This window comes from Mytilus edulis, chromosome 3, assembly GCF_963676685.1.
Source record: "Mytilus edulis chromosome 3, xbMytEdul2.2, whole genome shotgun sequence".
NCBI classification, from domain to species: domain Eukaryota; kingdom Metazoa; phylum Mollusca; class Bivalvia; order Mytilida; family Mytilidae; genus Mytilus; species Mytilus edulis.
Window position 1 is genome coordinate 70652449 of NC_092346.1, and position 144179 is coordinate 70796627.

The 144179-nt window shown below is 32.3% G+C and overlaps 3 protein-coding genes across 8 annotated transcripts; 1 reads left to right on the forward strand and 2 right to left on the reverse strand.

Annotated features, from left to right (window-relative positions):
* Positions 1-2054: 2054 nt before the first annotated feature.
* On the reverse strand, positions 2055-7762 carry LOC139517285 (uncharacterized). 3 transcript variants are annotated; one of them, XM_071308190.1, is made up of 3 exons: positions 7613-7762; positions 2975-4336; positions 2055-2170 (listed from the first exon to the last, which is right to left on the reverse strand). In XM_071308190.1, the coding sequence occupies exons 2-3, from the start codon at positions 4319-4321 to the stop codon at positions 2168-2170; spliced, it is 1350 nt and encodes a 449-aa protein (XP_071164291.1). In that variant the 5' UTR covers positions 4322-4336; positions 7613-7762; the 3' UTR covers positions 2055-2167. The 3 variants fall into 3 exon arrangements, with proteins under 3 accessions (XP_071164291.1, XP_071164290.1, XP_071164289.1); XM_071308189.1 differs by lacking the exon at positions 7613-7762 and having other exon boundaries at positions 2975-5326; XM_071308188.1 differs by lacking the exon at positions 2055-2170 and having other exon boundaries at positions 2195-4336; positions 7613-7756.
* Positions 7763-11617: 3855 nt separating this feature from the next.
* Positions 11618-79254, reverse strand: LOC139517286 (dual E2 ubiquitin-conjugating enzyme/E3 ubiquitin-protein ligase BIRC6-like). 4 transcript variants are annotated; one of them, XM_071308193.1, is made up of 59 exons: positions 78866-79254; positions 74224-74405; positions 73266-73400; positions 72320-72570; positions 71925-72053; positions 71342-71415; positions 70884-70933; positions 70276-70371; positions 69484-69596; positions 68598-68698; positions 66730-67965; positions 65716-65913; positions 64995-65214; positions 64056-64533; positions 61866-62089; positions 60690-60857; positions 60213-60338; positions 58072-58326; positions 56932-57601; positions 55978-56104; positions 55417-55631; positions 54020-54819; positions 52219-52358; positions 51464-51571; positions 48313-48572; positions 47857-48051; positions 46893-47076; positions 46432-46593; positions 45805-46051; positions 45288-45489; positions 44779-44922; positions 43288-43707; positions 40997-41124; positions 39101-40053; positions 38518-38682; positions 37824-38024; positions 37167-37443; positions 36554-36810; positions 35790-35895; positions 35075-35299; positions 33636-34207; positions 32750-32946; positions 30757-30904; positions 30151-30387; positions 29504-29620; positions 28874-29035; positions 26964-27092; positions 25785-26068; positions 25332-25536; positions 24785-24999; positions 24045-24245; positions 23065-23423; positions 22294-22472; positions 20110-20217; positions 19546-19760; positions 18633-18794; positions 16162-16239; positions 15283-15606; positions 11618-13980 (listed from the first exon to the last, which is right to left on the reverse strand). In XM_071308193.1, exons 1-59 carry the CDS (start codon positions 79044-79046, stop codon positions 13762-13764), a joined length of 14514 nt encoding a protein of 4837 aa, XP_071164294.1. In that variant the 5' UTR covers positions 79047-79254; the 3' UTR covers positions 11618-13761. The 4 variants fall into 4 exon arrangements, with proteins under 4 accessions (XP_071164294.1, XP_071164292.1, XP_071164295.1 ...); XM_071308191.1 differs by having other exon boundaries at positions 47857-48072; XM_071308194.1 differs by having other exon boundaries at positions 66730-67962; positions 78866-79239.
* LOC139517288 (tubulin-folding cofactor B-like) lies at positions 79231-101399 on the forward strand. Its single transcript, XM_071308195.1, has 7 exons — positions 79231-79439; positions 86124-86267; positions 88179-88272; positions 94499-94643; positions 95473-95528; positions 95880-95952; positions 99437-101399. Exons 1-7 carry the CDS (start codon positions 79323-79325, stop codon positions 99558-99560), a joined length of 753 nt encoding a protein of 250 aa, XP_071164296.1. The 5' UTR covers positions 79231-79322; the 3' UTR covers positions 99561-101399.
* The last annotated feature ends 42780 nt before the right edge of the window (positions 101400-144179 follow it).

Sequence of the window (144179 nt, forward strand, 5' to 3'; positions counted from 1 at the left end):
GCTTGGATATTGATTTCGTATTATATTTCAACATTTCCGCCACACAGATGTGATTTGTTTTATTGTTGTAATATGTATACGTCAGAAGTGTACATTTTTTACGGAAGAAGCATAATTCTTGTCACGATCTATATAAAGCTGTAACACTTGGAACCGATTTTGCGTCTGTAATATAATAATGATGGACAGTCTTTTAATTTAAAGACGTATAACAGTCCAAAATGTGTCTATGTTCTCCAAAGTAACTAGCCATCCCAAAAATGGTATTAATTGCAGATAATTGGCGTCAATTTCGTGTTATGCCCAAACATGTGAAATTTTCTTTGTGGAATTGTTGATAATAAAAAAAAACGTGCATTTATGTTAAAGAGGGCAATACAGTATGGAGAGTAATGTAAATAGTACATCACTGTGCGGATAAATTATAAAAGACTACAGTACGGAAATCGTGTATTCCAAACAGCTAGATTAGAAGAATTGTTATCTTCTTGTCAGGAGTTCTTGACTGAATAATTTGTATTTCTAAAATGACTCTTGAAACTGTTTGATACTATTTAAAAGTAAAATCACAAAAATACTGAACTTTGAGGAAAACTCAAAACGGAAAGACCCTAATCAAACAACTGTCATATTCCTGACTTGGTATATGCATTTTCTTATGTAGAAAATGGTGGATTGAAATGGTTTTATAGCTAGGTAAACTTCTCGCTTGGATGACAGTCGTATAAAATTCCATTATATTGACAACGATGAGCGAACAAAACAAACAAACATAATACACTGTAGTTAAAAATGTCAAAAAGGGCAGTCAACGTTGTATTATTATCGTAATCACAATAAAACAAACAGATATATAAACAAACATTTACCATGACACAATAACACAATGATGGGTAAAAAAAAAACCAGTACAGAACCACGTCACATACAAGAAAGACACACAAAAAGGAACACAGACTTATAACACAATGACGGGATGTCGCACCGACAAATGGATACCGCCTAAAGAACAAACTAAACAGTAAAAATAATATGTGTTCCCTTACAAAGTTGTCAATAACGTTCTGAATAAGTGAAAAAACGATTTCTCAATTAGAGAGAGGGCATATACCTATTCAAAATTCATATGGAATATAAAAACAGACAACATCAATAAAAAAGCAACGAAAAGACAATTAAAAAACCATAACAGAACATAAAATAGAAACTTTCTACACAAACCGCAATATAAATTAAGGTGAACTCAGGTGCTCCGGAAGTGTAGATATTTGCAGCTCCAGATGTGACACCCCTCGTGCTGCTCGTACATGTACAAATCTGCTGATCGATAATGTCACAATCGAGAAAAAGAAGACATCTGAACATTTGAGTTCTATAAATACAATTTCTTTCTTTAAGAGCCTTGGTTGATTTTAGTTGCAACTATTCCCTGTTTAGTAAATGGAAGGCCTCATAAGTCATATGTGTTTTTCAAAACCATATTTGCATTATTCTCCCTCCAGCTACAAGAAAAAGGTCGCAAAGCTAGATAGAAATTTCTGGAGTTTCATTTGTAAATTATTTGATTTGTAGAACAAAATCTCCTTATATTCAGTTACTATTTTTCCAAAAGTTATAAAGCAAAATATATTTGACAATATTCTGAAATGAAATTTTGTATATATGAGAACTCGTTGAGCTGCGTCTGAATTTCTAAAAAAGATATATGTAGCAATTCCAGAGATACAGTCAATTAACAATTTATGAAAAAGGCGTATTATGTATAGAATAGCTGTCAAATTCGTGCTAAAAATATTTCTGTTTTAAAGATATGAAATATATAAAAAGTTATTCGTTTTGCTGTCAAAATCATTTAGGTATGAGTGAAATGTGAAAAAAACACGAAAAAAAACATTGCGATTATTTTCCACTTGTATTCTCTTTCACATTATATTTTGAGACTAATTGATATCTACTCAAAAACGAACCAAAATGTTTACAGCAATTGTAGAGATAAAGCCGAGAGCATTTTAGTGGTAATGCCTTTTTCACAAAACAATTAAAGTACTATAACATTTGGTTTCAATATAATTTTTATTCTCAATGTGTGAATGTCACTTCAGTCAAACATTCTGTTCTTGAATTTCAAAGACAGCATTCCAATGTAATGTTGTTTGTATGCAGTTGGTCACTGAAATAAATAAAAAAACAAAACATATTTTAGTCTTTTATTACGAAATGGTAAAATTAAAAACAAAACATAACATAATGCCACAAATATGCTCCAGAAGCTATAACAATAACTGTTCTTTATAAAAGTTGGGTGAATATGAATAGAAACAGATGTTATCGTCAATTGACAACAGCCCCTTAAACACAATAAAACGGAGAAAAGAAACGCAAAGGACAACATACGGTTCTAAACAATAGAAAACTGTTTAAACTAGATGTCGAAATTTAAATGTTTACATCAGTGATACTGAAACTAATAATTCTCTAGCTTATCAAAGAAACCAAGCATATGATTTGGTACATCAGATATATACTTAACGATTTTCTTAACCTGTTCTTTTTCATCAGCACAAAATAATTTAAAAAGTAGGTGGAAGCCCTTGAATTTATTTGATTTGGTGCCTGGTGCCTGGTGCCTATGTAAACGATGTTCTTAATTTCATTATTAGTGACTTCCAGTGATGTTTTAATGCTTTATAGAAACTGTTAAAAATGTTTACTAGTATACCTCCAATAAGACGTTGTTTTAAAGCTGTGGACAAACATTACTAACGTAATATAAAACTTAATTGACCAATAGAGCAAGTTTCAAAATAATATCATTTGACGTTTTCATATATATCTGAATATAAAGTATATGTGTGTACGTATTAGTTACCGTAAAGCAAATGCAATATTTTAACACCTTCACCTTTCAATAACGAAAAAGCTGCATGTGTATATGAAATCAAGCAGTGTTTGAAGTAATCTGAAACAGTTTTACCTGCAACTGGCGATGTTTGTCCTGACTACTAGTACTATATAGGTGCTGCTTGGGTAATTGGTTATTTGTCGTTCCATTGTTGGTAGCATAGGGCTTTTCATTCAACTTTGAAGGATATTGAACATAATTCGTTTGGTTTTGTGTAAGACGTTTTCCATCGCTAAAACCAGGTACATGTTGTCTGTCCTTCAAGTTTATGAACGTAGAATTTGGCGTAGAATGTTGCGGAAAAGAAGAAAAGTTCCTTTGAGTGTTTGGAGAAGACGAGTTTAATAAACTTGGCGTAGACAGGATCCCTGGGTTATGCATTGAATATTGCTGTCCTAAATTGTGAGAGCTCGTGATTACAGAATTCACAGATAAATTGCTAGATGACGTTGGTCCGCTGTATTGAAATGAAGGGTTGGAACCCCATGTTTGATTACCATTGTAACCAGGACTGGTAGTTCTTAAAAAGTTGCCAGGATTAGGAAGTTTTGTAGCCAAAGTGTTGATTTGATTGGCATTATTTCCCTGTACATAAGATGGATTTGGTAATACTTGTAACATATTTTGCATCTTAATTGGGTCATTTAAAAGCAGTATCTCCCGGAATAGCAAAGAATACATTTGTGGTAATGCTTCTTTTATTACAGACTCTTTTATTTGGGCTATCATGCTCTCATCTACTGTCAATCTTTTATTACTGTATTCAGACCTTCCACTTGTATTTCTGTCTGTAGATCTTTTTCTCCTTGGTGATAGATCGGGCGATCGATTACGCTGTCGTGATGAGTGTCTATCATGTGACCTACTGCGTCTTCGGGGTGAATCGCGATGACGGTTTCGAGATGAAACCGTGTCTCTGCCATAAAATCGTTCACTTGGATGTCGACTGCTACGTAAACTTTCCCCAGACTGTTCATATCTACTTGAAACCCTGTCATTTGATCGACTGCTTGATCTATCACGTGATTTTCTTTTATTATTTAAAGTGCTTGCAGATTCAAATTCGTACTCGTATTTAACGTCTGAATATTTAGTTTGACTACTTGGTGGGTGCCATTTTTTATTGTCCTGTTTTGACAATTGAACGAGAATTTTTCCGCCGAAAATGTCTTTACCGTTCATCTCTTTAATTGCCTGTTCAGCATCATTTGGATCTGCATAGTCAACAAAAGCATATCCCCTAGAGAAGGGACTTCTGGCTATCCAAACCTTTACAATTTGGCCAAATTTTTCAAACTCTCGCTGTAATTTGTCGTTCCCTATATTGTCAATAAGATTTCCGATGTAGACTTTAGTTGATTTATCGTCGTCGACATTACAGCCATGCTGTCTTGTACCTGTATCGTCGTTGAAATTCATACTTTAAAGCAGCAACTGAAAGTTAGATATGAAATAAAGGAGATGTAGGCTACACGTCAATGAGACAGCAACCCAATGACAAAATAACCATATTAAATCTACTACTTGATTCTCCACGAAAGCCTTGTGTGGATAGATATGTTTGAAATAATGTTTCAAATTACAACAAGTTTGAAACATTTAATTTCAATTCACATTATATGTCATAAAAATGTAGCCAAATAGAGGTCGTTAAAGCATTGCTTTAAAATAACACTTTTTTTCTGATAATTTTCTAACTACTTAGAAATAGTTGTTAAAATAGGCTTTCAAAAACGTATTATATCCATTGGATTTAAAGGATGCTCCTGCAATTGGAAATGAAGGGTACATTTTTCGCACCTTTTATATATTCGTTAAAACAACACTCTACTTAAAATTATAGTCCCATAACAAACAACTAGTATGCTAAAAATCGTCTACATTTACTCTACTCTACCTTATATTTCTAATACAATCCAACACCCATAAAGTAAAACAATACTATTTAGTAAAGTAATATTTCATATTCGTGCTTCGAATATCAATCAATATTAGGGGAACTAGTGTGGTTTTTGTTCTTTGAAATAAAGGATGACCACACATTTAAGTAAAGCCTTATCCATTTATAATATGGCATCGATTTTCAATGGTCAGCGGAGGCAGTATGACGAAAACATGTTTACGAGGATATTAATGTGCATTCTCTTACAAATTCATTTTTTGATTGATTTGTTAATTTGATATATGTTTTTGTCATTGTCCCGTTCTTTTTCCTGTGAAATTTACATTTTCCTGATGCATGCCACCATCTAGATGGGAAACTAATGACAATCATTTCTCATAGCGACTATACAGAAATCCAATTATGCTATGAATTTATTTCATTTGATTAAATAATGTTAGTGGAAAAAAATCAGAAAAGAAATACTGCCTTTATACAGATATTGTATCTAAAGGGTCTATTTAACATGTTTGTTCACACGTTATGTTATAGTTATTGACCAAGCAAGTCGGTATATGTTATTTAATCTGCACAGCACGAGATGACCCAATAACCCGAACGACGTAGGAGTTCGGGTTATTGGGTCATCTCGTGCTGTGCAGATTAAATATCATATACCGATTTGATTGGCCAATAACTGTTTTAACACATGACGCAATCAATTTACGTGAACGTTTTAGAAATGTGGACGTTATTCCGCAATCCACGGATCATAGGAAAGTTTCTTGTAGGGTAAAGAAAGGGGGAAATACGACTTTGGTAAGTTTTAAATTAATGTTTTTTTTATATTTAGACTCATTCTAAATTGCGATTTAATGGTATACTTATTTTTATCGTTTCCGTTAAATTTATTCCCAATTTTATTTAATTGGTGACGATTAAGACTTGACAAATTGTGTACTTTCAAATCGGTGTATGAAAAAAATAAATAACTGCAAGCTTTATTTTAGGGTTATTGAGTATAAATTAGATTAATTGCTTTTGAATTTCTTTCCCTCAATGATATGCTTAGAGAAAAAAAGAACCGAGGAAGATGTTATATTACCTAAATTTAAAATGTTAAATAAACAAAAATACGCTTCTCTTTCAAAACCTTTTACGTCCCGCACTCCCCCCCTTCCTATTTTCTTTTTATCTACTGTATTACTTTTTAAGACACGTCCATCTAAATGAAGTCTGATTGATCTCCAGCTAATCCCCGTTTTGAAACTAACTTAAACATGATCCTCATTAAATTCGATCCAAAATAGTCCCTTTATAGGAATCGATATCCAAAAAGTCGTTAGAAATTCCATTGAGTCTGAAACTAATCCAAATCAGATTTCTTTTATTCGGATATTCTTAGATTTCCTTTTTTTTTTTTGGCAGAAATTACTAAAATTGTTTTAACTATCTTTCTAACTTTAAACACTGATTTAGATTTACGTTTTACACAAAATATAATAAAAAAAAGTTTATGTCCCAGCTTAGATAAAAGAAATATAAAGGAATGAGAAACCTTTCTTTTTCTTATTTTGAAACTACGATGTTTGTACGAAGTTCAATGTAATTTGAAGGCAGATGGCGGATTTGGGGGTGGGGCGAACAGGTACCTTGGATTGGACAAAGTATCGTGTTTTAGCTTAAAATCGTCAATATTGTCTTTAGTCTCGCTACACTCGGTGATATTTATTTTAGTTTGATAGAATAACGCCCCTTTCAAAATCCAGAAACCGCCCCTTAAGGTAAAAATAGATTTGAACTGTGCAGTGTATCTGAGGTAGTTAATGCACACCTTTGCTGTGCATTATCCAGATTATAACACAGTAAGAACAAAGAGATTTTACTCTTGCCATGTGTTAAAATATATCATAATACAAAATCGATCATAATTAATGAGACATATGGGGAAATCTGAATAATTCTGCATGGTCTGCATTTATTTATTAAACATGATCGACGTTTACCATTATCGTTTACGAGTAAAATATTGAAATGACGGTTAAGATACATAGTGCCGAGCGGGTAAGATATAAGCCTTAGCGTATTTGACCTTTTGTAAAAGAGTTACTGCCAGTATCATGAGTATAGTGTTTTTATTTTCTGCAATGTTACTTTGAAGACATTTAAATTCTTACTGTTTAAACTTTTTATCACGTTTATATTTGAATATTTTTGAATTCTAAACCGAAAATTGCTTGATTTGTTGATTAATATGTAACGTCCAGTAGCAAGTATTTCATATACATATTCAGGACGGAAAGAAATTAATGTTTGATTGATATACCCTGCTTTGTACTAGACTAGCACAATGAGTCGATTTAATAATGTGCTAGCGGGACAACATTTCCTTGCAACAGCAGCTTGTTGGTTTTTTGTTTTGTATTTTAACCGATACCTAGCGTTTATCGGTCGTGTTATTTACTAACTACTCAGAGAACTCAAGGGCACAATGTGGATGGACATCAACGTTCCAGTTTCCGTAGGTTTGGACTTGTAAAAAACAGATACACATTAAGGTATAACAATTTTTTTTCTCTCCCCTATACGGAATAAATATCATAAAGATTTTGTGCAAAACCACATTATTATTATCATTTAAAATGTAATATATGATTAAATTGATGTTGATGTCATGAAATCGAATATATTTATATAACAACAATTACAAGTGATAAATCGCTGATTTCACCTATTAGCGTAATGAACAAATATCGAGAACTTTAAAGGAGTTAAAACTTTGAAAGCTTGAAGTAAAAATGCAAGAAATCTTATTTAATTTTACTTACAATGAGTCAGTCTTTTCGTTGTATCATGGTCCAAATGTTGTGAGAATAACGATTCTTCTTAGTTTTATCCGTTGAACACATAATTATAATCTTTGTTCATATAAGAAGAGAAAGTATTTGGGATTAAGAAGGTTTAACTTTACAACAGATGGTTGTAAGTCAAACTTCGTAGCTTAGAAAAATCATTAAATCAACAATTGTTGAATATTTTGACGTATAGAAAAAAACCAAGGCTGAATGAAAATACTATTTAAACAATTTATACAGTAAAATATAGGGCATGTTTGCAATTTTGTTGTAATGTAATTTTTAAGGTACGGAAATTGTTGAAAATGTACATGAAAAACTGTTCATATACTTAACTGATGGCAAATTATAATTATAGACGCAACTAATATTGTCTCAATTTGTATATCATATGTCTCATTGTTATGAGTGACATCTATACAAAGCTTAAGGTTATCCTTTTCTTTCTTTAGTTGTTGGGTTACTTTAGCAATGACCAAAAGCTACCATGATTTTTCTGTTTTTGGAGACAAATTTATATACGAGTCCAAGAAATTTTTTGAAAATTACATATTATCAGAGACATAGTACTATAATACAATTATATGTCTCTGAATATATTCAGTTAGGGGAAAGAAAAAAAAGCAACATCTTTTATATCAGAGCAGGTAGCTCTAATAAGTTTATTTTGCTAGTGAAAGAAAAATAAATCGACTGTTACATATCACCATCGCACTTTAAATTTTGTTGATACCACTACACAAAGACATGTAATTGCTTAATAAACTAAATATACAAATGCATATGAAAAACATCTGACACCTAGAAATTAGTCCTAATTACCAAATATTTCTCCTTATAAGAACCATGGATCCTTCTTCTAAGTCAATATAAACAAGTGGAGGTTAAAACATTTAATTTCGCGGGTTCAACAAATTAAAACAATCTCAGAGAAACTATGATGGAAGAGTTCCAGGGTCTTTTAAATAATAGAATGAACATTTGAGGAATATTTGATTTTTTGGCTGATTCTTTGACTTTGGTTTTTGGATTGATTAAGTTCTGTGACAAATATTATATGCATATTAATGAAGAGAACAAGTTAAAAATTCCATTAGCCATGGTCCACCAGGTGAAAGAAGGGAAATTTGAACTGCCACTGGAAACTTTCATGCTTATAATATATTGTCACCTACAAAACAATGACGTCCTCATTCAAATTGAACATATGTGTTATACAAACAGACATTTAACATAAGCAAGGTTTCAACTGCCCAATGGGAGAAATCCAGCAAGAACCATATTTTATTGCCCAAGTTAACCTGGCCTTGAGCCGGTCTGAAGTCGGACCAAGACAACTTTGAACACTCTTGAAGACAACTCAGACCAGTTCTGATCAGACAAAAATAACATTTTAAGCAGTAGCATTTCGTTTTTACAAAGGACAAAACTTATAGTGTCTACTTCATAGACTTTAAGATTTAATGTCTACTTAGCAATGATTTGATTTATTGGTTGTTTGATTGTCATCATCGATTGCTGTTTGCTCAACGTCCATTGCCAAACTTAGCAACGAAAGATTGAAACTTCTCAAGCTGTAATTTCTTAGAGTAACAATTAAAAAAAATAAGTGTTGGAAACCTTTAATTATCAACTAACAATTCATCTTCATCGACATGTAGAGTGGTTAGTCCATATTCTCCGCTGACACATTTCGCTGTTGAGCGATTTTCACGGGATCATGCATGTTGAAATGGCAGTTGTGTTCTGTTTGTTTTCTTGAACATCAGTCAGATGGCTTAACTGGTCTTTTTTCTGATTCATAGAAGTCTAATCATCTATTTTGTATGTGTTAACAATTTTGGACTTTTTAAGTCACTTTATGCTTCATATTACATGATTAAAACACATTTGTTTACTCAGTGGTCAAGGTATATTACATATGACAAAACAATCTTTTATGAGAATTTACAAAGACCTAAGCTACCAACAAGTAATAATCTGATCACACAGTTTTTCTTTACCTCTTGTCTTTTGTCAAGTTTTAGTGTTTATAAATGGTTGCAGCAAAAAGTGAATGAACATTGTCTCCCTTTTATAGAATCAAATTCATATTTTTCTTCAGAAGATAAGCATTGACTAACAATGTTTTCTCAGTTTCATGTAGATGCTTGATCTTTTTATATTTCTACATAGATCTTGAAGCTAACTAATTTTGGCAACTCTTAGGACTTGATGAAGTCATCAATCGCAACATATTGATACAGGTCAAATATATTTTGCTTAAAGTCGAGGAACTGTACATTAAATTGGCCATGTCACAGATTTTGGTAAAATCTTACATAAATCTTTGGCTTAACACAAGTTTAACACAATATAATTATTCAAGCTTGATACTGTCTGAATTTTGATTGTGATCAAATTTTTGACATAATATAGGTTTCTGACACAAAACAAAAGTCAAAGTCTTACAAATCTATAGGGCAATACTGTGCAATTAAAGATTTCTTCTTTTTATAAATTTAAAATTTGAAAAATTTTGAAGAAAAAAAATTAAACCCCCTTAAAAAATTGGACCCTTCTCTGGAGCAAATACCCCAACACCTGATCTTTCCTTTGTAGTATAGAACCTTGTAGTACAGTTTCAGAGAGATCCATACACTAAAACACAAGTTATTGCCTGGAAACTAGAAAAATGCTTGCTTTGGCCCTTTTATGGTCCCCAATTCCTGCATGAATGGGGCAATAACCACCAAACTCAATCCCAGCCTTCCTTTCGTGATATGGAACTTTGTGGTACAATGTTTTTGGCCTCTTAATTCCTAAACTGTTGATACCATAGGCCCCAAAATGAATCCAAACCTTTGACTTGTGGTATTAAAAATTGTGGTACGATTTCAGAGCAATTGAAATACTTATACACAAGTTATTATCCTGAAAGTAGAAAACAGCTTGTTTTAGGGCCCTTTTGGGCCAATTATTCCTAAACCAGTGGTACCATCATCCCCAAAATCAATCCCAACCTTCCTTTTGTGGTATTGAACCTTCTTATTAAATTCCAAAGGAATCCATTCACGTAAACTAAAGCTATTGTCCGGACACCAAATGTGTCTCCGGACAACATCATACCATTATTTGATTTCAATTTTTTGTGCGGCCTTATAAAAAGTAAAAGGTACTCAACATTCCTGAGAAAATAAATACTTGCAAATTTTAATAAACCAACTGAACAAACCTACAAGCAAAAAATGTAAATCAAATGCAGGGTGCAGCTTGATATAACTGCAGACGTTCACAACTATGAACAGTTTAGGCAGGTTTGGAAACAACATTCAAAGACTTTGTATTGTGATTAAATATATGTGTCTGTCCAAATTGAAGAAGCTAATCAATAATTTTACCCTTTAATATATCCATGTTATTGTCATTGGGAGAATCAATTTTGATGTAAGATAAAATTAATGGAAATGGGGAATGTGTCAAAGAGACAACAACCCGACAAAAGAGAGATCTTTGATAGTCTGTTTAAATTGACAAATTTTAAAAACTGTGGACAATTAGAAGTTTGCAAAATGTAAAGACACCTGCCTATTATTGAAAACAGTATGCTAACCTCTTGTGGTTTTTTTACACACCCACAACTAAAAGTTGGGGGCATATTGTTTTACTCTTGTCCAACTGTCCATATGTAATTAGTTATTCTGCACAACTCCTAATGTTTGAACCCAGACACAATAATATCTCAAAGAAAGTCCTACACTGACTTTGTTATATTGCAGCTTCTTCAGAGAGGAGTGTAGGGGCATCACTTTGTATAGTTTTCTGTGTCTTGGGTTTCCGTTTCGTTATTGTGTACCCCCTCATGTACTTTTATCTTGTTAGGTTACTGTCTAGTATAGCCACATTTATTATGCATTCCACACTTCAAATTGAGAAAGTCAAATACTCTCATTTCTGATGCACTTAATCATATGTTATATATAAGGAATAAAGACACAATGATAATTTCATATTTTAATAGAGATGTTCTCATCTTTGACATACAAGCCTGATAAAGGACAAAAAATAAATCAAAGGAAATGTTCACACAACAAGGTTCCAGTCTAAAACACTGGTTGATTATATACATCCTTTATAATTCCTTACAATAAATCAGAAGGAATCAACTGGTCTTCTCAATATAAACATTTTATCCATACAGCAACAGCAAAATAAAACAAGGGGGATGTATAAGATAAATATACAAGTACTGTACAATAAGAAATTCTGTGATATATTTCATGCACTAATTTAATCATAGTACAACATGGAAATTGTGGAACACAATGTAAAAATTCTGAATATGAACTTTGTTTATTGTATTCTTCAGTGTGAAACAAATCCTAGTTTAAGACTGAAATGTTGAAATATATGTTGTTAAAAATAGTATTGAACAATTTAATTCTCTTTCCATGCACATTCTGATACACATATTACAATTTTGTACACAATTTTAACATTTATGAATTGTAAAAATGCATATATTTACAAATAACAATTCAACAAACCAAATGATATCAACATGTGAACATCTTCTAACATCACAAAACAATAAAGAATGTGCATAAATATAAAATCACAAAAAAATGTACCATGAAACATTTTATAGAACTAGTTTTAACATGAAAAAAAGCTGAACTATATTTCAAATCACAAAACTATAAATCATCAACAAATAAGAGTTCACCAACAAATTACCAATAACACACATACTCAAGAATACACAAAAATATCTAAGATAAATGATAAGGTTAATTCAATGTCTGACCAACTATACATACATAAAACAATTAATTTATCTATCACATAGAACATATGGACATTAATTTTAAGGATTGCATTTCACAAATTATGTGTATGTAATTTAAACTATGTAAATTTATATTTTTAATCAATTTTCAATTAATAATTCAATGTGTTGCTATGTTGTGATTTATCAATTATTTATAGAACATCTGTTTCACAACTAAAACTTTTAGTATGAATTTGAAAGACTGCTCCAATAAATATTTGGTATAAGTTTTGTTGGCAGAATATACTTAATTCAAATTTTCTAAGGTTAACTTTGAATGAAAACAATAATTAAATATCCAATTATATACAATTATAACAAAACTCTCTTTTAGCACTTTAAAAAGTTCTAAAGCACTTAACTAATTGAAAAAATACCCAAAAGAATATACTAAGTAACTATTAAGTTGTTTAACTGATTGCACGCTCAATATACGGATGTGTAATTAACTCATAAGCAGCTATAAAGAAAGTGAACACTTAAATTTAATTATTTTATTATTTTCTACTTTGTGGATTGTATTTCTACATCAGCACTCACACTTTTAAAATTCTCCCTTGCCAATATGATGTTATAATTATTATTAATTATAAATTTTTACTTTATTTAAAAGCTGTACATATTTGATTTTCTCATGTATGTTTTATATCAGCACAATCAAAACTACTTTACAGTAAATGGTAGAAGATTTTAATGACGAATAATAAATTTACAAGTTTATATATGATACTTTGAACTCGCTAAAAGCAAACTATTATGAAATCTTGGGTTTCAAAAATGTATTATGAAGATCATGGAAGATTTAAAAAGTACAAAAAATATATAATTTTTTTGCCAAAACAAATATGGAACACTATCAACAATATTCATAATGATCAAAATATTACAATCTGCAAATAATCTTTCGCAATGTAAAAATAATGAAAAAGTAATCTTGAAAAGCAGTAACAATCAATAAAATCCAGCTTTTTTTTTCAATAAATAGTTCAACCATTTGTAATGCACGGTTTGTTTCTGTTATTGAGACTACAAATGTTAAAAACATATGAAAATTTTCTACCTGAAAAACAATGTTTTGAAAAGCCCTTATGTTTGGTGTCAGATGGCAACATATTATCTAACATGTATAAATAATGATAATGACACACTCATATTGTCTATATTATTTAAATAATGACATTGATACACTCGTATTGTTTAACCCATAGAAGTATAAAATATGAACAACAATTTACTATATACCGTACCAATGAATCACAGAAAATAAATTTGGCATCAATATTAGGTTAAATTGACTACTGTTCAGTAATTATCATAAAATTTCCACAACATCTTCAACAATAGTATTAGAGTTAGAATCCATTATGCTGCCATCATTGGGTATAGAAGATCCTGGCATATCACATAAAGACGTACTCATAGAAGACTCCGTCGAATAGATTCTCTCCTGGAAGTCAATTTCTGATTCTTCCTCTAAATCTTCTGGAGGTTTCATTTTTGCTAATTCTTCTCTTAATTGATTATAATGTCTCTGAAATTCACAAATACAAAAAGATAGATATTAAATTATAGAAAAAAAAATTATTATCTGAATGAATGCTGAATAAAGAGCTATGTTTGGCACATGATATGACAGTCGCCTATACACAAGAATACTGTTTATAGACACATGTAGAAAAGTTTATTTCCAAGAATGAATAGTCAAAGTTTAAGTTTTGAAGAACTAACAACACAGTGTAGTATTTCTATTTGTATCCATCTGATGAGTTAAGCCTTTATCAACTGATTTTTATCGTTCGTTCTTTATACTGTTACACCACTGTCCTAGGTTAGGGGAGGGTTGGGATCCCGCTAACTTGTTTAACCCCACTGCATTATGTATGTATGTGCCTGTCCAAAGTCAGGATCCTGTAATTCAGTGGATGTTGTTTGTTGATGTGTTTTTGGTTCATTTTTTGTACATAAATTAGGCTGTTTCTGTTTGAATTGTTTTACATTTGTCATTTCAGGACCTTTTAAAGCTGACTTTGCGTTATGGGCTTTTCTCATTGTTGAAGGCCGTACAGTGACCTATACTTGTTAATTTCTTTGACATTTGTTCTCTTGTGGAGAGCTGTTTCATTGGCAATCATACTACATCTTGTTTTTATAAGTCAAAATACTTGTTACTAAATCCGTTTTATCTCTTATTTGTGTGTATAATTTTTCCTGGTTTGAGCAATCTAATTTAAAAAGAACATACAAAAAAACCTAGGAAAAACCAGATGTCCTTTTTCTTTCTTTTAAGCTACAGATGCATCAGGTGGGAAAAAAAGAAGAATCTGTATGCCCCTGTAGCACATATACAACGTTGGATTTTTTTAGTAGACCAATACAGAAAGAAGTAGCATTTGCTTATGTGAATCTAATTTAAACCCCAAATAGCAGGACATTAAATTATATGCAACTTCACACTGCATGCATGAGAGAACTTGCAAGACATTTATTAACATTCTAATTTCAAGCGATGTTGACTACAATCAACATTTTTTTTTATCTGTTTTAAGCATTTATTTTCACACTCATGTAGGTATTGATAATAAAACCATTCATATATATTTCATTAAAATCTATCAAGACTTGTAAGGGTGATGACATTTAACATTTCAATTTAGCCTAGAGTTCTATGGGGAATAACTCCCATTTTTTTCTACTATTGGCATCGATTTTTGATTTTCTAAACAGCCTGTATTAATCACCTGCTTTTTCAACAAAGAAATACTATAATGGGCTGTAACCTATTTCAAAGACAACAGGACTATCTGGTATAGTTTTTAATGAGCTGTTATCCTACCTTCAGAGCCATTGTACTATGAGCTATAGTTCTACCCGTCCTTTTATCAGTACTGTATCCTTCCATTTCTGTTATCCAGTCCTCACATTGTTTTAATATTTCTTTCCTTTTGATCCAAAAATGTCTCTGTATAATATCCTTTAAACTTGGACATGGGTTTTTGAGTTGCTCTAACATAGCCCATTTGACTGTTGCCTGCCTTATGTTGGCATCATATTCTCTGGAGTTAGCAGTCCCTGATGGTGTTCCACGGGACCTTTCATATCCAGGTTCATTAAAATAAGGTTCAGAAACAAGAATTAAAGACTGTATTGATACAAGCACCTGAAAGATAAATAAAAAGAATTAAACTTCATTTGTTTGAAGCAGCAATTTTTCCAAATATATTGTCTTCTCTATAATTATGCTCATTGATTAAACATAAGAATTATAAAGTGATTTGAAGTTGCAATATATATTCCATTCTTTTTCAGATAAAAAGAAAAATAAGGAGATATTGTAGGAAAGCCAATGAGACGACTATCTTTAATTAACTCTACATAGAAATTAAATGAAATGGATCACTTGAAACAATTCAACAAAGTCAAGGAATTGTATAGGTAAACAATTTCTTTCTCAGTAAATGAGATAACAGACTGAGTTTTTCTTTTTTAACCATAAATTTAAAATAATAAAAGATACATCATTTTTCAATAAGCCTGATAGTATAAAGAACAGGATTGTTCATATTTTGTAGTTGTGTGATGTTTGACAGCAATGCTGACACCAACTAATTTTATTCGTTTGGGGTCAACAGCAATGAGATACTAAAGTAAACATACTACCAGAAAGACTGCGACATAATTTACCAACTCATATGTAAACAGAATTCTGAATTACCTGTAGAAAACTAGATGTTTGAGAATTCCATTTTTCCTCTGGTCTGCCATGCCATGTATTTAACACACTTAAGCATACCTAGAAATATAAAATATGGACGATTCAGATATATCAGAAACTATTCTATATAGTCTCACAAAGCACAACTTCAAGCTTTTTCACTGTTTTGTTTTACACATATATAGTCCCATAACTACAGAAGTCAAACTACATACTATAAATAAAAATTACAAAAAATCAAATCGTCTTTATGTGTATCTACCCTCACATATCTTTATAAATTGAACCAGATGCTCCGCAGGGCACAGCTTTATACGACCGCAGAGGTCGAACCTTGAACAGTTGGGGCAAGTATGGACACAACATTTAAGCTTGATACAGCTCTGAATTTGGATTGTGATTAAATAGTTGACACAACAAAGGTTTCTGACACAGAATGAATGTGGTCTAAGAACTTAAACTTAAAAACGTAAACATTTTAAAATCTAAATACATGGTTAGATTCAGCATATCATAGAACCCCAAGAATTCAATTTTTTATGAAATCAAATAATGTTCAATTTTAAACCCTTTAGACCTCAATGTGGACTAATTTGATAACCGGGCCCAAATATTAAAAATCTAAATACATGGTTAGATTCAGCATATTAAAGAACCCCATATATTCAATTTTTGTTGAAATCAAACAAAGTTTAATTTTGAACCCCGATTTGGACCAACTTGAGAACTGGGCCCATAATCAAAACTCTAAGTACATGTTTAGATTCAGCATATCAAAGAACCACAAGAATTCAATTTTTGTTAAAATCAAACTATGTTTAATTTTGGACCCTTTGGACATTAATGTTGACCAATTTGAAAACAGGACCAACAAGTGAAACTGCGAGCTACTGCTCACTGATGATACCCCTGCCGCAAGTGGATAATTTTAATAGTGTAAAAATATGCAAGTGTTCGGTAAACAGGAAGTTGTTGAGTGATGAATTTGAAAATGCATTACACGGTATAGCTGACTTGTATAAATCCTGAAACCAAATTTCAGAAATCCTTGTATAGTAATTCCTGAGAAAAATGTGACGAAAATTTTCAACTTGGCTATCATATGTAAAATTATACAAGTGTTCAGTTAACAGGAAGTTGTCGAGTGATGAATCTGAAAACGCATCACACAGTATTGCAGACTTATATAAACCCTGAAACCAAATTTCAGAAATCCTTGTATTGTAGTTCCTGAGAAAAATGTGACAAAAATTTTCAACTTGGTTATCATGTGTAAAATAATACAAGTGTTCGGTAAACAGGAAGTTGTCGAGTGATGAATCTGAAAATGCATCACACAGTATAGCTTACTTATATCAAGTCTGAAACCAAATATCAGAAATCCTGGTAGTGCAGTTCCTGAGAAAAATGTGACGAAAAATTTTCAACTTGGCTATCAGGTGTAAAAATGATACAAGTGTTCGGTAAACAGGAAGTTGTCGAGTGATGAATCTGAAAACGCATCACACAGTATAGCTGACTTATATCAAGCCTGAAACCAAATTTCAGAAATCCTAGTAGTGTAGTTCCTGAGAAAAATGTGACGAAAAATATTCATGGGACCGACGGACGGACTGACTGACAGACTGACGGATTGATGGACTGACGGAAGGACAGACAGAGGTAAAACAGTATACCCCCCTTTTTTTCAAAGCAGGGGTATAAAAATTAAGAATCTAAATACACGGTTAGATTTGGCATATCAAAGAACCCGAATAATTCATTTTTTGATGAAATCAAACAAAGTTTAATTTTGGACCCTTTTGGCCCCTAATTCCTAAACTTTTGGGACCAAAACTGCCAAAATCAATCCCAACCTTCCTTTTGTGGTCATAAACCTTGTGTTAAAATTTCATAGATTTCTATTTACTTATACTAAAGTTATTGTGCAAAAATCAAGAAAAATGCTTATTTGGGACCTATTTTTGGCCCCTAATTCCTAAATTGTTGGGACCAAAACTCCCAAAATCAATCCCAATCTTCCTTCTGTGGTCATAAACCTTATGTTAAAATTTCATAGATTTCTATTTACTTATACTAAAGTTATTATGCGAAAACCAAGAAAAATGCTTATTTGGGCCCTTTTTGGCCCCTAATTCCTAAACTGTTGGGACCAAAACTCCCAAAATCAATCCCAACCTTCCTTTTATGGTCATAAACCTTGTGTTTAAATTTCATAGATTTCTATTTACTTATACTAAAGTTATAGTGCGAAAAACCAAATGTCTTCGGACGACGACGACACCAACTTCATACCAATATACGACCAAAATTTTTTCAATTTTTGCAGTTGTATAAAAACAAATGGGGAAGTTAGGTAAAGTTCCTGGCCAATGTTATATAGAAATTGTAAATCAAGTGCATCAACTTACTTTTCAATTGTTTTGAATGAAACTTTAAATCATATTTAGATACCTGTGAAGGATACTAACCTTTCCATCATTATATAAATTAGGATTAAATCTAACGGTATGATTTCCTGTTGTTGCCAGGTTTATAAATGGTGGTGAATTAGGATAATCCTGAGGGAAATAGACATCAAATTCAAAACAACCATTAGCATAGGGTGTTTCTGATGGTCCTGTTATTAAAACCTGTAATATAAAACATACATGTCAATGTTACCATTGGATTCAAAACAACCATCTATTTCAGATAATAACACCTGATTTACTATTGTTTTTAAGTTGGTATAATATTGTTTAAAAATCTTGAGCTTTTACTGTTCTGCATGCTTGAACACAAACTTTTAATTCTTCACTATTCTTTTTACCAAATATCAAAAATATACTCATGACATGAATAAGTTTTGCATTTGTAATTTAAGAAAGTTACAACTGAAAAGAGCATGAAAGCAACTGAATGACTCAGAAAATCAACATGTTGACATTTATACAAGACAAACTAGGTCATGTTTTTCTCTGACTGTTTATAACGTCTTTACACTAAATCCATTGTATGTTGGATGTGTACTGATTGATAATTTAGTCTTAGATGCATGATTTTTTTATTAGTTGTTAGTGGCTTTGAACTAGCTGTCAGTAACTATGAGTACTCTCAGATCTGTACTTCATGTCTTTTTGTTTTTGGGATGTACAAGTACCCGTCCACGTCCACTTGTATTTGCAGTATTTGTATTTTTATCCATCTGATGAGTTAATCCTTTTTCAACTGATTTTTATAGTTCGTTCTTATGTTGTACTGTTACATCACTGTCCCAGGTTAAGGGAGGGTTGGGATATCATACCACATCTTCTTTTTTGTATTATATTGCAGTTTCTGGATATTTAGTGAAATTTGTTGAAATAAAAGTATCCATTGTATGAATCCAGATATAGCCCTTACCTTCATTATATCCAGTCGTTCTTCATCACATCGTACAAATACACTACTGCCTGCTGACAGAGGTAATGAGGTAGATAGAGTAACTGCCTCCTGAGCAAGTCGTCGAGTACGTGCAGGATTACTGTTGTCTCCTGCAGTCCTAACATTGTTCTCATAATGATGTCGACAGTTAAACTTGATACCATTACCTTCATCTTCTACGATTTGGAACACATCTACAAATATATTCAAAGACAAAATAAACTATGTGTTTCACTAGACTTTATACATGAACTAGATAGACAATTCAGTGAAAGCAGAGAGCAACAAAGTGTGGGACTCTTATAAAGTCCAGGATTTTCAAATTTTTTATTTCTAAGTAATTTGAGAAAGTTAACACAAAGTGAAGATTAAGAACCATCTTCTAACCATACTCTTCTTTGTGTGAAGATTATAATTCAATATAAACATACTTAGCAATGAGATGAACCATGTTTTCTTTGTTACAATAGTTAGTAACATAATTTGACCTGTAGCTCATCATCTAAATATATTACTCCCTAAAAGTAATGTAAACTATCTTACCGAACTGTAATGGTTTCATGACTGCCATATATTTCTCATCTGTATTATGTTTTAGTGCAAGTGAATTATTACCAGCTTCCATATGTTCACTCTTACTATGGTCTGCACCTACAAAACAACAAAATATTTAAATGTTTTTAGTATAACTAGATATCATTGAGATGGGAGCCATCTCTGTGGGCCCCGCTGTGAATAATGTGCATTAAAAAATTGTATCTTTACCATAGGACATGGGTTTGTCAACTGAAATCAAAGTTTTTGACCTTGACCTTTGACCTAGGAAGTTGTAAATAAATTATGACACACCCTTTGGTGTTGGTTTATAAACATGTCAAGTATAAACTTTGAAATGATAACGGTTCTCAAGATATAGAGCGGACACGATCTTTACCATAGGACACGGGGTTGTCAACCGAAACCAAAGTTTTTACCTTGACCTTTGACCTAGGAAGTTGCACATAAATTATGACACACCCTTTGGTGTTGGTTTATATACATGTCAAGTATAAACTTTGAAATGATAATGGTTCTCAAGATGTAGAGCGGACACGATCTTTACCATAGGACATGGGGTTGTCAACTGAAACCAAAGTTTTTGACCTTGACCTTTGACCTAGGAAGTTGTACATAAATTATGACATACCCTCTGATATTGGTTTATATACATTTCAGGTATAAACTTTAAAATGATAACGGTTCTCAAGATATAGAGCGAACAAAATCTTTACCATAGGACATGGGGTTGTCAACTGAAACCAAAGTTTTTGACCTTGAACTTTGCCCTAGGCAGTCGTTCATAAATTATGACACATCCTCTGGTGTTGGTTCATATACATGTCAAGTATAAACTTTGAAATCATAATGGTTCTCAAGATATAGAGCGGACACGATCTTCACCACAGGACACAGGGTTGTCAACTGAAACCAAAGTTTTTTTACCTTGACCTTTGACCTAGGAAGTTGCACATACATCATGACACGCCCTCTGGTGATGGTTAATAAACATGTAAAGTATAAAGTATGAAATCATAATGGTTCTCTAGATATGGAGCGGACACAAAGTTATTACAAAGTGTTACGGAGGGACGGACGGACAGACTGATCACTATAGAATTCATAATACTTAGAGTTATACACTATGAATAACAATTACAATCGCCAACAGTATTTATCTGATACAGGATTTAAATGAAAAACAGATGCAGCCCTAAGCTTGATAATTAATTGTAGTTTTCAGTAAAGATCACTTTTAGAATTTACCTTCAAATTTAGTATTCAGTCATCTTAATGACAAAAAGAAAAGACAGACATTGTAGGAAAGAGACAAACTCTGCAGTTTTGGCCTTATAATTTCATCAAAAATAAGTTTTTACTGTTCTACTATTTTACAAACGCAAGTTATGATTCTGAAGCAAAAGACAAATGCATGGTTTGTCCAAAATAACATAACAATCATAAATGCTGAAAAAAACTTTTTTTTGTCCACCATTACTAATTTTTTGTGTCTATACCATGAAGTTTATAAAACAAAGGAGTAGGTCCGGTAAGGACCGATTTTGGCCTCAAATTTCAGGTTCATCTGACGAAAGATTTTGACCACTTTTTAAACACTTAAGTGTCTATTTTATTTGAATTAATTAGTTTATGTGAAAGATTTTAACAGATTTAGTCATTAAAAACGATCCGATTCAAGCTCAAATATGAAAAATCTACCTAATATGCCGAAAAATATCACTTTTCAGATGGTTTTTGGTAAAAATGAAAGTGGCCGTATCCGTGTTCATCCTCAACCTTTATATATGTTGTGTATTATCATACAATACAACTTAAATTTCAATATTAAGGATGAACATGAATGCGGCCACTTTTGTTTTACACGAAAACCGTCTAAAAATTAACTAAAATGCTAGAATTATGAGGATTTCAGTAATTTAGCATGACTTAATGGTGCTCGTACCGGATATATGTGCATTGTATTGTCAAAAACAGCCCATATTTCTGTAGCAGAAGCATTCTACTGTCCAATAAATAACTAAAGGTTTACATTTTAACAATTTTGTAAAACTGCTATATTTTGGGGCCAAAAAGGGGTCTTACTGAACCTACTCCTTTAACTCAAAATACATGCATTCCATTTTTATTTTAGTTTTAAAGCAAATAGTTTCATATTAGAAGAGAACCTACCTGATTCTTGTTGTAATCTATCAGTAGCTATTTTAACAATCCTGGCTGTTTCTTGTATATTAGGTATCAGTAATGCCAGACCCTCGTTCTCTTCCTCCTCCTCTGTAGATATCACATTATGGACCACACTACTCGTCATTGTCTCGTGACCATTAGATCCATTTTTACCTTTGTTTGATCTATCACAAAAAGAAAAGAGTTTTAAAATTTATATAAAAATGTTTCGAATCAGTCCTGTTTTGTATGTTTATACATAACAAGTTTAGTTAGTCAAACAGCAACTCCAAATAATAACAATAAGATTGAAAAAAATGGCCGACTGACAATAATACACATAGATATTAGAACATGATGTATGAGTGCCAATGAGACAACTCTCCATCCAAGTCACAATTTATGAAAGTAACCATTATAGATAAAAGTACAGTCTTTAACACAGAGCCTTGGCTCACACCGAACAGCAAGCTATAGAGGGCCCCAAAAATGACTTCAAATAAAACCATTCAAACATGAAAACCAACAGTCTAATCTATGTAAAAAACAAGAAACAAGAATCACTTATGAACCACATCAACAAACGACAACTTCTGAACATCAGATTCATGTATCATATCATATCATGGTTATGTATATTCAATCTTAAAGGACAAATTTTAAATATGTTTAAACTCATTAAATAAACAGCTGAAACATCTAAAACATAGTGTTTACTTCTGTTTATTACATTAAAGTAATAATTTGCAATAAACAAGAAAGTTGCTATCAACTTACTTTAATCTACTAGCATATGTATCAACACATTTTCTCATTTTCTCCAGTAACAATCCTATGGATGCCGCTGTATCCTGGTTATTGTCTTTATCTAAAGGTAGCAACAGGGGTACCAGGGCAGGACATACTGCTATTCCTCTCAATAATTCTAACAACGATCTGTACATAGGGATGTGTCTTGCCATATCTAATACAGAATCATTCCGTAAGTATGATGAAATAGCTGGGATCAGACAGGACTGACTGAGCAATTCAGGTATCATGTCGGGAAGCAACATTTTCTCCGACGGACAAGAGTAGCTAGTACTATCAAATTCTGTTGGAACCTCTCCACCTGGGTTCACATAGCTAGCTAACACCTAAAATGAAAAAGATACATAATTCTCAATATTGTGCATTTGTGCAAGATATATGTATTGAAGCACTAAAAAGTTTTTTTTTCAATTTAAAAAATTTACTTCTGTTAAAACTGGAAAACTAATTTTATCATTTTAATGTATAATTTTTATTCTTATTTTATTTAAAATATTATTGTTAGATCTAAATACATTATTAATGCTTTACCTGATATGTTTATTTTTCACATAAAGTATAATTTCAGAGGTTATGACATCTTTTAAAATAATTTAAGTTGTCAAACCATATTGACCGTCATATCTAACAAACCTTCCCAAATTGACATTACCTAAATTCATCTGCTTCTATCCCACAATTGTTTATATGGTTGTATTCATTGCTGATTTAGAATTCACATACTTATATATTGTTTGTAAAAGGTTCAATTCTAAATCTGGTGTAGCAGTAACAAATTATGATATAAAGGGATAACAGAGACATCTGAAACCTACAAGTAAAATATTCATTTGGCTCATAATTGTAGACTGTACATTATCTTTCAGAGCAAGAATCAACAACAAATTTAATTAAAATCCCCTTGTTTCCCAGCAACTTATTTATTTATGACCTTTAAAATTAATTACCTGTAACAAACAAGCTACATGTTCTTCTTCTTGTTTCTGTCTAAGTAAAGCCTGTTCAGCATCCCAGCTAGATGTTGTTGATCCTGTACCAAACCCTGTCCCCTTGGCCCAGTATTGCTGAGATTTCTCCTCTGTCTGGGCAGGGGCTGTGGTAGTAGTGGTTGTTGTAGCTGTCTGCATAGCTGTCAATATCATCTGAGCCTAAAAGTATTATCATCATTACATATAACATTTCAAACTTATGGATTGTACTTTTTAAGAAGTTTCTAGAGAAAGTATTAAACAACAAAATTGGGGGCTGATATTTTTACAGCTAAAAGTGTTAACAAATGAGCATTTCTGTTTTTCATTTCGTAGTTACTAATGTTAGTGGACTGTCAATCAAAAACATTGATCAGCAAAATCTTAAATCAGCAAGTAATATTTTGACACAGATTTGCTTAGGGTAGTATGCTAAAATCAAAATCCCTTCAGATGAACTACTTTGACCACTTGGCAGCCAATGCCTCTCAATACAGAAAACCAGGTGAAAAATGACAGGATTATAATCACAATAATTTAAACTCCCATTTTTAAAGTTTTTATATGAATTAAACAGGATTTTTTGGTAAATATTGATTATAAATAAAATTATAATCACATTTTAATAGAAAGTGACAAAATAGCAATAATAAATGCATGCAATAATTTCTGAATTTACAGTAGTAGAAATAATGAATATGATAAAATTCTAAAATTACCTCTTGCTGGAAGCCTGGCATTGATACTCTGGGTAAATGGTGACTCAGTACTGATAGACAGGCTAATATTAGATGTAATGCCCAGATCTCTAGTGACATCCTCCTCAATAATACACCATCATCAGTTGTCAGTGGCATACTATCATACAGAGATTTCAACACCAAGAAAGGCAGAGTTGGTAGTGAACTGGCTATCGAGGATGTCAATATATGTCCTGTATAAATAAAACACATTCTCCTCTATACAAGATATATATATATCGGACTTAGACTGCTCTTGAACTGAATTTTAATGTGCGTATTGTTATGCGTTTATTAACATATATATTTGCTTTACCAAAAACATATTATACGTCCATGGAATTCAGTTACTATCAATCACCTACTCAAAATTGTATACATTTAAGGTGATGTGGTATGATTGCAATGAGACAACTATCCACAAGAGTTTAAATGATGTGGAAGTAAGCAATTATCATGTCAACATAAGTTTTTATGTAACATAAACATTTTGATTATATACAACATAAACTAAGATTGTACAAACCTCCATCTCCATCATCAGTGACACCTAAGACAAGACGTAACAGACACTGAGCTTTCTTCCTCTCTTTAAGTAGTACTTCAGCATACCCTGGTAGGCGTAAGAACAAACCAAATGCTATCAATGAATGTGGTGGAATTGTTGGGAACGCTAAAGAGGAGTTAGCTGCCCTTGGTACTGTTGGAGCAGGTGAAATTGGCTCATATAACTGTAAAAAAGAAAGGATTGAATTAACTGGTATGAAATACAAACAATATGCCAACACAGATATGTAAAGAACTATATTTGTTATATGCAAATAAAAAGAATCACATTAAATACTTCAGCAAATATTTATACAAAGATGGTTCAACCCATCTCATAGAATTTCTGAGGTTACCTTCCATTGTAATCTAACCATACGCAAGTCCCTAAATTCCTTAAAGGATAGTCCCATTGTCACCTATCTATATCTACCTCATAGAATTCCTCTGGGAATGGTTCCACTGTTACCCAATCATCCACACCCATGGTATTAGATACAGATTTACTGGACTGTGTACTACCCTCCTGGGAGGTTGGCTGTCTAGTTAACTCAGGGTCATACAACAAGGGCAGGTGTTCTGCCAGCAGAGCTAGACCACCTACACTAGCAAAGATCTGCAGTGCTGATGGAAAACTAGGTGTTGTCAATAACAGGGTATGTGACATTTCATGTTCCTCCTCATCTGTTTCTGTCCAATCATCTGGCTGGTTGCAGGCTGAATTTAAAAGAATTGAAATGTTCATCAAATAATGTCTTAAAGGGGCACTAGCTGTCAAATACGTGGTCACCGATTTGACTCAAATTCTCATTTTTGATTTATAATAGTGTAAAACATCTATCCAAACTACCAAAAGTCTAAAATAAACAGTTTACAGAGCATGGGGTAGATAATATGTAGGTTCGTTTCGTGTGTATTTTAGTCCAGACGCCATCTAATTAACTATCGATTTGACCTCAGATGACCATATAAGCGATGTAAACAAGTATTATTTCACTATTTCACTTTCATTATTGATTGAACAAAAAAAAAATCGTACTTTAGGGTTTTTTTTATATATCTCATAGCTAGTGCCCCTTTAATGAATTCTGTTCCACAAAAGTTTTTTTTTTTTATATATATTTAAGAGGGTGTTCATGGAAAAACCAGGCAGTGGATGGCACATGACATATTTTGTTTTCAATTTCATATCACAAATGCACTGAAAATTCATTGAAAAGGGGAGATAACTCTTCATTTTGTACACATTTTTGTTGCATTGTTAGTGAACTTTAAAATCATTTTCTGAGCCATCCACTGTTGATTTAAAAATATCATTGACATATATCTCCTTTGTATGATATAAACATTGCATTGTAACCAAAAATTAAGTGGGAAAAAAATTATGTTGTGCCACCCATATCATAGGATTTGCCTGATATTTACTTGGACAGCCTCTTAATACATACTCTTAAACATCTAAGATGAAATACAAGTGAGAGCATTTTAAATACATGTTAACCTCTGACTTGAGGGGATATCTCTATTCAGATTTACAACTGTGACATGCTATATTTAACTTTCTATGTTTAACATACTTTATATTTTTGTTTGTGGCAGATACTTTACTTACTTTGCTCAGTAGGTTTTTTACTTTCTAACTTGACAGTAAACTCCAGTAAACTACTGCCATGCTGTAATCCTCTTAGATGTAAAACCTGTAGTAACTGGGACAAGGTTAAATCTCCTGGTAGTGGTTTATCTATAACAAATAGTTTAATTATTATAAATATGTCTATTCTATATAACCTAATCACCAACTTGAACAATGTTGATACCTTCAACGATTAACACAGCATGCTCATCACTGATACTATAATGCCTTGTCGCAATAAAAAAGTCCCAGACAAAATGCAACGAAAAGTACATACTGGTTTATTATGTGTAAGAATATATAAGTATTTGGTTTACAGGAGGTTGGTAAACTCATTAAAGATACTAAGTTTATAATTTGGCTAACAAGATGTGTATTTCATTAACACAAGTCTTTTCAGCTGGGCTCTTTTCAGAACAGTTATGGTGACTTGAATAACACCTGTATCACTCAGATTACAATTCTACCTTGACAGGTAAGTTTGTATTTAGCCTATAAAATACTTATTTAGCCTTGAGAATTGAAAGGTCAGTTTATCCCATTCATACAATAGAAGTTTACCTTTAAGGGTCAGAATGGGGTTTACAGAATAGAGAATAAATGTAATAGCAACAAAAAATAGAGAATAGAGAAAATGAACATCAAAATAAAGAATAGAGAATAATTTACTGCAGTGCAAAAGTATAAAGAATAAATGTGCAAAATAAAAAGGAAACTTAGGTAACTGTAATGCAATACCGATAATATAATGATCAATGTGCATAATTGATAAATAATCTTGTAACAGAAAGACTATATAGTAAAATCATTTTCATGAGAATTTGCTTTACAGAATGAGAGTTATTTTTAAGGCTATTAAAAGAAAAATGCCCTAAAAATTTAAAGAATACAGATATTAAAAAACCCATGCAGGTCCTCGTGTCATTTACATTGTCAAAATATAGGACACATCTAGTCAAACTGGTTTTAAACTAGACATCTAGTCAAACTGGTTTGGTATAACTGACTGTTTCTTGCCCTAGATGTCTATTTCACAGTGACCTTATGTGTTTGTGCTAAGAGAACATTGTACTGTCAAATTCATTGATTTTCTGTTGGGACATGACCTACATTGTAAACATGCAAAATAGTGGCTTGAGATTTCAACTGATATTAGTATAATAAATTAAAATTTGGAATATTATATCCTGGTTGATGATGTTTTTTTTTTTGGGACCAAGATGTTTTCTTCATTCTTGTTCACATTATGATTATTTTAACCTTCAACATTGTTCAATGCACATTTAAAGATAGAAAAAATTTCAGCTCTCATTTAAAATATTTTGCAACTTAACAATAATCTGTCAGATTTGGTGTAAACAAAAAACAAGACCCTGCAAGCATAGTCTATTTCTATAACAGTCAAGCAGATAGTTCTTTTATATCTGAAAAAAAAAAACTACCATGTAAAGAAATATGCAATTATAAGGCCTAAAATAACCCCTAAAATTCAACACTAACAAATTTTTAACAATTAAATCAAGATGCACAAAGTTTTAAGTATTGGTCAGAATATAGGGTTCTTTTGTACTTTAACAATATCACAATAACAATAAAGTGACCTTAATTTTGGACAAGGTAAATGGCATGAAGCCAAATTTATCAACCTCTATTGTATGAATGGGAAACTGACCTTTCAATTCTCAAGGCTAAATAAGTATTTTATAGGCTAAATACAAACTTACCTGTCAAGGTAGAATTGTAATCTGAGTGATACCGGTGTTATTCAAGTCACCATAATAGCCAAAACAAATAAAAAATAGAAGAGCACTGAAAAACAAATATTCACAAAAGTTGTGGTTTTTTTTAACAAATGTAACAATCTTACATATGACATATGTTCTACTTACTTGGTAATAATGGATGATACAGTGTAAAGTTTGGAGGCTGTAGTTGTGAACTAACAGTATCAGCAGTATATCTTCTTCTCCGTGTTGGAGGGCGAGGAGGAAGACCTTTATTGCATAATTTATCATCTTTCTCACGCTTTTCTTTAGCAATCAGACCTGAAACTAGAGATAAAAGACAGAGTTACATTACATAGAGTGTACTGATACTGAAAAACACCAAATTGATGCTCATGTTGCTCCAAGGATATATATTATTATATGTTTTACTGTTAATCAAAGTATTTATAAAGCATCATTTTTGATTTAGTTGAAAAAGCAGTCTTTAAATCTTAAAAACAAATGATATGAGCATCTCTTAAATGTGAATAAACTGAAGGTTCTCATAAATAAGTTATTGACACAGGGATATGTCTTGCCTGTATGTAATTTTGAAAATATAATGCAAATAATGATATTAAAATGGCAAAACTTTAACATGTAAATTCTGTAATATACGTCAACAAGACACACACAGACTAACTATGGTAGGTGAAATATGAAACAGGCAGATAGGTCCAGGAATGAACTAAATGTTTGGATGACAAAGGGGGATACATCAGAATTAAAGGAAAGGTGTGCAATATTAATTACCAACAGTGCTGGAGATATCTGTAAATTCAGAAGTTATGTTACCAAAATCTTTCTTAGCATCATCTGATGGTTTCTCTGAGGGTTTTTCTATAAAATGTCCTGGCAAAGAATATGATTCTAAAAATATCAAAATTACAGATTTTAAGAAAATTATTGTATTTAATCACATACATGTATATCAACAATCTTAATTATGCATCATGCAAGGACTTTGACTTTTGTTTTTACTACTGTTTTTTCAAAGTTTGTACATGTTGCCTACTTTTAAATAAACAGTATAATAAAAAAAAAATCACCTACCAACAACCTTGGTGTATAGGAAGTGAACACAGATATGATTGTTGTATGTGAGATTTTGAAAAATGGCTGGATACTTGTATAAATCTGTTCAGTTTTGTTGAGAAGTACTATAATTGATGAGAGGACAATTGTCATAAAATTGAAGTTAGAACTTTCGCTTTTTTACCTTTAACAAAATGTTTATGAAGGCAAGGGCAAGTCTTATCATAACATTATCGTTGAATATTCAGTAATTCAGCTAGTTCCCAAATCAGCCAGTATTTGGACATAAGTTTGACTTCATACACCTATAAAGGGTTATTACATTCATTATTCTTATTCAATGGATAGCAAGTACTTAAACCAACCTGATAATTTCTGTAACAGTTCTGAACATGTTGTATGTAGACTAACCATCATACATTGACAACTCCTACCACCACACAGCTTAGGATGTTCCATAGGCATAGCATTCTTACAAGTCTGGATTTTCTGTTGTTGATTCTCTAATTTCAATGACACTAGAATCTTTTCATCCTCTAGTAGAACTTGTAGAAATAAACACCTAGCAAACCCTGACAGAGGAAAGTTATTACTTGTTGGACCTGAAAATTAATTATTCTTTTAATTTCACAATGAAAAAGACCATTTGTTTTCTTATACTGTAGTTTTAATTGCGGGGTACCAATTTTGTTGATTTTGTGGATTAAGGTGAATCATGAATTTAAATGCCCAACAAAGTCACATAATCTTTAGCCTAGTATGTAGATTTTTGCAAAACCATGAAATCAGATATCCACAAAAATTGGCACCATTGAAAATAAATGAATCCAAAGTTATTTTAGAGTAAAGATTAATATTTACTGACAATGGAACAACACCAAGGTTTATAACATTCCACAATGTTTAAAATATTTGAAGAGTATTTTTTTCAATAAAGCTTACAAATCCTGACAATAGTTATTGCCACTCACCATTTTTAGGACCTATAGATTGTTCTTTGATGACTTCACACATGACTTTAGCAAACAACAACTGATTGACTAGATGACAAGAGATCACATGATTAAAGAACTGAACAGCAGATGTTTCTATTGACGTCCTATCTTCTACTGACATTGGCTGAAATAGAGATCACATGATAAAAGAACTGAACAGCAGATGTTTCTATTGACGTCCTATCTTGTACTGTCATTGGCTGAAAAAACAACTAAAGTGATCATATAATTAAAGAACTGAACAGCAGATGTTTCTATTGACGTCCTATCTTGTACTGACATTGGCTGAAAAAACAATTAAAGTGATCATATACTTAAAGAACTGAACAGCAGATGTTTCTATTGACGTCCTATCTTGTACTGTCATTGGCTGAAATAGAGATCACATGATTAAAGAACTGAACAGCAGATGTTTATATTGACTTCCTATCTTCTACTGACATTAGCTGAAATAGAGATCACATGATAAAGGAACTGAACAGCAGATGTTTCTATTGACGTCCTATCTTCTACTGTCATTGGCTGAAATAGAGATCACATGATAAAAGAACTGAACAGCAGATGTTTCTATTGACGTCCTATCTTGTACTGACATTGGCTGAAAAAACAATTAAAGTGATCATATAATTAAAGAACTGAACAGCAGATGTTTCTATTGACTTCCTATCTTCTACTGACATTGGCTGAAATAGAGATCACATGATTAAAGAACTGAACAGCAGATGTTTCTATTGACGTCCTATCTTGTACTGTCATTGGCTGAAATAGAGATCACATGATTAAAGAACTGAACAGCAGATGTTTCTATTGACGTCCTATCTTGTACTGTCATTGGCTGAAATAGAGATCACATGATTAAAGAACTGAACAGCAGATGTTTCTATTGACGTCCTATCTTGTACTGTCATTGGCTGAAATAGAGATCACATGATTAAAGAACTGAACAGCAGATGTTTCTATTGACATCCCATCTTGTACTGTCATTGGCTGAAATAGAGATCACATGATTAAAGAACTGAACAGCAGATGTTTCTATTGACGTCCTATCTTGTACTGTCATTGGCTGAAATAGAGATCACATGATTAAAGAACTGAACAGCAGATGTTTCTATTGACGTCCTATCTTGTACTGTCATTGGCTGAAATAGAGATCACATGATTAAAGAACTGAACAGCAGATGTTTCTATTGACGTCCTATCTTGTACTGTCATTGGCTGAAAAAACAATTAAAGAGATCATATGATTAAAGAACTGAACAGCAGATGTTTCTATTGACGTCCTATCTTCTACTGACATTAGCTAAAATACAATTAAAGAGATCATATGATTAAAGAACTGAACAGCAGATGTTTCTATTGACGTCCTATCTTCTACTGACATTGGCTAAAATAAAATTAAAGAGATCATATGATTAAAGAACTGAACAGCAGATGTTTCTATTGACGTTTTATCTTCTACTGACATTGGCTGATATACAATTGAAAATTAATATATCTTTTTTTTAAACTTTAAATAACATTACTGCTTATATACTACCGGTATATCAAAATGATCATCTAACAAACACATTTAATTCATCAATGATTGATTGATTGATTGATTGTTGTTTGCTTTACGCTGCATTAGCATAAAAAGGCTATATCAGGGCGAGAGCTAATTCAAATATTTTTTACAATTTAAAGCATATTTTTAAAATCACACAAAATGTCCTTCAAAAAACTAAAATTCTAGACTAAAGCAAATTGATTATCTAAAAATATAATTCATCAATGAAACATGACTATCAAAACTTTAAAATAGTTCTAATGTAGTTAGAAGTATAAAGAGTATAAAATTCCCAAGTTTTGACTAGAAACATTGCATGCCATTTCAAATGCTGTCTCTGATTTGTGTCCTCTTCTGTGAAACTGTCATGGTCAGTAAAGATTACATGGTAAAACTAGAGTTTCGTGTCAAAACAACTCTTACCTCGGACTTATTTCCTGCTTGTTGAGCCACAGTGGCAGTTTGTACAGGAGCATTACATAATAATGTCAGTAATGACGGCCAAAAGATGTTGCCTTCAGCCTCCCCTAACCAATCTTTCATCAAAGGCTCAGTGGACAGTTCAGCAAAGAAGTGTAGAACAGCACCAACTAAATCTGCAGTTATCCACAATGATTTGTCTGAAAAGGGGATTTGTAATGGTAATATTAATCATATTGCTGTTTTTTTTAATGTTAATAAGTATTTAACAAATATTATATGCAGTCAAAATCATGTAGTTTTACTTTACAGCAAATTACCTTGAGTTTGAAGGTACAGGTTATAAGTTAAGTTAGCTTGCTTGCAAGTTGAACTGTGAAGTCATTATTGAGTTAGGTATACTACCCTCCTTTCGGAGTAGTCTAGTCCTACTACAAACATATCTGTTATCTGTCGAACTGGTTATATGTAGGACTAGTTATATGTTGGACTAGTCCACTCTTGAAGAAGGGTAGTTACCTAACTTAATAACGACTTAACAGTTCAGCTAACAAGCAAGCTAACCAAGCATATTACCTTAACCTATATACACTCGATGCATTTAACTGAAAATGACAAAATAACATCTTTTTATGTTTGTTTCAAGTTATGAAGAAAAGAAATTCTCTGTGGAATACCAATGATTGGTCTATCTTCTAAACCAGAAGAGCTTACAAATTCATACTCTTACTGTATGTACAGATATGTAAAAGTCTATGATGTGCTATAGGCAATTCACAAAAACTACATTAGGTACACATAGCCATTCGGTATAAAATATCCCTATATTAAACCAATTTGACTAATTAAGGAGTTGCAGGTGTAAAATGAACAAACATAATGTACTTACCTTGACTTGTACCAGATGAACTACGACTTGTAGAGGCATTAGCAGATGAAGACTCGTCACTCATTGTTTTACTGGTGTCAGTCAGACCTTCCATACTAACACAGTTATCTGAAAATCTGGATATCATCTTATTACAGAATTCAAATAAACCTTGTGCCAACACGGCTGGGAATCCAGAGTCTAATAACTGTCTTATAGCTACAGGTGATTTACAAGTATTAGCTAATGTAGTTAAATGTGTCTCTTCTAAACTTATATGTCTAAATTCCTTTAGATATATTGATGGGAGGTCCATATAATGATTTTCATGTATAACTGTTTGTATGTTATGACTATTGGCTTCTTTACTATCGTCTGTCATGGATTCTCTATGAAGGTGGGAACTATCCTTAATATCATCAGATACAGATTCTGAAAAGCCATTCCTTTCTACAGTAAAACTGATCCCAACCCATGTTAGTATCTGGGTAAAGAATTCTGGACTAATATGACAACTAGAACATAAAACATCGTCCACTGCCTTCTTCAATGTAGATTCTGCTGTTAATGTTATGGACCATTCATACAAAGAACTGAAAGTATCAAAATATGTTTGTAAAAAAAATCATAATTAACGATATCTTTTAATTCAGGTTAAATAATTTTTCTTGACAGAATACAACTTGAATAATAAAGCAATTGCATGGTTGGATATTTCATTTTCACCCCTTTACAACACCTTCGAATTTTCACACAAAAAATGAAAAATCACACTGACAGATATTTTAGTCTAAGATCCATGATTTTTTTATTAATTTATATTGGCTTGGACTATCTGTTAGTTACTGCGAGTACTCTCAGATCTGTACTTAGTGCTTTTTTGTTATGGGAAAGTAGTCTACCATGTTTAATCTGTGTTTTTGTTAGATGTATTTCTGCTTTGCATGGATCTGATGAGCTAAGTCCTTTTTAAACTGATTTTTTTTATAGTTTGCTCTTTTGTTGTATTGTTACACCACAGTCCCATGTTAAGAGAGAATTGGTGCCTTCAAACTTGTTTAACCCTGCAACATTCTGTATGTGCCTGTTCCAAGTCGGAAGCCTGTAATTCAGTGGTTGTTGTTTGTTGCTGTATATCATATTTGGTTTTCTGTTTATTATTTTGAACATAAATCAGGCCGTTAGTTTTCTTTGTATTGTTTAACATTTGTCATTTCTCTGCCTTAAATAGCTGACTTTGCATTATGGGTTGTGTTCATTATTTTTTTTTCACTTTTGTTTTGACCATTTTCATCTATGAGGGAGGGCAGGACCTTTTTCGTGACCTCAGAATTTTATGTTTTTAAGCCCACAATTTCGGGATCAGGACCCTTCCGACCCCCCTCATCTATATCTCAAAGTTTCTATAGATCTGAATGAACATACTTGTAATTACCTAACTTTCTCTATATAACACCTACCTGATTAAATCTTTAGTAATGAGAGCATTGAGATTATATTCTACTGGTAGCTGATGACTCTGCCACAGTATAACAGCTACACAATGTATGTGTGTGGGTGCTGGACTAGGTAGAGACATGAATGTTGTATGATGAGGAATTCTACTGTAACCATCACTAGAGAAAGCTGTTTTCTGTAAAGCCACTCTTGCACTGTCTCCTAACCAATTCAATAATGCCTGAACTCTGTAAATGAAGAAAAAATGTATGACAAACAAGAATGTGTCCCCAGTACACGGATGCCCCACTCACACTATCATTTTCTATGTTCAGTGGACCGTGAAATTGGGGTCAAAACTCTTATTTGGCATTAAAATTAGAAAGATCATATCATAAGGAACATGTGTACTAGGTTTCAAGTTGATTGGACTTCAACTTCATCAAAAACTACCTTGACCAAAAACTTTAACCTGAAGAGGGACGAACGGACGGACGTACGGACAGACAGACAAACGGACGTACAGACCAGAAAACATAATGCCCCTCTAATATCATAGGTGGGGCAAAAAAATAAATCTTTTTAATATTTAATTATAAACCATATTGATATACCATATTCATTCTTTGTAGCATTGTCGTGTATTTTTAATATTTGTTATATGGTTAACAGATGTGTCTATACAGGTCATGAAAGATATGAAATAATGAAAATCTAAATTATATGTGTGAGACTTACCTCTTACTAGTGCCCGGATCCTGAGTAATGCCGAGCTGATATAGTAATTCTACTGTAGAATCATTAGCTAAACCACTCACTTTACCCATAAATGGAGTCCTCAAATCTACAAAGCAAATATGCATTTTCACAGATTGTTATTAAAAACTTCAGAATAAAAAAAATTCCAAGAATTTTCCCAATAGTAAAAAAAAATAAAAAATAAAATTCAACCCAACAAAAAGAAAATTGTGAACAATTAGACAGGTTCCTTTTCTTTTAACTCTAATTATTACTTGGTAAATAGACCAGACAAAATTTGTCAGCACATACATAATGACTGGAACTATTTATACAGCACTCTCTAGTGAGATTACAGCTGATTCAATTGAGTGTGTAGGCAAAGGTAATATCTTTGGTTAGCTTGCTTGTTAGCTGAACCGTGTAGTCATTATAAGGTAAGGTATAATACCCTCCTTTTGAAGAAGCCTTGTCCTACAGACAGATGGTTATCTGTAGGACTAGTCTACTTTAAAAGGAGGGTAGTTTACCTAACCTAATAGTGACTTTATGGTTCAGCTAGCAAGCAAGCTAACCAAAGATATAACATTTGCCTACACACTCAATGGAATTGGCTATAACATTAATATAAATTTTTCTATACTGTTATTTAATTAGTGATGAACTAAAAGTCAAAAGAGTATTTTTTTAAATTCTTTTATCATGTAGGAAAAATTGATCTTGTTTACATTTTTATTGATCTTTATATGAATTAGACAGTTTACCTCTCTGTTGTTGAACACTTGGACTCCTAAGTATATTATCAATCAAAACTAGTCCCATCTGTAATGAATGTAGACCTAACTTGAGTAATACAGCCTCTATGTTATAGTAGTAAACTGATGAAGCTGACACAGGAGATACCAGGAGGGCAGAACAAGTGGTCAGTAGACTGGACGTTGTTGCTGCTGCTGCTGCCACTAATTCTTCTACTTCTTTGTGGGCTGTCAAACAATGGTGCAGAAGTCTGATCCATCGTACACTGTAGGTAAAACAAGATTTGTGAATTCTGAATAATGAAAATATAAAATTCAGTAAAAACATTCAAAGTGCAATTAGTTCTCTTTTAAGTGAACTGGTAATTAACCTATTTGAAGAAAGAACTTTGCTATATATGCTATGAATACCTCGTAAAAAAAATGCAGTAGAACTAATCACTAGTGGTTCATAGGGGTAAAGAACAAGGTACTCCCTTCAATGTAAGGCCTGCATTCTAGATTCCACACATTGTTATATAATGTTCCGTAGAAAAATGCAATTGGTAAAATGAAATACAGAAATTCAATAACATTTTTTTTCTGGTAACATGAGATAATGTTTTGGAGGCAATATACCTACCTTGATTGAGAAATGAAGTCCACCGTTGGTAACAATATGTTCTGTGTAGAACTACCCGTATAACCAAATGCACTGTAACCCATCAACATAAGCTGTGATAGACCAATAGTCATGGAGTCTCTAGCCTTATGTAGTCTGATCGTTAGTGTTGTAGCTATCTGTGGTCTCTGGAGTTGTAACTTGATGAAAGCCAGACTACTCGTCATCAATGGCTGACACTGTGGTGTGTTGGTGACTCCATCATGGCTGATCTCAAGAGAAACATAGGCTGGGCATGCTGTAAATACAATTAGAATTGTAATGTAATAAATTATCCTACATATTGCTGACATAAAGAGCCAGCAAGGATTACTTGATAGATGGGTTTTTTGTGGATTGAGGAAAACTTTTTGTGGGTATTTGAATTTGTGGTTTTTCCAATTTCTGTGTACAAAGCCTTTAGAAAAATGTTCATTAGTTGAACATATGAACTCGTGGTTTACTGGTACCCATGAAACCAACAAAAAAATGGTATCCAGGGAATAATTAATAACAAGAATGATACAGTATGTGAAAATAAAAAAAATATTTTTAGTCGCTGATGAGACAAATTATTTACAATGATTACTTGCAGGTGACTAAAATCTACATCCGAGAGCTTTTGTACAGCTATCTTACTTGTAAGAGAAGCACTATGAGGCTGGATTTGTACTTCACTCAGTAAAATAGCAAATGGTAACTGTACTGTTAAGTCAACCCATGCTTCATCTGGATAGAAATGGTAAGACCATGCTGCAGAACGAGCTCTCCTGTGTGGAGGTGCTGCCTGGATCAATACCTCAGCTGGACTAGCAGTGGGACTACTTGAACTTACTGATCCTAAAATATTAAAAAGAATGATACATTAGAATCTGACAATACCATGAGACATTTTTTACACTCATTTTTCATAAAATAATGCTAAATAATAAATACAATAGTATCCAAAATCATCCCTTACAGTATAAAGTACAGAAACAAGTCTTTGACATATAATCATTATTTGAATACTATACTACCAAGAGTAACCAAGTCAAATAGTAAGATATTTTAAAGTAACTTGCTTGAACACTTGACTTAATAAGTTATAATTAACTTCCATCATATTGTTTCTAAAAGTATCTGTCCAAAACAGGCACTATCTGATCAGTTGAAAAAATGAATTATGTATAAAAGGATAGAGATATTTTGAAACATGTGCTTTAATGGATTGAATGTGTGTTATTTCTTATTAATTTACACAATTCCATCATCATTGTCCTCATTCAAAGATAAAAAAAACAGTGATATGACATCTATTTTTAAACAAAACAAGATATAACATATAATTTACCAAATGGTGCAAAGTTTTGAAGTCCATCTGCGGAATCTGAATCTGAACGTTTGTCTCTTGTTTTACCATTCAGATTCTGCATTATAGTTGAGATCAAGCTGGGAGAGGTATTGATGATACGACTGTTTGTATTGACTAGATTCTGACAAATCACTTCTATACCATCTGAAAAATATATTATGTACCTTGTAAATATTTTTGCATGTGAAAGCTTATCAGCCATATTTCTCTTTTACTTGTAACATTTCAAGATTTTTTGTGTCTCAGCTTTATTGGACTATACAATGACTGTCATGCAAGCAAAAACACAAGACAATGACAAAGCCATTACTGAAGAGACATTGATTGTCAAAATGTGCATCTGGTGCAAAAAAAAATGGTACTGTTTATTTTAAGACACTATAAGACCTACTTTATTTGAGATAATCTGTACAATAGGTTAAAATAAAGGTATTTATTATAAAAAGTCTTTATTTGTTAGTGAAAGTCTCCTCAATATTGAAGAAATTATGAAATTTTCACATTTCTTTGGATTTTAAAAGTGTAAATGTTATTTCTTACTCTTCTTTACACCTATACTTACTCATATCAAGAAACAAACGAACAGCTTTTGTTGAATCTAACACTTTTAGTGCAAACCATAACAATGGTTCTGAAAGTCTACATAGTGAGCCTGCAGCAAGACCTAAGTAGCTACCAGACATGTATTGTAGTAACGATTCCAACACTGACTTCTGGTCAGAACAATGTCTTGATAACGTCACTAGTATCTGATAAATTCCATCTCCTACAGATATAGGATCACCACCTGTAAACGTCTCTTGCATATGACTAGAAATTTCCCTACTACCTAAAATGGCTGCCATTGTATTACTGTTACAATAGCTGAGAGCTTGAATCAGATTGTTCATAATATGTCTATGCCCTAGAATTATATCAGTCAGATAAGTAAACATAGGTTCTACTGGTGCATTGTTCCGTGTTTCTGTTTTCTGTTCATCTGTTTGTTGACTTTTGTCATCATCACACATAGTAAGCATAGGTGTTGAAGTTGTTATAGAAACAACTGGAGTAGAAGTGGCTAGAGCCTGAGATAATTTAGTAGAATCTGTCACCGGTTCCGATAGACTAATGTTCGTTGGAGTATGTGGGTCTGATACAGCATCATGAGTCAATGTTGTCACTTGATTATTTCTTGACCCTAATTTGATTTGAATCAAACTATTAACAAGTTTCAGCAAACTGCACATGAGCAAATCCCGACTAGAATCTCCCATTGCTGTTTTAGAGTCACCTCCCCTTAGCAGACTTGCAAACAATCCACCAAAGCATGATCTAGCATTGATACTGTTCTCAGAAGAACTCCTACAAGTCACACGCTCCTGAGACATTAAATGTTGATCTACTAAAGTACTTATAGACTCTATCACACTTATTGCATTACTAATATCAACTTGTTCGAAGGAAATCTCTAGAATCACATCCATGAATTTACACTGTGCATCTAAAGGTCCTAATCCACAATGAATTGCTCCTCTGGAATAATAAGTTCAATTTATGATAGCATTTATCAGCAGAAAAAACAACAGTACATAATGAAACATATTAGATAATTGCGGACGGTAAGTTAGATACGATATAAACCAATTTTTTTTGGTCTTATTCATATGCCTAGTAAAGAATGCCACACAGATAATACATTTGTGATATCATTTGATATAATATGTTGTCAGAATTGTTTCTTTTAACTATAAAATAACCTTGCAGTTTTATATATATCAGTTATTATTTTTCTATTTCATTGACGAAAGTGTACATTTCTGACCATCAAGAAATTTGACGAAAACCTATATTGGTTAATGTGGTAGTAGAGCATTTGAGAGTCACAACAGATAAATACATGTGGAAAATTAGAAATGTCTAACTTGTATATTAAAACAGGACTCAGTAATATATTGGGCGACATATAGGTCAATGAGACTACAAAATGGCAACACAATATTTCTACCACAGAATGCAATGAATGGAAAGAGATATGATTTATTAATTCATGACGTAAAAAATACCACTCAAACAAATAAATACCAAAATGTAGTTTGTTATATATCAAGTAGAGTTTAGAAATGCAAGTCGGTTTTTTTTGCAAACCAAGATTAATTGATTGGTGGATGAGTATTAATGTCTAGAGGCAAATATTTCATTGGTATTCAGGAAAATAACATTTTTCAAAATGAATATACCTTGCTTTTTTTTTAACGTTTTTATGATGCAGATCCAGCTAATTTTAATCTTGCCACATTCATGGTGGATAAGTAGCAAATTTGAAATTTTTTATAGTCTTTGTTTTAACCTGGCTTAGGACTGAATCTGTGTCCTCTTTTTCTATTCTAGTTACATGAAATTTTCATACTCCAAAATGGCAAGACCAATTTCTAGTGAATCACTGTTGCATGAAAATAGGCATCTCTTATACAATTACCTCTCAGCTGTCAAGGTATAGACAAGCTTCAGCATTAATTCATGAAGATGTCCCAGACTGTCAGGAGAACATCGGATTAATAACCTCATTAAAAACTCATAGAAAAATTTGGTAGCAGATGGTCCAACCTGAAATAATATTCCAAAATCAACAAAATGACGATTTGAATGAAATGTATTATAAACATAAGCATTTTACTTTTATGTTAAACACAGTGATTTTGCAAGGGCTTGTCACTTTCGTAATTTTGCGAAACGGTTTTCGCATTGACGAAAGTATTGCAAACCAATTTCGTCACTTAATTTTTTTTAAATTTACCTGTCTTTATGTTTTTGACAAGTTTATGACCCCCAAGTAATTAACATTTGCAACAGGTATTACAAGTTGTGATTACAACTAGTCCGCTTATCGCCATCCAATGGGTCACTAATCTGTTAATCATTAATAAACCTCATAATTGACCATCATAAATATTTTCCCCAGGAAAATCAGTCAGTCTGCATTTCAACATCCAGGAGCATAGTTTCATCATTTGATCAAAATTGTTCTCCCCCCGGATGGTTTGTATTTGAATTTCAATATTTCTCAAACGATCACAAATTGAAGTTTGAAATGTCGTAGATTCGCCATTCGAATGCATTTTCGTCATATTTGATATAAACATGATAAATTTTCAATAAATTTTTTTCAATAATTTCCTTTCATAATATAGAACTTTATTCACAACATTCAATGTTTTCAGGAGTCAAACAGGTGCTTCCTGTACTATAAGCTACGCATACGCATAAGTATTCCTATGACTATTTATAGACACCAAAAACATAAAATACGAAATTATTTAGTATCAATCAGACGAGTCAGACAAATATATATCTCTTACTACAGGAATTTAATCGAAAAATTATTATTTCTTCATGAATCCGGAGTCGCTTTGAATATTGAGTCACTGATAAGGTCTTTGCATCGGAACTAAACACATTTATTCTAAAAACAGTTGTTGGCATGACACGGGTTATGTTCTTCTCATATATGTTATGATGGTATGATACTAAACCCCTAACGGGAAGGATTGTGCCTGATGTTCATATGATGAAATCATAATCTTTCAGTCAGTTTAATTGAAGTCTGGAGCTGGCATGTCAGTTAACTGCTAGTAGTCTGTTGTTATTTATGTATTATTGTCATTTTGTTTATTTTCTTTGGTTACATCTTCTGACATCAGACTCGGACTTCTCTTGAACTGAATTTTAATGTGCATATTGTTTTGCGTTTACTTTTCTACATTGGTTAGAGGTATAGGGGGAGGGTTGAGATCTCACAAACATGTTTAACCCCGGCGCATTTTTGCGCCTGTCCCAAGTCAGGAGCCTCTGGCCTTTGTTAGTCTTGTATTATTTCAATTTTAGTTTCTTGTGTACAATTTGGAAATAAGTATGGCGTTCATTATCACTGGACTAGTATATATTTGTTCAGGGGCCAGCTGAAGGACGCCTCCGGGTGCGGGAATTTCTCGCTACATTGAAGACCTGTTGGTGACCCTCTGCTGTTGTTCTTTATTTGGTCGGGTTGTTGTCTCTTTGACACATTCCCCATTTCCATTCTCAATTTTATTATCCACTTGTCACTTCCCGTTTTCATTTCATTTTAAAACTAAAAGTACAGTCGTTAAAATCGTTTCAAAAAGGATTTAATACAGTTCCAACTTCATAGAAATGTTATCCAAATATCGACTTAGACATTTTATAAGGATTAGGTTATGCAGTGAGATAATCATTGCAAGTTTTCAAATTTCTGCTGTGATTCCTTCAATCCTTGTTTAAATGGAATCCAACTTTTGTTGATCAGGAATATCCCCTGGAGTAAACTGAAGAGAAATTGTGAACTCAATATCCGGATCCCATGTCAGAATCTTTCATAATAAGGGCCCATACAGTCAAATCATACAATAACTGTCAATCATGCCTAAATCCTTTAAAATCTGACAAAGTCAATGAAGCTAATTATATACATCCTTGGTCCCTTGCTGTTACACAAAAATAGGTTGAATTTAATAGCACGCAAAAGTGACTTAAGCCCCAAAATCCTAGATTAAACCCTGTAAACATGTAGGAAGAGAAATTCCTAAATTGTAGCAGCAACTATTTAAAAAAAAAAAGATCATAAACAAAAATATGCGTTAATATATAGAGTTTAAACATCTTTTTTTTTACTTTACAAAAAGTGACAATGTTTTTATTTCTAGAAGAGGATTTTGTGAAGTTTATTATTTACCTTAACTGTATACAACTAACCTGAGTATATTGCACAGCTGAAGCTAAAGGACCATGTTCTGATGTACCAGATAAAAACTTCTTTATAGCCGATATCAAATTACTGTCAGCTATCATAGAAACTACCATTGACTTGTCACCTGATGGTGTAGACACCTTCTGATTGGCTAATAAAGACAATGTTTGGAATACCAGCACCCATGTTGACAGCTGGATACTTGGTGTTAATGCCACAACATTTAATAAGTTTGCTACTGCAGTCTCACTAAGAGGAATCAGAGGAGTTCTTGTGGGATCAAAGGTTATTTGACCACCATCATGACCACTGTCACAATTTAATGTCACCCATAATTGTAACAAGGCATCCAGATTTATTCTGTTTGGTACAAGTTGTCTAAATAAATGTTCATAACACTGGCTCAGCATTTCAGGGGAAGTAACCTGCAAAGAGAAACAAGGTTATGTAGGTTTTTAACCCATCATAAACTCAAGATTGATATTATTCATATCAAGGTTGTCAATTGCAGACTGGATTGTTGCTTTTTTCGTGATATTTTCTAAACCCAAAGAACTAATTCAATGAAGAAAGTGCTAACTCTTAACAATGTATCACTCAATTCTTGTCCTGATTTATTAAAATATCATCCTCATTTTGGTTTAAATTCTTTACCAATTCATTTCAGTTTTGTTGTCAAACAGAGCAATTCAATTTCAGAACACAATTTCTTTGTTTGTAACGGACAATTTTAAGTTTTAAAATATAGATGATTTATTTAGTATTATAATATGGCTACTCAAATGTATAACTATTCAAACATTACACGAAGGAATGAATAACAACAACAACAACAACAATACTTTATTTTAAGAGGGTTACACAGTTAGCTATATAACTAATCTTCCCTGAGGCCCTCGTAATGAAAAATCAAACAAAACACAAACATATACTAGTACATTGCATACATACATTAGCATAAAAAGTCAAGTGTGATAATAATGTTCAATACAACTTGATAAAATGTGATGAAAAAATAAACATGATGACATGATCAGTTTTTTATATTATTTATACAGTTAGGTTGATTTCAATAAATGATCTGCTATTTTGTATTTGAAAGAATTAATATTTGTAATATTTCTTAACGGTATTGGCAAATTATTCCACAAGTATGGTCCAGAATACATAAAAGATTTTTTGAATAATTCTGTTTTTGGTTTAGGGAGTATGAGGTTTCCTTGACAGTACATAATGTTAAAATAATACCAAACATTACATAAAGGAATGAATCAATCCTGACAGTACCTAATGTTAAAATAATACCAAACATTACATAAAGGAATGAATCCATCCTGACAGTACCTAATGTTAAAATAATATCAATCCATCCTGACAGTACCTAATGTTAGAATTGAGTTGATTATTGAAAATTTAACTCAATTAGAGTAAAATGTCTGCTTTATAGTTGTTCACTGTAGAGTAATTTCTAGGTGATTTTGTTGCAATATAATTACCTGTTGTGTAATAAAGTTGTTAGTTTCAGTCAATTCATCATCTGTGGCAGAGTATAGATCAAAATGTTGATTGGTAGGAACATTTGAAGGCAGGGCAAAGGAGAAAGACTGCTGTACATTCTCTGTATGTAAAGATACCATCACCTAAACAAGATAATTTTATGTTAATATTTATCTTATAAATCATTTCATAGTTATAGTTACACACTAAGAACATAACTCTTCAGATTTCAGAAAATGAAAAAGTTAAATGCATTTTCTGAAAGCATTGTGACTTGGTTGTCATAGTAATAAATAGGAAGCTTTCTTTTCTTTAATTCAGTAATGTTTTGGTTTTTTTTCTCCAAAATAAGCTTGGATGATTGCTTAGACCACTATATCTTTACTTCCTTTGACAACATAATACTGATGAATATACACACACATAGTACATGTAATAGATGTCATACTAATAAAAACCCAAGTTTTTCTTTCATCAAAGATCATAAGTCTTTGTTAGAGCTTCTCACCTTCAACTTGAGTTCAGCTTGTGTTTCTAAACCTAATTCTAATCTTGCATCAACAGCTGTGGACATTCCTTGTGAGGCTGTTGTTTGTTTATAAGGAGGACCAATTCCAGATCCCATCTCCATAGATATTATGTGGTCAACACTCTCCTTTTCAGCATAGATTTTTTTCAAATAGTTTTTCTTCTTTTCTGCTTCAGCAGGTCTACAAATTTAATAATATTGTTCTGAGTATGGCAAATTAGAAAAAAGAAAAACAAAGGATATAGGATATCAATCCATTGCACAAAATCAGTACATGCACAGCAAAACACACACTAAAAGCAAAGGAACAGCGCTCTTATTGCTTTTCTAATCTTAAAATATTAATTTAAGACAAAGTGTATTATTTGTGTAGTCTACAGTTCATTTTAAACAAATGAGATATGTATTCTTGAAGCTTGAAGTTAAAAAAATTAACAGAGTCAAATTTTCCCCCTACAAATCATTATATATTATTCATGAATTAAAATAGACTTACATGCTAATAACAGGAGAAACTTCTATGGTTCCATTTAATGATGTAGTTGGAATACTTGTTTCATAAATCTCATGTGGTCCCGGGACATGAGAAGGTTTGAGTGTCTCTCCTGTAACATACTCATGTAGTTTGGCTGATGTGTCCTCATCATATTCACCACTCTCATCTAACAGTAAATCCACCATGAGCGATGATTCCTTGTCAAAGTTCATCTTTGTTGATTCAGTTTTATAATCAGATTCATTATCTAAAATTTTCGTTTGAGATGATTACATGTTTATAAATGTAAATCACTTTTCCAGACTCACAAGCTTTTATATATGAGCAATTAAAATTAATTCAAATCAAATTCAGCATTATCATACAGCTAAACTGATATCTTAAAGGAAAGTACAGTATTTTTCTTTTCATCAGAAAGGAATGATATTTATTAATGCACACCAATTTTTCTTAAAACTTTTATATTAATTTGCATATTTAAGACCCCTGGTTCCCATTGGTTCCAGTAGTGTTTTCTGTAGTAGGTAATCCCTGACTGCTTTGGAAACCAGATAAAAAACAGGTCTTGAATTGTAATAGTTAGTAACAAAAGTTTCGAGTTTTAAAATACAGGGTAGCAAAACTGACCATTATTTTCTCCACTGGATTGATCCTGATCCTGTTCAGTGTCATCTAAATTAGACATGGTAGGTAGACTGACACTGTGGGGCAAACTTTCATCTGCCACAGAATTGACTAAATCCTCCGGTAAATCTGGCCTGCTTGTAGGTGCCGGATAATATCTCTCTCCTGGAATACAAATATTTGGCTATATTTTGCAATTAAAGATGGTTAATTTAACACAATTTGTGTTTTATCATTCAAAATGATTTAAATATACTTTTGTAATAATTTAAAAGGCCAAATTTATACCAAATAAGTTTTTATAATGAAAAGAAAAAGACAGCTCTAAGATTGTCTATTTAATCTAAAGTTTCATAAGTAATCTTGAATTATCCCAAGTATATGTTTGAATAGATAATCCTTCCCATAGTAAACACACTACTCTATATTCTAAGAGGAACATTTGTCAAGAAACAGTCAATTACCATCCAGTATATCTTGCAACAGACAGGTTATAGCATGACCAGCCCATGGTCCTCCCCAACTGACATTGCCATAATTCAGGTCCAAGTTAGAGGCCAGTAGTATCAGTTTTCCTAGCTGGTCTTGTGTCATAGCTTCTGATAGGGTAACAGCTGGTCTGGTCATCACACACACAGTGGCCAATACCTACAATCATAAACATAACATAATTTAGTAGACTTTGAAGAAACATTTTTTTTAAATCAATATATTCATTTCTTTAAGTACAGAGGATTTTGTCCATCTGATTGGAAACAAAACTACACAGTATGTTTCTGGATGAACAAAGGACAATTTTTAAGAAATAATTAACTCCTTCTATTAGTTAAGACAGTTCTCACCATCAAAGAACTTTCTAGAAAAGGTCTTAATTGGAAAGATAATTTTTGTAGCTTAAATATTGAACATGATGTGCATTTGATGGTGGATAGTAACGTTGCTATGCTATTAATTGAACTTGCTATCATTCAGATATTGTTTACTGTTTTAGATAGTTCAAGGGTCATCTCTGTAGAAAAGTATTTGCTTCAACGGTGAGTTTGTATTGCATTTTTTTGTACAATACAACTAATATGGCTTTTGTTTTTTCCCAGTCCACAGTTGAACTTGAAACATTATGGGCAAAAAATTCTAGCATGTTTACATGCCTAACACAGGTAACCTGCCAAACTTGTACAAGTGGAATAAGCAATATCAACACCAGCTGTAGTGTAGGTACTAATGTAACAAAGTTGAAAGGTCATAGAAATTGTTTGGTTTAGATAAAGAAATAGATAGACACACAAAGAACCAACAGACAGCTTCACAATGTGCAGAGCAAGCAGTATGTATCACAAAATTTACTGGAACACAATAAAGGGAATACTCTTCAAACATGGAGAACTTCCTTTAAAAGCAAGCACAAATATATATTTAATTAACACTTACTTTACAAGTGACTAAGAAAAGATCCACATTACAGGTGAAGTCCATGCTAAGTAATAGTGCCATCAGACCTCGGACCACTTTCAGTGTCTTCTCTTTAGATAGAACTAAGATTCCTCCATTATCATCATCATCTCCTCCCTTACCATCACCTGATTTCGTCAGCTTCCTCAACACTTCAGCATCATTTCTTCTCATCTGAATTACATCCTTAAGATGCTATACAAAAACAGTAATAACTTCATACTAAATATTAACAGTTATTTAATTTCTCAAAAAGAAAATGCTAGATTTATCATTCAGTTTTCATTCTGTATTGTCAATATCAAAAGATCAAACAATCATATATTCTGGATAAAAAATACCAAAGTAACATGTTTCAATATCAATATTAAGATACATGATAGTATCAATAGACATTTGTATTATTTTGTTTGGGAAATACTTAGTTACTCCTACCTTGGTAGCATACTGTGACAATTCTTTCCTAAACTGTTTTTCTTGTTGTTTAAGTAGAGTATTCGAACTGCTTGGAGAATCAAACTGTGAGGTGAAGAAAGTTTTCTGTGCCTGCTCTAGATCCATTAACTTTTTCTTGTGATGTTGTAAACGTTTCTGCATGGACCATCTGTATGCCTTAGCTGATTTAGATTTTGATTTACTGCCAGTGTTAGCATGGTCACCTTGGATAAAATTCCATCTGTTTGGTAGGTTAGCCCCTTTAAAATACAATCAAGCATGATATAAAATTTAGTCGGTTTGTCAGGTTAGACCTTCAAAATAAAATCAAGCATGATATAAAATAATGTTAGGCCTAAAAAAAAAAGATATGTGTTTCCGGTAACATCATTTTGAAAAATAGGGTCGGTAGGTCGGAATTCTTTTTTTTTTTTTGACATCGTAAATGAAATCCTGAAAATTATCATGGTTTTTCCAATTCCGGATCCGTAATTAGTTTCAACCAGGTGCTCCGCAGGGCGCAGCTTTATACGACCGCAGAGGTCGAACCCTGAACAGTTGGGGCAAGTATGGACAAAACATTCAAGCATGATACAGCTCTGAATTTGGATTGTGATCAAGTTTTTGACATTACATGGTTTTTTTTTACACAAAACAAATGCCAAGATTTTACAAATCAATTAAAGATTTCTTCTTCAAACTTTTTAAATCTAAAATTAAATAGTTGACACAGCATAGGTTTCTGACACAGAATGAATGTGGTCTAATGAACTTAAAAGGTTTTTTTTGCCTTTGAGCAAATCACTATGCTGTTGAATATTAATCCTCTCAAAAAAATGTTTGAAGAAATTTTCTTTTTATTTATGAAATCTGAAATGAGAAAAATTTAACCCCCCCCCCCCTTTTTTTCACATCCCCGTTTCCCTTTTTCAAAACTGATATCAATTCAAATTTCTAATGGAGTTTGCAACAATAACTACTCATTTAAATACATCATAAAATATTAAGATGTAAAAAAACTGCTTGTTATCACTGAATGGTAAAGATTATTTAAATTTATCAGTTGGTAGTAAAAAGTGTATATACATTGTATATTGTATATAACAAAGATTTAAGTTGATTCTGGACAAAGAAAGATAACTCCAATTAAAAAAAATTCTTGCTATTGCACAAATAGGATATTTCTTGCTTACTATTCTGGACAAAGAAAGATAACTCTAATTAAAAAAAAATTTGCTATTTCACAATATTGTGCAATTAGATATTTCTTGCCATTGCACAATACTGTGCAATTGAAAAGACTTGCTATTGCACAATACTTAATATAATAATTTTAGATCCTGATTTGGACCAACTTGAAAACTGGGCCCATAATCAAAAATCTAAGTACATGTTTAGATTCAGCATATCAAAGAGGCCCAAGAATTCAATTTTTGTTAAAATCAAACTTAGTTTAATTTTGGACCCTTTGGACTTTAATGTAGAATTTGAAATTTGAAAACAGGACCAAAAATGAAGAATCTACATACACAGTTAGATTTGGCATATCAAAGAACCCCAAGGATTCAATTTTTGATGAAATCAAACAAAGTTTAATTTTGGACCCTTTGGACCTTAATGTAGACCAATTTGAAAACTGGACCAAAAAAACTTCAATAATCAAGAATCTAAGTACATTTTTAGATTCAACATATCAAAGAACCCAACCGATTCATTTTTTGTCAAAATCAAACTAAGTTTAATTTTGGACCCTTTGGACCTTAATGTAGACCAATTTGAAAACGGGACCAAAAGTTGAGAATCTACATATACAGTTAGATTCGGCATATCAAAGAACCCCAATTATTCAATTTTGATGAAATCAAACAAAGTTTAATTTTGGACCCTTTGGGCCCCTTTTTCCTAAACTGTTGGGACCAAAACTCCCAAAATCAATACCAACCTTCCTTTTAATGGTCATAAGCCTTGTGTTTAAATTTCATAGATTTGTATTTACTTATACTAACATTATAGTGCGAAAACCAAGAAAAATGCTTATTTGGGTCCCTTTTTGGCCCCTAATTCCTAATCTGTTGGGTCCTAAACTCCCAAAATAAATACCAACCTTCCTTTTGTGGTCATAAACATTGTGTTTAAATTTCATAGATTTCCATTTACTTAACCTAAGGTTATTGTGCAAAAACCAAGAAAAATGCTTATTTGGGCCCTTTATTGGCCCCTTATTCCTAAACTATTGAAACCAAAACTCCCAAAATCAATCCCAATCTTTCTTTTGTGGTCATAAACCTTGTGTCAAAATTTCATAGATTTCTATTAACTTAAACTAAAGTTATGGTGCGAAAACCAAGAAAATGCTTATTTGGGCCCTTTTTGGCCCCTTATTCCTAAAATGTTGGGACCAAAACTCCCAAAATCAATACCAACCTTCCTTTTATGGTCATAAACCTTGTGTTAAAATTTCATAGATTTCTATTCACTTTTACTAAAGTTAGAGTGCGAAAACTAAAAGTATTCGGACGCCGGACGACGACGACGACGACGCAGACGCCAACGTGATAGCAATATACGACGAAAATTTTTTCAAAATTTGCGGTCGTATAAAAACCGGAAGTGTGCCATTTGCAATGTTTTTGAAGCACCTGCTGTGCAAATTTCTTGGATTTTAACCTATTTGGAATACCTTTTGACATTAATAAAATGTTTTACTGGCTTTCTATGCAAGTAGAAGCAAGAGAGAAAAAATATTATGTCATCTATCAGAAGCCTGTGTCAAAAACAGGGTCGGTTGATACAATTTTTTTTTTTTTTTTGAAGATCCAATAAAAAAGTTAGGGTCGGGCTAAAAAAACAGGGTCGGTCGGGTTACCGGAAACATCGATCTTTTTTTTCTCGGCCTTAAGGTATTCATACTTATCATTTTTCCATATTAAAACAATTCTATTGACACTCTAATTGCAATTGTAATTCTAGGAAGTTTGTTAAAGACTGTATGTTGGCCTCTAAATGTCTGTTTTTTAATTTGTTGGGTTGATTTATTATTGATGTACACAAACAATCTTTTCATTCATATAAATTCTATACCTTCCCACTACAAATTTCTATAGTAATCTATCTCTAGAAAACTACAATGTCAGAAGCTGTTAGTAAATACCTGTTGTTTTTGCACAAGCTCCTTTGTCATCATTGTTCAGTGATGTGTGTTCAAGGTTACGACACAGAAACAACAAAATCCAACTCACTAAGGTTAAATCTATCAATCCTACAACAAAACATTTGAAATACAGCATACAATTAGGGTTTTAATTATGTATTAACTAAATATTATTAGAATATTTATTTTTGCAACCAATCTGTCTTACAGCATGAACTAAACATTATGATTTTCATTTTATTTGAGGTCTAATAAAACTGATTTACAACTAGTGTCCTCTGCATTGATAAAAAAAAATATGATCACTTCAGGTTTCAAGGAAACTGCATCTTACAGTAAAACAAGAATGTGTCCCCAGGACACAGATGTCCCATCCCCACTATCATTTTCTATGTTCAGTGGACCGCGAAAATGGGATAAAACCTCTACTTTGGTATTAAAATTAGAAAGATCATATCATAGGGCACATGTGTACTAAGTTTCAAGTTGATTGGACTTCAACTTTATCAAAAACTACCTCGACCAAAAACTTTGACCTGAAGCGGGACAGACAGACGAACGGACGAATATATGGTTGAACAAACAGACAGACGCACAGACCAGAAAACATAATGCCCATAAATGGGGCATAAAAAATGTCTGACTGGAATTCAGAATATAAAAGGCTATTGATCTAAAATAGTATTTGTCGATTTCTTTTTTTCTACGACGCTACAGGGGACCCTTAAATACTATGTAAATCACATCTAATGTACCTGTCTGACTTGAAGAAGGTTGCCCAGTCAATATAGGGGATAATACTTTAGCTAGCATATCTAGTAAACTTTCTAGAATAGTTACAGCACATGGCCCTGACAATGACTTCTGTCCCATGGCAACCAGTAAGACAAATACCCTGAAATACATAAGTATAATTGTACAATTAAAATCATTACCGCAAAAAAAACAGTGATTATTTAAAGTTCTGACACAAATAGTGCATGTACATGTATATGGCTTGTTTGTTGTTCTCATAAGATAACCTTTCACTAGCAGATTTCAAACATCCCATATCTTTTGATCTTGTCTTCTTTTTGCATTATTGAAGAAAAGTTTATCTTAAGTACAAATTCTTTATTCCACTGATTCTACTAAACTGTACTTTTTTTTTAATCTTCAATACTGTTGAAAACTTTCAAGAGGAAGAAAATAAGACAAAGTGCACTTTTTTTTTGTCCCAACATATGTTTCCCCAAGATGGTCTTTTAATTATCTACATAGTTAATCATTCCCTGAAAAAGAACTTGTTTTTGTTTGTTTTTGCATTAAGCATGGGGAGGTAACGTAGTCACGATTTGCTAAAATCTGGTAATTTGGTTTAATGGCATCCCATCAAGTTTGATCTGATGGTTACAATTTGTTTAAGGCCTGCTTTCAGGAATATAAAATGTGATAAATGATGGAGTTTTTTTTATCATTTTATATGATGTCATAAGGTCAATGGTGCAAATGTAAATTTTCCTTACAGCTTTTACATTAATGCTAGCAAGACAAATCTTTGTTTGGCTTGCTTGCTTTGTTTGTATCAATGTTTGCTCAAGCATGGTAATTAAGATAGGTGGGGCTTCAGCTATTGTATACATCATACTTAAATTTAATTGGACGTTAAGGACACTAAATTTTAAAACATCACATGACACATATTCTCACAAGTTTCCTTACCTGTAAATATACAATACAGACAGGATTCTACTTCGTAGAAATTATCTGTTCATTTTCACAATGATCGTAGAAACGGAAGACAATTTTTTTTCAGAGATCCAACTTAAAGACTGTCGTCAAGCACTTTTAGTAAAATAGCTATTCGAACACACCTACTCTGATTTTGTGATCCATTGGATAGGTATTTCACTTGACCCCTATATTTCATCTTTTAGTACTGTGATTTTTTTTATGTTATAAAGTCAACCTGTAGCTTTGCTATATAAAATGATAGAGTCTGAAGCGAGATGATGTATCAAATACTCTTGTTTTGTACATTTTCAAGACAAAATATTCATCTCAAACACACCCTAACATAAAAAAAAGGTGCACTCGATTTTCTCTTTTCAATACAATTGTTTCCCATTTTTTAAGAATATTTTCTGGAGTTGCATAATCGAAGGACAGACATGGAAATAACTGACTGAACTAATAGATTGATATGTTATAAAAACAATATTAAGTCAATTAATGTTGAAGGCCAGTTTCTCAGCCTCATACAAGAAAAAAGTGTATTTGTCATGTGATGTATTAAAATTAAGTGTCCTTAACCTCAGACATAACGTCCAATAAAATCTAAGTATGATGTATACAAGCTGAAGCCCCGCCTATACTAATTACCATGCTTGAGCAATCACTGATACAAACAAAGCAAGCAAGCCAAATAAAGATTTGTCTTGCTAGCATTAATGTAAAAGCTGTAAAAATTCTCCAAAATGTACAGATATAAAAAAAATACGGATTTTTACTGGAAAATATAAGTGAGAAATATAAAAACAAAACAAAAAATATAAAGAAGCTATAATGGCCACTTACCTGTCTTGTGGAAATATCTGAAGGTTTTCAGAATGAAAGAACTCCTGCAAGACGTTTCCAAAGAAGTTTCCCCACCATGGTTGTGTACCACAAACTCTCATTAACAGAACACCAGCGCTAATCTGGGTCTTCTTTTTACCATGAACACATAAATGTTTAAACAATGTCTGAGCAGTCTGCGGACACAGAATATTATACAAAGATTGGGGAGGTAACGGAATGCTAGGAGTACATGTTGTCATACTCAATAAAGTGTCCAATAATCTTTCTTGTAAAAATCGTAACTTGTCAGTACATGCATGCCTCAATCTTAATGAAAGGCTAGCTTTACAGTCTAATTTCGGTAGTTTCACACCTAAAGCTGCTTGCAGTCTATCAATTACCCGTTGAGCTAAGTTCTGCTGCAACTGAAGCTGTAGACAATCATTATATGCCTGAAGGATTTTATTATCTTCGTCATTGTTTTTACGACTTTTCTTCAGGAAGTATTGTATATGAGAACTAGCATAATGCTGACCGTCTACAGAGAGTAATAAGTTTTCCAGTCTTGTTCTGGCCAAGCTATATCTACACTGTATGTCCTCTAACAAGGACACATACACATCTAACTGTGCCAGTAACTGACTCTGGGTTGTCAGTTCCACTTGATTACTGGTACTGCTGGATGACAAGCTAGCAGACGATCTTTGCTCTAGATAACTATTCCATTCCCATGGCAATATGTAACCATGCCCATAAAATGAACCAATGGGAATCTTTGATCTGGCTGATCCACTTCCATACCTTCCAATGGTTGTAATCTGTAACAAACAAGGTAAAATCTTTCTTCAAGCTTAAAACATAAAGTTATTTAATTAAGGCATATATTGATGCTCTAAAGAAATCTTTGTAATTAGGCCAAAAAAATACACAGTTGTATTGCTGACATGGTCTTTATTACAGGTTTTATATAAGTAAGCAAATCAAAATTCCAGTTTATATTTCTCCCAAACTGATTTTAGGAAAATATCAACATAAACTTATTGTCAAGTAGATTTTGCTTTATACATATGTAAAATTTGTACAACTGACATCCTTCATTTTTAAACATAAACACAAGCATTGTTTAAATCTCATAATCTATTTTTATTCAGTATATTTATAGATAGTCCTTGTTGAAATTACCAATGCTAATCTGTTTATTGCTATTTTACCTATGACGTCGTTCTTTTTCATTGACAACGGCATGTGCACCCTAGTTTTTATGAGATAATTTTTCATATCACTCTGCTGTGTTGAAAAAGGAAATTATCAGCAGTAAGATCAAAGGAAAATTTTGTAAAATAGCAATAAACATGAATTTGTGTTTTTTTCTGGTTTTGATTACGTTTATATTTAAACAAATGAGTTATAAATACCTTCAAATATCTACAGACAAGAGTTGGTATGATATCATTCATTATCAATGACTTAACACCAATATCTGTGGCCACAACAAATCTTTGTCCATCAACCTCCTCTCCCTGTACCCATACATCTATAGACAAGGAGGCTAGATCTGTACAAGCTGGGATCACTACATCTGTCAACACTATAGGTTTACCAAAGTCTAATATCACAAATCTTCTGGCACCTGTAAAATAAATGGGGATTTTTATCATTATTTAACATGCTTTTATTTAACAACTCAGGATATTTGTAAAATTTTATTTCATATCAATATGTATAATACAAGTCCTTTATTAAATTGATTAAAAACCTTTTTTCCCACAGACAAAACTCACAACAAATATTCATGTTATCTTAAAATGATCTTCCAAAATGAAATGAAAGGAAATGAAACGATGAAAAGTGTTATTTATGCTATCCTATTTAATATCTGTCATTTTTGTCACACATTCTGGCTTACTTTTAGTTTTAGTTTACTTTATAATATAAACATCACAGACTTTCTAACTTACATACTGTAGAAGACTAACCTGAATGCATTCTTTCAATGACCAAAGCTTGTAATGGTGGTTGTTGTAACAAAGTTTGTGCATTTTGCATACCAACATTTGACTTTGAAGGAAACAATTTATCTGCTTTGTTCAGAGCTGCTTGGTTCTAAAATAATAATTCAATTATTTAAAAGTCAGTTGATAAATTTTCTCCACATTCATCATCAATACATATATTATATAAATAAATATAGATTTAAATGAATTAAAACTGAAATCTTAAGACCATATAAGTGCAAGTGCATTGAAGGCAGTACTGTGACTCATAGTTCATAATTTTGGTGCTAGTTGGTCTATTGTGGAGAGTTGTCTCATTAGCAATCATACCACACCTTCTTTTATACGAAGATGAAAAACTAATATATCTGGATTTGAAAATAAATAACTGATTTATCTAAGATAGTTTACAGACTTTAACTATCAATGACAAATCTTTTGAAAAGTTTTACATAAGTAACATAATTAGCTACTGAAACTTGTTTGATATCTGTTTCAAATCTTAATAAAATAATAATTTTGAAATAGATGTTTTTTTTCACTTGTCCTAAATTATGCAGTCAATAATAGTAAATCTCAAAACAGATACAATTTGTGAAAATAACCTTATCTGAATTATTTATTTGGAGGTGTAAGCGATAGCTAAATAACTTCAGGAGTAGATTGAGGAGTAGGAGATCAGAATAACATAACATTACACAAATGATTTAAAATTACAGAATGTGACATTCATTGAAATTTTCTTTAAGTTTTACTCAATTAACAAGCAACTCAAACTTGTTTCATCTCCATTCATAGTCTTCATAAAAGAATTATATCAAGAAGGAGATTTTTTTTCAATTGTCTTCATTTCTTTCTTTATGCAATTCATCAATTTTATGTAAAATTCTTTAAAGCCATAGAAAAATACTAATCTCCTTAAAAATTATAGCTTACTTGGAAATATTCATTTGGAGGTGTAAGCGGTGGTGTAATAACTTGAGGTGTAGATTTAGGAGTAGGAGGCAGAAGTTGATCAGAATTATATTTCTCAGCAGTTGGCAAACTTTTCCCTACTTCTGACAATATCTGTTTAATATGCATTATCTTATGTTTAAACATCGGATAAGTCTTGTTGCTTAGTTCTTGTAAATGTTGTTTTGTGACAGCCATCTTGGATGATAAGGATGAAAGGTTTGCTGCTGTTGCTGCTGCAGCTGAAGATGGTGGGTTCCATTCCCCAAAATTAATGGTCCCTCCAAGACTTGAAGTGTTGTTAGCTATTGAACTGATTCCTTGTTGGTCCATCTTTTCCATCTTAGTCCCATCACTAGTAGCATGGCAAGTGAAATGTAATGGTTCCACTTCTAACATACCAAACACATTATTTTTAGCATATTCCAGTTGTACTTTAGAGGATTTATCTGATGGAGGGTAAAATAGATCATAGAAATCAATCTCTTCAATGTTAGAACCTCCAGAGTTAGTGTTACTGTTATTAACAACTCCTGTCATGGTACTGCTCACAGCTGAAGCATAGGATGACGACGGTGCCGTCTGCTTCAATGAAATAGGAAGTTCTGAGTCAAATAAATCACTGTCAAATGGCTGTCCATATAGACCATACCTGCAAGTAAAAAGGTAAAAAGTTCATACATTTCATACCAGTATCAATTTTCAAATCTATTCTTATGTGTACTGAGAATAAATCAAAACAGTTAACAGAGTAAGTATCATGATTTTAATGTGATCAACAAAGAAATTGCATCAAAGGTCAATGAAGGTAAAGGGTTGAATGTCAATAACTTTCTTAATGACCTCTTGTTTTCAATGAAAACTAAATTAAATACTGTAAATTCAGAAATTATTGCATCATATATTATTGCGATTTCGTCCTTTTAGACCTAAATGCGATTAAAATTTTTACAATTTAATAAAAATTTGTTTAATTCATATAAAATATTACAGAACGCGAGTTTAAATTATTACGTTAACAACTCTATCACATTTTTCGCAATAATAATTTCTCAAATTACAGTATATATCTTCAGTCCTTAGGTAAACACTGTTTTGCTTTCCTACAGAACATTAACCTACCTAGACTTGAGTAGAGAATGTAAAGATGAAGTCCTCTCAAAGCTGTGTTTAGATATTTGCATCAACAAATCTGTACAGCTCTCAGCCACAGACACCACGTCCATACATTTAACTCTGTTTAACAATGTAAAGAACCATCTGATGGCTCCTGATGACTGTGCACTAGGAATCATCTGCAAGTTCTCCATCAGAGCTTGTAACAAACTGAAACTGAAGGCTGGAGCAAGGTCCTGGTCTGGTGACAATTTACAATGTCTACAATAAATATAAAACTAAATGAAATGGCTGAAGTGAACAAATACCTGCATTCTACAGAAATATAATGTATCCAAACAACAAAAATGTTTCTTTTAGAAAAAACAGCCATCACTCTCACTAAAACAAGAATGTGTCCAAAGTACACGGATGCCCCACTAGCACTATCATTTTCCATGTTCCATGGACTTTGAAATTGGGTAAATATCTAATTTGGCATTAAAATTAGAAAGATTATACTATAGGGAACATGTGTACTAAGTTTCAAGTTGATTGGACTTCAGCTTCATCAAAAACTACCTTGACCAAAAGCTTTAACCTGAAGCAGGACGAACGAACAAACGGACGAACGAACGAACTGAGCCACAGACCAGAAAACATAATGCCCCTCTACTCTCGTAGGTTTGGGCATAAAAAAATAGTTTGCAATATCTGTAAAGTATTTCACATGTAATAAAATATAGTATTATAATGCTGTCTGTTAGTGTGTTCCTATTTTTATATAAATGAACTGTTGACACAGACTAATGTCTTAACTGTGTAAATGAACCATGATTGATAGAGGTAGAGCCATATACTGTGGATTCATTTTTATTCATGGTATACCAATTTTTCGTGGGTTTCGTGGGTCACAGCGAACCACGAATTTAAGAATTCAACGAAGAATAATCCTGAGAAATGTGAATAGAGCCGGATGTTAATTTCCGGTTATGTTATGCAGTTCTATTATAGTGTTGACTAGCGATAAACATTGAAACATAACACATGCTTTTTATTGAAAGAAGATACAAGTATTTTTATTAAATCTATAATAAAGATATCGAATATCAGTGATAATTTACTTTTTAAAATTGATTAAAACTGTTCATGGAAAATAACTGCAAGTTGTTAATTACCGCGTCATAGTTTGGTTTTCCAGTGATTAAAAATCAATAGGATTAAGTATGGGGATATTGCCCGTAGGTAATATTGTTTATGACAGGATCATTTACTTTCACACCTTATACTTATATCACTGTTTATTATATCGTGATTAGGGAATTTCAATCATAAAGTTTTGAATGCCTTATAGAATTCTAATTTATAAATTGTAAAACAAACAAATAATTAGTTGTCTCTGTCTATTATTGTAATCCAAGTTATCAATGAACACTAACCTAGAATGACCAGGCGAGGATTTTGACGTTTCAAAACTCTTTCAATGAATTCCTTCTTTTTTGTTTTGTTTTATTATTGATAAAACCAAGGAGGTTATATGATCTCCTAAATCAAAAAGAAATCCACAAATTACGTATCTAATTTTTTGTTGTTGTAATCAGTGATCCACGAATTTATGTATACCACGAAACGTCTTTTTTTCTCTATCCATGAAAATTGATACCCACGAAAATAAATGAATCCACAGTAATCACCTTGGAATATCAAATACTATTTATAAGTGGTTCAACTTACAGTGACCTAATTCACAAAATGTACCAAATAAACTAAGCAAAATACTCTGTGTTATTTGGTTTCTTATGGAGAGTTGTCTCATTGGCAATCATACCACATATTTTTTATAAGGAAAACTTTCAGTCAATATAGGCAGATATGAGATTTGCTGATGGTGATACAACTGCAGAGTATGCAGTGCATACCAAACATCATTGACTATTAAAGGTAACCCTTAAAATAAAATTACAAATTTTAAAGGCCACCTCCACAGGATACATTAAGCGTAAGTCTCACCACCACTTCTTCCTTGAGGTAAGACAAAATTTAAAATGATTTTGAAGTTTTCAATCAATATGTTCCAAATCAAAAAATTAGATACACGTATACTTATTTTGTTTATCATTTTGCGTAAAATCTGTTGAGACTTTTAAAATTTGTCAATAAGAACTTACTCCATACAAAGTGCTGCCAATTTAGAACATTTATGAGCTGTTGTTCTGGAACCCTGTATAAAACATGACTTCACTAGTTCTGTTAATCTTTTTTGTATTGTCAATGACAATGACTTGTTTATATTGCTGAAAAATTAAATATATGATTGTTAAAGACAATTAAATTCTTATAGACATTTCCAAAACACTTTATTAAATAACTGATGAATGTGTATATGACTACTGTTTTAAATACTGTACACCTAAAATTCACAAACATTAACAATTCCTTTAAAAATATGGTGCTGACTATGGAAACAGCATGAGTACTTTTTCTTGCCTTCAAACAATATCAAACATATCTTTGATGGTAAAGCAGAAAATTCACCTGCTACTATATTTTCAAAATGCTTTCAAAATCTTTTAGCAGAACATAATATATGATACTTGTTGGAATCTACATTTTATATATGTGGCTAAAGATATGACTGATCTTACCTCTTTTCTGGATCATTCAGTTGTACAGCAATAATCCATAGTAATATATCCAGTATCATATTCTGCCAGTGGTCCGAACTGACTCCATTGAACTTCTCCATCACACTCATACCGTCTAATAATTTGTCATGGAATTTACAATTTTCTAACATAGAAATCCTCTGTATTCTTTAAATAAACAAACATGCAACAAAATTAACCATAGCATAAATATGTGTAGTGTGTAGTATTTAACAATGTTAAATTTTCTAAAAAAAAAAAATCAAGCTCCATTTTGTATAAAAAGTCCTTTATACAATGATATTATTGAAAAATTTCAGCTTTCTTACATTTCTTTTCTGTTGTTGTCTCTTCCTTTAAGGTATACAACTCACTTCTACTAACCATATTCTAAACTGAATAGTAATTTATTCATAATTGTTATGGTACCTGGTCCATAATCAAAACCAGTTTAACCTTTGTGGGTTTTTTAAAAATCAATCCAACCATAATTTATCAATCTTATTTTGGCTAAATATAAAGAGCCGTGGTGTAGAGGTTAGTGCATAGGACTACTAACACAAAGGTTCCTGGTTTGATTCCCGTTCCAGGATGAAAATTTCAGGGACTGAATTTTCGGCTCTCCCTTGACACCATTTGCGAGTATGGTCTTGGGGAAACGATGATAATCCGTTGGAAGGGGACAATAATTGGCTTACCAATGTGAAGAGAAAAATGAAACATGAAAACTTAATTAAACGCCTATTTCTACATATATACAATATGTATTCAATGGCGTTTTACATAAATGACAAAGAGAGATCCATATCTTTTGCACGTTAAAGACACCCTTGTAGATATAGAAAAAAAGCAGGCTAATGCCGCTACAAGGCAGCACTCGCACCCGCAAAGTGGAAAGGGATTAATATAAGTTGCAAAACTTGTTTCCCAATCCACTATAAATAAATATGTTTAAAACTAAATATATGCTCAGATTAGGGAATTACTAAGGATAAACGAGCCTAAATCTCTCAAGGCTTTTACCAGATAAACAGCATTTCGAAAGTTTACCAATGTCTGGCAAAACCATTTGGTTTACTAGGCATAAGTTGATCACTTTTTTTTAAATAAATAATCACGATACATATTGACAGGATAATAATATACACAATGCAGACAAAATAAAATTTGACAAACCTTTCTTTAGATAATTGTGTTTTCTTGGTTTTCCTGATGGTTACAGATAACTCTGATAACCAGTCACAGCCCTTTAGGTTCTCAGGATACTTTGGTCTAGGTAATGAAGAGCTCTGCTGATCTTTGACAGAGGATGGGGGCACAAACAAGTCATTGTCAAATGCCTTCTTCATTATCTTCAGTTTATGTGCTGATAGCTGAGAACCAGATTTCTTTTTAGCTTCCTGCAATGTTAATTATTACAGAATGGTTAGCAGAACTAACTTAAAACAATGATTTAATAGAATAATATTTGCTCTAGATTTTACCTTAGGTGTATTACAGATGGGTATTAAGGGATATTGTGAACAAAGCAATGTTTCGTGACTCTTGTGATTATAAATGGTCAAGAATATGTTTAACATTGATTTTTCCTTGAATAAATAAATAAATAAAGGGCTGCGCTTTAGCGCATGATACGCCCGTTGCTCTTTTAACTTGTCTTTTATGCTTTAAATGAATTTATATGATCAACTAGAAATATATATACAAATCAAAAGGATGTTACATTAATATATTCACCAAAGTTTCATAAAATCCCCCTTTTTTAAGTATAACAAGAATGTGTCCACAGTACACGGATGCCCCACTCACACTATCATTTTCTATGTTTAAAGGACTGTGAAATTGGAATAAATTCTCTAATTTGGCATTAAAATTAGAATGATCTTATCAAAGGGAACATGTATACTAAGTTTCAAGTTGATTGGACTTCAACTTCATCAAAAACTACCTTGACCAAAAACTTTAACCTGAAATTTGCACTATCATTTTCTATGTTCAGTGAACCGTAAAATTGGGGTCAAAACTCTAATTTGGCATTTAAATTAGAAAGATCATATCATAGGGCACATGTATACTAAGTTTCAAGTTGATTGGACTTCCACTTCATCAAAAACTACCTTGACCAAAAACTTTAACCTGAAGCCAAAAACTTTAACCTGAAATTTGCACTATCATTTTCTATCAGTGAACCGTAAAATTGGGGTCAAAACTCTAATTTGGCATTTAAATTAGAAAGATCATATCATAAGGAACATGTGTACTAAGTTTCAAGTTGATTGGACTCCAACTTCATCAAAAACTACCTCGACCAAAAACTTTAACCTGAAGCGGGACAGACGGTCGAACGGACGAACGAACGGACGAACGAACAGACGGACGAACGGACGCACAGACCAGAAAACATAATGCCCATAAATGGGGCATAAAAATTCATTACTTAAGAAAACGTAAAATCTAAAATTTATAAAAATGGAAAGGGAGCTTATGACAATAGATATAAACAATTTATCAAAGTTGCATAAAATTTTGTGAAAGTGTTAGTTATTGTCCCAAAATTGGAAAATCCCCCCTTTTTTAAGCATAAAAATTCATAACACGGAAATGTAAAATCTGAAATTTATAAAAATTGAAAGGGAGCTTACATCAATAGATATAAACAATTCACCAAAGTTTCATGGACATTGGTGAAAGCCTTTTTGAGTTATTGTCCGAAGTGTTGAAAATCCCCCTTTTTTTTATGAATAAAGCCCCATAAATCCAAAACTTAAAATCTGAAATTTATAAAAATTGAAAGGGAGCTTACATCAATAGATATAAACAATTCACCAAAGTTTCATGGACATTGGTGAAAGCCTTTTTGAGTTATTGTCCGAAGTGTTGAAAATCCCCCCTTTTTTATGATTAAAGCCCCATAAATCCAAAACTTAAAATCTGAAATTAAAAAAAAAACGAAAGGGAGCTTACGTCAATGGATACAAACAATTCACTTAAGTTTCATGGAAATTGGTGAAAGTGTTTTTGAGTTATTGTCCGAAGTGTGGACGACGGACGGACAGACGGATGGATGGACAGACGGATGGATGGACAGACGGACGGACGGACAACGGTATACCATAATACGTCCCGTCTAAAAGACGACGGGCGTATAAAAAGATAAGATAATCATGAAAAGAATTTACTGCCGCAAAATCAGTTAGAAACGTCTAAACAAGTAATTAAGTATCTGTGATAAGAAGTTGTTTATAGTAAGAATCTTTTTTTAAATAGTTTCCATGACATCACAATTATTTGGATTACTGTGTTTCCTGCTTTAATACCTCAGGAAAAAGATTTTTCATACTACATTTTTCCAATTACTTTGCCTACCTTTGGTTGATCACTACATTCATCAGCTTTGGATGGAAACCCCTTCATATGTATGAGGAATGCCTTTGGTTTGCTGTTAAGTAACTGTGGACTAGTTAGAGTTATCAAGCCACTGTTCCCAGATAAATCTAAACAATTACTGATATTAACTGGACCACAAAGCACCTCTGCATTGTGGCTCTCAAGAAAACTGGGATCTAGAACATGATTTTCACTACTTTCTCCTTTCACCGGCATAGTCAAACTGGTTGTACTACTGTTAGCACTTCCAGGAGACAGATTAAAGTCCACAACTCTATCCACATCATTAGAGCCAGTCTGACGCTGACCTATGCTGGTGATATTTTGTTTCAGTAGTGTAATTTGTATGTCTGGACATGTCGTACACATGGGATGAAGGGAAAATTTAACGTCCACATGTCCTACACAACAGGGCCTTGTCAAAACCACTTCAAACATATGTTCTTCCCAGGTACTACTGAAAATGAAAAGTACATCAAAAACATATATAACATATAGCTAAAAGGCAGAACCTAGTCTTTTTGTTACAAATTTTTACAAAAATAATAAACTTGTATTTTATTTGTCATTTTCAAGGTTATGTTCAGTTTAAATGTTTTAGTAAGATAAGAAATAAATCATTTTTGTCCAAAGATCTTCAATATTTTCTTCTTGTAAATGATATGGTATTCTTATTCCCAACTAAATCTATTCTATGGTGTTTGACACCTCATACAACAATTTATCATTAACATTACTAATAACTAGTATTTTGATATGATCTTCTTTAAGAATGTAAAGATGATATGAGTAAACAAATATTAAATAAATTTGTGCTATCTCTTTTTATACATATATATTTTCAAGGATGAAGCCATAAATTACTACGGAGTTTGAAAGATATGCCTAAATCAATGGTCTTCACACTTAATAAAGTACCTGTCTGGTTGTAATTTCCATGTTCTGGTATGCTGAGTTGCCTCTCCTTGTTGTTGTAAATGTTGTGGGTGTCTTCTCTGTTGTTGTTCTTGTTGTATTTCTGACCAACAAGGTGGAACTGTAGCAGTAAAACGTGGCATCAAGTTTTCAAACTGTATCAAATTGTGCAGTATCATTAAATTTTCTACACTCAGTGGCTGTCTTGCTAATATGTCTGACACTAAAACAAAGAGATATCATAAATATTTGAACATAACAAAATTATGTTTTAATCAATCTTACTCTATTTCATACAGAATCTGAAAGTAAACAAAATAAGAGTTAAGTCAGGTCAACCAACACCAAACAAGAGGTTACTACAAACTATTATTCTAACTACAAAACTCAAATTTGGCTCAATATCTGGAAGCATAGCAAAAATATTAAAGAAGAAAGTGACAAGACATTGTTGATGCATTGATATATAATTGCAGATCAAAGTTTGAGATAATTGAGACAATCAAAATCCCTTTTTTATTCCTTCAAGCAGAAGCTGCATAAATAAATTTCTTATCAGAATAAACATGTGTTTGTCATCTTTACACTAGGAAACATAGTTTTTGTTAGTCAACAAGAAGTCAAGATCTCTTGTTAGTTACAAATCAACATTATCAGCTCGATCTCACTCCAGGCTAAGTGATGAGTACAAAGATTTGGCCTAACAAATTCTAATTTCAATTACCAGAAGTTTTCTTGTCTACTTTGTCTGTGACATCAGTATCTGATTTGATGTGGTTGACCTCAGATTCATGGAAGATGTCCCCATTACAAACACCATCTGGGGAGTCTGCTGTCAGTTCTATCTGTACAGGACTCTGTTCACATAACTGGTAGAAATGTAATTTACCATTCTCTGAACTTAAACATAATCTCTCTATACCTTTAAAAAAAAAGATTTACAAATTCAATAATTCAGTTTCTAATATTTAAACAATAAAGGCAAAATTAAATACAATGACAGAATGTAATTTTTTTTTAAATGAATTTGTGAAAACCATGCATATCACAATCAACTTTACAGTATGATTTTCAGATGGTTTTTGCAACAAAGTTTTCTTCTGATGGTTGTTGTTATTCTTGTATAGTTTCATTGTATGTATTTGAAAAGAAGATCTTTAAAAGCTAAATGCAAATACGCATATTTGAAAAAAACCAACAATTGATTTCTTTTGATGACCAACTGACATTCCCTTGTGAGAAAACTCAAAACCTCAATACTTATAAACACAATGAATGTTTGAAATACTAATGACAGATAATTCAAATCTTACCATTGGTACAATTGTGTATGAATTCTGTTGTTCTATCTTTGTTTTTGTTAAAAAATAATTTAGACTTTGCAAGCCTCAGTTAAAATATAAGATCATGTGTGGTATTAAAAATATTGTGCGAGTGTAGTAAAATGTGATAAGAATTATTTCATTATCTGTAGTGACATACATAATTTATAAAGATACTGATGGAATTTTGTTCAGTTAAATTTCTTATTGTTATTATTTTTAAAACTTCCTTTGATCTTTCTTTGTGATAATTGTTCATAAGCTATTTGACAGCAATGGTTTTTTTAAGTTGAGAAAGTTGAGAAGTTATGACGACTTTTACTTAGGAATGCAATTAATCATATATCTTCGTATTGCTGTGTTTTCATGATAGTTTTGTTCTTATAAGATTATCAAAATAAGACATTGCGACTTACCTGAGCAGTATGTTGATGAGATAAATTTATCATTTTCAGGTGGTAAAACTTCTGCAAGCACAACAAAATCACAGACATTCATTAACCAAAACTTTCCACTGGCTAGAGTTACCACAATAAGTCCTTGAACATCACATGACTTAGAATAAAGTTGAGAATTTGGCACATGTATACCTCCCTCATCTTCCTCTTCTGAAGATTCACAAACATCTGACGGTAAAACTAATACATTTGTTACAGCATTGTCTAAACTGTCTATAGATTTAACAAATACTGGGCTTTCCTCCAGCACAGCATACTCATCACCAAACTTATATCTATACAATAACATGCAACCCCCCGCAGAGAAAAGGTCCAATGTAGATTCAGTTCTACCATTACAAGAAACACAGTCTGATATCACAGATTTGGATTTTGGAATGACCATGACTATGACATGTTGTCTATCAAGAGTTGGGACTATAGATCCCACTTCTAGATCACTTCTCTGATACTCTTTTGGTAGTTCTATGTACTGCAGTATAGTTCCTGCCTTCACTTTACTAGAAACCTTACCAGATGAACTGTTACCAATTGCACTTTCACTATGACTTCGGGTGATTTTCACATCATTCCTTGAAGTTTCAAAACTAGATCCTATAATTTGATCTTCATTTGGAGAGCTGATAGAGGGACCAGGAGTGACCCCAACAATCTGAACGTCAGGATCAGTTTCAAACATTGGCTCTAATAATGAGAAGTCCTGGCTCATGGTTAGAGAACCTAAACTAGGCACATTATTGTTTGTCATACTACTGACACGGTGTATAATTCTCTTATCTTTAGACTTGATTGACTTCCTTTTCGTTTCCTTCACGGCTAGCATAAGTAAGTGTGGTATGAAAGACGCTGTATTGACCAATTCATCCTCACAACTACTGTTCTCATCTTCTTCAATAATTCTTGAACTAGAATTACAACTCACAACTTCATTCACTTGGTTCATAATCTGAACTTCTTCTGTTTTGGAGTCTAATGACTCATTAATACCTTCATTGTTAGATAAAGGAGTTAATTTCTGACACCGCAGGGAGGCTCCACAGAGTAATGTTGGTTGTGGACTCCTCCATTTTTTGTTTGATTTTGATGCATTGCTCTTTTCAATCAATGCTTTTTCATCAAATGGTTTTCTTAACACACATACTGACTTAACCCTTATGTCCTCACATGGTCTTGACTGTGTCTTGGTTGGTTCTACTAAAATTAAAATAAAATGATCAACATACTTGACAGTTGGTCATAAAAGTATATTTGTTAAATTATATGATTTTACACACGCAACCAAGATAATCAGTTGGCAGCCAGTACTTTTTTCATTTATACATCTCAACTGTTTTTTTTATCAATCTTCAAAAGCATTGTTTTTTATGAACAATTTTATTAGTGTAACATTCAAAATAAACAATGTCAAATTTTATCTGTGTTTTGTTGTAATAAGCATTGTGTTTAAGTTATAAAACAACTGACTGAGTCAAACTGAAGTTAAACGGAAATGAAATGTTGAGCAATTTTTATATTTATAAAGGGGCATAACTTGAATGGTAAAAGTGATTTCAACCAATTTCAAGACAGACAGACAGACAGACAAGGGTAACATTTAGTACTGCTGCTGCTACGGCGGGGCCATCTTAGTATTATTAATATCGCAAAATGCTATCACCTTAGTCCTATTGAATAGCGTGATGCTACTGCTACGACCGGGCATCTTAGTATTATTAATATCACAAAATTCTCTCACCGTAGTCCTGTCAAATGGCTTCCCAAAATATTTCAAACTTATAACTTATAAATACTATTGAAGAACTACTTCCTATTTTCATTTAACAAACCTGGTTTTTCCCCATTATGTATTGGTATTTCATACATTTCTGTTGTTTCTCCATTACCATTGTATTCACCTAACATAGCATCTGTTTCATCTTCATGTACACTAAAATATATATATCCATTTTGTTACATCTTGTGATCAATTTTATTTGGCAATCGCCAATGGCAGTCAGCAGGGTTAAAGAACATCAGTTGTTCGACCTGTTAGCTATATATATAGTCAAATGCGTTTTGTTTAAAAATACTTTTTCACTTTTTTGGTCTTTTAGAAAATGTTCTTTGTGCTGTTTTTAGACCCTTCTACAACGAAAATTTGTTTTACATACACACGTATAAAAATTGCGGTTTTTATCCAACGCAATCATAGGTTTGAACGTAGTTTTCAATTAGACTTGTTTACATTAACATCAATATATACATTGTTTTTCAATTTAGACCTGTATTATATATTTGTCTACATAGATTCTTCCTAACAGAACTAAAATGTTGGTGGTGATTCCTTTTGTCTGTTGTTTTGTCAATTCGCCTTTTCAGAATCTAAAGGACTATGGGTAATCTCATTGTTCGTACACCAAATTGGCTCAATTTCCATTGATTAGAACGTTTTCAACCAATCACAACATTTTGGTGTATGCTTTTGAAAATATTACCCAGAATGCATTTGATTCTAAAACGGCAAATTGTTTATAATTCAGCTATTATTTTTTTTATGATTAATAAATTCAGCTATTTATAATAGATGAAACAAGTATAAATTCTGAGCAGGACCTGATCAGAAATGCTAACAGTAGGTGCTGTGGATCCTGTTGCAAGAAAAGTAATGCCTATGTTTTATATCACAGGTATCAAAGGAAAAAAGATTGAAATACAGAAATTTAGAAATCTTACCCTTCAGCACCTTCTGGTGAGCTGATACTTGTTTCTGTTTCTATCTGTGTACCAGTTCTCATAGCAATGGTGGTATAAATCTCTGTTGGGTCAATATTAAACTGACAATGTCTCTGCAAAAAACAAGAAAATTCAATATAAATTTTTGTCTTAATTATTAAAGAAAGAAACTCCCTATAACATGGATATTATTTATATAAAAATTATTCAAAATTGAAAACAGAAAATGTATACTGAACTTTGAATTATACACATTCAATTCTGTTGTATTTAACTATTATAAATTTTTATCAAACATTATTATTATATATAAATTTTATTATGTTTAAACCATACTATTTTAGAAATGAAAAATATCAGAGTTTTTGCATTGTCTTAAAGGGAAAATAAAGTGGTCAACATCGATACATTTCAGCTTTGACCAGTGTAACTGTGAACTAAATAATAATAAGCCTTTAATTAGTGTTTCCCCCACCCCTCTTTCTAGTAAATTATTTATTGCTGAATTACAATAATTTATACAATCCTGTACACTTCTCTAGTCTTCTAAATTTTTACAACTGTCATATTGATGATCAGAAGGGGTTTGTGGATAAATTTATGAAGGACACCCAAAACAGATGATATGTTACCTTTTTGGTCAACAATGGTCAAATGATTTCTATAAAGAACATTTTTAATAAGTTTTCAACAGGCAACATTTATTAAAAGGTGCTTAAATACATTTATAGTTCAACTGGTCTACAACATGAGATAGGTTAGCCGAAAATGTTCTTTTCAGTGTCTTGTTACCTTCATTACGTGCCGACAATTCCAAACAACTATATTTCCATTCAGTGTTGATGTTGCCACAAAATCATCAGATGTTGTACTACTGATGCACTCAATCTGAAACACACAATTAAAAGTATAAGTGGTAAATATCTACACCAGTAACACACAATCTGCCCAAGACAGCAGCACATTTATGTGTGGGATCACAAGGAATGTTTGCATAACTTTTTTGTATAAACCAACAATATATATTACTTCCTGCATCTCTGTCAAGCAATTAAAATAGAGTTTTGTCTGTACTGAGTAAAACAATGTCTTAAATTATCATTTTAGAACAAATTCTTCTTCAAGATAAAATATTAAAAAGCATTAAATAACAACAGTTGATAACTGTGATGTTATGAACCACCAACCCAATTAAACACTGACAAATGGTTTCCTTTCTTTCTAAATGTCTTTGCTTTAAGACAATGGATAACATCTCACACCATATATTATCAATCTTATTCATTTACAGGAAGAGAACATTTTAATGTCAATTTTTGGATTTATGCACAATTAAAATTTATGTTTTTAAAATTTGATTTTTTTTAACTGCATATAAACAAACAGATTTTTTGTTTTACCTTGTCCTTCTTGTCTCCATGTCTTTTTGCAGGCTGGGAAGCATAAGTGACTGAAAAATGAAATGTAAACATTAAAGTTCATATAGAAATAAAGAATAAGGAACTAGCATTCAACATGTTCAAATAATTATCAATAACTTGTCTTGACAAATATAACAATAAATAATCTTGAAAATAGCTACATATGACAGTGTGTAGCCCTATTGATATATGAAATATTTTAACGATATTGCTGAGAACAATTGACCTTTCAATATTAAAGCTGTTTATATAGATTTTAAATACATGTGAACAGCAATTTCCAAGATACAATTTTTTGTCTACTTGTGTTGTTAATGTGTTGATGAATCTGTCAACTTCTTATCGCATAATGGAAGCTGAATTTCTGAACTAATTTATTTCATGTTTTACTATAATTAATTCTTTTGTTGTAACTATTGAATCTGTCAATTACTTACCACTCAATGGAACATTGTGTGTATATTCCCCCTTTACAAAGGGACATGCTGGAGAATGTCTCTCATGTTCAGACCTAACAATATGAAATAAATATTTTAGACTACAAACATTTACCTTTTAAAACACAGAAGTAAGTTGTTTTAGTCATGTCTGATCAGAGTTAATTGTTAAATTACATTTGTTAATCGAGTTCTTAGACCCTGTTCACACTAGTATCTTTTGAACCCATCTAAATTTGACTTGATCTAAATAAAACTAGTTAATGTTCACATTATCTTAAATCCTAACGCTGTCTACACTGAAACAATGCATTCAAACTACAAGTAAACATGTCATCGTTCTAACCTAATTACTCCTGAAACTGTACAAACAGAAATATTTAACCAATTTCAAAGTTATTGTTTCACATGAATTACAAGGCTTGTTATGTTGATACTGCTGTTTGTACAATTTATGTAAATTTTAAGCGTTTTTATGTTGGTCATTGATTTTGTAATAAATTGCAAGTGATATTTTGCAGCCATTCATGCACACAAACAATTTTCGATTTCAATCACACTAGTTTATTTGATTTGATCATACCATGGTTCATCAGTTGGTTCCCAGCATACAAGACACACATTACAAGTAAAACACATAGCTCTGTCATCTCCTATAGAATTAGGCTGATGGTAAAATCCTGCTTGAGCCATAGGATCTGGAAGTGCCCACCTGTAATTAAAAAACAATATTATTTACTTTCAGAATAAAAATCCAATAACAAGTTACTGGAACTTATTTTGTAAGTTCTCAACCAATAACAGATGAATAATTATAGTTTCTCCTTTTTTTTTTTCATTTCCAGTGCTGAACATTTTTCTTTCAAAATAACATTAGATCATGAAATACACATGCTATTTGAAACACCTACAGAAGTTACACCTTTGTTCCAAATCAAGAAATGTAACAACAAAAATTAATTATGATATTAGTCTTACTTGTAATTCATATGAGGCCATTTCCTGAAGGTGTCCTGTCTGGCTGCCTCACTGTACATCAGCAACCTTTCCACTGTAGAACTACTGCTATCAGACATATGGTTGTTCAATAGGTAAGATAACCGATCACTAACAGCAGATGCGGCAGACAATCCTGGGTTGAACAGACTTAATTTCTTCATTTCTGTCACTAAACTGGAACATACATTCTTCAAAATGCAATGCTGGATTTCTACACAAACAGTTGCCCACTAAAATAAATAATAAATTTTGTTGAGGTAAAATTATTCCTTAAAACATCATATATGATGACTTTCTTGTTTTAACTTTGTCTGGTTTATTTAGAATCAGAAAAAGCAACTTCTTGAAAAAAATGCATTGGTAAGAAAAAAATGTCACATGAACTCAGTAATAAGATTTGAATAAGAGCCAAGAAGTCAAAAGTCCAAAGGCACATTTTTCACCAATTTTGAATATGAGAGTCAAATACAAACTGGATGCAGTAGAATGTGTCCCTGTGCCTGTAGTGTATGACCATATATTTTTAAAGTTAGGGTATTTTGCCTGTGAGAGAGCTGTCTACATATTTCATTATATTAATGTTGTCTCATTGGCAATCATACCACCCCTTCTTCCTAAATAAACATAAAAATAAATTCAGGATCAAACAACCTCCAAATATAAAAGCTTAAATCACCAAACAAAGTGACAGCTACATGTCAGCTTTTATTATTCCAGCACCTTTTGCCTTGATAAACTATTTCTTCCTAGTCACATCTTTGAGTTCTGGATCCAAATCTTGATGCAACTTTTTTATGTTGTTCATTGTCAAGTTTGAATATCGTTTTGGTTTCAGACACAAAATCTATTGAATTATTGACAACTTTTAAAAGATTTTGGAACAACTGAGTGATTGTCATTTGGTAAGACCTGCTGAATACATTACCTTTGAGATCTTTAAACTGCCCTTGGTTGTCTCCTGTGTAAGCTCAATGCCCTTTTCTAATTCTTTCACTACCTCATCAACATTGTCTACACCTGGAAGTTCTGCACTTGTTAAAGACTTCAGCAAATGTGTAGCCTGAAATAAATTTGTAAGTATAATAAGATGCAGATAAGCAGTAATGCTAGTTCTTATAGATTTTGTTCTTGTATGTATCAAAGGCCTCCAAATTTTAATATTGCAGATGTACTGAACTTTGTATTCTGTTTATGTTTTTGACAACTTGGTAAAATATCATAAGGATGCTGTCTTTGTTATAAACTAATATGTTACATTTGTATGGATTACATATTTAAGTTAATTTTTAGAGATTTGAAAGGAAATAAAGGCACCATCTACAATTTCAATAACAAACAAGGTGGAACTTAACTAATGTTGAAAATAATGTTTTTCTCTTGTATTTTTTTAATTATAGGACTGCCTGTCTGTCTTTTTTAGTTTATGAGGAAAAGATTGGACATTTCAAGACTGAAGTTGAGAATACCATGTTCATTTCATAAATACATTACATTTGGATCATGATTTTTTCCACAATCACTAGGAGACATTTGGGAATTTTACTAAAAATTGAGGGTGACATTAACTTCTCCTTGAAGCTTCTATAGAAAGAAGTCAAAATTTCAAAGGCAATATTGTTGCTGACTTGGCCTGATATGGTGACCCTGATTTAATGTCAAGTTTCACATCTGTTGGTTATTTTTGTTTTTATTTTCATGGTTGATTGAAAAATCACAAAACAAGATTTACAGCAGATTTTAAATTTTATTTATGATTTCAGAAAAAGATGAACCCTTGAACCATTGAAAAACTTTTAAGGTACATTATATACTCCTTGTGTAATGTCAAGTCCAACAGGAAATACTAAAATTTAGACTACTGTATTTGAAATGTATTAACTAACCTCAGCCAGAGGGATTTCTACTTTCACTTTTTCCTCATTTTTCTTTACTGGAGCTTGCAGAGCTGTATCCAGTAACAGCATCCCCTTCAAATCACTCCGCACTCCAATACATGATTCATCGCAGAACACAACTCTATTGCTTTCTGGTAAATAAATACATCGAATAGCATCAGATCCATGAGCTAAAATATATAAAATTTTTACATTAATGATTATTTTACATCATGTACGCTAATCATGTTAATACACTTCAAATCATCAAAATAAATGTAGGTGAATTGAAAAAGCCTAATCTTTTCTCTTAACTAATTTTCTGGAATAAACAGCTTTTTGCCAGAAAACTAATCTATACTCCTATTTTTTGTCTTTGCAAGGATCATTATCAAGGTAACATATGATGATGACCACACTATACAGGTATAAAGACAGGGATCTCCATGGATGAAAATTGAACCATGGAGGAAATTTCACCATCACAAACCGTGCGTACGCCGTACAGTGAAGCGTGATCGAAAGTATACCATCCCTCCACATAAGGATTGGTGAACATGCTAACTCATTACTTATTTAAATTATATTTATTTGAATTTTCATTGTAAATAGAAGTATAACTTCAAAGGCCAAGCCTTCATGCCCCTCAACTTTAGTCGAGAATGACCAAAAGCTGCATGTCATGAAGGTCCACATGTAGTTTTCTTGCTATTTTGGTAATTGTTATGGGGGTTAAAAATCATGTAGAGTTTATTTTTCACGGACACTTAATTTAGAAGTCATGAACCCATTACCGCATTACCGGTATGGCTGATTTGTAGCAACAACAAAACGATTCGTACGGGTTATGTAAAATGTTAAAGAGATTTGTAAAGCAAACGTTGACAAAAGAAAAGGTTTTTAATGATTTTATCCATGTTATCCAGCAAATTGATGCTATGCAACATGCATCTTTCGAGTCTGAATAGAAACCGGAAATGCGGATGTATCAATTTGATTGTAAACTACGAAATGAATATCTGAATTACGATACGACATTTCTTTACAGGAAATAAAAGTTTTTATTTTTTAACTTTTATAGTTATTTTATATTATCGTTCCAATACAGCAGTACTCGAGTTATTTGCGATGAAATAATAACTGTCTTATTTTGTACTTCTCAAAAAAGGGGGTGTCGATTGCGTAAGTCAAAATAAAAGCATGTGTTCGACTTTTTAAACTGTAACGAAGATTATTAATTTATTTATTCAATCTAAATTATCATAGAATTTGCGGAAACTTAGTTGAACAATTCGACAAATGAATCGTTTATCTTCAGATTGTATTCTCCTGTCTGGTTTGTTGATCTACCTGTACAAGCTCAGGTACAAGTGATTAGCGATCTTAATCCGGATATCCCTCAGGTGTTAGAACTGTATTGGATTATAATATAAAAAAAGCCTGAGGGTTATATGCAATTACAAGCATTTGATTATAATTGCTAAAAAAATGGCGTCGGGCTATTAAAACGATAACAGTTTTGAACGATGGCGCAGGTCACTTGACGATGGCGCAAGACATGTGAACAATGGCGCAGGTAATTTGACAATGGCGCAAGACATTTGAACGATGGCGGGGCGCCATCGTTAAACAGGCCATGGAGATCCCTGAAAGACTAGCTATATTAGAGTAAAGGCATTCATGTTCATAATCTAAATCCCATGATAATGTTTCTTACAAAAATGAAAATCTATATCTATGAACTTCTTTAATCATAAATGAATAAAATGCTTTGCTGAGTGCAGCCTGATACGAGAGCAGAGGTTGAACCCTGAACAGTTGGGCCAAATTTGGACACAATATTCAAGCTTGATACTGTCATGACTGTCTGAATTTGGATTGTTATCAAATTTTTGACATAATATAGGTTTCTGACACAAAACAAATGTCAAGATCTTACAAATTTGTTGCACAATATATATACTGTGCAATTAAAGATTTTTCCTGAAACTTTATAAAAATTTTGAAAAAAAAATTTGAACACCTATAAAAAATTGGAACCCCCCCTTGGAGCAATTACCCATAAACTCGATCCCTGCCTTTCCTAAAGTTTCCTTTGTAGTATGGAACCTTGAAGTACAATTTCAGAGAGATCCATACACTGAAACACAATTTATTATCTGGAAACTAGATATATGCTCGTTTTTGGCCATTTTTTGGCCCCTAATTCCTGCATGAATGAGGCAATAACCCTTATACTCAATCCCTGCCTTCCTTTTGTGACTTGTAACCTTGTGGTACAATGTCAGATAGATCCATCTCTTACATACAAGTTAAATAATGGTTAAGTTGAAATCATCCCTTTGTAAATTTTACGGACGCCATCACGAGTTGGTTGACTGTTATGGAATAATCGTTTCACAAATGATATCAGATATGGTCCTTACGTCGTAACTACAATCCCCTTCCCTTTCATGAATGTGACCTACCAAATTAGACTATTTACCGGATTTGTTATCACATAAGCAACACAACAGGTGCCACATGTGGAGCAGGATCTGCTTACCCTTCCGGAGCACCTGAGATAACCCCTAGTTTTTTGTGGGGTTCATGTTGCTTATTCTTTCGTTTTGTGTCATTTGTACTATTGTTTGTCTGTTTGTCTTTTTTCATTTTTAGCCATGGTGTTGTCAGTTTATTTTTGATTTATGAGTTTGACTGTCCCTCTGGTATCTTTCTTCCCTTTTTTATTGTCCTGAAAGTAGAAAAATGCTTGTTTTGGGCCCCTTATTCCTAAATGCTTCAGACCATCATCCTCAAAATCAATCTCAACCTTCTTTTTATGGTATTGAACCTTTTTATTAAATTTCAAAGTGATCCATTCATGTAAACTAAAGTTATTGTCTGGAAACCAATGTGTTTTCGGACGATGCAGACGACGACATCATTATACCATTATACTTTTGCGGTTGTATAAAAATTGACATTTTATCAACTTTGTTATAATGGAAAATTACTATTAACCCTTTCAACGCTACACAAAAAAATAGAAAAATGGCTGCTGCTGCTGCATTTTTTTTTAGTTCATTCATTAGAACAGTATTTTCCTTTTCAGACTGCTGTATCTTTTTTATTATATGAGATACAGAGAAAGTTATTGCATGAAAAATGCTCAGGAGAGCATGAACTGTAATATTAGGCAATTATTTTACTGAAATTTTTATCAGGTTACCTGCGTATTCAGGTAATTAACAGGTAAAAGGTGTAATTTATTACATTTGTGTTGAATTTTGAATAAAAACTACTTTTAGTCTTCATTTATTTTGTTGTTTTATCTGCCATATTGTAAAGAAGACACCAGTTGCCCAATTCCGTAGCGTACTGTACCATACATAATGTTTTATGTAATCGTGGCACAAATAAATAGCTCCGTCCTAAAAAATTTCAGTCAACCTCCGTTTTCCCCCCTTTTCCTACGTCTCGTAATGATCGATCAAATCATTTTTCCCAAACGAATTTAATGTAATAAACACATTGAGATAACAAGAAACCTTTTAACTAATCCTCGTTGTTAGTTTCGCCAAGGAAATGCTGAAATTTTTCCATATTTACAGTTTCGTTTCCGATTTCCGCCATTTGCATTTGTCAAAATATTTGTTTTTATTTTCCTTCTATTTTCCTTCTATTTTCCTTCTACTGCATGATTTTACTATAAAAATTGTCGGGATTTCAAGCGCAAATGAGACCTTGCATATCCTAGATTCAAACGAGGAAAAATTAGAGAGAACCAGAATGAAAACCGAATGGTTTAAAGTCCTAATGAAAAATCCTTTTTCATCGCGGCATATGCCGCGAATAGCAGTGGCGAACGGCATACGTCATCGCGGCATATGCCGTGTATAGCGTTGAAAGGGTTAATTTTGTCTGCCATTATTGCCATTACTGCAAAATTCTTGATTTCTTTTTCCCCCTAGTGGTCCTTAAGGAAAATATGATAGTATTCACTATTAACTGTATTGCAAAATACTATAATTGTACCGGTCCTTTGCAAGTATTGGCAGTCAAAATTATAGTACGACAACTTTTTCAGAACCTGACAGTCTGTTACTGGACATCAAAAAGGTTCTCATAAAATTTTGATCATGTTGATAGCATAAGAGAAACGGAAGATTTCTCACACCACAATGGAAAAGAGATTATTGTATGACGTCAACATTCAAGAGACACAGATTCTCAAGTCGACCGGTGTAGATTTCCAAATAGCAATAAGGTATATTTGAGAAAAGGGAAGTGATGAGACCTTTGATTCCATATTCTTGATAGAACAATGAACAAATGTTGAAATATAAATATATTTTACTGATTTACATAAACTCCTCATAACCACTTGCTTGAGAGTGTCTATTGAAGGGTCCATTAAAAATATGTATTTATTTGCACCTAGTGGTTTTTGTTGGAAGTGCTGTGAGAAAACATGATCATGATGATCATGCATTTGTAAAAGAATATTTTTTCAATATTCATTATGCAAGTGTGATACTACAATGATATCAGTTTTAAGATAAATACATTTTTATTAATAAACTGATAAATTTGATGGTAATGCAGAGCAAGTTGACCAGGATGTGTGTGTAAATACTTTGTATACAAAAAGGGGGGTGTTTATATGTACCCGATACATTCGATTTCTGGAGAATAGCGCCGGAAGCTACATCATAAATCTTCACTGATGGTTCCTTAGTTGATACAATAATTGAATTCAAGGCGGAATTGTATGTTACACTTCTTGTTGGTTCTCCAACGGATATACATCCATCTTCACCAACAAACCACTGTTTTTCAGTGGCCGCCATGTTCTCTAACGTGAATTCTCGTTCATGACATCATTTTGTCCTTTGGTTCTAATCGACAAAGCAAAATCCGAGTTATTTTGACAAATATAACGCTACATTATGTCTAAATACATCAAAATAACAGTTTCGCAACATGAATTATTTCCTCTAGGTATAAATAGACTGCAACGTAATGAGCCGTCACGTGATAAACAACGTGATCTCGTTTAGACGAGTTCAAAGCACATGTTTATGTTGTGATTATTCTAGAATATTGTTTCTATTTGAATTTTTAAAATGTCCGAGTTTTCTGTAATCACGCAAAGTATTGTGACTATAAATGTTACAAGTTCAGCTAATTCTTTTGGAACAGAACGAAGGTTTCAAAAAGATTTATCAGTTGCAGATTTGAAGGTAGCTAATGTAAACAATAAATTTCAATGATGATTTGATGATTTAGTCTTTCACAAAATCATATAATGTGAGGGTATATGTTCCATTAAGGTCTCAGATGATTGATTTATTTAGATACACCAGGTTTTTGTTTTTGTTTTCTCTAAGTCGCACTACCATCCCCTAATGAAGTTCAGTGGCAAGTATTAGATCAAGATGCAAATATAAAAAAAAATGCTGATGCGACATTCAGTGAACTTATCGATATTTGGCAATCTGACACTAGTCCAAATAATTATGACGTCTGGCAATGCTATTTTAATTTTTTTCTTGCTTGTTTGCTCTGGAAGTTTGTAATGTACCGTTCAGGTCTCCTGCTAGCACTATTTTGTGTGTATTTTCATACTTTTGTATTATGTCAGAAATAATGTCCAGACACTCCATATATTCATGTTGTGAATTCGTCGTATGAGTTGGCATATAAGCATTGATAAGGCATATATCATTGGTTGCTGTAATATTAACTGCAATAGCCAATAACCCTTTCATTTCCATCTTTTAGTTTTTTAATTTTGCTGGACCATTTTGATGGCCAGAGTATTGATACCCCTCCCTTTCCTTTCGGTAACTTGAAGCTATCCAGAGGGTCATCTGTATCAGAACATCTTGTGTGGTCTTCCATTCTAATGTAATATATTATTTATTCTGACTGAGCTGACCAGCAAATACAATGTGCACATCTTTGACAGGAACTACAAGTCAAATTGGCACCTGGTCAAATCTTGGCCCTTGGAAGCAGTGTCTAGATGATGGATTATAATAAAAAAAATCCATTGATTTATTTATTGCTTTTCCAAGTACTCGATTATACAATGTAAATATCCCATTATTCTTAAATTTTCTAGATTCATCTTTACTTTTGATTCCTGTTACTATTGACCTCATGATGTCCTTATCCAGTTGAGAGGCAAATATGTAATAGTCAATTTTGACTTTTTTATAACATTACAGTGACTTTTCACACTAAATTGTCCAGATTATATCATCATGTTCATTTGTCATCCTTTTTAGCTCACCTGGCCAATAATTTGTGTATCTAGTTTAAAACATGTGTCCGGTGACCCAGCCAACTGACCAAGATGGCCACCATGGCTAAAAATAGAACATAGGGGTAAAATTAAGAAATAATTCTATCATGCCATGCTCTATGCTTATTTTATCATGGGTAGGCATTATATTTGTCAATATCTAAATAACGAGCGTTAGCGAGGTATTAAATGTTTACAAATATAATGCCTATCCATGTTAAAATGAGCATAGAGCATGGCATGATAGAATTATTTCGATTATTTGATGAACCATAAATTTTATAGAAATCAACAGTTAAACAACAAAAAAAGAACAGAAACATTCAAACTTATTTATAGAAATGTTTTTATTTCATTTCCTAGCGAGCAACACCAACAAAAGTGTCAATTTTGATCTCTGTTGTTGTTTTAAATGCATCTGACGTTGCAATTTTTATTGTGACGTCAATCACGTGCAGCCCATGTTTTATTGAAATTAGAACATGGCTTTGTATCCAAAGCTAAAGAATGTTGTCATATTAGAATGTAGATTTTGGCTTATAACTCTGAAACAAAAACATTTAGAGCAAATCTGACATTGGGTAAAATTGTTAAGCAAGTCCAGATCTATCTGCCCTGAAATTTTCAGATGAATCGAACAACCAGGGGTTGCTGCCCCTGAATTAGTAATTTTAAGGAAATTTTGCTGTTTTTGGTTATTTTCTTGAATATAATTATAGATAGAGATAAACTATAAACAGCAATAATGTTCAGCAAAGTAAGATCTACAAATAAGTCAACATGACCAAAATGGTCAGTTGACCCCTTAAAGGGAAACTTCGCAAAAAAATCAAAAATTGATATTATGTTCATTCTGTATAAAAATGCTCAAATTCATAGATATTAAAGTTTTATTCCGCTAGATAAGCGATCACCATCGATTTTAAATTTAGAGTATCAATTCTCCGAGATCCGCCATCTTGTCTTCTTTCCCGATGAATAAAAACGATATGTCTATAAACCACAAAGAAACAAAACTACAGTAACCGATGTAGTCGTAATTGCGTGTCGATATCTTGTCAATCGTACGGTTGTTTAATCCGACTAACTAACTTGATACGGAAAATATTCTTACTTTTTTTTAAAATACCATGGTCTGTTGTTTTTAAACTGTTGATATTGGAATTAGGTGAAAAGTCAAAGTTGAAATCATAATTAAGTGTTCCGTGAAAATTGTTTTCGAAAATCTAATTTGTTCATAATTCTTTAAAGTAATAAACTTTTTTCAAATATATTTTGATCTTCCCTCATCTGATCACCAGCATGGCTAAAGGTATTACTTCCATAGGTATTGTGAGGGGTGTGAGGTGACACGTCCAGGTATTCAAGCGATTTCCTGTCGGGCTTGCAAGTTCATGCATCGTTTCACTTCTGCAGGTATTGATCAGTGTACACGGCTGATAACTTATAACTTATAACTTTCCATTTTGAACTATCTGATGTATAATATACAGCTCTGTCTTACTTGTCATTACTAAACTCATACGCTTGTTTATAAATAACATTTCTGGTGTAAAGAATATAATTCATAAATTAAAATATAAATAATACCCAAAAAATAAGATTTGATGAAATTAAAATCTATTTAAATATTTTTTCCAAGGGTGAATTTGGGAAAATGTAATATATAGTCATTGTCAATAGTGAAGGACAGATTGGAACAGACCAGAAATATTGATTTAAAAAAATGTACGCACTTGCCGACGATTCGTTTATACGACTGGATAGAAAGTTACGGAACAATAGCGCAATTTAAAATATATACGTGTATACATTGAACATAAGAAAAAAACATATATTTTGAATAAATAGGGGTAAAAGTGTTGTAAATAGACTAGTCCACGTATGCCAACAGTATGTAATCATCGAATGTCGATAGACTACAGTTGTATACCAAAAGAAGAAGAGAACCAATTTGATTTAAATACAGGTCGATGTATAACTTTTGCTTTGGTTCATTGAAGCTGTGGACCTAGGAAAATCACAGATTTATATTTCAATAAGATTGTTCTCAAACAAAGGAAAGAATTCGTCATCACAATTGTTATATATGCCACTGGACGAACACTAATTATCCCCAGGGGATGTGAATATTTTGCTGGGAAACTTTTGAGTATCAAAGTTTCAAATTAATTTCGGGATTTATTTTCTTTCTTGGTATTCAATAACAGAAAAAAGAATAAATTACTTGTTTGCTAAATAGGGGTATTCTTGTCAGATAAAAGAATTTTAGTTATATTTAAAAAATAGAGAAATATGACATTAAATTGGTTCTGTCTTTTTTTAAACATCGTTAAAACGATGTGTGTCTAAGGTGAACGCCACAAGAACCCTGTAATACTAGTACGAGAGTATAGCATGTAAACATTCCTTCTCAATAATATGGTTGTATTGGAAATCTTTTCATACAGATTGACAACTCATTGTCCGATATGCATGTAATATTTGCCACATGACGCCCATAGTTCTTTCTACCATCATCACCTTATTCTTTGATATTGCTGTAAACATCGATGGTTCACACCCAAACAAAATGGGAGTAATGAACCTTCAGAGCTTCTCCGTGTTATACACTTGTGAAATATATAGACGAAATTTCTGTATTGAAATGAATCTACATCTCACAAACAGGATTTTCAAATAACGATTTTGAGTAATCACCTTACAAACCAATATAAACGTATGGCAAGATATAACCATGAAGGAATTTAGTTTTTGTCAGACGCAAGAACTCATCACTATATCATAAACGTATACGTATATATATGCATACAGTTTCAAATATCAATAACAAGCGGTCGATGTCGATAGTCTGTTTTCTAACTGTTCAGAGTTAGACATGTCACTTGTTCATTCTTGGAAGCCTTCATATTCCCCGTCTAACGATGGGAACTCTTTCTGATTGTGTTGACTATAAATGCTTGTTTGGTAATTCTGTCGTTTATCTGTACAAGCGGTTGCATTTCCTCTCCTTTCCCAACAAACAAACAAACGAAACGCCACTAGTCTGATTTCTCTGGAGCTCATCCTCAATGGCTCTTATACGTCAGGAAACTTACATGTATACTAATAATGATTGTTTCATGAACAACGATGTATGAACGAACTATTATAAATTCGTCAATATCAGTTATGCATGACTAAAATATAACTTTTATTACAACTACTGTATTACTTATTTGGATTAATGACTGCTATCATGTTCAACATTGCACAAATATTATCATAGAATTTTTAAAAAAATCCTCAAAAATCCTCAAAAGAAATAATGCCTTAGCTTAGATAATTGGTATTCTTTTCACAAAAAGTTCGTGTAAATGATTGTCAAATGAATTTAATTATGTAAGAATAAAATGTTAAAAAGAAACTAAAAAAAAATCATGCATGTTGTATGTTGAATTTTTTTGTCAATTAAAAACTTTAAAATTGCAATAGTTTTATTAGCATTTAAACACAGCCAGATTTGAATACAAGTTAAGAAATTCCGGTAAAGTCAATGATATCAAACAGATGTACAATGGTATATCAAATTGGGTAATATTGCATTTAGTTTTTATTAAAGATTAAAACTACTATTTTTTGCTTCATATTTGAATCTTTACGCCAATTGCCGCTAAGAAAGTAATCAAAAATTGTTTCCTTTTATTTTTATACACTTTCGGAATAACGAATCAGAATTTTATTTTCAATTAATTTACACAATTTAATTATTGTATCTTTATTCTCATCGTGTATTAAATCTTAGTGTATTAACATCATGGCAGCATATACTCTTTCTAATCCTTTCTGTTTATCCTTTCCAAATAACAACATTTATACCTGTGTACGCTTGAACTCACACCTGCGGCTAAATAGCTACAAGGTAAACGAATTGACCTCAAGCCGAGAAATATACAGTGACCTTTACAAAATAATATACACACTCTGCTCACACATAAGTTGCATTGAAATGATTATCAAAACAATAACGGTAAATAGAATTGAAATATTTTCAGTTCAATATCAGTAAAAATGTTCAATAAATATTTTATGAAAAAAATCTCAACAATAATTAATTAAATTTATTCAAAAACATTTACTAGAGATAATTTTATAGGAGTTTAATTCAATCAATACAAAACGGTATATATATGCATATTCACTTTCGTTCATTCTTATATTGTGGTTAATAACTTCGACCATTCGTCAGCTGTGCGCTTTTAATTACGTATATTGTCGATAAGCTATAAGAGTTAAACTGATTTTATTTTTTCCCAGAATTCAATAAATCGGGCTAATACGTCACGACCCACTCGAGAATTCAACCAAAAAAGTTACAAATACTTGATTTTCTCCGTTATTAGTAGGAATATAAATTTAAAACTTTGCAAATGTGTTTTTTATGTTAAGATGAACATGATTAGATGATAAGTAAAAAATCGCGAAATTTCCCTTTAAGTGTTATTGCCCTTTTAGAGTAAATTTTTAACTATTTTTAATTTTCATTAATTTAGTAAATTATTGTAAATTTTTACAAAATATTTTCCTCTGTAACTAAAGGGCCAAGTTTATAATTGATAGAGAAAATTGTAAGTAGCAAGAATGTTCAGTAAAGTAAGATGTAAAATGTACCAACAAATCACCAACACCAAAACACAACTTTGTCATGAATCCATCTGTGTGACTGTGTCCTTTATTTAATATGCACATAGACCAAGGTGAGCGACACAGGCTCTTAAGAGCCTCTAGTTTTTATTCTAAATATCTACTCTTTTGAAATATTTAAGCAATATAAATCAACCATACAACAATGCATGGCCTGAATCTTGCAATGATGTGGAGTTTTGAATCATTATTTGCTAATGAACAAGAGTAAATTGTTTTAACAAAAATAGTCTTCATAGGCTGTAGGTCAGGTGATTGGTAATGCAGTAAATGCAGTCTAGGTTTCTTTATAATAGATAGTCTTTCTAGACATAAAGTAAGTAGATGTGGCAAGATTACCAATAGCTATCCCTCAAATACTGAGGATGTAAACAACTGCAGTTCCAGAAGGGTACTCCTTAGGTAGAATTTGATATTGATTTATTTCACCAGGTCACTTTTAAGCAAATTTGGCATTTTTATGTTTAACAATTAACCTGTGTTAAAGGTCACCTGTACTTTTAAATGAGATGTCAGGTCGCAGAACTACAGGTCAATGTTTGACCTTCAACAATGAGCAAACCCATAATGTAGAAATTAATTAAAGGCCAAGGTAATGGTAACCACTGAATAAAAGGCTCCAGACTTTATAGGACAAGAACTGTGATGATGAAATGGCACAGATAAAAGAAATGTTAGCACTCAACCATTCCTTAAAATGAGACTGATTAACATGATAATGTCATGTATGTTACTAAGGCATTTGTGAACTTCTTTTATTTTTGGTCATTTGATGAAAATATACTTGTATATACATTTATATGAAGGTATCAATGTGTTAGTTACTTATTTATTGGACAAATTAATAGGATAAAATTAATATAAGTTAATTAATTTACATATATTTATGCAATGAATAATAGATTTCACCATGAACATTTTTTCAATATTTTAGAACAAATTAGAGCTTTTAACTGGTTCCCAATCAGCCAACATGAAGTTAGAGCTATACAGTAAAGACAATAAGCTTCTGAGTAAAATAGACAATGATGAAGTTATGTTTGGTTCCTATCCTGTAGATGATGGTTGTCGTCTTCATGTAAGTTACTATGAAAAATTTGTGTACAGTTTAGATATGCTAGCCTAATATTTCTGTAATACATGAATAATTCCAGGCCTACATCATGTAGAAAAGTTTAATGCAAACATATATATGTTCAACAATTCTGTACATGATACTACTGTGTTATCATATGGTATTCAGGATCTTCATAGATATATGGGCTCACATTTCCTGTCAGTGTCTTATATCCCCAGAGTTGTTCATCATTTTTAATGACAGCATGTGTTGTCAATTTAAAATTGCAGCTGTCTCCTTCTAACTTAGATATTGACATACATTGTATGTACAAGGTATATCTTTTTAAAAACAAGTTTGGGGATTATTGTTGATGAAGTGATATACTCTAAAAATATTTCTGGTTATATTTAGAAGGTGACATTGATATTGACCAGACCTTAATTTAGAGTATTTCTTATAGTGATTCATTCCACACCAGCAAGAGTGATTTATGGAGTCACCTGTGGTTACTGTTTAAAAAACATACTGTATATCAGATGCCCATTTGCATGATGGGCAGAGTTCAAATTTTAGATGAATACCTAAACATGTGCACCTTACATTTAGTTTTTAGATGAGTGTCACCTAGACATGTACACCTAAATAACTATGAAACTAAGATCAACTGGATGTAAGGTCACCTTACATCCAGTTGACCTTAGTTTCATAGTTGATTGTCCTTTAAATTATTCTTATATATTGCTGCATGCTAGACTTTTTTAAAAACTCATCAAAGATACTGGACTACCAGGCTGGTGATACCCTGGGAATACAACATCCACAAGTATTGACATCAAACTCATCAAAGATACCAGGCTTATATTATTGTTCATTTGACACATGTGTCCTCTATATAAGACTCATCAGTGGCGCTTGATTTAACAGTTGGTAAAATATAAGCCAAATTAAGTACAAAGTTGAGCTTCAAATGCTTAAAATTATGAAAAGTTGTGCCAAATACAGCAGACAATGTATACCAGGGCTGGGGATAGAAAAACTTTTAATTTTTCAAATGATTCAACATTTTGTACACAGTATATTTACAGAAAATGAACATATCAATGATATTTCCTGTCAACACAAAATCATTTACTACTGGGATGATGATACCCTTGGGGATGAAACATCATAGACCCATTCATTTTTGTAAAAACTTTTTAAGTGTTCATCTACATAAGACTCATCAGTGGTGGATAAGATCAAAACGGGTTATGGGCCACATCTTATATGAAGTTGTAGAGGTTTAGATACAGAAAATTCTGTATCTGGGGTAATGTGTATTGTGTAATTAAAAGAATTAAGATTTGATACATGATGATAATACTTTTAATTAGTCATGCATAAAATCTAAAATATATGTCATGTTATGTTGATGTAGTCACCTATTTTTACTTAGTAAAAATGTTTAAGCACAACAAAAAAATTACATAATTTGTTATGCCCTTCCAATAATCTGATAAGGGCATAATGTCATATAGATTTTTCCTCATCTGTTCATCCATCCGACTATCCATTACTTTGAACCAAACAGTGGTTTTCAAGAACAGTGGCAAGTATTACAATGGATTAGTACTTTATTACTAAATAAGTGAAATCAGATTTTTCTTAAGGAAGAAGTCTTATTAGAACTACACTTAAAAACAAAGAGATTTTGGTTACCATGTCGTTGTTACAGGGCAGACTAATGTGAGCCTCTTGTTATTTTGAAGATTAGTCAGTGATTTGACATATTCAGATGTGCCAAAGAATAAAGATACATTTAACAGGAGTAGTGCTTAAAATGTATACCCATAATACTATTGTAAACCCCATAAGTAGGACTAGGTGTGTATTTGTCATATACGGAGTGTCTGAGTTACTCCCCTTTGAACTGTTGCTTTTTTTTTTTAGGTGGTAGATTCAACAATTAAATTAGGAGAATTTGAAGACTTATCTAAAGTTGAGAAATTTGAAATGAAAGAGGATGATTATGCCAAAAGAACAGGTAAATATGAAATGAAAAAGACAGTATTATCATAATTGTGTCTTTCTCAAGTTTAGTTACAAAACTAAAACCTCTAAATTTCACATGTCATAAGGTTAAAATTATCAGGATACAGAACAGTGGCGGATCCAGAACTTTTCCTAAGGGGGGCCCGCTCCAGTCATGCTTCAATGATTCCCTATATAATCAACCAAATTTTCCCCACGAAAGGGGGGCCCGGGCCCCCCTGGATCCGCCTATGCAGATATATATGCCCCTAATTTAAAGTTCATTTGACCTCATTTTCATTGTTCAGTAATGGCTTTGTAGTTATTTTATTCTTGATCTTAATTTAAAAAATGAATTCAAATCATTATCTCAGATGGGACAGTCCAGCACTTTCCCTGCATAGACAACACATAATTTTATCTCTTTAATTTCGTACACAACATCTTGCTTTGAAGCATATTCATTGAAAATAGGTTAATATTGCATGAAAGCATCTCTGTACTACCATGAGATATTAAAACCAATATAATGGTAGACATAGGGATGTGCGTGTAGTTACAGCATCAACATAATCAAAGGGCAGTGTTCTCCCCAGGACCTTTTATCATCCTGGTAATGTGATGCTATATTTCTGAATGTGATGCTATATGAAATGATTTGCTTATAGATTGTGTTATGAATGTGATGCTACAATTTTTAAAAAGAAGATGGTATTTCAAATTTCCTTTTTTACCAAGATGCTATATGAAATATCTGGGGAGAACACTGAAGGCATGACATAATTTACATTTTTAATTCAGAAGATATAGATGTCTCACATTTTGTGTCTAGTACCTTATCATCTAAAGTTTCTCTCAGGCAAATATCTTTTTCATAGTTCAATGGCTTCATAAAAAAGTGTTCTGATTTTTATTATTCTGTGGTCCATTTGGTTAAGAATATAAGTTATACATGTATATATATCTTTTGTTAATTGTTGAAGGTTGTACGTGAGCTATAGTTGTAATCTTCTATGTCATAGTGTCTGTTGTGGAGAGTTGTCCCATTAGCAATAGTACCACATCTTCGGTGGATGAGTAGTCTAGGTAGTTACTACTGGAATCACAAACCAGTTAACACTGAGGTTGTGAGTTCCAACCCGCTCATGCGGGTGCACTCGACTCCAATCTTGATTGACTAGGATTGTCAGTTTTCCTATCGAAGGTCAGTGGTTTTTTCTGGGCACTCTGGCTTCCTCCACCAATAAAAACTGGACGCCACGAAATAGGCTTAAAAAGTGGCGTCAAAACACCAAAAATCAAATCAAATATGACTACCTGACAGGATGGACCTAATCGTTAACTTATTTTAAGAATTAATAGACATTCGATCAACATTCAATAATTTGTTTATAGAATCATTTTAAATTTGACATTTCCCTTTCCCATATCCATGATGACATTATTTCATTGACCTATTGATTAATGTGACTTTTTCATGATAAGGTGAGTTGAATAATAAGTTAACTATAATGATTATCTCATAAAATTGACACTTCAGCCCGACAGGTTAATCTGACCTTGACATCATTTTATGGATCAATATTAAGTAACTCTGGTACCTTTGTGTAGCCTTGCTATCAAAGTTTTTCAACATATAAATAGTCATAACAAATTAATCCGACTAGACATTTGAGCTTTCCTCTCGTGTTCATCATGGTGCCAGATATAATTTTTCTAATCAAGAGTAGACTGTTACACTAAGCTGATTATCCTTTAAATTTTTCACTTGTTACTTTCAAATTTAATTATAAACAATGCTTTGTATCACTTGCATGTTCATTTCTGAACATACTCATATATTATGCATGTACGTTTTTCTTTAGCCCTTAGCCTATTTATACCTTCCCTCAACTTTGCTTGATCTCAGTCTGTCATTGGTCAAAATTCATTTATTTTTGTTATGTTCCAATTTTTGTTGCTACATATTTTGTGATGTTGAGAAAACAGTCAACAAAGAAGAGGATCTTTTTTGTAAATCATTTTTAGATTTAAGATAGAATTTGACTACAATGTCTAAAACTCATTAAAGAAACTGATTAGGCCACACCAAATTAATTAGTAGTTCTTTGGAAAACCCGCACCTAAATTGCCGAAATTAAAATAAAAAAATAAAAATAAATTTCCCGCACCTCACCTGCCAAAACCAAAAAATAAAAATAAAAATAGAATTCCCGCACGTCGAAAATAAATCCGCATTTTCGACGAACTCGATTCCGGTATTAAAAAAAATCTTTATCAATTAAGCGTTTGAAAATATGCAGTGTTTGTCATATTTTTGATGCTGATCAAAAAAGTTGCAAAGATGGAAAACGTGCTGATTGTTTCTGTGGTGAAACATTCAGACAAAAATAACAACAAGGCATACATATTAAAAAATACGGCAACACAAACAAAATGTCGGACATTCAGGGAACTATATTAAGAAGCCATTGAACGATGTAGCGATGCACAAAGTGAGATTATTAATATTTACGAACGGAGGCACAGACCAGAAAACATTATGCCCCTCTACTATTGTAGGTGGTGCATAAAAATATCAGTACGCACAATTTGCCAAAATTATACAAAACTGCTTTCCTCATGCGTTATGAATTATGTTATCGGTAAGGAAATAACTTTATAAAGCCATAAAATTGCTAGAACCACATAGAACACACTTGAATTACTGTAACTGATACAGTAACTTAAAATAAAAAATGAAATTCTTTTCAAAATAGTTGATTGTAATACTAGTAAATTAAAGAAAATTGACCCTACCTCTTTCATTCAAGCAATTATTGATTAAAAAGATGACCTTCATTTGTCGACAACTCATGAAATGTATATATGGACATTACTTTCTATATTTGTAACTATAATTGTCTAATATCTAATTTCGCTTTAACCGTAAAAAGAGAAACCGTTTTCCCTTAACAGAATGAGTAATTTTCCTCTGCAAGTCACATTGAAGGAAACAAATATATTACTCACCACCCTCTTAAATTGTCACGAGTGTTGAATTGCATCCACTCATCATGGTAAATTAACAGTAACACACATCGTAGTAGCTTTTTTACATCTTTAGAATGAAATTCAAAACAGTGTGGCTGTGGCCATTGATTGACACATTAAATTAATTCATTGACTGGGACAATTTACGTGAACGTTTGTCTGTAACGACCACTGTTCACGACGTACCTACGATAGATATTTAAACTGTGGGGTCACCAAAGGTTTCTTAACGCCTTTAATTATAAAATAATTCGAAAAATTAATCAGGAATAACCTTCATGTTTTGATTTATATAATTGATATAAATCAAAACATCGTGTTATTTCTGATTAATTTTTCGAATTACTTTATTAAGGTGTTGAGAACCTTTGGTGACCCCATAGTTTAAGTGTCTTTAAAAAGTACATAGTGAGCAGTGGTCGTTACATACAAACGTTCACCTAAATTGTCCCAGTCAATGGATGAATTTAATGTGTCAATCAATGGCCACAGCCACATTGTTTTGAATTTCATTCTATATACAATTTAAGATATGTAGATCATCAATGTTAAAATTAAACATTAAAGCTTGTGCATCGTTTAGTGTGAATGTCACGCTTTCTGTACGTTTAGGAACCCTTGCAACAGCTCTCCGACTCTTGTGCATGTTGAGTGGTCTGTAAGATTCCTGTTGTATGGAAAACAGCTGCTCCTTTTCAACACACCAGTGGTTGTTTAAGTTTACTGTCCCTCAACTCGACCAACCTACTTTGCACTGTCCACCTATCATTGTTTAAACTTTTTATTTATTATCGTCCTGAATATGCTCGAAAATTTGCAACTGGATGTTGAGAAAAGTACAATCAACACATGTACATAACCATCTCTTTGAACACCAGGTAATTTATTCTTAAAGCATCCATGAACACATGGACTCGTTTATTCGATTGATTGATTAATGTGTGTTTAGTATTTTGTTTACGGTTCCCAGATATGATCTTTTTGGTTCATCTTATAGAGAGACATAACATGGGAATGTTACCAGCATAATTACATATGGCAGGGCGAATATTGTGTAACGGAGATGCTGTGGAATAATCTCCCTTTGCTAAATGTGGGATAACGCAAAATGAACTATTTCACTGTCAGAGAAAGAAAAAACAAAGTGTATATTTTAGATAGATTATATGGTAATGATTTGGTAAACGTTTCATCTAACTTACTGGATATTTAAAAGAAGATTTTGTCATTCTTCTGGAGGAATTGTACCTTGTTAACTAGACTTGTAAAAAGTATAGAGTTATTAAAGAAATATTTTGTACTTAGGCCACACCAAATTAATTAGTAGTTCTTTGGAAAACCCGCACCTAAATTGCCGAAATTAAAATAAAAAAATAAAAATAAATTTCCCGCACCTCACCTGCCAAAACCAAAAAATAAAAATAAAAATAGAATTCCCGCACGTCGAAAATAAATCCGCATTTTCGACGAACTCGATTCCGGTATTAAAAAAAATCTTTATCAATTAAGCGTTTGAAAATATGCAGTGTTTGTCATATTTTTGATGCTGATCAAAAAAGTTGCAAAGATGGAAAACGTGCTGATTGTTTCTGTGGTGAAACATTCAGACAAAAATAACAACAAGGCATACATATTAAAAAATACGGCAACACAAACAAAATGTCGGACATTCAGGGAACTATATTAAGAAGCCATTGAACGATGTAGCGATGCACAAAGTGAGATTATTAATATTTAAACCATTCTCAGATCTGCAGTGACATCACAACATGTAACTGACCAATCAATGATTAGCATTTTTGTTATGTAAACAATGTTGATAGGTGATGCGGATAAGATTCCTCTAGATTTTTCATAGACTTATTGCAAATTATTTTAATTGATATATATCATAACCAGTTGAATATAGTAATTTTACTCTTTTAATACTGTTAAAGACACTATATACTATCTCCATTTTGATTTTGAACATACTATAACCTCTGGTTAAAAAATAATCGGCAATATAAATAATCAGTTATCCCCTTCAAATAGATGAAAAATCTAGAGGATTCCGGATTTCATCACCTCCTGACAAATGTGAATGCCAGGATGTCCGGATCTGAGAATACAAATAAGTCGAACAGTTTCAATAATTCTAGTATCGAAATATCTGACAAAAATATGGTATGGTCAATATGTAATGACCTAAACTTTAAATATGTGCAGTTCACAATTGATGATGGATCTACTGCTACTAAAGATGCATCAAATTCAAAACCAAGTGGAATTAATGCATTTTCGGTACTCATGAGCTCACAAAATGAGTTACACATGCCTGATAAACCTGTCCCCTTGTCTGGGAAACAGCTCACTGGGCCACAAAGACTTTATAGGCTTATAAATGTAGGTTATGTAGGTATTTCCATGTTGGTATGTTTTGGTGTAATTTTTTTTCTGATATTTAATTGTAAAGTAGCACTAGCTAGAACCCCCAGTTTCCACTGTTCTTGGATTGACTGGTTAGTGATCCATATGCATAAACACAAAACACACACCATGCAGTTATGTTACAAGAAGCTAGCTAGCATACTACAGAGGGTGTCTAAGGACCAGAAGGTGCATATATATACTACAGATGAAAGCAGTGCATATTAAAAGCAGATAGCCATATAAAGTTCATGCATAAAAAAATATGTTCAAAAGTGTATATTTGTGCAGTGTTAATTATACAAACAACAAAACAAAATGAAAAAGAATGCAGAAAGTTGAAATACATATAAAAAGGGAGATAATTTAATTATATCAAATTATGTCCCCTTTCAATTAAGTGAGTTGAAAATTCAGTTGCTTCTTTTAGGTGAAAGATATAAAAATTGAGAGAAAAAAAATATCGCTCGCTCCATATTTCTTCAAAATTTGAGGCGAAGAATTTAAAAATATAAATTTAAATTTCGCTCGCTCGCCCCATTTTTTTTGGGTAAAATCTCAAAGAACTATTAATTAATTTGGTGTGGCCTTACTGCAGTATTTGGAGGGATACAATATTTCTCCACTCTCAACAGCAAAACTACAGATATGATAAATGTTTGGCGTAGACAGGCTCATGTTTTAAAATGTTTCGAGATGAGAAATTAACTTTTCTGTTAAATTTATTATTGAAATAAAGTTCCAATACCAGAATCATTTAACGATTAACTCCAGTTCAAATTATGTTCTGTCTTTAGATTCTGTTAGAGCTTTTAAAGAGAGAAATAAAATGGGTCGGTTTGCTGAAATGGATCCTGAAGAACTGAAAAGAAAGGAAGAGGAAAAGTTAGAAAAAGAATTACAACAAAAAACTAAAGCTGAAAGCATGAAAGTTGGTGACAGGTAAGAGCATGTTAAAAAGAGGCATATTATGCTAGCTTAAATATATATGTATTTCATTGGTGATTTGTTTCCTTAAAAAAAGGAAATGAAATCCATTTTCCCTGTGTTTTATTCACCTTTAATACACAGACGATTCACTTATGACGTTATAGATGATTCTTTGGTGACATCTCAGTTGGTAATTCACAGGTAATGCACTGGTTACATCACATGGTGTGGCAAAATGTTGATTCACTGTTAATATCACAGGTGGTAATATACAGGTTATCCATTGATGATATCACAGGTGGTGATACAAATGTGATTCACTTATGACATCACAGATGGGGATACAAATGTGTTTCACTCATGACATCACAGGTGGGGATACAAATGGGATTCACTTACACCACTACATGTGGTGATTCAGGGGTGACATCATTCACAAGCGGTGATACCAAAGTGATTTATTGATGAAATCACAGATTAGTAATACATGTACTGTACATCAGTATCGCATGGCGTGATCAGAATCTTATCTTTAGTTTGGTCTTTAGGCTCATTTTAGAACAATCTTTTATGATCATGATGATAGATCATTGATATTTCTTATACATTTACCTTACATGTAGTATATAAGGACCTGATCTCTTGGTATTTATCTGTGAATCTTTCAACTGCTGCATTGTTTATGATTCCAAGTGAGTTTAAACAAAATATAATTGTAGACCATTGATAATTTGGTTGTTGCATTGTCTTCCATACATTTCAGTTTATAGCAGAATCAGTTGTTCCTTTTAATACTGTTTTCTTTTTAAAAATATTTTATTTTGTAAAATATTTTTTTCAGATGTGAGGTTAAAGTTGTTGGTCAGCCTGCAAAAAGGGGCACAGTAAAATATGTAGGTAAGAAAAATAATTAGTTAAATTTGTGTGTTGCTGTCCAGGTTATCAGCTGAGAAAAAGTGGGGATTACTTTTATTGTTTTCATGACAGGTGGATTAATGTATGAATGAAAAGGCAATGTAGGGTAAAATACAATAACAAAGCAACACCATGTCCATAAAAAAAATAAAATTTAAAGAGTATTTTAGGGTTTGAAAAAGGGACATGCATTAACACATTGTGATCCAGCTGGTATAATCAGCTTGAAATTCTCCCTCTCAACTGAACACAAAAACGTAAAGAGAACTATGATCGTGATAGGCAGTGGTAAAGATTGTTCCTGATTTAATTTATTTACATAATTCTTTTCAGGTTTAACAGAATTCCAGACAGGTTATTGGATAGGTGTTCAATTTGATGAACCATTAGGCAAAAACGATGGAAGGTATGTCTTATCATATAATCCTTGTCTAACTCCTTCAAAATTATCAGAACTTTGTCCACTAGCTCTGCTGGCCAATAATCACTCCAAAGAACATTTACAAAAATCATTGGGATCATGAGCTACTGATGTGGAGATTTTTCATAAACTGACTGTAATGAGATTTTAATAACTAATTATAGTAAATGGAGTATGAATCTTAATTTAAAAAAAAACTATCATGTTTTTATACGAAGCCAAAAAAAATTTGGGTTCGTATAATGGTATGATGTCGTCGTCCGAAGACACATTGGTTTCCAGATAATAACTTTAGTTTAAGTGAATAGATCTTTATGAAATTTTTTCAGAAGGTTCAATACCACAAAAGGAAGGTTGGGATTTATTTTGGGGATGATGGTCCCAACCGTTTAGGAATTAGGGGCCCAAAAGGGGCCAAAACAAGCATTTTTCTAGTTTCAGGATAATAACTTGTTTACAAGTATTTCAATTGCTCTGAAATTATACTGCAATGTTTAAAATCACAAGTAGAAGGTTTGGATTCATTTAAGGGGTTATGGGGCCAAAGTTTAGGAATTAAGGGCCAAAAAGGGGCCAAAACAAGCATTTTTCTAGTTTCCAGACAATACCTTGTGTGTAATTGGATGGATCTCTCTGAAATTGTACCACAAAGTCAATGTACCATATAACAAAGGGGAGGCTGGGATTAAGTTTTGGGTTAATTGCCCAAAATAGAATATAGGAATTAAGGGCCAAAAAAGGGCCAAAAAGAAGCATGTTTCTAGTTTCCAAACAGTCATGACAATAACTTGTGTTTAAGTGTATGGATCTCTCTGAAATCGTACTACAAGGTTCAATATTACAAAGGAAAGCATGGGATTGAGTTTAAGGGTTATTGCTCCAAGGGGGGGGGGGGGGCGGGGGTCTCAGTATACCATTTTTTAAGGGATTTTTTTTTTCAGCATTTTTCAAATTTCGAATTTTGAAAAGTTTCAAGAAGAAATATTCAATTGCACAGTATTGTGCAATATGTGTTAGATCTTTAACCACATTAATTTTGTGACAAAAACCTATATTATGTCAAAAATTTGATCACAATCAAAATTCAGACAGTATCAAACTTGATTATTGTGACCAAATTTGCCCCAACTGTTCAGGGTTCGACCACTGGGGTCGTATAAAGCTGCGCACTGCAGAGCACCTGGTTATCATCATAAATTGGTTGACATCATGCAACCACAAGTTAGTCCTGTTATATTTAGACAATAAACATTTATTTAAACTATTAAACATTTTCCTTATAATTAGATCTATTCTGTTATATCATCCTGGCCTACTTAAACATCATACCAATTTATATTTAGACTATAAACATTCATTTTTAAAGTGTTGAACATTTTCAACATCATCAATTCAAACTGGTTTGATCACTTGCTTCTAATTTTGAATATAAAATAAAACATGAAGCAGTTGTAAAATGTAATAATGCAATTTCAGCATTAGCATATGACCATAATTACTAATCCCCATAAATGACATGTAAGAGGACTAGTTACAACTTTTTTCTTACTTGTAATGTAAATATTGATCCAATCCTAGTGTTATAAATATCATTGTCCTATTAACCTTGGTTTACCATAGATCACATTATTCATGCATAGGGTATGTTCATCATCATCAGTGAGTTGTGGGAAAAAGAATAAAGAGATTTTTTTCTCATTTTTAATGTATTTCTTTGCAAATTTTGACACTGATGTTCATTGTTAAAAGAAAAGCTATTGTTAAGATGTTACTTAAGTTACTGGTTTTACTATTTCATCCAATTAAAGAAGTTAGATATATATTATTTTGTGAATAATTCCTATTTGTTTTCTTCTCCTGGAGCTTAAGTGTCACCAGAATAGATGTTCTCCTTTATTATTTAAGATCTAATTAAAGTCAATAGATTGGTCCTGCATGTTTTCCAAACGTTAAGAATATAAACTGAATCTATAGTTTGAATTGATTTTTATAAGTCGCAAAATAAAAGAAAAGGAAAAATTTAGAGAGCAGTTATTTGTCAATCTAGCATTGTACAGGGTTCTCGTTAAGGCGAGTACATGAGTCCTGGACTCATCAAAATTCGTCTGGACTCACCATTTTCAAAACTGGTGAGTCCACAGATTTATCAAGATTGAAATATTTTGTATAAAGAATAACAAACTGAACACAGTTCAACACAAATATCATCATTTTATAGCAAAAGTTTAAAAGTAATCTGAATTTAATTTCATTGCTCTGTTATAAATTAGGCCATGGAGACTAAAATATAACATTTTATTGCAATAAAATATCTTCTTCTTGCTGTTGGACTCACCATGGCCAAAAATGACGAGTCCCTGGACTCGCCTTCAAAAATCATTAGCGAGAACCCTGATTGTAACTAGCATTAAAAAAAATTTCATGATGGAATTTTCGATACAAATATGACTTAAGTGTTTTTAATCTGCCAAAAAAATGTTTTGTTCATAGACGTTGTCTTGTTGTATCACTTTAAATTTGTTCTTTGAATTAAAATTAAGGTATTGGTCTATATTCATTGGCCCTGTTTGTCTTTAAGAACCCTTCATATTAATTTTTATAAAGAATATTTATGATATATGTCAGTATTCACCTCAAAAACTAACAAAACCTTTGAATAGACTTATTAAGAAGGGATATAGTTAAGATACGGTCATTAAAGATTGCATATTTTGGCGTTAATATTGATTCACTTATAGGGTCTTTGCATCGGAACTAAACACATTTATTCAAAAAACGGGAATGATTGTGCCTGATGTTCATATGATGAAATCATAATCTTTCAGTCAGTTTAATTGAAGTCTGGAACTGGCATGTCAGTTAACTGCTAGTAGTCTGTTGTTATTTATGTAATATTGTCATTTTGTTTATTTTCTTTGGTTACATCTTCTGACATCAGACTCAGACTGCTCTTGGACTGAATTTTAATGTGCGTATTGTAATGTGTTTAATTTTATACATTGGCTAGAGGTATAGGGGGACGGTTGAGATCTCACAAACATGTTTAACCCCGTCGCATTTTTGCGCCTGTCCCAAGTCAGGAGCCTCTGGCCTTTGTTAGTCTTGTATTATTTTAATTTTAGTTTCTTGTGTACAATTTGGAAATTAGTATGGCGTTCATTATCACTTAACTAGTATATATTTGTTTAGGGGCCAGCTGAAGGATGCCTCCGGGTGCGGGAATTTCTCGCTACATTGAAGACCTGTTGGTGACCTTCTGCTGTTGTTTTTTTTTATGGTCGGGTTGTTGTCTCTTAGGCACATTCCCCATTTCCATTCTCAATTTTATTAAGGATATATTCATTGACCCTGACTAGTGAACCTCATTTATGCAAGTATTGTATAGGATAGATGACTAGGTTGACGAGATTATTTCTAGCCTATATATAGAGTAAGTCATCTATTTAACTTTCTATTTCTCTGTTTTCAGTGTTAAAGGTAAAAGATATTTCGAATGTCCAGACAAATATGGAGCCTTTGTGAGACCAGAGAATGTAGAAGTTGGTGACTATCCTGAAGAAGATTTAGGATTCAGTGATGAAGATGAAATATAAATGTCTTATATAAAACCCAAGATATGTAGTTTTTAATATTATTTATAGCAGTATGCAATCATAAGTTGTGTGCTTGCAAAGACATTCATTTATTACTATTTACAAACTAGCTGTTTCCTGTCTTTAAGTTCCACTTTAATTTGTTACCATTGACCAGTGTAACCATTTATGCTATTTGTGAATTTAAAATGCAGTTTTCTTCTTAATAGAAGCATGTGAAATCCATCTACGTAAGGTATGCATGTCTATAACATGCATAAAACTTTTATTGATTTTATCAAATTTAGGTCACATGCAAGATGAAACAGAGTTTATCTTAAGAATTATAATTAGAATACCAGTTTATTTCAAAAAGATAATCATTTTTTTTTTTACATATTCACATTATTCATAATTCATGATTTAAAAATATAATTTCTAGAAATCACAAATTTAAATGCATCTTTACATACTTCCATACATTTATAAATCTTTTTCATTAATTAATAGTCAATTGTATATCTGGAAGTATAAATGATATTTATATCTGGTTTTTTTTTTATAGACTCAAATGGAGTTTAACAATCAATTTCTAAATGCATACATTTTTTATATAAAAAAAACCAATTAAACACTGTCCATTAACATAATCAATTAATACATGAAATTTTAACCTTCAACTTGAAGAGTTCTTTTTATATTCAGTTCCTCACTTGGTTAAAAAAATTCTTGATAAAGACATTTAGAATTAAAATTCTATCAATGTTTAGTCCTTCAACAGCTTCCTGAAATATTTTATGGACTTTATTATTTTGGAATTAGATTATAGAACTGTAAATAGAAATTAGGATATAAAATTTGATTTAAGTTCAACATTTATCAAATTGATTGCATCTGAATGTGTAAATTAGATAAGTTTTAAAAGTTTATGATGTTTCCATGTGTTATAATTGTTTTACATATTTCTGTTATTCAATTTGCAGTACATATTATCATTTGAATGCATTGGAAAATCTCTTGACAATTCATATAACTTTTTATATTTCTTGCTGACAAAATATTTGATTTGATTTCAATTGAATTGGGAATATTAAGATAGAATTTAGTTGCTTGATATTATTTTTTTTGAATATGTGAGAATTCTTTACTATTACTTGACATTTATAGTGAGTTATACCTAGGTACAGAGACAACTTGGTGTGAAAAGTGAAAAAAAAATATTTTGAAAGAAACCCACATATTCCTATAAGTGGAGGGAAATTTTGTTTTGTTCTATATTAATCCCGAAATTATTGTAATTGTTCGTTTTGAGCATCATTAATGAAAAATCAACAGAACTACATCATTGATTTCTTGTTGCTCATTTTCAAACAAACATTTCCCATTATGCTAGCTTTTAAGTATCTGGATGCTTCATTCTTGTTCGACCTAGGTCAAATTAAGTAGGCTTTTGTTCCAAAAAAAAGGAACCACACCAACTAGAATGTGAATGTTTCTGTGCAATAAGAAGCATCAATTTGTAAGTGGTGCTGTTCTTAGAATAGAATATCCCACTCTAAAGAATTATCCCTAGGCAGGAAGTGTCTCTATCAAAGATGTGAACATTGCTTACATGGTACAACTTACATTTAAGAACCTGGATGATTTTTGTATGTGAGAAAAATGTTTCATGCTTTAAATGCTAAAACTACATGGTAGTAAGGTTTGGTTGTGGAATCATGTGTTTTTTTGTTTTTCTGTAATTTGTTTTTTCTAACATATGGTGTTCAGTAAAATTGTCATTATGCAAAGCTTACTGCATGCCAAGTTTATTATTCCTAATATCAATATCTTGTGTATTCAATAAATAATGTTCACACATGTCTTAGTCTTTTTAAAGAATTGAATATTATCTGAAATGAAGTTACATTGTCCGTTTATAAATTTTGAAATTATTATGAAACTAAGGTTTCAACTCCCTCAGGCAAAGTTGGCTTTAGATGAATTTGGCTATTTATTTTAGGTATTTTTAACATATAGCTCTTCAACGATTTTCGGTACTTATACATCTTCGGATTTCAAATGTTTGGCTTTGAGCGTTCCTGATGAAGGTAAATCCAGAAAAGCGCTTCGTACGCAATAAATTATTAAACGTGTTGTTTTATATTTTTACAGAAAAGTGACAAAGGTTTTAATTTCTGATGCATCCTTTTTTTTGTATTAAAAATAAAATGAAGAATTGAAATTGGGAATGTGTCAAAGAGACATCAACCCAAGCAGAATACAGACCAAGGCCACCAATGGGTTTTCAACACAGGGAGAAAATCCTGCACCCAGAGGTGGGATTCAGCTTGCCCCTTAATTGAAATGCATACAACTTCAGGAAAAATGGATGTCACACTAAACCCCGAAACATATAAATGAACATTTAAAAAATCATACAAGACTAACAAGGATAAGGTGAAAACATCAAAGAGACATCTACGCAGTGACACAAAATACCAAAATAAATAAACAGCTAGAGGTCAACCTACAGTGGTGAAAATTATAATATCCAACATATCAAACTGCAGTGCCATGAGTCTAAAATAGGGTGTGAATAGATTTTAGAGACTATGAAGATCTGACAACACAAAGCTCTATTACGATCTCAATCCTCTCCTTTTTTAGCTTGTTAGAATATGAAGATAGACCTTTAAAATTTGGTATGTTTTATTAGCACTCCTACAGTTGGAAAAGAATATGATCCCCAACAAACTCTGCAACCCTGAGTTTTACCATGTTAAAATGGTAAGGTGCCTGATAATTTAAGTTTCTTAGAGAGGGTTTAATTATACACTATTTATATTTGTAAATTTGTCAGGTTTTCGGGTTTACTTAAAAAATATTTGGAATATGAAATGAACACTTGCATGCAAGAACTTTTCTGTGTGTCGATATGGAATGGTCTTTCAAAGAGCTAGAATCTCTGTTTTAGTGTGGAGAGCTCAAATATAGAAATTCAATTCACCTTCAGAATCTTGCATATCAAATACATTATCAAAGAAAAATAAATTGCACTCCGTGGACATCTCAAAGTATAAAAATTCTATCATGGTTTCAACAAGTAAATGTCCTACACTACTCTGTGGTAGAAAGGGTATAACGTATTACACCAAGTTGTTCTTGCACATTGATTTGGTTCCTTTTTCACTGACAGTTAAATCTGATAAGGTCATATTATCTTTCATATTTTAACTTGACTATGTTCAACTGAACTACACATTAATGATAAATAGCGATGTTCATCATGATCAAATCACCAATTTCTCCTTCACATTATATTAACTATATAAAGCCGGACAACTGTTTATTTTAGTAATGACTGATCTATTGGTACACTCTGTCCCCTGTTGGGACATGTATTAATGTCGACCCAGCTGCTGAATATTCCAATAGTTCTATTTCTATGTGAAAGTTCAGATGTCAAAAACTTTGGATTTTAATGTGTTTTCTTTTTTCTTGATTACCCCTACATTTGGCATGCCTAGCAAATTTCATTCTTTAGGATAATAATTGCTTCTTTTATTTTATTTGTGATACCTCCGTGGCCACAATGGTTTGGTATTCCTAAATATCCACCTAAATTCTCAAAATAATGTCTAGATCACAACATAACTTACAGATTTAAACATCTTTCACATCATAAGTATGTTATTATAACCATAACGCTTAAATACAGAAAAGTACATTCATCATGTGTCAATTTCTGTAACCATTGCTAACATATCTAAATGATACATAGATTATGTTACATCATGAGTGAGTTACTGTACCCATATCGGTAAAATATAGAAATAATACATATATCATTACATAATGAGTGAGTTACTGTACCAATACCGCTAAAATATCGAAATTATACATAGATTATGTTACATCATGAGTGAGTTACTGTACCCATATCGGTAAAATATAGAAATAATACATGTATCATTACATAATGAGTGAGTTACTGTACCAATATCGCTAAAATATCGAAATTATACCTAGACTATGTTACATCATGAGTGAGTTACTGCACCCATATCGATAAAGTATCGATTTAATAAATATATCATATTACAATTATAATGAGTGAGTAACTACCAGTATCGCTAAAATATCGAAATAATACATAGATTATGTTACGTCATGAGTGAGTTACTGTACCCATATCGATAAAATATCGAAATAATACATAGATTATGTTACATCATGATTGAGTTACTGTGCCCATATCGATAAAATATCGAAATAATACATAGATTATGTTACATCATGATTTATATACTCACGGGTGTCATTCGGTTTATCGAGAGAAATGATCGTGAAAGAATATCTAACGGCGGTCAAGTATTGAGAGACGATCGTGAAAGTTCTGGTAACGGATCGTGAAAGACATTTAATCGAGAGGACATATAAAAGATCAGTAAATATTCTAATTTAATTAATTACACAGACAAATTTACGACAAAATAAAACTGTCTGTCAAAATGGTTTAACATTATGATCAGTATGTAAGAATATCCAATTTCAAAAGTACATAGTTTTTACAAAACAACAAAAGGCAGATTGCTTCTCGACATTTCAATGACATAAAAAATGTAAACAAACACGATTTTTTCACAAATTCGACTAGATAAACTACTTTTATCCGAGTAAGGGCATTCTATTTGAATTAATCAAATGGTTCTCATAGTTATTTTGTATAAATATAATCTGAAACTTGGTAAATAAAGAACTATTTACACAAAATTGATTTTTCGGATCGTGAAAGATGACGTACCGCATTTTTGAAGATCGTGAAAAGGATCGTGAAAGATCTGATGCTACGAAGACGTTCAAATTATTCTTCAATTATATGATAATTAATATTTGTTATTGGTATTGAGAAAAGCTAGATTGGTCAACATCCTCAATAGGTTTAAGCATTTCAAAGTATAAATATTTTCAGAAAATGAAAAGAAATAACAGTACTGCAATAATAAAAGACAATGGATGACAAAACGCCGAAAAAACAATCCAGTGTTGTTGTTATGATTGTAAGGTGTACATTTTCGACTTCTGCAAGGTTTCAACTAACATCGAACTCATTATCATGCATCATTCGGCAATGTTTGTTTTATGTTGTTTTGTCCTTTTGGATATATACCCGAATGCTATAGCGCCAAGGTATTTCGTGTATGGTATACATGTCTATCTGCATGTTTCATATATGACAATGGTGATGTCAATTGTATTTGATATATAAAATGATAGTAAGATGTCTATGTCTGGCTGTCGGTCAGGGTTCATATACTTTTGACCTTATGTTCCGAATTAATTGGCCAAGCATAACTTTTACATTTGTCAGTTTCTAAGGCACTGTAAGGATCGGAACACATTTATTTGGTGTACGGGATATTTGTAGAGATCTGTACATCTTTAATGTTCATCCTTATCAAAATAGTTACAGGCTTCAACCAGTTGCAGGTTTATCAAATGGTTAAAGAAATACTGATTTCTGATTACTAGTATTAAGTCTGGTCAAGCATTTTCTTGCACGATCAAAATAATACGTTGCCTGATCTTTCACGATCAAGTTTGATGGAAATTCAACAAATTCAAGGTCTTCATAAACAAATTAACGCTTTTAAGGGAAGAACATACTTTAATTTTACTGTACTTTCAGATACACCAAAGAACAAATTTCAAATATATCATGATATTCTGAAATATGACCATTATAGGTACTAAAAGCGTGTTATTTGTAATTAATTTCATAGACACGCATTGCGCCTTTTGTGTTTTTTCAAAAAGTACTTCATATTTTCTTTATCTTCTTTCACAATTATGTTGAGGAAGTTAAACCATTTTAACAGACATATTTTTTTGTTCGGATTTTTTCCGCGTTTTGATAATTAAGCGATTTTTTCAAAGATTCTGAACTAGAATGTACATTAAATGTCTTTCACGATCCGTTACCAGAACTTTCACGATCGTCTCTCAATACTTGACCGCCGTTAGATATTCTTTCACGATCATTTCTCTCGATAAACCGAATGACACCCGTGATACTGTACACATATCATTAAAATATCGAAACGATACATGGATGATTTTACATCATGAGTAAGTTGCTATAATCATATCGATAGAATTCAAAACAAATGCATATATCATGTGAAATCATAAGTCAATTACTGTTCAGCTTGAAGCAGACGAACCAGAACTGGACACTTTGAATACATCAAAGTTATTCCGATCATACTGTCATCACGAGCAAGTCAACACTGAGGTTGTGAGTTCGAACCCCGCTCGCGCGGATGATACTCGACTCCTATTTTAATTGACTACGATTGTCAGTTTTCCTATCGAAGGTCGGTGGTCTTCCCCGGATACTCCGGCTTCTTCTACCAAAAAAAAAATTGGCCGCCACGAAATAGCCCAAATGCGGTGATTAAAAGTGGCGTTAAAAACACAAAAATCAAATCAAAATCTTATTACAATAAAAGATGGCCTTCAAACATATTGTGATGAGATATATTCTATCAGTGGTATTAATCTGATGTGAATTCTCAAAAATTCTAAAGATCTACTAAATCTTATATCACAACCTCTGCATATTTGCAGCAACATTAAGTCCTTCGTTTTAAATTACTATTCCCCATGCCCAATTGAAAGATCACCATATCATTAAACAGCGCCTTTTCTATATAAAAAAAAAAAAGAAGAAAAATTGGAATCGTAGATATAATTTCTTGTTTTGGGTTATAATAACTTTTATTTTGTGAAGAACCACATTGGTTCTACCAGAAAATATACTAAAGATGATATCATTAAAACGCTGGACTTTTTGATCGACAATATATTTGTTGAGTTTAATTTGGAGGATTGACATTTCAACAGACAGTCGGTATACTAATGGGTAATAATTATGCACCCATACTAGCCGATTTGTTCTTGTGCTAGTATGAAGCAGAATTTATTCAGAACCTTCTAAAAGACTAAAAAAATGCACCTTGCGAAATTCTATAATGTCCATTCGTTTGATGTGTTTTATCATTTGATTTTGACATTTGATTAGGGACTTTCCGTTTTGAGTTTTCCTCGGAGTTCAGTATTTTTGTGATTTTACTTTTTTTATGATGTTTTATAACTGAATTACCCATATTTCAGCCAGTACTTACATCTCACATGTCCCTGTGAACTTAAAATTAAGAATACTACTGTTACTATAAGGAGTGCTTCACAATAAAATCTTTGACAAACGGGACGATTTCAATTTTCCAATTAATTATCAATTTTCCATTTATCAACAGTAACATACCCGTATTCATCGTATGGTGTTTACATATCTCAGTTGATACGTTATGCTCGTGCATGTTCACACTAAACAACTAAACAACTAAACGGAATTTATAAACAGGAGGTTGCGCCTTACGTAGAAACTACTCCAACAAAAAGGAGGAAAGATTAAAAATGACACTCCGTAAATGTTATGGACACCATCACGAATTGGTTGATCCACACGATGTGTATGTGTCTAAACTAACTCAAGACATGTTTTCAAATTCTTCGGTTGTGGTTTACCATTTACGTCGAACGTGAACTATTTCCGAAGATGACTTTTTTCTTGTGAATTCGCATGAATATAAAACGTGTCTCTGTATTTGTTTATCTGGCGTTCATGAATTTAGTTTCGAAGTTTATTTGTAATTTTGATCGGATATTGTTTTGAGTCTTATCGTTTATAGTTGTGATTAAATTTTTTATTTTCTATTCGTACGTAAAATAAAGATAATTATCCATCCAGTTCATTTGTTTGATTTTAGTTTAAAGCAACTTTGTGCACATGATTTATTTGTTTTAGACAGTCTGATTTGGAAGAAATGTATTATAATATATTATTTATTAATGTATTTCGCTGTCTTGAGTTTTTCTTGCATTTATTGTACTGTATTTCCGTCATGTAATAATGTCATTTTAGTGGTAGGTTTAACATTGCCGTTAAGCGCGAGGTTTGTCTAGCCACATAACCAAGTTCAACCCACATTTGTTTCTTAAAATGTCCTGTACCAAGTCAGGAATATGGCAGTTGTTATCTAGTAGTTCGTTATATATATTTTGCATTGTCGTTTGTATTTTGTTGCACTTCAGTGTCTGTTGTTTAGTTGTTTACATCCTGTAGTTTTCCTTGGTTTTAGTTTGTAACCCGGATTTGATTTCTCTCAACTGACTTTTAAGACAGGTATACTTCCGCTGCCTTTATTTACCATATTGCTCAAATGTCGATATGTAACATCGATCATGAGTGAGTTACTGTAACCCTACTGCTAAAATATCACAATAATACATAGTGCATGTGACATCCTCAGTTGACTACTGTAACTATATCGCTAAAATATCAAAATAGAGATCATGCTGTAACTTGAACCATATCGCTAAAATATCGAAAGAATACATAGCTCATGTGACATGGATAACAATAGCGCACACGCTTTTGTCTGGTTCAGATATAAACACTTACTATTTAGAACATTCTATGAATGTTCTTTAAACGTTATAATGATCTATCTAATGAAATCTTCTTGAAAGCTTTATATTTTAGTAGGTGGAAGACCTGGACGCTTCATTCTTTATTTATAAATGCATCATATTACGAAATTTCCATCTGTCACATGTCCATTGTCCTTGATCTCATTTTCATGGTTCAGTGACTATTTGAAAAAAAGTGAAAATGTTTTTTAATGTTAATTTCTCTCTTATTTTGATTTATAGGATAACTGTATTTGGTATGTGCGTACCTTGCAAGGTCCTCATGCCAGTCAGACAGTTTTCACTTGACCTCGACTTCATTTCATGGATCAGTGACAAGGTAAAAATTTGTTGGTCAAGTCCATATCTCAGATACTATAAGCAATAGATCTCGTATATTCGGTGAATGAAAGAATTGTAGGGTGAACATGTCCAACTGGCAGGTGTCATCTGACCTTAACATCATTTTCATAGTTCACTGGTCAAAGTTAAGTTTTTGAGTATTGGTCTTATTTTCTAATATTATATGCAATAGGTCAACTATAGTTGGTTCATTTCAGTCTTGCAGGTTTTATTTGACCTTGACACGGTTCATTGCTCAGTGTTAAGTTTTTATGTTATGGTCTGTCTTTCTTAAACTATAAGCAACAGGTCAACTGTATTTGTTGTATGCAAGAATTGCAAGCTGAATATGTCTGCCTGGTACGGTTCATCTAACGGTGATCTCATTTTCATAGTTTGTTAGTCAACGTTAAATTTTCTTGGTTAAATCTGTTTCTTAGAAACTATAAGCAATAGGTCAACTATATTTAGTGTATTGAATGATTGTAAGAAATGCATGCATTTCTTGCTTTGGTTTATATGACCTTGAACTCATTTTCTTGGATCATGTTAACTTTATGTGATAGTTATTGTAAAGATTTATTATTTATGACTACCAACATAGTATCAATGATTAGTAAAGAAGGCGAGACATTTCACTGTGTGCACTCTTGTTAATAATATATATATATAATTAGTATACAGTTTAGCTATGTACTTCTCGTCTTCTTTACTCCCGGATAATTGCATCCTATATTAAAATATATTTTTTCAAGTTGTAAATTTTATTGTGTCATTAAATAATGAATTAATAAGTACTAATAAGTATTAGCACTTTTGTATCTAGTATTAAGCTAACTTTTTTTTATTCATTTGTGTTGCACTAATACATTACTGATCTTATTTTCTAGTCAGATGTTTCTCATTATGTTTTAATTCCGCATTACAACTGCTGGAGCTTTCAAAACTAATAGGGATGATTTCGGTTTACAAAGATCAACATTGAAAAGTTAATCGATACACTTTCCGTCTGGTTATTATTAAGATAAGGACAACTATTCACCAGAGGGATACGTTGTGTGCAAATTTTGCATATGTCGAAAGGCTGACATACGATCTCAAAACTCATTATATGAGAGCCGTGGTGTAGTGGTTAGTGCATCGGACTACTAACACAAAGGTTCCTGGTTCGATTCCCGTCTGGGATGAAAATTTCAGGGACTTAATTTTCGGCTCTCCCTTGACACCATTTGCGAGTATGGTCTTGAGGAAACGATGATAGTCCGTCGGAAGGGGACGATAAATGGCTGACCCGTGTTTAGAGAGAGCCATATCTCTTGCACGTTAAAGACACCCTTGTAGATTTCGAAAAAGAGCAGGCTAATGCCGCTACAAGGCAGCACTCGCACCCGCAAAGTGGAAAGGGATTAATATAAGTTGAAAAAACTTGTTTCCCAATCCACTATAAATAAATATGTTTAAACTAAAACTCATTATAGATACCAGGATTGAAATTTTATATTTGCCACAGATGCGCGTTTCGTCTACGAAGGACTCATCAGTGACGCTCGAATTAAACAAATGTAAAAAGCCAAATAAAGTACGAAGTTGAAGATAATAAACTCATCATAGATACCAGGATTAAAATTTTATATTTACGCCAGACGCGCGTTTCGTCTACAAAAGACTCATCAGTGACGCTAGAATAAAACAAATGTAAAAAGCCAAATAAAGTACGAAGTTGAAGAGCATTGAGGACCAAAAATTCCTAAATATTTTGCCAAATACAGCTTAGGTAATCTATTCCCGAGGTAGAAAAAAAAGCCTAAGTATTATTTCAAAAATTCAACAGTTAATTTATAATTATGAACATATCAATGATAACTCAATTCAACACAGAAGTACTGACTACTGGACTCATAATACCCTCGGGGAATTAAAACTCCACCATCAGTGGTATCGACCCAGTGGTTGTAAATAAACTTATCATATATACCAGGATTGAAATTTTATATTTGCGCCAGTCGCGCGTTTCGTCTACAAAGGATTCAGCAGTGACGCTCAAATAACACAAATGTAAAAAAGCCAAATAAAGTACGAAGTTGAAGAGCATTTAGGACCAAAAGTTCCTAAAAGTTTGGCCAAACACAGCTAAGTTAATCTATTCCTGAGGTGGAAAAGCCTTAGTATTATTTCAAAAATTCAAAGTTTTGTAAACAGTTATTTATAATTATTAACATATCAATGATAACTAAAGTCAACACAGAAGTGCTAACCACTAGGCTTGTGATATTATCGGGGAATTAAAACACCATCACCAGTGGCATTGACCAAGTGGTTGTAAACAAACTTATCATAGATACCTGGATTGAAATTTTATATTTGCGTCTACGATACGACTCATCTGTGACGCTCGAATAAGCTTGAATATAGACATATTATTGTTAGCATAGGATTTGTTATCACATAAGCAACACGACGAGTGCCACATATGGAGCAGGATCTGCTTACCCTTCCGGATCACCTGAGATCACCCTTAGTTTTTGGTGGGGTTCGTGTTGCTTATTCTTTAGTTTGTCTGTTTGTCTTTTTCATTTTTAGCCATGGCGTTGTCAGTTTATTTTCGATTTATGAGTTTGACTGTCCCTCTGTTAATTTTCGTCCCTCTTTTAATGTCGATAAAAAGAAATGACAGGGGCTTTAAAATAATGACAATAACATCTGTCATCACATTTAAGGGACATTTAACCCCACCACCAATTGTCAAGACGAAAATCTGAAATATTACTGAAAACAATGACGGTCGGGATTCTTTACATGGGACAGACACATAAATTTACGACCGAGTAAAACTGATTATTTAGACACTCATCAAGTCTCCTTTTGATTCTCGGTTAGAAGAAAAGGTAACACATACAAGTATGTACATACAGTAAAAATCAGGTCATAAAAAATGGTACCTGAATGAAGTTTTTTTTTGTGTGTAAAAGGGAAATAGTCAGCAATTTTTATGAAAACATCAAACGTTCTTAACAAGTTTATGATAACTCAATTAAGAACACAAACAACAATAACAAAAACAAACCAAATATTCAGAATAACTGTAACATCAAACCAAACATGCATAATTTACTGCATCCAAAGTTTTATTTCATTAAAGTTTATAAGGAATACTAAAAAAAAAAATTATCTGTGTTGTTTTATTGGTAACTTGTAAATACTCTCATTTCTTTTTCTTTATGTTTTTTGTTTGTTTTTCATTTCTTCTACTTCTGCTTTATGACCAAAAGTACCTAAAATAGCCAAATCAACCTTAGGTCAACTTTGCCTGAGAGTGTTTAAACCTCAGTTCTTTAAATTTCAAAATTTATAAAACGGACAAATTTAGAAAAAGTTGTTATAAATTATGTCGAGTCGACTACAGAGCTGATGATAGCTACATTCATGGACTTATAGCCCACAGCAGATGTATCGACCTTGTGCTGTAAAAAATGAAACAACACGTTATAGATGTAATGTTCCCTAGTAAGCGCTTATTTTTATTTATCTTCACCAGGAACGCCCAAAGCAGAATATGCGAAAGCCAAGGATGTAAAAGAACAGAAACAGTTGAAAGGTTACATGATAAAAATGACCCCAAACATAACCAAATCAATCTAAGGTAATCTTTGCCTGATAGAGTTGAACCATTGATTTACAATTTGAAGATTTAAAAACGGATAATTTTGGAAATGTTTTCACCAAAGTACTGATTACTTAACTGATAATACCCTCGTGGACTAATGGTCCACAGAAGAGGTATCTATTCAGTGCTGTAAACATAAAACAAAAAATGTTATACTGAATCAGACTGACCAACTTACTTTTGAACAAAAAATTATCAAACACATTAAGTTGTTTTGAACATCATGCGATGTATTATTTAAAAACCTGCTGCATGTTTAAACATTAAATGCAATAATAATTTCTGTAATAGTAACACACCATGTTACAATGGTGTACACTGAGAAAGCACATGGAAGTATATTAAAACTCGAAAATAATAAAATAAAAGGAAATTATTATTTAATCCTTTCCCAAAACATCCCGTTTCCATTTAGAGTGCTGGCGACACTGAATGTTTGAATAAAACACAGTTAATGAAATTATCAGATGACACCTGACGTTTGTTTAGAATTTTGGTGAAAATAATTAAATTCTAGATATCTATTATTGGTTTTTGTAAGATTACTCATCTCTTTTTTGTCATTAATGGTTAACGTTTGATCAGAATCAAATATCAATTGAACATTTCAAGTGATACTTATTGGCAAAATGCCACTGCAATAACTGTTCTTTTATTCCCGAAATGTACTTTAATGATTCAGGCGTCCGTCGTTGGAAATTCGGTCTCTTATACATGTAAACATTTACTTCTTTTATGTATTTTTCATTTTTCTACTTATAAGGATAAAAAGGGGAGGGTAAGTAGATTTGTAAAAAGTTATCATCTTCTTTAAAGTTAGTTATCATGACAGTGGTCACTTCAATTTTTGTGTCATTTATGGAATCTTGTGCTATTGACAGATCATTGGCAGTCCCTGTTGAACAATTCACAACTGTTCTGGATTCGGTGTTTTTAGAGAATTAATGAGTAATTCCAGGTTTTTCATCAATTGCACAATACAGTAACTCTTTTTTCACCGCGTAACTTGAAATTTATTATCCCCTCAAACATACAAACATATATATATTTTCTTTTCTAATTTTCTACCCGAATTTGACGTCTGCAAGGCAGAAGAAACAAGAACATTCTGTTTATATGTATATTAATAGAAGGAATACGCGTATTTTGAAACAAAAAAGGACTTTCTGTGACATCCATGAAAGAAAATGTTGGGTATATGCCATTGAGACAGCACAACAACTACAAAAATAACCCCCAAAGACACTTATAGGACCACCCTTTGCTTGAACGTGTGTTTTCTGCAGTGAATGGAAGGTGGAAGGAAGTGTGATTCAGAAATCATAACGCAACTTCATCATAGTGTAAATTGCACCTTCCGAAGCAATGATACCGGCTCTCAGGACTTTCCCGAAGTCCTCCGTTTAACATGTGATTGCTTCAGTCTTTGCTTGAAAGTTTTGTAATTAGAGCAAACATTTTCCTATGATCACCAATTGTTCTCCAACACAACGAGAAAATCCCGCAGCTTGTGACGGGCTTCTGCCGGACCCTAAACCGGAATGTGTATTAGTTCATTTAAAACAAACTTCACACTAAACGCACATTTCATCCTTTGCTATATGTAGAAAAATTTATGCAGAGTTGCTAACCATGTGCAAGACATCCCCTGTAATAGAAAGTACATTTGAACATCAAATGGACAGATGAGGATAATTAATCACGGGTCGTATTGGATTTACGGAAATTGGTATCAATAATATAAAGTTTAGTACTATCAAATTTATATTGCAAAAACAAATATGCACTGATTTTCCCTCATTAAAAGTGTGATTAAACACTTTTTTTTTAGAAACTTAAGCTTTGATTACATAACAGAACTGAAATTGATCTTTGGTTTGGATGAATGAGTATTTGGAAAATAAATCTGAATCAAATAAACGTTAACTTCACAGAACTTATCAGTCAGATATAAAAAATATGTATTCTGACAATGACAAATTAAGCTGTGGAAAACCATTTATAATTTTAAAGTGGGTCGATAAGTTTGTTAAGGGAGACACATTTGACTGTTTCTGAAAAAGACAGAAAAGCAATATTTTAATATTACCATATCAAAGAATTACTCCAGGTATCTAAATCTAGCATACAAGCTTGCCTTTATCATATTAAAATTGTATCTTCTCAATCTTATTTCGCTCAGTGTGCATCTAAGTAAAGTTAATCTATATAGAAATATTCAACACGATACAAGTATATTGTACATTCGCGCAGGACAAACCAAATGTTTTAAAATATAATTGCTCATGGTCACACAAAAAATGAAGCGCATGTAACCTTCTTCCCGAGATTATTTTTATAAAAATCGTGAGAAAAACAAACGTGCTCACATCCTATTATCGGCTATCGGTATGGCAGATATAATAGAGTATATTTGCCTGATTGCTAATTGTTTACATCCACCTCATTTAAACAATGGAGGATAGTTGTGTCATTAGCAGTCATACCATATCTCTTTATGTTTATATTAAACAATCAGGTTTTTTTTTTATCGCGTACTACAGATTGTGTCTTCGCTTCCGATTGCCATTACAAAACAATGGAAGCTGCAACAGTGTACAGTGTATTTTGATCTGTACCATACCAAAAGCAGGTAAACGTTCGTTTGATGACAAATTAAAAAATAATCAACCGAATTTATAAAGATAACACAAACGTATGATTGAACCGTAGGTATTTGAAACATCATAGATATAAGAAGATACACATCAACATGCAAAAAAAGTATCCATCACGTTAAACGTAAAATGCAAGTAGATGAGCTATATTTCTGACTTGTAGACAAGTCCCTATATGGATTAAACTTTGGCTCGATTGTACTTGAAAATATAAAAGAAAATATGTCACACATTTTATAAATCGTATATTATACTATCCAATTTCCCTGGCAGCATGACACAGAAAAATGTTTATGTCTTGTTCGATGATGACTTTCATCAATCTCTTTCTCCCTTCTTGTGTGATATTACAGTCCTGAAGGAATAAGTAATATCGTAAAATACTTGTTAAGACACTCTCAAAGTAACACTCGTCACTCTAATTGTTTAATTCGATACTCCACAAGGTGAACTTATTGCACAAGGGCATTTAAAATTGGTAGAAAGATTAAAATTAATTCTTCTTAAAATAAAAAAACCAAACATTTTGCTTATACACACAACCGTTTGCAATAGAGTGTTAACGATAAAATCGTGAGATATTGCATAAACAAAACAATTCTACTGACGTATTAAAGATGTAACAAAATTTGCCATTATTTGAAATAGAACTCATTAAACAAAATATTCGTAATAATTTCGAAGTTCCCCACTTTAATTTAATAGAATACTGTAATGTGAAAATCGTGACCTATTATTGTAAATCATGAACTTTTCTTGCTGTAAAATAGGCTTTATTCCCTTTACATGTCAACATTATCAACGTTTGGTTTGGAGCTTTCCAGTAAATCTCGCATAACATTCTGACAGCAATTGGAAACTAAATACCTGGATATTATATACAAAGGTTTAATCAGAAACACAATCTTTATCTTAATTATCTTTCATGCTATACAAAGGAGGAAACTATTCAGTTTTTCTTTAGACTAACATACTATAAATGTATATAAACGTTCTTTAATAGGAATAATTCATTCTATTTTCGTAATCAGTCGTTTCAGTAAACGAATTTGGTATAAAGATAGCGTATATAAAAATGAGATGGAATGTCATATTGTATATACAGTTTTATATTGAAATAGACAGAAATAGATTCATAAGTCTTTTATGTATTAAATACGAGAAATAAGCGAATCAAAAAAGTTAAGACGAAGAAAGAAATGAATGTGCTGCTTACACAACTGAACATTTTTAATCACAAACACTTCGAGTACAAGTAACATATAAATTCTTGATCAGAATTCAGACACAGTATCTGACAATCTGTGATTAGAAAAGCCATAAAGTCAATTACAAGAAGTTTATTCTGACATTTCCATGTTTTATTTCAAAGCAAGATGTTCTGATTTCATTTGCCGACCAGACAAAATACTTCAGAAGAACATTGACCTCTCACGAAAGCAATAATCTTAAGTAGTCTTTGCTGACATGGGCATATTTGTTTAAGAATCTAGACATTTCATTGTTATTCCAAATATCGACCATTCTCAATTAGTTCGGGATGCCAGTGTCTGAAGAAGAAAACAACACATCATTTTATTGTGGCTAAATACACTGAAATCTCTAGAAACAGAAGAAAAAGCTTCAGTTTAGAATACGTTATTTGGAGTTACTTCTCTAGTGTTCACGTACTGGTGTACAGAGTTAATAGCACCGACGTGCTGATAATTTTTTGTATCCTTAAATGATTCAATGGAAAGAAGATTGAAAGGGGACAATCAAATCCATAGAAAGCAATTGACAAAAACTACGAACAACAAACAACTATCCACCTTCTATGCTAGTAACCGTGAAAGTGATATATGGACATTTGAACACTAAGATTTATATTTTTTTTAACAACTGCGCTTATATTAATTAGATTGACTGCATGTGTCGAATACGAAAAATTCAAAATCTGGTGTTAGTTGATATAATTTGTTCAGAATTGTGTGTTGTATCTCGTATTGTCCACCATCATCACGTTATCTTGCACTGAACCTCCACCACAATTTAAGTTGGCATTTGATAATAAGAAAATCTAATTTGTGAGAAAATGTAAAATAATTTTTTTTACTGAACTTCAAGGAAAATTCAAAACGGAAAGTCCCTAATCAAATGGCAAAATCTAATGACAAACCACATCAAACGATTGGACAACAACTGTCATATTCCTGACTTGGTACAGACATTTTCAAATGTAGAAAATGGTGAATTGAACCTGATTTTATAGCGCTGAACCTCTCACTTGCAAATGATCTATTAGAAAAGGAAAAAAATACTGTCTTAAAATTCCAAAACTGCAATATACGTGATAGAAACTACAAGTTATTTAAGAGAAAGGGGATTATTTCATTGTTTTGTTTAGTTTTTCATTAAGTCAGGAAGGGTTGTAACATTTATATGAAAAACAAATACAGCAACTTACAATAAACCTTTTGGATTATAGCTCTTCATCTTTTATATAAGCTTTGGATTTCAAATATTTTGGCCACGAGCATCACTGAAGAGACATATATTGTCGAAATGCGCATCTGGTGCAACAAAATTGGTACCGTTGATTTTATTACTACCACTGGGTCGATGCCTCTGCTGGTGGACTATTAGTCCCCGAGGGTATCACCAGCCCAGTAGCCAGTACTTCGGTACTGGCATGAAAATACGGATTTTTTGTGTTATTAAAATTTGCTGTTACAAAATATTAGAAATTATTATAAATTAAGGAATGTATCTCCCTCATGCAAAGCTCTGATTCCTTTCACGAATTTGGCTATACTTTTTTGACCTTTTGGATTATAGCTCTTCATCTTTTATATAAGCTTTGGATTTCAAATATTTTGGCCACGAGCATCACTGAAGAGACATATATTGTCGAAATGCGCATCTGGTGCAACAAAATTGGTACCGTTGATTTTATTACTACCACTGGGTCGATGCCTCTGCTGGTGGACTATTAGTCCCCGAGGGTATCACCAGCCCAGTAGCCAGTACTTCGGTACTGGCATGAAAATACGGATTTTTTGTGTTATTAAAATTTGCTGTTACAAAATATTAGAAATTATTATAAATTAAGGAATGTATCTCCCTCATGCAAAGCTCTGATTCCTTTCACGAATTTGGCTATACTTTTTTGACCTTTTGGATTATAGCTCTTCATCTTTTATATAAGCTTTGGATTTCAAATATTTTGGCCACGAGCATCACTGAAGAGACATATATTGTCGAAATGCGCATCTGGTGCAACAAAATTGGTACCGTTGATTTTATTACTACCACTGGGTCGATGCCTCTGCTGGTGGACTATTAGTCCCCGAGGGTATCACCAGCCCAGTAGCCAGTACTTCGGTACTGGCATGAAAATACGGATTTTTTGTGTTATTAAAATTTGCTGTTACAAAATATTAGAAATTATTATAAATTAAGGAATGTATCTCCCTCATGCAAAGCTCTGATTCCTTTCACGAATTTGGCTATACTTTTTTGACCTTTTGGATTATAGCTCTTCATCTTTTATATAAGCTTTGGATTTCAAATATTTTGGCCACGAGCATCACTGAAGAGACATATATTGTCGAAATGCGCATCTGGTGCAACAAAATTGGTACCGTTGATTTTATTACTACCACTGGGTCGATGCCTCTGCTGGTGAACTATTAGTCCCCGAGGGTATCACCAGCCCAGTAGCCAGTACTTCGGTACTGGCATGAAAATACGGATTTTTTGTGTTATTAAAATTTGCTGTTACAAAATATTAGAAATTATTATAAATTAAGGAATGTATCTCCCTCATGCAAAGCTCTGATTCCTTTCACGAATTTGGCTATACTTTTTTGACCTTTTGGATTATAGCTCTTCATCTTTTATATAAGCTTTGGATTTCAAATATTTTGGCCACGAGCATCACTGAAGAGACATATATTGTCGAAATGCGCATCTGGTGCAACAAAATTGGTACCGTTGATTTTATTACACTTGTTATAACGTCCAGATTATTTTTTTTAACTCGAAGAGATACATCTCGAATTTGATTATGGCATCCACGGAAGACATATAACGATTGAATTCGAGAACACTTGTTTTTACTTCGAAAACCACTTGTAGTCTAAGATTATAACATAAGATTGAAGAAATACAATAAAGAACTATGGCGAGACACATCTTACACATTAGCGTATATCTATGATCTGAACATAAATATAACTGTCTTCGAAAATATTGACTAATGTCAACATTTCTTACGTAATGGCATTATGCAACTGTCCTCAATCAAACATAGTAATAAGTCTGGTTCATTCATTGTTTTCTTTCAATTTGTGTTCTTGTAACGACATACTTGCATGACAAAGCAACAATATATTCCATTCGACAACATTACATAGAATAGAACAAAACATACACTTTAGATACACTGTTAAATTTGTACGATAATTATGTTCCCGAGGGTATCACCAGCCCAGTAGTCAGCACTTCGGTGTTGACATGAATATCAAATATATGGTCATTTTTATAAATTTCCTGTTCAAACTTTTCGAAAAACGAAAGATTTTCTTATCCCAAGCATAGATTACTTAAGTCGTTTTTGTCACAACTTTTTGGCGTTATAACAATTTTGATCTGAGCGTCACGTATTAGTCTTGTGTAGACTGTCTGTGAATGAATTCACACATTTGCTTTATATGATATAATAGTTTACTTTTATAAATTGTTATTTGGATAGAGAGTTGTCTCATTGGCACTCACACCACATCTTCCTATATCTATTAACAAATGATTTTAGTACGAGATTCAAATGCTAAATCTGTATTTCAGTTGCCTGGTCTCCCAAATAAGTCATGATAGATGAAAAAGTAAAGATCAAATGGGTATACATTCAAAAACTTAATTTATATAAATATGAGTGGCAATGAGACAACTCTCCATCAATGTTCCAATGTATAAAAAGTTTACAAATGTATTATGTAAATGTTATATTTAACAAAGACAAGACATCAAATAAAATGCAAAAGGATAATTAGCAATAAATATTAGTTAATGATTAGTGTATGTAAATGTTATATTCAACCAAGACATCAGAAAAAATGCAAAAAGATAGTAACCAATAACGAGAACAACATTCCATTAGTGTTCTCAATTTTGAGTAATGATGCAAGGTACACAACAACATGTCTTACGACTAGTTCTTATAAAGATTCTTCATTGTGACGTTGACATTCTTATGTTATCATACAAGTAGTACACGTCTTTTTAGATCAATACAATATGTCGTACACTCTCTGGTATTTTATATCATTCCGGAATTATTATCAGATATTTCACCGGTAAGGATGACATAATGTGTCAATGGAGCTGCATTACTATTTGATAACCTTGGTTATCATTGTTCAATAGAAACTACCATACTGTTTCGTAATATCTGAATTTAACATGGTACACGATGAACTGCATTACCATTTCCAATAGCCTTGGTTATCCTTGTCCAATAGAAACTGCACAACTATCTGTTATATCTAAGGTTGTCGTGGTTTTCATGATACAAGATGAACTGCATTTCCATTACGCTATATAACGCAGGATTATTAAAGAGGAACTGCTTACCCTTCAGAAATGTTTAAGGTTATCCTGTTATAAGAGTTGTGTCATTTCCTCTTATATAAAGGAACCAGCAGTATATCGCTGTTCAATTGTTAAATAACAAAATTCCGAACTCCGAAAAGAACTCAAAACGGAAAGTTCGTTATCAAACGGTAAAACCAAAAGTTCGATTAAGCAAAAACAACGGAACAATAAAAACGCAAAACTGCTAAAATAAAATGCCAACATTCAAAGAAACGTACTTATAACTGTCATATTCCTGACTTGGTAATGATATTTTTGGAAAATAAATGACGATTTAACCTGTCTTCATAGCTAGCCAAACCTCCCGCTTATATGACAATGTTAAAAATACCGCTTAAACGACAACACGTGACATGAATACAATACAAATAAATACTAGAACACTCTGGACAGAAAAATACACAAATAAATAATATAATATAAACATTACAACATGTAAACCACAGAATAACAACGGACAAATAATTTACGACAGTACCCCACAATATAATTATAAACTATACATCACACGAATGTATCAACGCCACAAAATGTGACGTCACAGGTCAATATATAAAAATTCAAAATAAAATTGGGTTTAAGTTTCAAATGTTGTTATTTAATGTATGTTCCAACCATAATAAGAATATTTATATAGAATTGTGTTTGTAATGGTGTAATTAATCATATTTTTTTAGCCATTTCTTCTGAATCCAAACTGTGTCAAACAAATAAATCATGTGCATATAGTTGCTTTACACTTAAAATCAGATAAATGTACTAGCTGATTAGTTATCTTAACTTTTACATACTGAAAGAAAACAAAAATAGAAATCAAACCACAAGCAATAACACACAAAACAATATCCAACCGGACCCACAAAGGAAAATCAATATATGCATGATGTTTTAATTCCGAAACACCTCTAATAGCAATGTGATTTCACAATCGGCAAAACAGTCATATTCGGGAGTCGGTCGCGTTTAATAAAATAAGTCTGATGTTCTCTTTCTGTCTCGTTACAACCTTTTTTATATGTTTTTATTGGACTTTTATATTGTGTTAGTTTTCTGTATAAAGAAAACAACCTAGCGAGATATAAACATAGAATTATTGACATCATATCACTGTTTCAAATCTTAACACTATTTCAACGCCAACAGTTAAACGGACAACTGTAAGATGAAATAATATGCATAGTTACAACTAGACATATCACCTGTAGCTGTTTAAATTCTTTTCATATGTAGAACTCAGTTCTTATAACTCGCAGAATACTTCTCTTAGTTAATATGAAGTTCCTTCAGTAAACAGGGGTACATATCTGTATGCATGTCTATTCCAGTTATTCTAGCTTCAATATAAACATGCGAATCGACAGTTGAATTAAAAGCCATGATTTATAGGTGCTAAAATCTACAATTATTTTCTTCTTTTAATAGTTCTCATGTAAAAGAGAAACTCTATCAAATCAATTTGAATGTTAAATGATTTCGGCATCCAATTGTCTAATAACCAGTCTTACAGCTACCATGCGAGATTTAAAAAAAGTACTATATATGTGCGCAATCAAGAAGATCAAATTCACTAGTTAATAGTTAAAATATTAATTGTTTGATGAGTGACATTTTGCAATTTGTATACAGTGCACTATAGATTTGTGTTAGCAGTACTCTTATAATTACTTGTAAAAGAGGGACGAAAGATACCAAAGGGACAGTCAAACTCATAAATCTAAAACAAACTGACAACGCCATGGCTAAAATGAAAAAGACAAACAGAAAAACAATAGTACACATGACACAACATAGAAAACTAAAGAATAAACAACACGAACCCCACCAAAAACTAGGGGTGATCTCAGGTGCTCCGGAAGGGTAAGCAGATCCTGCTCCACATGCGGCACCCGTCGTGTTGTAATTGAGTAATCAAAAATTAAAATGAAACAATGCTATTCTGGTTTCAAGATCGACAAAACATATTATTCAGAAGATTGATATCAAATATAACAATATAGTATAGAATATCATAAGATTGATATCAGATCTAACAATATGGTTAAGAATATTGTCACGTAATCCTTAAATTGGTGCAATCTTTTATTCAATGCACTGTCAGGCATTTGGAACATAAAAGGTTTAGTTTCAAACAGTATTTAGTGCAAAGAATAAAACACTGCCATTGTTAATTAAAGATGTGTATCGATGCAATCGATAACAATATATCAAAGCGAAATGTTTAAATATCTTCTTTGAAGAATCTGATCAACACGAAAGTAATTATACCTTTTTATTATCCACTTATGATCTAACAAAAATAGAAAAAGAAAGTTAAATAACTCATAGAAGTACACGAAACAAAATCAAAAGAAATCATTTATCTGAACAATGGCTTTAATGTAAGTTTGAAGCATATATATATATATAACAGGTAAGATATTGATTTGCTAAGTCATTTTTAAGTGCTTTGCATGAAATTAAACAGAATAAAAAAATAACTTACAAAGAAATATTTAAAACAGAAAGTATGGCAAAATCAAAAATTCAAACACATCAAAAGGAAGGGAACAGACATTACCTGATAGAACATTGTAAATTACTGGTTTTATAGCTAGCCAAACCTCTAACTTGTATGACAGTCGCAAATAATTTCATTATATAGACAACATTGTGTGAGCAAAACAAAAAGACATAATAGGTAAAATTGTCCAACATTGGGGAACAGCAGTCAACATTGTGTGAGCAAAACAAAAGGACATAATAGGTAAAATTGTCCAAAATTGGGGCATAGCAGTCAACATTGTGTGAGCAAAACAAAAGGACATAATAGGTAAAATTGTCCAAAATTAAGTACAGCAGTCAACATTGTGTTATAATCTTAATCATGATAAAAACCAAAAACAATTTAGACAGAGAAAAACTTTTGAGACAAAGTACATGAACAAAAAATGAAAGACAAAGATACCAAAAATGACAATTGCACAATAACACAGAGGCGGGATGTATAAATACTGAGCCACGCCAAAAGTATTGAACACATAGTATTAAAGGTTAAAAATATACAAAGACAAATAATAAACCAAAACAAACACTTTAGGTTGCATTTCTGTAAATATCCTCAATGCAATTTCCCATAGGAACTCCGTTTACGTCTAAAACTGTACCACTTTAACTATGAAGTTTTGAAAACAAATATATCTTGGAATGAAAAGTTCATATACAGTACTATTTTTTTCAAAGGTCAAAATATAGGGTTGTGTGGCATATTTCTACGTTTATATGTCCCGAACTTCTTAGACTTTAAACTAACACTAAATTTCTTAACTACCCCTACCTTGACTTTAGGGTTACCACATATTTCAATATGACCAATATGAATATGTATATTTACTGGTAACATTCCCAAATTATGTCTCTATGAAATGACATATTCCAGACTTTGTACAGGCATTTTCAAATGTAAATGGTGAATTGCACCTGATTTTATAGCGCTGAACCTCTCACTTGCAAATGATCTATTAGAAAAGGAAAAAATTTCCAAAACTGCAATATAAGTGATAGAAACTACAAGTTATTTAAGAGAAAGGGGATTATTCCATTGTTTTGTTTAGTTTTTCATTAAGGCAGGAAGGGTTGTAACATTTATATAAAAAAATAACTACAGCAACTTATACTTGTTATAACGTCCAGATTATTCTTTTAACTCGAAGAGATACATCTCGAATTTGATTATGGCATCCACGGAAGACATATAACGATTGAATTTGAGAACACTTGTTTTTACTTCGGTAACCACTTGTAGTCTAAGATTATAACATCAGATTGAAGAAATACAATAAAGAACTATGGCGAGACACATCTTACACATTAGCGTATATCTATGAACTGAACATAAAAATAGCTGTCTTCGAAAATATTGACTATTGTCAACATTTCTTACGTAATGGGATTATGTAACTGTCCTCAATCAAACATAGTAATAAGTCTGGTTCATTCATTGTTTTCTTTCAATTTGTGTTCTTGTTACGACATATTTGCATGACAAAGCAACAATATATTCCATTCGACAACATTACATAGAATAGAACAAAACATACACTTTAGATACTCTGTTAAATTTGTACGATAATTATGTCACCGAGGGTATCACCAGCCCAGTAGTCAGCAATTCGGTGTTGACATGAATATCAAATATATGGTAATTTTTATAAATTTCCTGTTAAAACTTTTCGAAAAACGAAGGATTGTCTTATCCCAAGCATAGATTACTTTAGTCGTATTTGTCACAACTTCTTGGCGTTATAACAATTTTGATCTGAGCGTCACGTATGAGTCTTATGTAGACTGTATGTGAATGAATTCACACATTTGCTTTATATGCGATAATAGTTTACTTTTATAAATTGTTATTTGGATGGAGAGTTGTCTTATTGGAACTCACACCATATCTTCCTATATCTATTAACAAATGATTTTAGTACGAGATTTAAATGCTATATCTGTATTTCAGTTGCCTGGTCTCCCAAATAAATCATGATAGATGAAAAAGTAAAGATCAAATTGGTATACATTCAAAAACTTAATTTATATAAATATGAGTGGCAATGAGACAACTCTCCATCAATGTTAAAATGTATAAAAAGTTTACAAATATATTATGTAAATGTTATATTTACCAAAGACAAGACATCAAATAAAAGAGGGACGAAAGATACCAAAGGGACAGTCAAACTCATAAATCTAAAACAAACTGACAACGCTATGGCTAAAAAAGAAACAGACAAACAGAAAAACAATAGTACACATGACACAACATAGAAAACTAAAGAATAAACAACACGAACCCCACCAAAAACTAGGGGTGATCTCAGGTGCTCCGGAAGGGTAAGCAGATCCTGTTCCACATGTGGCACCCGTCGTGTTGCTTATGTGATTACAAATCCGGTAAATAGTCTAATTCGGTAGGTCACGTTCATGAAAGGGAAGGGGATTGTAGTTACGACGTAAGGAACATATCCGATATCATTTGTGAAACGGTTATTCCATAACGGTCAACCAACTCGTGATGGCGTCCGTAAAATTTACGAAGGGATGATTTCAACTTCACCATTTGGAACTCTTGGTTTTAATAGCTTCCTTGTGAGCAGTAACCTTCTATCAAGAAAATCATGATAGGAAATGCAAGCACGGGAATATCGTATCAATTGGGAGATATATACCCCGTATGCAGGTGCTGCTGGAATGTTGCTACTTAGAAATGGAAAGTTCCCAATTGGAAAGCTGAAATCATCTCTTTTGTCGTAAAGTTTTGTTTTCAACCGACCCTCATTGTCAATTTCTAGATGTAAGTCAAGATATGAAGCCGACTTAACTGTATCTGTAGTATCCTTTATCTCCAATTCGATGGGATAGATGCGTTCCACATAGGCACCAAATTTTGAATTGTTTAGTGAAAGAACGTCATCTATATAGCGGAAAGTAGAGTAAAAGGATATTGCTAACTTCTTATCTTTCTTCCTAAGAAGTTCCTGCATGAAGTCAGCCTCATAATAATAAAGAAACAAGTCGGCAAGTAGAGGGGCACAGTTTGTACCCATTGGGATGCCGACAGTCTGTTGAAAAACACGTCCTCCGAACGTTACAAATATGTTGTCAATCAAGAAATCAAGCATCTTGATAATATCGGTTTCAGAGAATTTTTTGTTTGAATCAGAGTGATTCTTTACAAAGTATGATTTATCCCTCCCTAAGACAAGATACTTGTATCTACGTTGGCCATTCTTTTTTATGAAGCAAAGCAATACCAACTCTTTCAATTTGTCTTTTAGTTTGGAATGTGGAATACTTGTGTAAAGAGTAGAAAAGTCAAATGTTTTAATACTGTTACAAGATGAAAGAGAGTTAGATTGTATGTACTCTAAAAGATCTTTGAAATTTTTAAGTATCCACATCTGATTCACGCCACCTCTAGAATATGCAGTTTCACAATAACTTTGAAGCCCGTCTTTGATTCTGATAAAATAGATGTTAATAATTAAGAAAGAGGTTTCGTGGAGCACTTTGAAGACCCAGCAATATACCGTTGTTTGTAAGGACACTTATGTAGTTTAGGTATCCAATACAGTGATGGAAGATCCAGTTCTTCATCTTTGGTTGAAATACCAAAGGAACAAAGAACAGACCTATGATTATCCAGGATTTCCTCATTGGTAAGTGTCATGAGGGTATATGTTGAGTTCCCAAGTGAATTGTCTATACCTAATTCGTTTATCAAGCAATTAATGTAGTGACTTTTACAGACAAAAACGATGTTATTTGGGGCTTTGTCTGCGGGGACAACAACATATTTATCATGGAGGTCGGATAAGTGTTTAGCAACATTTGGGTCTTTTAAGATTGACGTAGCATGGGCATTGATTGACCCATTCAGTTTCTTAATTCTGATTTGTATTAACGACCTGACCTCACTGCCTTAATCCATTCGGATAGAGTGTCTACGTCTTCCTTTTCACGTTTAGCCCATTGCCTGGCAAAATTCTCGACTGAGTCCATCAAAATTTTAAAGTTGTATTTCCAATTGATGGATTTAGGCTCACGATATTTCGGACCTTTCGATAACACATTTCGTAGAGAAGTGTTATTAACAATGTTAAGGTCACCGGTAATAACGTGGCCAGCAGGATTATATGTGAATTGGGAACTAGTGCAATCAGGAGGTTTAGACTTGAAGTCGTCAATATCGAGATTCTGCAAATGTGAAAGAATAATTAGCAATAAATATTAGTTAATGATTAGTGTATGTAAATGTTATATTCAACCAAGATTCAGACAAAATTCAAAAAGATAGTAAGCAATAATGAGAACACCATTCCATTAGTGTTCTCAATTTTGAGTAATGATGCAAGGTACACAACAACATGTCTTACGACTAGTTCTTATAAAGATTCTTCATTGTGACGTTGACATTCTTATGTTATTATACATGTAGTACACGTCTTTTTAGATCAATACAATATGTCGTACACTCTCTGGTATTCTATATCATTCCGGAATTATTATCAGATATTTCACCGGTAAGGATGACATAATGTGTGAATGGAGCTGCATTACTATTTGATAACCTTGGTTATCATTGTTCAATAGAAACTACCATACTGTTTCGTAATATCTGAATTTAACATGATACACGATGAACTGCATTACCATTTCAAATAGCCTTGGTTATCCTTGTCCAATAGAAACTGCACAACTATCTGTTATATCTAAGGTTGTCGTGGTTGTCATAATACAAGATGAACTGCATTTCCATTACGCTATATAACGCAGGGTTATTAAAGAGGAACTGCTTACCCTTCAGAAATGTTTGAGGTTATCCTGTTATAAGAGTTGTGTCATTTCCTCTTATATAAAGGCACCAGCAGTATATCGTTGTTCAATAGTAAAATAACAAAATTCTGAACTCCGAGAAGAACTCAAAACGCAAAGTCCGTTATCAAACGGTAAAACCAAAAGCTCGATTAAGCAAAAACAACGGAACAACAAAAACGCAAAACTGCTAAAATAAAAATGCCAACATTCATAGAAACGAACTTATAACTGTCATATTCCTGACTTGGTAATGATATTTATGGAAAATAAATGACGATTTCAACCTGTCTTCATAGCTAGCCAAACCTCCCGCTTATATGACAATGTTAAAAATACCGCTAAAACGACAACACGTGACATGAATACAATACAAATAAATACTAGAACACTCTGGACAGAAAAATACACAAATAAATAATATAATAGTACATTACAACATGTTAACCACAGAATAACAACGGACAAATAATTTACGACAGTACACCACAATATAATTATAAACTATACATCACACGAATGTATCAACGCCACAAAATGTGACGTCACAGGTCAATATATAAAAATTCAAAATAAAATTGGGTTTAAGTTTCAAATGTTGTTATTTAATGTATGTTCCAACCATAATAAGAATATTTATATAGAACTGTGTTTGTAATGGTGTAATTAATCATATTTTTTTTTAGCCATTTCTTCTGAATCCAAACTGTGTCAAACAAATAATCATGTGCATATACTTGCTTTACACTTAAAATCATATAAATGTACTAGCTGATTAGTTATCTTAACTTTTACATACTGAAAGAAAACAAAAATAGAAATCAAACCACAAGCAATAACACACAAAACAATATCCAACCGGACCCACAAAGGAAAATCAATATATGCATGATGTTTTAATTCCGAAACACCTCTAATAGCAATGTGATTTCACAATCGGCAAAACAGTCATATTCGGGAGTCGGTCGCGTTTAATGAAATTAGTCTGAAGTTCTCTTTCTGTCTCGTTACAGCCTTTTTTATATGTTTTTATTGGACTTTTATATTGTGTTAGTTTTCTGTGTAAAGAAAACAACCTAGCGAGATATAAACATAGAAATCATATCACTGTTTCAAATCTTAACACCATTTCAACGCCAACAGTTAAACGGACAACTGTAAGATGAAATAATATGCATAGTTACAACTAGACATATCACCTGTAGCTGTTTAAATCCTTTTCCTATGTAGAACTCAGTTCTTATAACTCGCAGAATACTTCCCTTAGTTAATATGAAGTTCCTTCAGTAAACAGATACATATCTGTATGCATGTCTATTCCAGCTATTCTAGCTTCAATATAAACATGCGAATCGACAGCTGAATTAAAAGCCATGATTTATAGGTGCTAAAACCTACAATTATGTTCTTCTTTTAATAGTTCTCATGTAAAAGAGACACTGTATCAAATCAATTTGAATGTTAAATGATTTCGGCATCCAATTGTCTAATAACCAGTCTTACAGCTACCGTGCGAGATTTAAAAAAGTACTATATATGTGCGCAATCAAGAAGATCAAATTCACTAGTTTATAGTTAAAATATTAATTGTTTGATGAGTGACATTTTGCAATTTGTATACAGCGTACTATATATTTGTGTTAGCAGTACTCTTATAATTACTTGTAATTGAGTAATCAAAAATTAAAATGAAACAATGCTATTCTGGTTTCAAGATCGACAAAACATATTATTCAGAAGATTGATATCAAATATAACAATATAGTATAGAATATCACAAGATTGATATCAGATCTAACAATATGGTTAAGAGTATTGTCACGTAATCCTTAAATTGGTGCAATCTTTTATTCAATGCACTGTCAGGCATTTGGAACATAAAAGTTCTAGTTTCAAACAGTATTTAGTGCAAAGAATAAAACACTGCCATTGTTAATTAAAGACGTGTATCGATGCAATCGATAACAATATATCAAAGCGAAATGTTTAAATATCTTCTTTGAAGAATCTGATCAACACGAAAGTAATTATACCTTTTTATTATCCACTTATGATCTAACAAAAATAGAAAAAGAAAGTTAAATAACTCATAGAAGTACACAAAACAAAACCAAAAGAAATCATTTATCTGAACAATGGCTTTAATGTAAGTTTGAAGAATATATATATAACAGGGAAGATATTGATTTGCTAAGTCATTTTTAAGTGCTTTGCATGAAATTAAACAGAATAAAAAAATAACTTACAAAGAAATATTTAAAACAGAAAGTATGGCAAAATCAAAAATTCAAACACATCAAAAGGAAGGGAACAGAATTTCCTCTTATAGAACATTGTAAATTACTGGTTTTATAGCTAGCCAAACCTCTAACTTGTATGACAGTCGCAAATAATTTCATTATATAGACAACATTGTGTGAGCAAAACAAAAAGACATAATAGGTAAAATTGTCAAAAATTTGGGTATAGCAGTCAACATTGTGTGAGCAAAACAAAAGGACATAATAGGTAAAATTGTCCAAAATTAGGGTACAGCAGTCAAAATTGTGTTATAATCTTAATCATGATAAAAACCAAAAACAATTTAGACAAAGAAAAACTTTCGAGACAAAGTACATGAACAAAAAATGAAAGACAAAGATACCAAAAATGACAATTGCACAATAACACAGAGGCGGGATGTATAAATACTGAGCCACGCCAAAAGTATTGAACACATAGTATTAAAGGTTAAAAATATACAAAGACAAATAAAAAAAACCCAACAACAAACCAAAACAAACACTTTAGGTTGCATTTCTGTAAATATCGACAATGCAATTTCCCATAGGAACTCCGTTTACGGCTAAAACTGTACCACTTTAACTATGAAGTTTTGAAAACAAATATATCTTGGAATGAAAAGTTCATATGTAGTACTATTTTTTCAAAGGTCAAAATATAGGGATGTGCGGCATATTTCTACGTTTATATGTCCCGAACTACTTAGACTTTAAACTTACACTAAATTTCTTAACTACCCCTACCTTGACTTTAGGGTTACCACATATTTCAATATGACTAATATGAATATGTATATTTACTGGTAACATTTCCAAATTATGTCTCTATGAAATGACACATAAATATCATAACAGTACGTAAACAAAATTAATCATTTATGAATATTATATATCTCCACAAAAGAGGCGTGGTTTGGGGAACAGCGCTGCCTTTACAAAGTACAACCTAAAACACGAAATTAAGATGATAATCTAAATAGAATATTTACTTCAAAACCACCATGTATTGTTTGTGAAGTTGATTACGGAATATTTATCACAAGGACTAGATATCTTCCGATAAACCTTTCTTTTTTTTTTTTTTTTTTTTTTTTAGAAATATGACATTTTTGAAATAACCCTGGTTCATCAACTTTCGGCTGGTGACGTTTTATAAAATCTGAGTAGCAGCTTTAAGCACTTGAATAACAAATGAGTTAGTTGGGAAGTGTATATCCCATATGCATATGAAGTAGGTATATTGCTGCTAATGTGGGGGAAATCACGCATACAAGTCAAGGGAAATATCGAAATATGAAGATTATAAAGAACATTATAGGACAGTTGTTCAATCCTTTTGTTTTTATACCATTTAAAGCAAGACTATCTCAAAAATCTGAGATGTTCCTTGATGTTTAGAATAAAACGGTTGGCGTGAGGGCATGGTCCTGAGTCAACGGTATAAGTCTACAGATTGCTTAAAAGCTATCGTATCCCAAAAATCCTGTCGTTTGTCATCGATTTTAGTACTAAGATGACCACTAATGTCAAATTCGAGGCAGACGAAACCGTGTCCTGTGTTTCTAAAAAGCAGTATATAGAAAACAAGACAGAAAAATTAAAGATTGAACAACACGAATCCTACCATCAACTTAATTATGATGTGTGTGAGCCAAGGCTCCGTGTTGAAAGCCGTACTTTGACCTATACGTATTAACATTCACATATTTGGGCTTAGATGGAGACTTGTGACATAGGCACTCATTCCACATCTTCTACCTTATACAAACATAACTGGCAATTTGTTCAAAATGGCGAACAGAAAAAGGACAGCCCTACTTTGGCCCAATGAATTATTGTTTACACTATAAACTATTCTAATCAATTAAGTCAACTCTACAGAACCAAACTATCAAATGGAACATGATATATTCACACTACCACTTATTCAGTTCTTGAATATATTATCAGAAATCTTGGAACTCAACATTTTAAATTGTTCTTTCTAACTAATTTTTCTATATCTTTAATTCATAGATCTGAGTAGAGAATGTTCGTACCTCTAATATCCAATAAATGGTCGTGACTTTGCTTGACCGCCTTACATAAAGCGTCAATGTCGACTTTTGTTATATGCCTTTCTTATTTCAAGTCGTTAAATTGACTAATTATATCGATGTTTCTTCTTCCTCTTCGAGTATAAAGGTCTTTTGTGGAATGTCTAGCAAGAAGTTTGGGATTTTATCCTCTTTTTGCTTTTGTGGCGGTTCTTTCTCTGTCTACCGGTTTCTCTCGGCATATGCAGAGCAAGGAAACTTTTTATCGAAGCGCTAATTCTGTCCATTTGTTACCAATTGCATTGAACTTTATTGATTTGGCAAGGACTCTTCCTTCGGATGTAAAACTCGCACCCTGCAATTTATTTACAAACATCATTATGTAACCCAGGCTAGTAATACTTCTGACGAATAATCTCAAATGTCTTTTAAACTCCTAAGTGTATAGAAGTTTGTTACCTTGCATTAAATAAAATTGAGAATGGAAATGGAGAATGTGTCAAAGAAACAACAAACCGAATAAAGAGCAGAAAAAAGTAGTACAGTCTTCCTTTCAGAATTCGGCACTATCGCTTGTAACTAATTTTTCAATTTGTCAAGAGTTTTCAAGTGGTTGGTATAGTAAACCTTCAATCACTTAAAAATATCCCATTGCCATCACACATGTCGTCCGGGTCTTTGGATAAAATTCATAAGCAAACTCACTCAAAACATAAAGCCACCGAGCAATTTGAACTCATGGATTCTTTTATTGCACGAGCAAGTGAAGGGAACCATGGTCAGTACTTACTGTTAACCTATACCAAAAAGTGAATGATTAAAGTGGTTTACGAAATAAACAAACTTAGCATAGATACCTAGCTCATAATATTTACGCAAGACGTGCGATTTGTTTTTGTTTTTGTTTTTTTTTTTTAACTTTTTCATTATCATGAGAAATCAAAAGACCGATAGCTTCGTTACTACTGGCAATATCAAGTATAAATGGAATTCAAAGGCATCTTCACATTCTTGTTTCAAAACATCACAAAACCCCTATCTTTTTTCAGTTAATCTGATACTTAGCCACAGCTGACAATCCTTCGATGATAGCCACATGACCATAGAGAGGATCTTAATTCAGAAACATTTAGTTGTGTCGGCCAGTTTTTGATAGCCTTTATTTTGGACACTTATTGGCTTTCAATTTAAGATCAGCATGTCATTCGTTAACCTTTTCCTTATTCAGAATCATGCGATTAAACGCTTGTCCAATAACTATGCTGTCGTTTAAATATATCAAGCATATAATTGGCGCCCATCACGCACTGTTCTTACGGTTGCTCTAATGTGCTCGGTGCCAAACAAAATCAGCATTCTCTGCGAGTTAGTTTCAAAGAATCGCCAATCCTTTGAAGCGGATATGCACACTCAATTGTTATATGAATTGGTCGTCTAAAGTCAACACAAAATCGATAAGTCCCGTTCTCAACCTAGACAATCACCACTACAACTCTCAAATACTGTTTGATGACTCGACCATGTCACATAATATTTCATCAACACTCTTTTCTAATTATGTTTTTAGACGTGAAAATATACATCTGGATGACTCTTTGAAAGCATGCTTAAATCCAGTGTTTGTTTTGTGTTTTAACCTCCAACATACTGAATAATTATCAACACTCTTACTCTGAACCTCTGACTCTTCTGATTTTAAATACTAACAGAATGACGAGCCCAAGTTTCAATATCAGGATAGTCAGGAAGGTATAATAACCACATGCCTGTAACAAATTATGCCCCTTTATTAGGAGAAAATTAGTACAACAAAATAACAGCTTTGACATGATTCAGTTGACAATATCCTCGGCAAATTTAGTTGCATTATAATCTTTTTTTTTTTATTTATCAACAAAGAATTTAATGAGGCAGTATTAACGGAATGTACACACAGGTATTTAGAATGATTAGAATAATAAAGAGAGAAAAATGTATTCAGCAAATAAATTCAGGGAAGACTTTTAGACAATTTCTCATATGTATGACTATGTTTAATATACAAATAGATTAAATAGATAAACATTTCACAGAAATTATTGTAAAAGATCATCAGTAATAAGAATATATTGACATTAGAAGTTTATGTCTTCTAAAATAGAAACATATTGGTCCATATTGTAAACTGAGACTTTATAATAATACTATTTAGGTCACAGTAATACTGGAACAATACTGATATGAATATTTTGTCCAAGAAAGCAAACATCGAAATGAGCATTCGGCATTAAGAAATCAATGGTGTTATACATATCTGCTGGGGAAGAATGCTGATTAATCTCTTGACGATATGTTCTTAACTCGTTTATCCATAAAAAGGAAATGAATCTAATTTGATGGAACAATATTCTTATTTGGGATTAAAATATGTGAAGATTAACCGACATTCAAGTCTAAATCGAGTCATTCATTTGTCTCAAAGCTTTTGCTGAGATAATAATAATGCCGCATTTACGTTGCTATGGAAGTACACTGGTTATCTAAATGTGTAGGATTCTATTTCACCTGTGTCTACCATATACACACGTAGATAATGTTTTGACATCTCTAAACTCAATTAAAACACATTCGAATATTCCTTTGTCAAACCCTTGTTTACAAAAATCACATTTATGAGCGTGAATGGTGTAATCAATACCGTCGTCCTGATCATATAAGAACAATCCTCTCAAGCATAAGTTACTCGGTTGTCCGACACATTGAAATTATCAATGCAGTTATTGTAAATATCTCGTGTATTATTAGCTGTTATTGGGGAATTTAAACGCTGCTTTCATGGTATTAATGCAAAACATTTACGTAAATATGTGTTATTAATTTACAGTAGTTTATAATGATATATTAAAGTTACATTTTCCTCAATTTCTTTAAATTGTTTCACATTTTGTCACGTCGGGATCTTTTTAGGCTGCCGTTATTGTTCATGTTTAGCTCATTGATAGGCCATACGGTGACCTATAGATTCTTAAATTCGCGTCATTTTGACATTGGTGAATGGTTGTCGCACTGGCAATCAGACCAGTTCTCCTTATTTTATATCATTTTTAGATATTGTAGTTAGTATTTGAATATGAGCTATTGTGTTACTCAAAAGACACAAGGTTTACAGATGCTGATGTGTGCATTTAATATATTTTTGGGTAAGATCAGGATTATATCTATTTTATAAAATAGACTAGGCGTGGAATTGTCTATTGTAACACTTGTGTTTAACGGTTGAATTTGAACAAATCAGAAAATTTTGCAACAAATGGCAAATGTCTGCTTATCACAATAAAACTAAAAGTATGTCTTTCATTTATCAGAAATTAATAAAAAATCAAGTTACTGAAGTGAAAGAGTATTGTTTTCTAAGAAAAAATTATCGATAACAAAGGTAGATTTAAGAGATCACTAACAGATCTATTCAAGTATATCATGTAAATTATTTGACTCATTAATAAAATCGTCCATATCATATAATAGCAAAATTTGCTTTATGTAAGAAAATTGCTTTTTTATAGCCTTGAATAGAGTCAGGATGCATGCAACTAACTGTGATATTTTATCCATGACAGATAGATTATGTTTTGGGAAAGTGCATCATAAATTTTGTAAAACGGTTCTAGGAGTTTTTCACAGGACTCATTTGAAAAAAAATATCCATATAGTTGGCAGAATTAGATGTCAAGAAATAAAACCCGCAATGTTGAATAAATAAATCCATCTCTAAAGATGGAATATATACATGCCATGAAATAATTTTGAAAAACACATTATTGAGTGAAATATTGACGAAGAAAAATATTTTAGTTTTGGAAAACTACTTTTAAATATAAAAGTAAACATTCACAAAAAGACAACAGTTAGACATTTTGTTACAATCCCTCTTGAAAAACTGTCATACAATAGCTCAAAACATAATCTTTAAAATGAATTAAAAAATGAAAATAATATTGGAAGGCTACTTGCGTAGTATACACAAATTTGAAGATAACATACATTTGTAGTTTGTTAATATTAAATGTAATGAGAAACACTTTTTTCGTCATTGTCAAATCAGTATCAATATTCGAGTTTCCTTTTTAATTACATCCCAGCTCCTTTGTTCTACCAGGGATGATCTGAGTTTGATCACCACTACCAGATCACCCTAGCTTGAGTTTCTTTGTTATGTATGCTTTTCTTTGTTCTGTTACACTTTGGCAGTATTGTCAAATTCACAAAAAAATTACGAAAAATGTATACGGAAAAGACTACTTACCTATAAAAATATTTGTGGAAAAAGATCCAATGACTATGCTGGTAATCGAAACTTAAGACCTTTAGCATATAGACCCACGAGTCATATCCTTAAACATCGACAAAAGAGGGACGAAAGATACCAAAGGGACAGTCAAACTCATAAATCTAAAACAAACTGACAACGCCATGGCTAAAAATGAAAAAAAGACAAACAGAAAAACAATAGTACACACGACACAACATAGAAAAATAAAGACAACTGGATTCTAACTCTTCAATTCAACATATTCAAACATTGTGTTCGAAGCTCATTGAGGATATATATTATGCAGTATGTATAAAGTATAAAGATTGTGTGTAAATGGTTTTTTTTTCGTTTCTAGAACAGCTTGGATGTAAAATAATTGGATATTCTCATGGGATAACTAGTACACACGTCTGAAAGCATTTGAAAACAAGATGTGTCCATAATACACGGATGCCCCAATCGCACTATCACCTTCTATAATCAATGGACCGTGAAATTGTGGTCAAAACACTAATTTGAAAGTTCATATCATGAGAAACAGGTGTACTAAGGTTCGAGTTGATAGGACTTCAACTTCATTAAAAACTACCGTGACCAAAAAATTTAAACTGAAGCGGTAGAAACGGACGGACGGACGAACGAACGGACCAGAAAACATAATGCTCATAAATGGGGCATAAAAACACAACACTTAAATCCAAACAAATACGATTCGTTTAATGAATCCAAAAAAAAACATTATTTGTCGAATAAATAAATTAAAAAACATTTTTGTCTAACAAATACAAATTAACATTATTGGTCTAATATTGTGATCTACATTAAGCCATCAGTAGAGTTTCGAAATTAAAGTATACTTTGGTCTATTTGTGTCTAAATTAGTATACAAATATACTGTATATTTTATCATGGTAATTTGCTCATGTTTTCTATTACTTATTTGTAAGTATGGTCGAAGCTAGTAGTAGCTATTACATTTCGTGTGAAAGCCAACTCACCACGTCTAGGTTTGGAACCACAAGGCAACTGACAAACACAGATAATCTATTGAGAAACTTCTTATATACTTATAGAATGTTAAACATAATAGTTCTATTTCTAGAACTGTAAACAGTTTTAACGCAAAAGAGAATGTCTGCTGATGTAGAAGATACATCATCCCCATAACAAATGTACAAAGGCATTAACTAGTCATTTGAACTAAAGTAACTAGACTTCTTTCTATCATATTTTCCGTTTAAACATCTATTGGCTGCCTTGCATGAAATCTGAAAAAGCATGAATTACCATTTCTAAATTGCTAGAGTTCGTCTTTGATGTTAAGTAGATTAACTTCTGTGCTACTATGTGTCCTTAAACTGATTTTTGCAATGTTCATCATTTCACAAAAACACAATGAAAATAGTAACATATAAACCATTTTGTTTTCAATTGTTTAGGTGCTCAACTTTAATGAACATCTATTACTATAAGAATTAAGGGAATAAATTCTGGAATTGTCAGACAAAACAAAAAATGATTATTGTCTCCAGTTTTAAGCGTAGGTTTTACTAGATGTGTGAATTCAATTATGGTAGCCTCAGGAAAAAAGAGTTCTGCACGCTGCAAAAATGTAATGTATCTTTGTACATGCAGGACACTTCAGGTATAAAACCACTAATTCGGGCCAAGAAAGTAGTACGTACTTTAAACAAGAATAGTTCCTACCTACGCGTAGTGGTTTCTATGTCAATAGGTAAACTATCTGGGTAGTTTTGGTATCAAATGAAGGCTTAGGGACTCACCGTAGAACCCTTGTTGAAATTTTCTTTTGATTAATTAATGATATAAACTTCTGTGAATCAGTACGCTCTGATATGCAATTAAAGGTTTGATGATTTTTTCTGCACAAGTCAGGATAAGTTAGTTTTAATATGAAATGACTGCCACTTTTTTTTTTAACTTAAGACAAAGTAATTATTAATGCTTGAAATTGCAGAATTTACATAGAAAGCAACGGGGCTATGAATTAGTGGTTTAATACCCTCAGGTCAAAATATTAAGCATTTATTTCAATCAGAAAATAGAAGATACAGATCTTTTCTCTCTTGTTTTAGAAGTAGGGAAAGTTTTCTTACAAACCTGCAGGTTCATTATTTATGTTATATTCATTTGGTCAATTATAAAGATAAGTAAAGGACACTTTGGTGCTTTCGCATGTTATAACATTCATGCCCTGGTGGTATTAGACCAAACCCTCAGGTCAAAAGGATTAAATACAAATCTAAAAATAAAAAATAAAACAAGAAGAGGAATCTGCTAAATCTTAGTAATACAATCTCTGCAATTTTGCATCAACATTGAGACTTTTGATTTTTTTAATGCTTTACTCTACTATTACACATACTAAATTGAAAGATCGACTTTATCATTTCATAAATGAGAGCTTTTTCTGTAAAAATGAGAATTGTAGATATACACTTCTGGGTTATGAAAATTCTTATTTTGTAAAGAACCGCTCTGGTTCTTTCAGAAAATACTTTGAAGATGATACAATCAAAATGCAAGACTTTATGATTTTAAATAAATTTGTTGAGTTTCGAATATTTCAACAGACTGTCGTTTTTTTCAATAGATACTAAGCGTGCACCCCTACTGGCATATTTGTTTGTATACTCGTATGATGTAGAATTCATTCTGAACCTTCTATAAGACAAAGGGGAAAAAAGCACCTTGCGAATATTTTTAATTTTAAATTTAGATATATTTATGATGTCCTATCAGTGAATAACCAAAATTTCAGTCAGTACTTGCATCTTCTATATCCCATTGAACTTGAAATTAATGATACTTCTGACACTAGAAGGAATGCTGCATACCTCGATCTTTTACGCAATGTTGACATATTGACGACTCCACACTAAAATGTAAAACTGGGATGATTTCATTTTTACATATATCTTTTTACATCGCGATGACCTTGAGGTCATTCCGATGTATTGCCATCGCCTAGATTTCCATTATGTTAATTAGTTTTGGAATTGTACCGATCTATAAACATGATAAATATGCGCACATAAACGAGTGCAAAATAATATTCCTTATCGTTTGATATGAATACATCTCTTCAATGAATACTGATAAAAATATTTTTGTTTACAATATAAATTAATAATATGAAAATGTTTTGTAGTTAGAAAGAAAACATCATTGATATATCAATGAACACATACCAAAAATTTGTGTTAAAGCATGCTGAAGAATATCTCAAAGAACGTGTATAATATATAATATTATATAATAATATATAACAACAAATCAGTGTATACTGATTTGTATCACTACAGTATAATAGTTATTACGGCGAAGTTGAATTTCCTGTCATTCATTCATCATCCACGCACGAACTTGTCTCAGAAAAAATATATCTCTGTACATTAACCTCAGTTTCAGGTAAAGAGATATGTGATTTTTTTTCCTGAGATAAGTGCTTTTGACTATTGAACTTGTGGTCATTTCTCAGGAGTAACATATCCTCTTCCCCATTGAATGGTGCGTACATATGTCAATTATGAAGAGGAAATATTAAACATGACACTCCATTATTTTATTGACACCATCACAAATTGGTTTGTGTCTGTATTTAATCTAACCGTGTCTTAGATTATGGTTTCACATCTACGTCGTCTGGTCTGTTAAGTGCTGAACGTGACCTATTCCCGAATATGACTGTTTTGTAGAGTGTGAATTCGCATTGTTATACGACGTGTCTCGGTATTTAATTATCTAACATTCATTTGTTTAGTTCCTATTTTTCTTTTGTAAGTCCGATTTGAGATTGTGTATTATCGTTTGTGGGTTGAATCTGTATTTTCGGTACTTCTCAAATATGCCGTATTTGTCAGTATAGTTGAGTAACTCGTGGTTCGTCCACAGTGTTTTTGTTTTGTGTTGTTTGTTTTTAAGTGAGTGTTCTGTTTGGTCTTGCACGATCTTGCCTTATATTACAGTTATTTCATTTTTTTTCTTTATATATAAAAAGTAAGGTAATGAATTAGCAATTTCATTCACATGATATATATGCACATGCTATGTTTTGTTTACACACTGTTTTGATTTAGAAGAAAACACACATGGTTTGAAAATATAAATAATAACACCATGACAAACACAATTACATTTTAATATTCTTACCATGCTTAGAAAAAACATAAATTAACACTATTACAATCTCAATCCTAATTTAATACTCTTGTACGTCTCTATAACTAAACATTTTTTTTATTATTAGAAATTTACCGTTGATAATATCAACGTCACTTTTTTGTGGCGTTGATACATTCGAGTTACACCCAGTTTATGATTCGTTTGTGGTATCCTTGTTGGCGGCCGTAAATTCATGGGATGTGTATGTTGTTATTGTGCGAGATAAATGTTGCAATGTCCTATTATATTACTCATTTATGTATTTATCTGTCATCAGTGTGCTTACAGCTATTGATACAATTATCCTGTCACGTAATTTTGCCATTTACTAATTGGCGGTAGTTTTCACATTTCCATGTACGTGGGAGGTTTGACTAGCCATAACACCAAGTTCGATCCACTAGTTTGTCTTATAGTATCCTGAACCAAGTAAGGAGTAGGACAGTTGTTATTAAAAGGTCTGCTTCTATGTATGTTGGCGTTTTTTCTGTGGTTCCGTTTTCCCACACTTATTGTTGATATTAGGTATGTGCATTAATAAATAAAGGCACCAATAGTGTAAGCGAAAATAAATTTAATCCGGGTCACAAACCAAAACCGAGCTTTTCAAACATTGTCAGTGCATCGGATTTCATATTACATGTCATATGATACCGCAAATGTATGCACTAAAACTAGCTGTTTTTGAAGTCTGATTAAGACTGATAATTACAAATTCATCAATAAAACTAGCATTCATAGTTAAATTGTACAATTTAAGTTGTAGTACCATAGAATAATTCAGGTAAATCACCCACACTAGAAAATAATGACGTATATTTCCAGCAAAGTATCTATGTGAAGACACAGTAAATGAAATTTAGATACTATGACACAGAAGCGGGAATGATTCCTTCATATTTGTTTTGTCACACACTTCGGTGTTGACATGAATATTAATTTTATCGTCATTTATATAAATAAACTGTTTGCAAAAAATTGAATTATTCGAAATACTAAGGATGTTATTATCCCAGGCATATATAACCTTTGCCGTAATTGGCAAAACTTTTTGAAATTTTGGGTCATCAATGCTCTTCAACTTTGTACTTGTTTGGCTTTCTAACTATTTTGATCTGAGCGTCACTGATGAGTCGTATGAAGACGAAACGTGCAGCTTGCCTATTAAATTATTAGCCTGATACCTTTGATAACTATTCCCTCTCAGATAGCACTGGGCAACCAGAATTCACCCCATGGTGCAAAGTAAAGGGAATGACTATCTATTAATATGTACTGAACCAATACTCACTTAATTACCGCTAATCTCCCAGCTAATCAGGAACATTGGTGTAACCACGCAACATAAGACCACCAAACAATCAGTTGGAAAAGGCTTAACTGATCAGATCGATAAAAAGAAAAAAAACCACAAAACATAATTAAAGGCCGCATGTGGTAGGGTATATATGCTATGTACAAGTTATAATGTTGTACAAATTATAATTTTTACATTTGTACAGAATGTTTTTGTAAAAGTTATCAGTGTTTTATGAACGGCTGAACAAAAATGGATGATGCAAGCACACAGTCTTTTGTTTCACATGTTTCTACAACTACATGATACAGTCTAATACTAAGAATTGATACAACAAGCATTATAAGAACCAAAAAAATACGATTTTGGTATAAGGAGCAAAATAAAATTTAAACCATTAAGGTATCCTCATTTCAAGTTTTAGTACAAGGAGAATAGCTCTAAATGTTAAGTTTAAGTATATAAATTTGATTTAAGACATTTTATTGATTTATTGTGAAGGATAATTTTTATCACCTGTTGCAAGAAGGTAGGTGTTAAAAAACTTATAACTTATACAAAAACCTTGTACAAGCTTACATCTTGTACACAACATATATATCCATTCCTTATCTTTAACAACATAAAAAGAAATTTATACATAAACGGTACCAATTGTCTGCACCAAATGCGCATTTCGACAATTAATGTCTCTTCAGTGATGCTCGAGGCCAAATTATTTCAAAACCCAAAGCTTAATAAAAAGATGGCAGAGATATTTTGAATGAGGGAGATACGTTATTTAAAAAAAACAAAGCCTAATTTTGTAACAACAGTCATCCGTAAAAAAAACACAGAGTGGACGTGGCCAAATACTTGTATATCCCAACAAAAAAAAAGACACCAAGTACTGATCTGAGAGTACTCACAGTTACTGACAGCTAGTTCAAACCAACTAACAACTAGTATAAAACATGCATCTAAGACTAAGTTATCAATCAGTACACACCCAACGAATTTAGTGTAAAGACATCATAAACAGTCAGAGAAGCCTTTTTTCAACTCATGTTTATAGTTCATTCTTATGTTGTACTGTTACACCACTGTCCAAGGTTATGGGAGGGTTGGGATCATTTAACATGTTTAACCCCGCCACATTCTGAATGTATGTGTCTGTCCAAAGCCAGGACCCTGTTATTCCGTGATTGTCGTTTGATGTCATGTTAAATATTTGTTATTCGTTCATTTCTTGAACATAGATTAGGCCGTTAGTTTTCTCGTTTGAATTTTTTTACATTTGTTATTTCGGGGACTTTTATAGCTGACTATGCGGTATGGGCTTGGCTCATTGTTGAAGACCGTACGATGACCTATATAATAATGTTAATTTCTGTGTCATTTGGTCTCTTATGGTGAGACGTCTCTCTGCAATACTACCTATAGGAATAGTTATCAAAGGTGTCAGGATTATAATTTATTACGCCAGACGCGCGTTTCGTCTACATAAGACTCATCAGTGACGCTCAGATCTAAATAGTTATAAAGCCACACAAGTACAAAGTTGAAGAGCATTGAGGACCCAATATTCCAAAAATGTTGTGACAAATACGGCTAAGGTAATCTATTCCTGGGATTAGAAAATCATTAGTTTTTTTTTCGAAAAGCAAAGTTTTGAAACAGGAAATTTATACAAATGACCAAATAATTGATATACATGTCGACACCGAAATGCTGCCTACTTGGCTGGTGATACCCTCGGAGACGAAACGTCCACCACCAGTGGCATCGACCCAGTGGTGTAAATAGTTATCAAAGGTACCAGAATTCTAATTTAATACGCCAGACACGCGACGCGCAGGAAAACGTTTTGTTTGATAAGATTGTTATGAGATGTAGTATTTAGAGTCGAAAAGTCAAAACTGTCAACCGAATCAAATGAACCATTAAAAGTACGTAATTAATCACCGTCGTTAGATAGTCTTTTAATCCAAGACAGTTCGCATTTATTACGGGAATCTACAAACTGTTTAAGTGATTGTCTTGTTTTTTATGGACGGTTTGAAGTGGTTGGATGATTACATCACCATTTTTAAACACAAGAACGTGACCATGTCCACTCTCGACATGGTTTAATTTTCGGTCCAAATGCTCGAAATAGAGCAAAAGTGAATTCGTCATTAATTAGTATGTAATTAGGTCATCCGTTCTCATCAAAAATTAAACGAAATAAAAACCGTACCTCGTATTCAGGCTAGGAGGTTTTATTTGAAATCTTAATTTGCTCTGTATCATAAAATGTCAATCTGCACTGAAATCTTCCATTATGTTTGGTTCTGATATTCTATTTCAAAATAGAATTGAAAGGACGATTTAGTTTTGTAATCAAATCAACAATTAAAACGACTTAAGGTT

Excerpts from the sequence above, each read along its gene's own strand:
- LOC139517285 (XM_071308188.1), bottom strand. The coding sequence starts at position 4,321 with ATGAATTTCAACGACGATACAGGTACAAGACAGCATGGCTGTAATGTC.
- LOC139517286 (XM_071308191.1), bottom strand. The coding sequence starts at position 79,046 with ATGGCGGCCACTGAAAAACAGTGGTTTGTTGGTGAAGATGGATGTATA. Across the intron at positions 46,594-46,892 it reads GTTGCAAGATATACTGGATG|GAGAGAGATATTATCCGGCA; the intron begins GTAATTGACTGT and ends TTTGTATTCCAG. Across the intron at positions 43,708-44,778 it reads ACAACTTTATTACACAACAG|GTTACTTCCCCTGAAATGCT; the intron begins GTAATTATATTG and ends TTCTCTTTGCAG.
- LOC139517288 (XM_071308195.1), top strand. The coding sequence starts at position 79,323 with ATGTCCGAGTTTTCTGTAATCACGCAAAGTATTGTGACTATAAATGTT. Across the intron at positions 95,529-95,879 it reads GGGCACAGTAAAATATGTAG|GTTTAACAGAATTCCAGACA; the intron begins GTAAGAAAAATA and ends AATTCTTTTCAG. Across the intron at positions 95,953-99,436 it reads TTAGGCAAAAACGATGGAAG|TGTTAAAGGTAAAAGATATT; the intron begins GTATGTCTTATC and ends CTCTGTTTTCAG.